Raw genomic sequence first — 142,778 nt, 5'->3', positions numbered from 1 at the left:
GTCACTCATTACTGGGCTGGATGTGGATGTTGGGGGGGCGTGGCTGAGGCTTTTGGTCCCCCCACAACCATGCTTGGGAGCCCAAGGGTCTTCCAGCAGCAGCACAGTCATCTCCAGGCTAGATACGGATGTCTGGGTGGCATGGCTGAGGCTATTGGAACCCCCAACCTGACTCAGGAGCCTGGAGGCTTCCAGTGGCAGCTCGGTCATCGCTGGGCTGGATGCGGACATTGTGGGGGGGCATGGCTGAAGCCCTAAGCACTCCCAACCCCAGCTTGGGAGCCCCATCGGCTTCCAATCCTTCTAGGTTTTGTACACGTTCTTTGGTGGTATTAGAGCTTTACTGGTTAATATCAGAACTTTGTCTCTGATCTGTGTGGTTTTTGTTTTTCTTTCAGTTCTGTGTTGGATTATTCACTGTTCCCACCACTTAAACTCTGCAACAGTTCTAGTAGTTCCAGTACAGAGTTTATTTGTTGTCCTTTGCTTACTTCTAAAATGGAGGAACTTCCTGTTTTGAGCTCTGTGGTTGAGCTAAATTGCTGCTTTGCTGCTGATTCTCTGAGGAAGGCTTTTTGTGCAACTCAAGTTTTAATTGTTGACCTCATAAGCACATCCAGGTCTTGTGAGGTCTGGTACACCTGGGTTGTGTGGAAACTCTGGTCTGGGCCTGAGTCTTTTCAGCAAACTGCACCTCCTGCAGTTCTATATTTCTGATCAGTCTCCACTGAGTGGGACTGTGTTGATTGCAGGGCAGATCAGCTGTACATGCTGTGCCTCAGTGTTCCCCTGTTGGGCCAGTCTCCCCACCCCCCACTCTCCAAATACTTCCCATGGGGTGGGCTGTGCACCGGTCCCTTACAGCAACTCACCAGACTCAGAGTGGCTCTTTTTTTCAGTTGTCTATTGCCCCTCACTCCTATGTGGGTCCATGGGAATGCTGTCTTGCTGGCCTGGGGGCCACCAAGACCCTACTCTCCCCTGCAGTCTACAAGCAACTTCACACAAAGGGCACAGCAGAGGCTTTTTGCCAGCTCTTGCTCTGTGTGCTCACCAGGGCCAGACTTGAAGCAACTGGGGCTTGAAACATTTGGAGCGGTCCCTTCTTTCTCTCATTGTGGCTTCTCCTACCTCCATGAATTCTGTAGGTCTCTCCTCCTCTTCCCATGAGCTCTAGTGGCTCAAGCTTGGCAGTCTTTGCTTTTTAATAGTTGTAAATTGGCTGACTGTGGGAGAGAGTGATGCCAGGTACTGTCTATTCCATCGTCTTGATTTCATTTGAAAGTCTATGAGGTACATCTTGGTTGCTTCCAAGTTTTGGCAATTACGAATAAAGATACTATGAACATTTGTTGCTTTGCCTCGCACAGATTTGTCAGCCCTTTTCCCCTCGGTGACGGAGCTGCCAAAGATTACTCAAAGCCCATCTCTTCTGAGCAGTGAGAAGCCTTGAAGGGGTTAATCTCCCGGAACCCTCAAGAGAGAGGCATTCTTTCCATTTGGGAAATTAACCACGAATTGGTGTTCTCCTACATTTATTCTCCAGACCAGGAAGTTACAGGAAGAGAACATGGGTGGGGTTTTTGCTAAGTATAGTTTAACAAGTTTAACAATAGAAACTGGTAACATTCAGTAAAACAAGCAAGGTGACATCCCATAATGCAATTTGCAAGAAGTTAAGTCAATCCACCAACAAAAGCTTGATCTCAGCAAACACTCTCTCTCCTTACAGCAATTTCCCAATATGTTTACATATCAATCAGTAACCTGTCTGTCTTTGAACCAGCAACCTTGCTGTGTTACAATTCTTTATCTTACAACAGAGACTATAGCCTGGGGAAAATTTTCTGTCTTTTGTAAGGTCAACATTTTATATGTACTTTTAAGAAGTTAGGCTAAACCTGAAATTACAAGAAACTAGGCCCTGTGCAATATATTTGCTTTATAAGTATTGGTATACTCCACAATATTCATGCACAGGTTTTTGTGTGGACATAAGGTTTCAATTCTTTTGGGTAAATGCAAAACTAAGGAGCACAATTTCTGGATCCGATGATAAGCATATGTTAAGTTTTAAAAGAAACTGCCAAACTGCCTTCCAATGTGGCTGTACCATTTTGCATTCCCACCAGCAATGAATGAGACTTCCTGGCCAGCAATGGTGTTGTCAGTGTTCTGGATTGGGGCCATTCTGATAAATATATAGTGGCCAAAACCAGATTTTGAAATGAAGTAATGAGAACCACAGTTGCTCTCCCACCTGGAACAATCAAAAATCCAGTCAAAATATATGAAACCATGGATTTCAACACATTAAACATCAGGCAACGAAGGACAGAGATTCCTGAGAGATGGATAAAAAATGAGACACTATAGTTTTCCCAGATTACCACCTTGAAAGAGTTTTCAGCCTACAATAGAGAAAGTGGAAACCCATACAGAACTGGAAGACTACGATTTGAGAACACAGAGCTAAGATTCTAGAACAAACAAGACAGCTTGAGTTCAGAGGTCAGAGTGCCAGAGAGGAGAGAGCTGCACAAAGAGACAGCTGCAGAGACTTACAGAGGGTCTCCCTTGAGTTTAGCAGAGTATTGATTGGCACATGTGTGTAAGGGAATTATTCAGTTCTGGGAAAAGAACTATCCAAAATGATTAGAAGGAGCAATGCCTAGTGCTCACACAGGGAGTGAAACAGTGCCTTTTCCTGCAAGGCAGCCTGGAAAAACTCATAATTTACAGTAGGACTACTCAGGAGAGTCTTGCCTCAGTATTGCAAAATAATAAATCTGACACTGGGCACTGATCCAGACCCACCAAACAAATCATAAATCAGGTCTTAAAGGATCAAACTGTCTCTGAGTAAATTAAGTGCACCCCAGAACAAAGCTCAAGAAGATTTATAGGAATAAAAAATATTCATCACCCAATAAGGTAAACTCTCAATGTCTGACATACAAGAAAAGTTTACCAAGCATTCAAAAAGGCAGGAAAATATGACCCATACTGAGAATAAGGAAGTTATAAAAAAGACCCAAGTCAAATTCCTGAGATGAAAACTACATTGTATGAGATCAAAATTACACTGGTGGGGTTAATTGCAGATTAGACATTGCAGGAGAAAAGATAGTAAACTAGAAAATATTGTCATAAAAACTATCCAAAATGAAACACACAGAGAAAAGTTAATTTTAAAAATAAAAAGAGCATCAGTAAGTTGTAGGACAACTTCAAGCTGTCTAATGTTTGTGTGATTGCAGTCCCTGAAAGGGAAGGGAGCAGAAAATATTAGAGAAATAATGGCTGAAACTTTTCCAAACCTGATAAAAACTATGAACCCACAGATCTGCAAAGTTCAACAAACCCCAAGCACAAGAAACATGAAGAACACTACACCAAGGCATATTGTAATCAAATTTCTCAAAACCAATGGTAAAGAGAAAATTTTAAATGTAATCTGAGGAAAAGACATGTCATATACAGAGGAACAAGTCAGGATGATTGCAGATTTCTCTTTGGAAATGATGCAAGTGAAAACACAGTGGAACGACATCTTCAAAGCACTGATAGAAAAAATCAATCTAGATTTCTATACTCAACAAAAACATCTTTCCACAACAAAGATGGAATTAAGACTTTCTCAACATATGAAAGGTGAAAAAATTCATCATGAGTGGACCCACAAGAAATATTGCTGGAAGTCCTTCAAGCAGAAGTAAATATAAGAGAGAAATTTATATCTACATAAAGAAATAAAGGACACCAGAAATAGTAAGGATATGGGTAAATGTATAAGACTTTTTTATTATTTAAGTTTCTTTAAAAGACAAATTATTTAATCAAAAATACTGACAAAGTATTGTGTAAAATGTGTGACAGCTGTAGCATAAAGGCTGGGAGAGAGAGTAAGTATACTATTATAAGGTTCTTATACTATATGTCAGAGTTTCTCAACAACATCTCTATTGACACTTGGGGCCAGATAATTTTTTATTGTGAAGAACTATCCTGTGCATTGTAGGATTTTAACAGCATCCCCTGGCCTCTACCCACTAGACTTTCCTAGTCTCTAGACATTGCCAACTGTCCTCTGGAAGACAAAATTTCCCCAGTTGAAAACCTATGCTATATGTGTAAAGGTTTAATATCACTTGAAGACAAACTTTAAGTTAAATATGTATACATGTATATGTGTGTGTGTGTGTGTGTATAATAAACCCTAGAGCAAGTAATAAAATAACAAAACAAAGAGTTAATAGGCAGATAAAATAAAATTGAACATTAGAAAACATTCAATCCAAAGAAGACATGGAAAGAGTAGAAAAGGAACAAATAATGGATAAGATGGGATACAGAGAAAACAAACAATAGGATGATACACTTAAATCTAACAGTATTTTAAAAATCACATTAAGTATAGATGACTTAAACAACCAATTAAAAGGCAGAGATTGTCAGACTGAATAAAAAAAGTGATAGCAAAACTACATGCTACCTAAAAGAAATGCACTTTAAATATAAAGATGGAAATAAATTGAGTCAGGATGGGAAAAAAAAAGATATATCACACTAATACTACTCAAAAGAAAGCTACAATGACTGTACCAATATCAGACAGAAGATTTCACAACAAAGAATAATGTCAGGTATGAAGTAGGTCATATTGTAATGATAAAGGGGTCAATTTATCAAGAGGACATAACAGTCATAAACATTTATGACTCTAATAAGAGAGTTTTAGAAGACGTGAAGTAAAAGCTGATAGAATTGTAATGGGAAACCATCAAATCTACAATTATAGTTATAAATATCAATACTACTCCCACAATAATTGATAGAACAATCAGATAAGAAATCAGCAAAGATACAGTAGACTTGAACATTCTCAACCAACCTGACCTGCTTGACATTTATAGAAATCTCCATGGCAAAGTGTTCATTCTTCTCTAGTGGATATGGGACATTTACCAAGATATCCTGGGCTATAAAATAAGTCTCAATAAGCCAAAAACGATTCCAATAATACAAAGTATGTTCTCTGACCAAAATGGAATTAAATTAGGTATCAATAACAGAAAGATATCTAGAAAATACCTTAATATTTGGAAATTAAGCAAGACAATTGTTCATAGTATTCACTTATAATCCTTTTTATTTCTGTAAAGCAGCAGTAATGTATACATTTTTTATTTCTAATTTTAATTATTTGCATCTTCTCACTTTCTTTCTTCGTCTAGCTAGCTTTGTTGTTCCTTCCAAATAACTAACTTTTTGTTTTATTGATTTTCTCTGTTTGCTAGTCTCTATTTCATTTATCTCTACTCTATATTTACTATATCTTTCCTTCTTGCAACTTTGAGTTTGGTTTGCTCTGATTTTTCTCGTTCTTTAATGCATACAGTTAAGTTGTCGATTTGAGATCTTTCTTCTTTCTTAATGCAGATGTTTGCAGCTGTACCTTCTCTCTGAGCACTGTTTTTGCTGCATCCCATAAGTTTTGGTATGTTGTGTTTGTTTTCATTCAGCTCTAAGTATTTTCTAATTTCCCTGTGATTTGGAGGAATCTATTGGTTGCTTAAGAGTGTGTTGTTTTATTTTCAAATATTTTTGAGCTTTAGAACTTTCCTTATGCTGTTTATTTCTAATTTTATTCCACTGTGGTCAGAGAAGATACTTTGCTATGATTTCAAATTGCCTAACATATATTCTATTCTGGAGAATGCTCCATGTGCACTTAGAAGAATGTGTATTCTGCTGTCATTGGGTGGAGGGTTCTATATATGCCTGTTAGGTATAGATAATTTTCAGTATTGCTCAAGTTCTCTGTTTCCTTATGATAGCCTATCCATTATTTAAAGTAGGTATTTGAAGTCTCCAGCTCTTACTGTAGAGTGACAGTAATTCTGTTAGTGTTTGCTCCATTTATTTGGAGGCTCTTTTGACTGTTGTACATATGTTGATAATTTATCTATCTTCTTGATTAATTGACCCCTTTATCAATATGTAATGAACTTCCTTGTCTTTTGTAACATTTTTTGACTTAAACAATATTTTTTATGATATTAGTGTAGCCACCCCAGCTGTTTTTGTTACTATTTGCATGGAATATCTTTTTCTGTTCTTCCACATTCAAACCATTTGTGTCTTTGGATCTAAAGTGAGTTACCTGTAGAAAGCTTATGGTTTGGTCACATTTTTAAAATCCATTCTGTCAATCTCTGTCTTTCAATTGGACAGTTTAATTAATTTACATTTAAAGTAATTATTGATAAGGAAGGACTTACTTCTGCCATTTTGCTATTTTTTTCTGTATGTCTTACACGTTTTTGGGTCCCATTTCCTCCATTACTGCTTTCTTTTGTTTAATTAATGCTTTTGTTGTATACTTCTCTGATTCCCTCCTCATTTTTGTTTCTGTATTATTTTAGATTTTTTAAAGTAGTTAAAATGAGGATTACTACTACCATTCTAAATTTATAACAATCTAATTTGAATTGACACCACGTTAGCTACAATTGCATAGAAAAACTTTGCTCCTATACAGCTCTATCTGCCTTCTTTTATGTTAATGTCTCAAGTTGTATCTTTATACATTGCATGCCTATTAACACAGATTTATAAGTATTGTTTCATGTATTTGTTCTTTAAATAATATCAAAAACAAAAAAAAGGAGTTACCTACCAAAAATATAATGACACTATCTTTCATATTTACCTATGTAGTTACCTTTGCTAGAGTTCTTTATTTTTCTATATGGCTTTGAGTTACTATCCAGTATCTTTTCATTTCAGCCTGAAGGACAAACACCCTTTAGCATTTCTTGTAGGGCAGGTCTACTAGTGACAAACTCCATCATTTTTTGTTTATTTAAGAATATCTTAATTTCTCCTTTACTTTTGAAGAATTGTTTTGCTGGATATAGAATTCTTGGTTAACAGTTTTTTCCTTCAGCACTTTTTTTTTTTTTTTTAATTTTATTTTGTCGATATACATTGTAGCTGATTATTGCTCCCCATCACCAAAACCTCCCTCCCTTCTCCCTCCCCCCCTCCCCCCCAACAATGTCCTTTCTGTTTGCTTGTTGTATCAACTTCAAATAATTGTGGTTGTTATATCTTCTTCCCCCCCCCCCGGTTTGTGTGTGTGTGTGTGTATGTGTGTGTGTGAATTTATGTATTAATTTTTAGCTCCCTCCAATAAGTGAGAACATGTGGTATTTCTCTTTCTGTGCCTGACTTGTTTCACTTAATATAATTCTCTCAAGGTCCATCCATGTTGTTGCAAATGGCAGTATTTCATTCGTTTTTATAGCTGAGTAGTATTCCATTGTGTAGATGTACCACATTTTCCGTATCCACTCATCTGATGATGGGCATTTGGGCTGGTTCCAACTCTTGGCTATTGTAAAGAGTGCTGCGATGAACATTGGGGAACAGGTATACCTTCGACTTGATGATTTCCATTCCTCTGGGTATATTCCCAGCAGTGGGATGGCTGGGTCGTATGGTAGATCTATTTGCAATTGTTTAAGGAACCTCCATACCATTTTCCATAGAGGCTGCACCATTTTGCAGTCCCGCCAACAATGTATGAGAGTTCCTTTTTCTCCGCAGCCTCGCCAGCATTTATCGTTCATAGTCTTTTGGATTTTAGCCATCCTAACTGGGGTTAGATGGTATCTCAATGTGATTTTGATTTGCATTTCCCGGATGCCTTCAGCACTTTAGATATGTCATCCTACTGCCTCTAGCCTCCATAGTTTCTGAAGAGAATTCAGCTCTTTATCTTACTGAAGATACTTCATATGTGACAGGTTGTTTCTCTCTTGCTGCTTTCAAGATTTTCTTGTCTTTGGCTTTAGACAATTTGATTATAATGTGACTTGTATGACTATCTTTGTGTTTATTCTTCTTGGAGTTTGTTGATCTCTTAGATATGTAAATTAATGTCTTTTGTCAAATTTGGGGAGTTTGGGGCCATTATTTCTCCAAATATGTTTTCCACCCCTTTCTTTTTTTCCTCTCCTTTTCAGACTGCCATTATGCATATGTTGATATGCTTGATAGTTTCCCAGAGTTCCATTAGGCTCTGGGGTTTTTTTTCATTCTTTTTTCTTTCTAGATAATTTCGATTGTCCTATCTTCAAGGTCATTGATTCCTTCTTCTATCTGCTACTGAAACTCTCTAATAATTTTTTCATTTCAATTATTATAGTTTTAAGCTCTATTTGGTTTCTTTTCCTAATTTCTATCTCTTTATTGATGTTGTCTGTTTGATGAGATGTAATTCTCTTTATTTTTTAAAACTCTTTATCCATGATTTCCTTCAGCTCTTTGAGCATATTTTAGACAGTTGATTTAAAGTCTTTGTCTAGTAAGCCCAATGGCTGTGCTTACCCAGGGACAGTTTATGTTTATTTCTTCTGTGAATGAGTCATACTTTTTTGTCCCTTTTCATGCTTTATACTTTTTGTTCTAAAGTAGGCATTTTGAATATTTTAATGTAGTAACTCAGGAAATCATATTCTTCTCCTTTCCGCAGAATTTGCTTTTGTTGCTTGCTGTGTGTTGTAGCTGTTAGTCTGTTTAGTGATTTTTGTAAACTATTTAAGTTTGTATTCTTTCACATGTGATCTCTGAATTCTCTGTTATTTTAGCTTGTTCAGTTAGTGTTTTCACAGAGATTTCCTTAACACCCAGAGAGGAGAGAGAGAGAAAAGAGAGGAAAAAAAGAATAAATGCTTTTTTCGGTCTTTGCAGATTGACTCTCTGTTGGGGCACTCTTTCAACACTTCGGTTGTTTACAATTTTGCCTTAGCCTTCACTTCCTGCTTACACTGATTCTAGAGATCAGCCAGAAGTGAAAGTTTAAGCAAATGGCTTTTTAAATTCTTCAGTATACATGGACACTTTTCAGTGCCCTAATACCCGAAAGAAACTCTCTCCCCAGCTTTTGCTCCCAGGCTTTAGGTGCTCTGTTTGCCTGAACTGTAAGCTTTTGCTCCAGGCAGCAGTGGATTGTTGACTTGCCTTACATTGCTATCAAGAATTGCTCACTACTTTTCCATCATAAGTGACTTTCTAGTTACACTAGACAAAGGCAACTGCCTTGTGACAGTTTTTCAGGGAGTCTCCAGACTGGTGAGAACAGAAAAGAACAATCCTTTTAGAGAAAGGTCTGCTCTGCCTCCTCTGTAACCAGGACCAGAGTCCCACACTGGGAACTTGGGTTTCCATCTTCAAGACTGCTGTCACACTGGTGAATGGGTATGATTGGGGCGAGTAAAACATTAAAACGTAGTGAAGCTTTCCTATGGTGTTTTTTTTTTTTTTTTGCCATAAAACAAGTCAATACAGTTAGAAAGACTAAGATCATAAGAAATATGTTCTCTGACCACAATAACAGAAGGAAATTTAGAAAATTCACAAATGTGTGGAAATTAAATGACACTCTCATAAATAAACAATGGGTAAAAAGAAAAATCACAGGGAAATCAGAGAGTACTTTGAGATAAAAATCAAAGTGCAACATACCAAGATTTATAGGATGCAGGGCTCATGCAGTGCTTAGAGGAAAAGTTATACTTGTAAACACCTATATGAAAAATAAGAAAAATCTTAAATCAGTAATTAAACTTCTACCTTAATAAAATAGAAAAAGAAGAGAAAACTAAACCAAAAGTAAATATAAGTAGGAAATAACAAAGATGACAACAGAAATATATAGAATAGGGAATTTAAAAACAACAGAGAAGATCAACAAAACAAAAAGTTGATTCTTTAAAAAGATCAACAAATTTTGCAAACCTTTATCTAGACTGACCAAGAAAAAAACAGGGAAGACCAAAATTACTAAAATCAGAAATAAAGCAGAGGTATTATTACATTGTCATTATGGTTTTTTGTGATGGTGAGTTTCAGTTGCTTTCTCTTTCCTGTTTGCATTTTTTTTCTATCAGTCGGTTTTGTTTTTTCTTGTGTATTTGTGGTAGTGATTACCATTTTTTTTTTTTTTTTTTTTTTTTGTCTTTTTCGTGACCGGCACTCAGCCAGTGAGTGCACCAGCCATTCCTATATAGGATCCGAACCCGCGGCAGGAGCGTTGCCGTGCTCCCAGCGCCGCACTTTCCCGAGTGCGCCACGGGATCAGCCCGTGATTACCATTTTTTGGATTCCAGATGCAGGACTTTCTTGAGGATTTCTTGTAGGGTTGGTCATGTGGTAGTGAACTCCCACAGTTTTGTTCATCTGGAAAATACACTATTTCTCCCTCATTTCTGAAGGATAGCCTTGGTGGGTTCAGTATTCTTGGCTGGCAGTTTTTTCTTTTAGTATTTGAATATACCATCCCATTTTCTTCTGGCCTATAGAGTTTCTGTTGAGAAGTCTGCTGTTAGTCTGATAGGGGCTCCCTTAGAGGTGATTTGATGCTTTTCTCTTGCTTCTTTTTAGATTTTCTCTTTGTCTTTGAGCTTGGCCAGTTTTACCATAATGTGTCTTGGAGAGGATCTTTTTAGGCTGAATCTGTTTGGGGATGTTTGAGCCTCCTGGATCTGAAGGTCCGTGTCTCTCCCTATGCCTGGGATGTTTTCCATTATTATTTCACTGAATAGGTTTTCCATGCCTTTTCATTTGTCTTCCTCTTCTGGAACACTCATGATTAGAATGTTTGTGTGCTTAAGGTTGTCTGCTAGCTCTCTTAGATTTTCTTCATTTTTTGGAATATTTTCCTTTTTTTTTTTTTTCTTTTTTTGTCCACCTGGGTTATTTCTAAAAGACTATCTTCAAGATCAGAAATGCTTTCTTCTGCTTTTCCAGCCTGCTGCTTAAGCTCTTGGTTGCGTTTTTATTTAATTGAGTGAATCTTTCAGTTGCATGTGTTCTGCTGCATTCTTTTTTAAGGTATTAATTTATTTGTTAACTTCCTCCTTCATATTCTGGATGTTTTTCTCATTTCATTATGTTGTCTAACTTACTCTTCTCATATCTCACTGTGTTTCCTTAAGATAATTGCTCAGAATTCCTTTTCAGTCATTTCAAGCATTTCCTGTTCTATATAGGGTCTGGTATTTGAGAATTACTGCTTCCTTTATTATGCTGGAGTGGGCTTTGAGGAGAAAGACGTCCTCTTCTTTTTCTGGTCTCCACTCATACCTGTCCTTGTGTCAATGCAGCCAAGTGTCTGGCAGGTCACCTGCATGGTGTCTGTGGCTACTGCTGTGGCATTGAGCCACTTTTGCAACAGCCATGGCTGTGGTGGGTCACCCAAACAGAAGTGATGTTTTTGGCATGCTCCTTGCCTGCTTCTGGGAGAGGGATGCTGCCCTTGGCTACTGTCTAGGATCCCAGGCATGCTCTGTTTTCCCACTATTTTTTAATTGTCTTTTTTTTGATTCAGCATTTTCTTGGTTGTTGTAAACCTTTGACTGTTTTCAGAGTTTGGACAAACTTGATTCTGACCATTTTTGCTTGGTTTTCCAATATTTCTGTGGAGAGAAGAGCCCTTGGAACTACCTACTCCACCATTTTCTCTGATGTCACATACTCAGTTATTTTAATGAACTGGATTCATAGAATGTAAGAAGAAACCAACTTTACACCTACCTTTAAAGCTGCTCTAAATAATTTTCTTTAACCCTTAGGTAAAATCTTAGATAGATCCTATAACTTTTCTAGTTATACTTAGACAGTAAGCTAAGCAAATATACCCTTCATTTTGACATTAAATTATCCAACCCAGTTTAATAATTACATAATTCCATTTCATCCCAGTGTAATAATCATTTTCTAAATTCATCCAATTTGAAATTACCTTATGCCTTAGTCCCTACTGTTCCAGAGGAGGAAGACTGGAGGACGGGGCATGTGTGAGGAAGAACATTGTAGTGGATTGAATTATGTCCCCCCAAAACTCACTGAAGCTTGAATTGTGTCCCCCAAGGTTTACGTATTAGAAGCTTAGCCCCCACTGTGACTGTTAAGAGGATGGGAAATCCTATTATGGTAACTGAAAGGTGGAGCCTTGAAGAGATGATCAGATTGTAGGACTGTGCAGGAGTGAATAGATTGAAATGGTGGTCAGGGGTGTCGATCTGAGGGCTTTAAAAGAAGAGGAGAGTCTGTCTCTCTCTGCTCTCTCTGCTCCACCACTTTTGCAATGTGATATCCTGTTGTCACTGAAGTCGCCACCAAAGAGAGCCTTCATCAGATGTGTTCCCAGGACTTGGACTTCCTAGCCTCAGAAACTGTAAGCAATAAAATTATTTTCTTTATAAAATACTCAGTTCCATGTATTTTATTATAAGCAGCAGAAATGGACTAATACAACTGTTGTCTTTTTCACTATTTCACTAGCTCTAAACCCACCACCACCAATGTCTAGACTGGGTTGAATCCAGAGGGAGAGATAATTAACAGAAAGACACTAAGTCCTTGGTCATCTGGTAAAAGTGACCCTTGAATGCCAGATATCTAATTGCCAGTGTTCTCTCTTCTTGGGCAATTGTGTAGGTTCATTGGTGGTCCCCTGCTGAGGAGAACCATCTGCTTAAGAGCCCAACAGAAGTCAGGAGGATAAGGGCCAAAAAACAGACTGAAGTCTTGGAATCTGGGGAGATGCCTCTTTTTCCTTCCCACAGACTACAGCGCAGATGGGACAGGGACCCAGCTTCAATCACAAAACTAGGGCAGTCGTTCTCAAACTGTGATCCCAGACCAGCAACAGCACCATCCCCTGGGAATTTGTTAGAATTTAACCTGGAGGCACATAGCAGACAGAATTAGAGACTGTGAGTAGAGCCCAGCAATCTGCGTTTACTAAGCCCTGCAGGTAATTCCGATCCATGCTCAAGTCTGGGAATCTCTGATCTAAGATGATCCCTTGAACAGTGCTTCTCAAACATGCTTGTACTTTAGCGGGTCACCAGGGGAGCTTCAACAAACACGGGTACCTGGGTACCACCTCTGGAGACTCAGATTTAACTGGTCTGGGATGAGACTTCAGCACCCGGATTGTTAAAACTTCCCCTGGTTACTTTAATGTGCAGTCAAGGTTGAGACCAACTCACCTGTATGAGGATGGAGAAATAGGATGAAAGAAATTTGGAGTCCTGCATGACTGCAAGGAACAGAGCCTCCTGCTGACTTGGAACATTCACTGGGGGCCTTGGTGTAAAAGAGAAATTTCTTTTTTCTTTGAACTACATAACCATGGGTGTACTCTTTAGAGCAATTTTAGTCTAACGTAGTCATGTGTTGCTTAACGACAGAAAAATGTGTCACTAGGTGATTCAGTCATTGGGCAAACACTTTAGAGTGTACTTACACAAACCTAGATAGTACAGCCTACTGCACACCAGGTTATACGGTATAGCCTATCGCTCCTAGGCTATGCCACTGTCGTATTTGCAATCTGCCATTGAAATGTCGTTATAAAGCGACTATATAGGGCTTCCTAAGGATGTTCCACAGCTGGTGGTTCACCCTGCTCTGCCCCACTATTTCCTTAGACAGGTTTCTCCAGCCCAGATTAAGCTCCTGGGAGCCACACCCCAGCTCAGGCCCACCTTATCCACCTCAGCTACCATGGGCAGGGCTTCAAACTAAAGGAGTGACTGATACACTTGGAGAAAAGGGAGGGATGCAGGTCTAAGTGAGCTGAAAAGCAGGGAAAACAGGAAGGAAGTAGCCAAGTCCAAGAAACTGGAGGCCCCAGTCAGAGAGTGGGAGAAGGGGCTTCTAGCTGCAGACGTGGAACAGCACCAGGGAGCACCAGCAAGAGCTGTGGATTTGAGCAGCAGCATGTGGTGTGGGTGGGAGCCTTTGGGGTCTGGAGGCCGAGCTGCTGTAAGGCAATGAGGAGGGTGACATTCTACCTTGGCTCCTCCTTCCTCACCCTCCCCCAAGCCTCTTCTCATAGGGTACTCATGGCCCACAGAAGGAGGGGCAACCACAGCCGATTACAAGAAGGGAAACTTTCCTGGCTTTGAGTTTCAAAATCTAGAAAGGCTCTTAGATGATGTAGAAAATGGATTTGGAAGACAAACATGAATAAGGGTAAGGTAAGGACTCCACCACCTCTCCTTCCTCCACCACCGTCTCCCACCAATTGGAAAGTCCCCTAGGCTATCAGTAGGGAGGGGACTTGTGGGGGAGGGGACAATGAGAATGGAGATTTGAGTGGGTCACAGAGAGAGGCGTCCTGCAGGTTGCCCCCAGGCTGAGACCAAAGGAGCATCAGAATCCAGACAAACAAGGTGAGCTGCACCTGCCTCCTGGTAGAGACCCCAAAGAAGCAGCAGGGCTGTCTCCAGGGAAATAGTGCCACTGGACATCTAAACAGAGGGTATCTTGGGCAAACCCTCAACAGAAGAATTCCTGAGAGCTGAGAGCAGTGCAGAAGGAGACAGGAAAACAGCTGGATCCTCAAGGCCACACAACAGGGAAGGATGCCACCCTCTCGCTCCTGCGACCTGCAAGGACTAATGACACCACGGATCAGGAGCCCTCTTTTCCCCAGATTTCAGCCTTAGCCTTAAGAGAATGGGGAAGATTCTGTGTGGCTGAAATTAGGAGTCCCTTAATTCAGGAGAAAGGAGGCTGGAATTAGAATAAGGAACATTCATATTTCCTGCGTGCGAGTTGTGGGCTACAATTCCTGCCCACCGCAGCAGAGCACAGGATGTGTGGCAGAGGCAGGTGTCAGAGTGCAGATGCAGGATGTGCCCTGGAGGGAAAGCTAGGCAGGGCAGGCAGCACCAGGTCAGCCTGACTCCACAGCCAGCACTCCTCCCTCTCCAGGATCATATACTCCTCAAGCTTCCCAGAGCCTGTCAGGCCTGTTGGGGTGGGAGCAGAGCCAAGGAGGCCTCAGAGCCAAGGAGGCCTCAGAACCAGTCGGGCTGGCAGTGGCCTCAGCTCTGGGCTGCAGAAGGAGAGTGACTGCCGCCAAGATCTCCTTGATGCTTCTTTTCCCACATTACCTCGACTCCCATGAGGAGCTTCCCAAAGGGGGATTCATGGAAAGATGAGCCTTGGAAGGTGAAAACGACTTCAGGGACAAGAGAGGGCAGAGTGAGCGATTCGTCGTGGGGACACGGGAGGAAAGGCTGTTGGGTCTGGAGCCTGGACAGCACGGTCCACAGCCTGTTTTCCTCTGTGTTCCATCACCCAGCAGAGAAACTGATGCAAGGTGGGCATGTGGACAGCAGATGAACAGGTGAATGAGCCAGTGGGTGATGGATGTCCTGAGGCTATTTCAACCACTGTAGAGAAGACACAGGGAACACGAGAAGCCAATGCAAATCTCTAATACAGTCAGCCTTGCCTGCAACTCATCCTCGTCTTGCAGTGGTCCCTCTGCTGGAATGCCCCACGCAAGCCCGGGGTGCACAGGCCTCAACACAGCCCAGCACCCCCCACACCAGCCCTGCTCAACTGATGGGCAGGTCCTGCTCATGTGGGCTGTCTCTCCTCCTGGAAAACCACTGCCCTCCTCTCTGGGTCTGGTTGACCCTGATTTTGTTACTCCTTTGGGATACTCCAAGCACCATGGAAACTATCCCAACCAATGTCTCCCAGGCCAGAGGAGCAGTGTCATCTAAAACTAGAGAATTCAGTGTTACTACAGGATGTGTCCACGATTCAGCTGGAGATTGGGTCCCTCCTCTGTCCTGCAGTTCAGCCATCCCAGCATCTCACTCCCAGAGAACCTCCAGGAAGCAGAATCTGGGGCTGTGGTGTGTTGCTGACATGACATACAGACCTAAACTTCCGGACTCCAGGCCAGTTTCAGCATTTCTGCAGAACTGGGGAACTGGTCCCCTAAATGCCCTCTAGTCCCCTAACTGATCAGCACGATCTTGTAGTACAGGTGCTCCTGCAGGCCCTGCATGTGTGCACAGGAGGAGGGACAATGTCAATTGTCAGCTGGACCACAGTCACCTGCACAGCCTTGCATGAGGCCAGGGGCCCCACAGGCCCAGGGATTGAGTTGGATATAGCAAATACAGCAAGCTCACCCATGTCTTCTGAACACACAGGGCTAGGAACAGGGATGGTTCCCTGTTCACAGAGGCCATCCCAAGAAGGCCTAACAATAGGGCATAGTACAAGGCGGGTGTCATAATGGCTTTTCAGAAGAAAAATCGCAGCCTTATTGTGTGCATATTGTGTGTGCATGTATGTATGTCTATGCGTGTATGTGGTGAGTGTGAGAGAAACCCTTAGGCTGGGAGGGAACACAGCCCTGGTCTTTGCAGGTCCTAAAACAACTACTATGTGCCAGGGCTTTGCAGACATTGTCGCACTTAATCTAAGAAAATGGGATATCAGTAACTCACCCAAGATCACATTAACAAGCAGTGGATCCTGAATTCAAGTTCAGGTCTTCGAACTCTGATGATTTATTTTTTCTTGGTTCTTCTTAGAAAGAGGTAAGTTCACAACCCTGAAGTGATCCACAGACAAAGCAGGGCCTTTGATCCTGCTATTTTTTTTTTTGTTTAAAGATGACCGGTAAGGGGATCTTAACCCTTGACTTGGTGTCGTCAGCACCACGCTCTCCAAGTGAGCGAACCGGCCATCCCTATATGGGATCTGAACCCGTGGCCTCGGTGTTATCAGCACCGCACTCTCCCGAGTGAGCCACGGGCCGGCCCATAACCCCGCTATTTTAACTCCAGCATATGGCCAAATTGCCTGGGTGAGGGAGGAGAAAGATATAAGTAATCAACACAACATACAATAGGTCAAGGGACAAAAATAAAATTTTAATTGACTAAAAATGGATAAATTAATAATAGCAGTACCCTCTAAAGAAAACTCACAGAGATAAAAGTTATATTGGCAAAATTTGACATGGATTTTAAGGCCCAATGGATAAATCAAATCTTCACTGAGAAGTTTAGAAGGAAAGGATTTATCCCGGTGAAGATACTTTCAGTGAAATAAAAAATCAAAACGAAAGGCCAGAGGAAGAACATGCCATTCTCAAGAGTGACCAGACAGTGGCAGCAAAGACCAGTGAGGGAGTCCAATCATCCCAGCCCTGGTTTTCTGTGTGGTCTTCCCACCAGCACCAGAGGGTAGATAGTTCCAAGCGAGGACAAAGCCCTGCTGGGAACTTGGTAAAAGTGCAGGTCCCAAACCCACCGAATCAGAAACTTCTGGGAGTGGGGCCCAGCCACCTGCATTTTAACAAGCTCTCCGGGTGATTCTCATGCACATTCTGGTCTTTGGCAAACCCTATAGCCAAGCAAGGGGTGGAAAGGAAGCAATTTCTCCAAAATTAGCAGGCACTCCTATAGGAGTTGATTACGTGTTTCTTAATTTTGCTAAACAGCTTCTGCCTAGCCACACAAGTGCTTATTTTTGAAAGAAATAAAATGCAGCCAACTCAATGTCAGACAGATGCCTGCTGCTTTAAACCTGTCTCCATTCTGAAACAGGGATTGGCAGGGTCGGAGCCCTGTATCCACAAGAGCAGCCCCCAGGCTGGCCAGTCTCTCCCCTGTTGTTCACTGTGGCCTCCCGTTTCCTCTTTGTCTTGGGTCTCCTCTTGGGAAGTTACCCCATGATCTACTCAGGGAATAAGGTCTGCATCTCTGGCTATTCCCCAGCCCTGGCACTGGAGGTCAGATGGTATGCACCACGGAGTTCTCTCTTTCCATAGTTCTCCAATTGATAACTTAGAGGGACAATCCAAACCTGGCCCTCACTGGTGGAACCAGCTCTGCCCTGGTTCATCTTGCGAAACCTGGGTGGTGCCCACAGTCACATCATGAGGGTATTCCACCAGGGGTGACTAGAGGAGGTGATAAGAGGACAACATTGCCCAGAAGCCTTGGTGCAGAAGTGCGGGGGCAGCAGCTGGCAGAGCATGGGCTCTGGAAAAAGGCAGATCTGGTCCAGTCTCAGCCCCATCACCTTCTGCAGGGTTTGCACAAGTCACCAAGGCAAAACTACATTTCTCACAGGTTCCCTAAAGGTTCAAGCATGTAAATGTCTAGCACGGTGTGTCGAGCCTAGCATGCTTCTGGCACGTGGAGACAGACGTCCCTTCCCTCAGGATGTAGTCAGTTTCCTGTGCATGGCACTTTAGGAGCACGTATTGTCACCCATTTTGTCAGAGACATTGTGGAGCAGAGATTACAAACTGAAATGCCTACAGGACGCAGGAGACTAACAGAAATCAGTGCAGTGGCTAGACAGGGTCTGCAAGAAACAACCCCATGCCCTGTCTAAAGGGGGAAGCCATTGCCAGGTGGAAGTGGGAGCCCAGATTCAGGAGGCTTCCTTGTTTTTCTGTGGAAGCTGGAGTTATGGGCTCTGCCCAGGCTCTGCTGAAACCGCCACCCCTGGCAGTCTTCCTGGGAGGCCAGAGAGGAGTGAAGACCACCCACTAGGCGTAAGGTCCTGCAGCCTCTTCTCTACCTGTCACCACCTGTACCTCACCTGTCCCGTGGGGGGCAAGTGGAATGGCTGGTGTGAAGGGACTTTGAAACTTGCGTTCCTGTAGACCAGCGATAATGAAGCTCATCCGACAGGCCACCAGGGATGCTCCCTGAGAGCCCAGCACAGTTAGGTTTGTGACCTTGCTGCAAACAAGGGGAGACATGAGGCGTCCTACGAGAGGAGCCATAGGGTGACTGTAGGGCTTGGGGGAACAGGTTTAAGTGAAGCAGGACTGTACGTAAAGGGTCTGTGCTGAGAGATGGACGGAGCCTGCATCCTTGCAAACTACGAAGTGAAGATGGGTGTGGAATGTTGTGACTGAAACCCCTCCCCCTGGAGCTCTGCCCCTGGATTGTACATTGGAATTGTTTCTCTGAACCACAGTGACCCCTGGCTTGGATCCTCCAGAGATGACTGGGATGTCCCATTCTCACTCATGATTCTGAACAGCCCAGTGTCTGGCTGCCTCTGATTTTGGAGAGCAAGGCTTCTCAGCACTGCAGCCCCCTGTGGGGAGGGCAGGGTCCAGAGCAGAGGGCCGGGGAGGGTGTGACACCAGCATTGCTCACCATCAAAGGGCAGCGGCTAAACATGATGAATCCAGATAGCTTGCTGGTCTTTAAGGTACAACCTTGAAGAGGCACCCTGCACCAAGGGTGGGGTGGAGCCCAGCACCATGCTCTTAGAGGGCATTCAGCTTTATGCATTGAGAGACGTAAAAACGGTCCTGCCCTTTGCACCTGTCATTCTGCACCTGGAACTGCATCCTTAGGAAAAACTCCAAATGTGGGAACCCTTATGCTGTTCCCTTTAATTAGCCATGGAAGGCCAGTTGGCTCCCCAGGGCTGGTTACACTGCCCCTCCCTTCCCGGGGCCCTGCACACCCGCTCATGTGGCCACCCACTTGGAGCACCTGCCCGGGGTGTGACCTTGGTCTTCTCTCCCTTCCCCCCCAGCACTGGTCAGGGTGCCCCTCTCTCCCCTGCTCTCTGGCCTGTGACAGCCCTGCCAGGCTCCCCCTGCCCAGGACACAGCCCTCATCCTCCCTCTCCCTTTCTTTTGCAAACACCCTTGGTCCTAGGCCAGGTGCCTCTCCACATCCCTCCTACTGGAGTCTAAAGCTGGGCCTGTCTAAGGGTCAGCCTCATTCCCACTATGAGTAGAGGGTCTTGTCTGGTGGTCCTCCATGTGGGGGACAGCCTGGGCCCCTATCGAGCCCCTCCTGAAGGGCGTGCTCTGTGGGTACCTCCCTCACTAGGGATGGCTGAGAAGGGCCACTCAGGGTGAGGCCTGGCCCTGTGCTCTCCCTTCCTCCAGCCACCAGGAGAAGGACAGAGGCATTCTGAGCCCGTCAACCACCATGCAGACTAAACACCCCACAAGGGAGTCTGGAATTTGCTCCATATCTGGGTCAGATGAGAAGAATGTGCCAGGTCGTGCAGCTCACTACCAGATGGCACCTGAGAAGTCCGAGTGAGGAAACGGCACCTGCCCACCTGTTGGTCATTCACAGGCCCACAGACGGTCCACTTTGTGCCAGCCTGGTGGGGACAGAGCCCACTGATGGTCAGACACACCCTGCTGGGGCCTCACAGTGTGGCGGAGACGGGCACACTCCTTCATGTGGAATGCATGCATGCGTCATCAAAAATTAGCCCGAAACTAGCTTTAAATGCAGTTTAATTAATAGCATCCCAATCACTTGGGGAAACAGTTCCCTGGTTATTTTTCCTGACATTCAAAGCAGATCATGTTTTCAACTGAGTCGGAGTGCCCAGCTGACCTTCCCCACAGCCACCGTCCTCCCCACCCCCTCCCCACTGCCCAGTCCCCACACACTTGTGGAGGGATGAAGGCCACACCTGGGTGCTTGTCCTCAAGTCCCTGCCCACGTCACCATCTGGAGTTCCAGGACTACTCAGGGGACTCTCTTCCCCCACCACAAGTCAGCCCTTGCTGTGGAACCTGACCAATGTGGCCAGTATGGAGGAGCTAGGGTCAGTCAGGGTGTCCCACGTCCCAAGGGGCTGGCTCTTCCCGTCGAGATACAGGCATGTCCTCCAGGTCCTCCTGCAACATCGCCAGGCGTGGGGGGTCAGGATCCCTCAGGCTCTCAACTCACCAGCCCAGACTTTTCTCTCATGGAGACCCTCCGCAGAGCCTCACCTTGCCATGTGGCCAGTGTAGGCCACCAGAGCTCTTCAGATGTGCCTTAACATCCAAACAAGAGAGGATCAGAACTCTGTCATTTTCCTCTCTGTGAGAGTCTCCAAAATGAGCCACATTTTATGCATTCCTTCCACATGTGCCAGGCATGGTGCGAGGTGCTGGGAACGTGACCACAACAGGTCTGAGAGGGCCACAGATGGTGTTTGTGAAGCACTGGCTGTCAGTAGCATGCAATCACCAGGCACTGTCCTGTGGGGTGCTGTCCACTTAACAGTACTGCCTGCATGACCACAACCCTCCTGGACACTGCTCTAAAACCTCCCTGCTCTTCCCATTCTGGTCCTAATCCCACCCCATGAGCACAGGCCACAGTGAGGAGAGGGTCCCGACACCCCTCGCTCTAACACAGCTTATGGTCACCTCATTCCTACAGGTGACAGAGCCCCCGGCAGCTGAAGCTGGCACTGGAGGGAGGATAGATGCTCCCACTCTTCCTGCCACCACTTCCCAAGAGCAGACAGGAGCTGGGAGCCACCCCCAAAGCAGGCTCAGCGTGGCCCCCTGTCCTGAGCTGCCCAGCCCCCTGAGCCCTGATCAATCATCAAAGCCATATTTGTGGGGGATGGGAGCATGGGCCTGGGACCACCTGCCTGGCCCTGTTGCTCCCTAGTGGCATGACCTGGGATGGGTCACTTCTCTCTGCATCTCAGTTTCATCACGCATGATACGGAGGGAACAGCAGTGTGGGTATGACAAGGGTGTTGGGAGGAGCAGCAGCTCACCAACCATTCACTAGTTACAAAACCAAATTAGTGAGCTGTGGCCAGCATCTAATATAAATACAATGGAGAAAGAGTGTGGCTCACTTCCGAGGGATCGGTGCATACGTGAGTACGCAGGTGTGGCTCTAACTGTTCCAGGAGTCTTTCTGCCTGAGGCCCCCTTGTGGGCTTGCTGGGTGTGGGAAGGGTCACACACGGGCGAGAATCCCTCCTGCCAATGCGAGGGTGGAGGTGTGTGCACGTGGGCCGTGTGCTCCCTGTGGTGAGTTACTCTGTCTGCCAGGAAATGGGGAATGAGAACACGGTCAACAGTGGGGCTGGGACAGCAGGACCCAGGCATCATGTGTGTGGCAGGGAGTGCTAGGATGACCAGGGTGGGGAAGAGTGTGGCCATGTGTGAGGGCCTGGAGAGCCATGCTGAGTTGGTGAACTTGACCCCAGGCTATGGGAATTTAAAGCAGGAGGGTGACTGATTTAACAGCTATCTAATGAGTTCCTTCTATGGGGAAGACCTAGTTTTTAAAAAGTTGACTCTTGGAGCAGTTTGGGGTATCAGGAGCTGGTGTCAATACCATAGTCAGGGGGATCTGCGAACAGGCTAGTGCAATAGTCCTAGCAAGAGCTAATAAGGACAGAGGTCAGAATGTCTGGAGGAGCAGACAAAGGGTGCTCAGCCATCTGTACCTGGGGCTGGATGGTTCCCAGCACCTAGGGGAGGAGGGAAGCATTGACCGTGCACACAGGTCAGAGGGAGCATGGACAGAGCAGGGCTTCGAAGGCCACAGAGCCAAGTGGACAAACATATGAGCATGAGTCAGACAGCCTGTGACTTTGGCACATTACTCAAATCTCCTTCCCCCTCCCCCCACCAATGCTGCCGATTTTCAATTGACAAAATGGGACCCAGAAGAGGACTCACCTCACAGGGCAGTCATGAAGTTGAAAGCTCCTAACAGCAGAAGCCTTCCACCGTGGCTGGCACAGGGCCATGGCGGGCACGACGACTGCTCCTAACCACAGACTCGCCTGGACATGGTGCTGGCTGGCAGCCTGGGAAAGGACTGACTTCCAGCCACCCATCAAAACTGGGCTGACTTTGCAGTCCCCACTGCCCCTCTCCAGGCCCGTGGTCAGGCTCAGCCAGGTCTGCAGTGACAGGGAGAGCACGGTGCAAGTGCTGGTTACTGGGCTTGGCCTTCCTACTAGATGGGGCCCCCTCCTTGCATCTCCACTGCCCACATCTGCATGAGGAGCCCCTCTGAGTGGAATCTTGTTTTATGAAGCTCCAGGTCAGATGCTCTGGAACCCGTGGCCACACTAACCAAGCACATGGGGTAGGTGCTCTCCACCTACCCACTCAGAACAATTTTGCTCCAAAACAAGCCTCTCCCTTGGATTTTCAGTGAGCCTCCACGTGCCATGGGGGGCTGGGGGCTGGGGATGCAAGCAGATGCTTAGCATCGTCCCCACGAGGCATCCCTACCAGGCAGTCCCTGCCCACCACCCTGCCTTCCCTCTGCACAGGCCTCCTAAGAGCCCCCTGCCCCAAACCTACACTTTTCGAGTCTAAAAATGTAAGTGACGCTGGCTGATCAGAACTTAATTTTCTGATAACAACAAGCCTCAGAATCCAGGAGAGAAGCTGGCAGCCTTCATCTATCTCCTTGGTTTTCACAGCAGAACCAACTCTGACTGTAAAGTGCAATTTCCCTTAAATATCTTTTTGCCTGCCTGACCAGTCAATCAGGGGTGCTGTTTCCTGGTTCTCCCCAGGTGTATCTGGGGTATTTTTCAGGAACACTTCAGCTTCCCTCTAAGTGTCTTTCCATCCATTCCAGGCTCAACAGAATTTCGGCACAGTGAAAAAGCCCTAATTATTTTTAAAACTGACAAATAGTCTTATTATCACATTTCAGGGTGTTCTGTACCAGGCAGTGAGCAAGACCCATCTCCTCAGCCCTTACCTTCAATGTGCATAGCCAATAGAGCAAACAGGTATCGTCATAATAGAGTAATAGGGCATGGTCATGACACCAAGGAGGCAGAGATCAGTTTTATTTGGGGAGAGGGACAAAAGCTTGATTTGACCATGAAAGGTGAATGGGAGCTAGTGAGGCAGACAGGAGGTAGTATAATTAACAACAGCATCACTTAGTTGTAAGTAATTTCATTCCATCCATACCAAACCCCATGAGGTGTTGTCAATGCACCCGTTCTATAAATGTGTAAGTTTTGGAGAGGTTAAGTAACTTGCACAAGGTCAGAGAGTTAGAAACTTGCAAAGGAGGGACAACTTTGTAAGGTTTTTAAAGTGACAGACCCTAGACTCAGAGCATTAAAGGAAATTTGCTCAAGATTAGACAAATAGAAGATGATAGAATCAGGCATCAAATCTGGGCATCTCATTGAGACCATAGAAGTAGATGGATTATAAAGGATGTTTTATGTCAAGCTAAAGAATTTGGACTCTCTCCCATTGAAGAATAGAGGCTGTGAAGAGTTTTAATTGATGCAGCAACCTCACATCCACCCAATAAGTATGAACAATCAAATCTAGTAGTGAGGAGGAAAAATAATTTTTACCCACAATGGACATGTCGAGGAAAAGATATTCTATTTTAACATGTTAAGAATTCTTGCAACTCAGGAAGAAAAAGACAAACAACCTTAAAAGAAAAACTAGGAAAGAAAATAACAGGAAATTCATTAAAAAGGAAATACAAGTGGCCTAAAACATATAAAAAGTACTCAGCCAATTAAACAGTTGAATGACAATGACTGCCATTTTTGTACCATCAGATTGACGAAAGGAAGTGGGCTGATGACAAGTGTCAGCACTGGTGTGGGGAAGGTGAGCTCTACACACTGTGCGGGGTACACATTTATACAACCACTGTGGAGGGCAATTTGGAAATTTCTTTTAAAATTTAAAATGAGTTGCTGTATCCGTTGGCAATCCCAGTTGGCGTATCCGTTGGCGAAACATCTCCACACAAGCACAAGAAGATTCATTGGGACATTGTAACACCTAAAAAATCAAAAATAGTCCAAATATCCATCAACAGGAAAATAGTCATAAACACTGTGGCATGTTCATAACAAAAAAATACTATACAGCAGCTAAGAAAACCGAGCTATTTCTGAATAGACTAAAAAGTGGATACAACATTGAGTGGGAAAGGAGAGAACTGCAGAATAATACATATATAACAACATTTATGTTAAAATAACTTGTTTAAATATGCTATTTATGTTAAAGTTTATGTGAGCTCATTATACATGTATGCAAAACAGTTTGGAAAGGGCTTGGAAAATACACATAAAAACAGTCAGGCGGGTAGCATCTGAGAGGGGGCAGAGAGAACCAAACATTCTCATTTCCAGGAGAAGAAGGCTTTTATGTCTTACTTATGTGATTAATTTTCATTTTAATAAATGTAGAGATGGATTTAAAAGCCACTGACAGATCAGTTCCCATGCAAAGTGCTACCACCAGTGCTGTGCAGAATGCATAACAAGCAAAATACAGCCCTGGCCTTCATGGAGCTCTCAAGCTGGTGTGGGGGAATTCCAGAAGAGGGGTGGGAAATTTGATGGGATATGGGGAAGGGGCTGTTCACAATATTTCCAAAATCAGGGAAGAGTTTACGGCAACCAAGGAGAGGCAAATCTGGGCAAGAGCAGAGAGAACATTGGCTCAACAGTGTGGAGGTAGGAGCTCCTGGGGGCTGTTAGGGAGGAAGGGGAGGAAAGGAAATGCAGGAGGCATTGTGGGAGGCCACCATACTGGGAGAAGAAGCTGGACCCCAGTCTTAAGCAGCAGGGGTTCCTGCCACGTCTGTGAGCAGCTGGGAGCTTGCCTGAAACTTTACAGAGAAAAGAAATCTGGCATCAGTGCAGGGGGTGGGCTGGCCAGGTCAGGAGGGAGGGGACAAGTTGGGTGGGGATGGACTGACCCAGTGTAGGGGAAGACATAGGGTCTGGGCTGGGGGCAGACTGGGTGATCTCAATGGAGGAGGGGCTGAACCTGAGACCCCGTTAGATGGAGATGGAAAGTGAATGGAAGGAGCAGAAATCACAGCGCTTCCAATCAACAATTCACTCACGGGAAGTCACAAAGAAAGCGAGTGGGTGAGGTCCCCTCTCTGGAGCTGCAGAGAGGAGCTCTGAGGCCCACCCACGGAGCAGGAGCTGCAGTCCCTTTCCTTCCCCACTGGAGCTCAGCTATGCGATGCCCTGAGGACAGGCTGGTCAAGGGCAGCCAGGCGGACACGTAATCCTCTGGCTCCCAGCCACCAGACTCACAGGTTTCCGGAAAAGGCTAACACGGGCCACTCTGTTCCTTTGAATCTGAGAATATGTGGCTGGGGAAGCCTAAATTAATTAAGTGATGCTGAGGCCCTGCGGCCCTCCAAGGCAGTGCACAGGGGTGGACGTACCAAGGCCTGAGCAGACTGCACCCTGGTGCTGGAATCCAAAAGCCCCTGAGCTCCATTGGAACTAAGCCTGCACTTAAGTGCTTCCAGGGAGACAAAGAAATCATCAATCAGGAGTAGGCGCCCCACCCCCACACTGCCACCACCAACACCAACCTGCTTCTCCACAGAAACACCGGTTGCTTCCCATCTCTGGAACCAGATGCATTGCTGAAGCAACAAATGGCAAAGCCTTGGAATTGACATGGCCCTGTGACCTTCTCAGAATGAGGCTGGGCTGGGCTGCTGTCTCCTTCCACAGCAGCACCCACTCCCCCACGACCCACCCAAGACCCCTGCCACACACACAAACCTGGCCTCTCCAGGCACTGGTGAGGGATGGCTATCCTCCGACCACCACCACCACCCCTAAACTCCCACACACCAGGACTCCTCAGCCTCCAACAACCTCCCCTATGGCACTGATCCAGCATGGAACAGACTTTGTTCTATCAGACTGAGGCTATGGTTGAATCCAGTGGATAAAATGAGAAGAAACGTTGTCAACCAGAAATCACCAAGCAGTCTCTCCCCACACAAAGCAATAATAATCAAGCATTGAGTTAGATACTTCCAAGTAAGTCATGTCATAGTTTTCAGCCATCACGCAGCAGGACAACATACATGGTGGCTGAGAGCTGGACGCTGGAGCTAGGTCACTGTGTCTGAGTCCTGTCTTCACCACTTGTGAGCTCTCTGTGGATAAACTACTTTACCTCAGTTTCCTTGCCTATAAAAGAGTAATATGAAGATAGGTGAGGGGCTTAAATGAGTTAATATTTGTAAAATGCTTAGAACAGTGCCTGGCACATTATGAGTACTTCTATGTGTCTAATAAATAAATTCCTTCTTTACCCACTCAGCTTACCTTGAGTACCCTGTAGCAACAGTTGCTATACCTAGATGGAAAAGGAGAGGAGAAATTGCTTCATTTTCTCCCACAGGATTGGCTGGGAAATTCTCTTCTGCCCGTAAGTTATGCTTAGATAGAAGAGTCTCTGGAAAAGAATCTACCAGGAGTTCAGGCGAAGAGGAAGGTGCAGGAAGACGGAGGGCCCTCCTAGGAGGCCCGTTGGCCCGAGGCAGGACCGGGGTCAGCACCCTGGACAGCTCCCCGCAGGCCAGGGCAGGAATGGAGGCCTTTTGCTGAAGAGGGGCCTCTCCTCCCGGCAACCCCTGCACACCAATTCTTGGGGCTGATGATGGATGGGGGTTTGCGTTTTGATATGGACATTGGGGAGTAAGGAAGTTTGGTGTCCCTGGGGCCTCCATAGGGAGCCAACCCTGGACCTTTCTCCTCCCCTGGGTGTTCGTCTGCCCCTCTCCCCTACACCACCAGGGTGTGGCCACCTTGCACAATGAGGCACAGGGAACACAGAGGTAATGTGATGACCATGAGTCAGGTCTCACAGCCTGGGTTTAAATCCAGGCTCTGCTGCTGGGATCTCTGGCAAGTGACCCAGCTTCTCCATGCCTGGCTTCCTCATCCATAGGACCAGGGGAATATCACCTACGCTGCACTAGGACTGAGGGAGGATGAAGTAAACCTGCATACACCATACCCCAGGCACAAAGCAAGTGCTTAACAAGTGAGCCTGCTTCCTGCCATACAGGAATGGAGGACTGGACAGTTAGGCATGAGCACAGAGATAACTTGGCTTCATGCTCAGGAACAGCCATGAATTACATGGGCCAGAGGGCTGGGAGAAGGGGTCTGTACCTTGAAGGCCCTGGGAAACTTTCTCTTCTCTAAGACTCTGCTCTTCTTTAGCCATGAGACAGAAAACTTCTACCTCAAATCCTTCCCTCTCCTTTTTTTAATTAGACAGGGTAAACAATAAACATATGCATAAATAATAATTTATGCTCTGCAGGCTAGAAGACTGCCCCTTTGAAAGCCTCATAACGGGAGAGTCAGAACAGCCCTGTGGTCTCAAACTCAAATGACTGGACAGCCAGGCAGGTGATGTAAGTGTATGAAGGCAGCTTGAGGGGATTCTGAGAAGAGCTGGAGAGAGTGTGTGTACTGAGTAAAGGCCATCAAAGGAAGGCTGCCACCCACAAAAGAGCCCTTCTGAGGCACGCATTTCTGCCTGAGGGCTGCAGTGAGTGGGCTCTTGCCTAAACCCATACTAGACAGAGGCCAAGGCTGGGGCCCAGAGGGGCTGTGACTTGACCAAGGTCAAGAGCCAGGCCTGTCCCCATATTGTGGCTATTTCCCTCCCTCAGAGAGAGCAGTTTGGCCACTGCAGAGCAGGTGCTGGCAGCTCCTTAGTTGGTGAGTCTCTCCTCCTTTTCTGGGGTGCCAGGGTGGGGGAGAGATTGAGCAACAGACTGCGAGGCTGCCACTGCTCACCCTGATGCCCTGGTCCCCATCAACTCATCCCACGGCTGCTCAGGGACAGACGCCAACTTTCCAGTGCCTTTCCACCAGCCCGGACAGAGCCTGGGCCACAATGCGCACCTAACCACAGAGACCAGCCAGGTCCAGAGTGGCCCCGTCTTTTATCTTCTCTTAACAAGACCCACACATGTGAAACGAGGATAAAGCAGCACATTTTACAGATGACAATAACAACAGCAAGTATTACATTGTTCTTACTGTGTCAGGCACCCTAAGCAGTAGGTACTTTTCCATTTCACAGATAAAGTAACTGAGGGACAGAGAGGTAAAGTAATCCCCCCCAGGCACCCTAGTTAGTAAGTGGCTGACACTGGGAGCCATCCTAGCTGTCTGCCTCTAAGGCCCACCTTCCTTGCACTCCCTCAGAGTGCCTCCTGCGGGGTGGGGGGCACAGTGGGAGAAGCTGGATCTAACACTAGTTTGCTTTTGAAGCCAGAAGGAGGGGAAGGTTCCTCTCTGACTCTGGAAGAGAGACACAAACTATAATGTCAACCACACAAGTCCCCCCAGCCTCTCTCCTGCCAGCCGGCAGACTGAAACGGGGGCGCAATGTGCCATACGGGGTCCACCCAGCATAGCCTGGGCATCCCAGCCTGTCAGCTGACAACAAGGTGCCTCAGCAGGTACAGCTTTCAGGGAAGGTGAGCCTCCCTTGAGTCTCTGATGACAACAGAGCTGCTGCCCTGCCCGGAGAGTGGGCGAGGCGCCCACGCGGGGTTTGTTACAGCTCCGAGAGAGGACTCCGGCCACATCACTCCTGAGCCCACCTAGGGCTTGGAGGCGGCTCTGGAGACGGGGGGGTGGGGGGTGGGACAGGGGGCAGGGCTTCGGGAGCTGAGGGAGGGCTTGATCTGGTGCTAAGAGCGCCTGGGAGGAGTTAGAGTGGGGAGGGGGTGAGGCGGCGGGAGGGAGAAGAGGCGGAGCTGGGGGACCCGGACAGTTAAAGCGGAAAGGGAGAGTCCAGGTAGGGGAGGGTGGAGGGGCTGGGCTGATGTTCGGGGCCCTGGCTGGGGGCGAGACAACTTCTCCCCTTCATCCCCACATGCCCATAGTGGGGAATTCGCTGCCGCGATATTCTGCCGGAGGGCCGGTTGGTCGCAAGCAGGCCCAGCAGTCTCTGAGCCTTCCCCTCCCTCCCTGGGGGTGGAAGGGGCCAGGGGGAGGGGCCGGAGAAAGGGTTGGGGGTCCGTGCCCGGCGCCCCTCGGTAGCAGCTCCACATTCCAGCTGCAAGAACAGATGGACGCAGCCGCGGCTCACCTCGGGGGCTCTCTGCCCGCTGTGCGCTGAGATCCAGGCTGAGGCGGAGATCTCGAGCCCCTGGCTCCCCCCTCTCCCGCGGGACCGCGGGGAACCTGCTGCCGCGCCCCTCCACCCGGGGGCAGAAGAGCGGCCGCTGACCCCGCGGGGTCCGAGAACTGCGGGGGGCGGGGAGTGAGGGCAGCAGAGGGCCCGCTCCCGGAGCGGCGGCCTCATCCCAGGGGCCTGTCCAGGACTCCTCCGCACCAAGACCCCTTCCCCGGGCTGCCAGCCCTGGCGCATCTGGGGAGCGGACCCCTGCCCGGCCACGCCCCGCCCCGGCCCCCGCCCCGCCGACGTCGCATTAGCATGAGCGACGCAAGTGGCCCGGGCACCACTCGGGGGCCGGGACTCGCCGCGTCACAGCCCCGAGTGGAAGGGGAAAAAAGAGGAGGCGGCGGAGGAGGAGGCAAGAGCCGACGCGAGGGGAGGGGAGCGCGGCGGCGGGGCGAGCGAGCGGGCGGGCAGCAGCAGCATGCCCCTCGGCCCGCGCGGGCGGCCTCTCTGCGCGGCGGAGATTGCTCCGGGTGCGCCCCGGGCGCAGCGCGCCCACTCTCTGGCCCCAGCCCCTTAGTGCGTCCGCCTCCACGGCCGCCCCTGAGCCCAGCGGCGGCTGGTCCCCGGATCGGCTAAGAGCAGCGGCGGCGCCTCGCCGGACGGAGCTCTTGCCTTTTCCCGGGCGCGGGGCCATGAGCCCCGCGGCCACCTGAGGCACAGGGGGCGCTGCGCTGAGGGGACCGCGCCCCCGAAGTCCCGCGCCCTTGTCTCTGCACTGCGGGACGCCCGCGCCGGACCCTGGTGGAGGCGTCCTCAGAAGAGCAGCGGGGTGGGGGCATGGAACCCGCGGCACCAGCGGGCCAGGCCCGGGCGGCGGCCAACAAGCTGTCGGAGGCTGTGGGCGCAGCGCTGCTGGAGCCCCGGAGGCAGCGGCGCCTGGTGCTGGTCATCGTGTGCGTGGCGCTGTTACTGGACAACATGCTGTACATGGTCATCGTGCCCATCGTACCCGACTACATCGCCCACATGCGCGAGGGCAGCGAGAGCACCACCCTGACCCCTGAGGGGTGGGAGCCCACCTTGCAGCCACCCACTCCGGCTAATGCCAGCGCCTACGCAGCCAACACCTCGGCGACCCCGACGGCTGCGCGACCTGCCGGGTCAGCTCTGCGGCCCCGCTACCCCACGGAGAGCGAAGACGTGAAGATCGGGGTGCTGTTTGCCTCCAAGGCCATCCTGCAGCTGCTGGTGAACCCCTTGAGCGGGCCCTTCATCGACCGCATGAGCTACGATGTGCCGCTGCTCATCGGCCTGGGCGTTATGTTCGCCTCCACGGTCATGTTCGCCTTCGCGGAGGACTACGCCACGCTATTCGCCGCGCGCAGCCTGCAGGGCCTGGGCTCAGCCTTCGCGGACACGTCTGGCATTGCCATGATCGCCGACAAGTATCCCGAGGAGCCGGAGCGCAGTCGCGCGCTGGGAGTGGCGCTGGCCTTCATCAGCTTTGGAAGCCTAGTGGCGCCCCCCTTCGGGGGCATCCTCTATGAGTTCGCCGGCAAACGCGTGCCCTTCCTGGTGCTTGCCACCGTGTCGCTACTCGACGCGCTGTTGCTGCTGGCCGTAGCCAAGCCCTTCTCGGCCGCTGCACGGGCGCGGGCCAACCTGCCGGTGGGCACGCCCATCCACCGTCTCATGCTGGACCCCTACATCGCCGTGGTGGCCGGCGCGCTCACCACCTGCAACATTCCCCTCGCCTTCCTCGAGCCCACTATCGCCACGTGGATGAAGCACACGATGGCGGCATCCGAGTGGGAGATGGGCATGGCCTGGCTGCCGGCCTTCGTGCCACACGTGCTAGGCGTCTACCTCACTGTGCGCCTGGCGGCGCGCTATCCACACCTGCAGTGGCTGTACGGCGCTCTCGGGCTGGCAGTGATCGGCGCCAGCTCGTGCATTGTGCCAGCCTGCCGTTCCTTTGCGCCGCTAGTGGTCTCGCTCTGCGGCCTCTGCTTTGGCATAGCTCTGGTAGACACCGCGCTGCTGCCCACGCTCGCCTTCCTTGTGGACGTGCGCCACGTCTCAGTCTACGGCAGCGTCTACGCCATCGCGGACATCTCCTATTCCGTGGCCTACGCGCTCGGGCCCATAGTGGCGGGCCACATCGTGCACTCGCTCGGTTTTGAGCAGCTCAGCCTTGGCATGGGCCTGGCCAACCTGCTCTACGCGCCAGTTCTGCTGCTGTTGCGCAACGTGGGCCTCCTGACGCGCTCCCGCTCCGAGCGCGACGTGCTGCTTGACGAGCCTCCCCAGGGTCTGTACGATGCGGTGCGCCTGCATGAGCGTCCCATGCCCAGCCAGGACGGCGCGCCTCGCAGCCCGCCCGGCCCTCTTGAGGAGTGTGAGGACGACTACAACAACTACTACTACACCCGCAGCTAGCAGACCCGCTCCTCCTCCAGACCACCCATCCCCCTTGGGTCAAAGTGGCTGCTCTGTCAGCGCACTGGCCAGCCCAGGCTCAGGGCCCGCCTCCTCCAGCGAGTACGCCAGCCCCTCCCCAGTCTTGACTTCTCCTGCCCGAATCCCCTTTCCGTGGCCCATTCCGTGACCCTGTCTCCCTTGTCCAGTGGGGCTTGGAGCATCGAGGCACGCGAAGCAATTGCGCTCCTTGCGGAGATGAAGAGGCGCGCGGGCCGCCACCTTGGGGCTCCCCTGTGTAGAGCAGTGCGTCTGTCTGTCCTTCATTCCGTTCCTCCCAGTGCCAAACAGCCCGCTGCACCGCGGTGCCTCCGTCCCGAATCAATAAACCGTGTCTGTCCGAGGAGGCCGTCTCTTTACTGGTGGGGGTGGGCGGCCGGGCACAGGCCCTAAGCGGAGGGGAGGGTGAGCTGGCTTTCCAAGCCCCAATCCAGACTTGAGCTCCGCGGGCAGGCAAGGAGCCCGTGGCTCTATTGCTACCCGAGAGCTGTCATCTATAGACACCCTGGAACACACGCTCCCCTCAGCCCGCTACTGTCCCTCCTTTCCGGGGGGCCCAGCGCAGCGCCCCCGGGGTGCCGTCCAGTGGCGCCTGAGGACCCGCTCCGGCTGGGTATGCCAGGACACGCCCTTTGGGGACACGCCCCGCACCAGCCTGGCTCACAGGAGTCTGGGCTCGGCTTCTCTTCTGACCAGTATCCCACCCCGTCCAGGCTTGGAGAAAGTACGAGCAGAGCTGTTTCCCGCAGAGGAAGGAAAACGGGTCCCACCTTTCAGAGCCCGACCTCTGGAAACGCGCATGTGTGATACGTGTGTTCGTTAGAGAGCTGGGCTTTATCCTACGAGGCGCGGGGAAACAGGTGTCGTGTGTCTGCTGGGTCCCAGCCTTTCGGTGTGAGTCGTGCAGCCTTTCGGGTTGGAGTCGCTTCCGTGCAAGCGTGGAAGCTGGTGCCAACCCTCCCCCCAACCCCATCGCACGTGGAAGCAGCCCCAGGGCTGTCAGAGAAGTTTTCCATCTCAGAGTCCCGGTCCGGGCTCGCATCTGCCGACACTCCCCGTCCTGAAACCCACGGCCTGGTGACCGCCGCAGACTCCTCCGGGTCCAGCATGGAGAGGCGGCTGGGCTGGGGTCGCCTGCGTGTTAGACTGCCCCTGTGCGGGTCTGCACTGCTGGTGTGTGCGTGTCTGTCTTCCGTCTGCATGTCCGGCTGTGTGTCTGGGCGGGGTCTGTTCCTTGTGGGACTACGTGTATTAGTGTGTGTACTATATGCAGTGTGTGTGTGGGGGGGGGTGCTTTTGTCTGGGCGGAGTGTCTGTCTCTGGCGGCATGTCCCTAAGCATCCCCAAGTCTGCCAGCAGAATGTGCCCAAGTCGTATTCCACCACCTCCGCCCCCCACCCTATAGTGCCAGCGAGGATGGGATGGGAACAGAAAGGGAGGGAGGTCCTGCGGGGATCAACAAACGGGTTATTTATTATGATTATTATTGCTATCGCTATTGTTATTTTGAAAGGGGTGTGACAGGGTTTGAGCATGGCCCTGGATGGTGGGGAAAGAAGGGCAGAGGCTTCCTCGGACCCAGCCCTCCCCGGGGTCCTGAGCACGCAGCGGCAGGGATAATAGGATCGGGGAAGCGGGGACTGGAGGATCGGGCTAGGGGCCCCGGGCTTCGGGGGCAACGCTCTGCGCCCCCTTCTCCGGCCTGGATTCCGCCGCTGGTGCACGAGCTCGTCGGCGAAGCTGCCTGGGCGGGGCACGGGAGGTGAGATCGCGGAGGTGGGGGGTGGGGGGACAGACGACCGAGAGGACCAGGGAGGGAGGGGCTGGGGGAGGGCGGAGAAGGCGGAGGGGGGAGGGAAGAGGATCAGGAGGCAGGAGAGGCGCGGCCCCCTCGCTTGCAGCCAGTCGGATGGCCGCGGGGACCCGGCGACGTCGGAGGCTCTACCACGGAGCCAGGAGGCAGCCCCCACCCCGGCGCTGCTGACGCAGGGTGCAGCAGCGACCGAGGCAGCAGAGCCGAGACGAGCAGGTGAGAAGGGCCGGGCCGGCGGAACGGGGTGCGGGGAGCGGACCCCGGGGAGCAGTAGGTCGCGGACGGAGGCTCTGCCCAGGGATGGCGCCGGGGCGGAGACGCCCAAGGACTCGCAAAGCGCTCCGAGTCTGGGCGGCGGAGGCCGTCGGGGGACCGGTAGGAGGCTGCGGGACTCCGCTGCTTGGGTGCCTGGGCGTGGAGTGGCTCCGGGACCCCACGCGCGTGTTCTCACGTCACCTGGACCCGCATCTGCTAAGGGGCTGCCAGGTCGGAGCTTTCTGCGTCCGGTCGGAGGGTCCGCGGGTCGCATCCCGCCCCCGGTGAAGTGCTGGCGGGTACCCACGTCCCTCCAGACCCTCTCGGGAGCCGGGGTGTGGGGCGGGGAGTGGCCGCGGGTGGCAAGTCTGAGTAACGCCGGCCAGGCTGGGGTTGGGCCTCCAGCACAGAGCAGAGACCCCTCCGGCCTGCCTTCGAAAGCCAGGCTGGCGGGAGCACGGGGGGGGGGTGGGGGGGGGAGGGCACAAGACAGACAGATAGAAAGACATACACACACACGCCTTGTAGGCGCAGGCCCAAGAGCCAGGGAGGAAGAGGAGCTGGTGGGAGGGACCACCACGAAACCATCCAGCTCAGGTCCAGAGCTCCTCTTCAAGACGCGGGGGTCCCTGAGGCCTGACTAGTGTCTTCCTGCCATGGTAGCACAGTTACCAGAGCAAGAGGAGGCAATGGCCCCACCATCTGTACAGCTTTTACCGACCTGACCTTGTCCTCCCCACCCCCTCAAAACACCAGCCGCTGCTGGGATGTACCCTCATCTGGATGCCTCCTGCTTCTGCTTCACAGTAGGTGCCAGCGTCCATGGCTGGCTGGCTGGCCTGGGGACTGCCCAGTTGGTACCACCCTTACCTGGTGCTGGAAAGTGCTTTACATTCTTTGCATGGGGGGCCAGGCAGCCCCAGTCTCTCCCATCCTTGAGCCTGGTTCGTTCATCTTTCTGGATGCTCTGTTGCCAGAGCCGATTGTGCAGCGTGCCCACACCTGGGCTGTGCTTGCCTCTGGGGAGGGTGGCGGTGGTGGTGGCAGTGGTGGAGGTGGTGGTGGTTGTGGTGGTGGTAGAATGGGCTAAACATCAGCTTTACACTCTTAGGAGAGAATAGTGGGTGGGTTGATGGAAATCTTGGGTGTGTGCAGGCTTAGGTTTAGGGGAATCTCAGAGGGATGAGGTTGTGCTCCACAGCCTTAAAAACCAAACTTTGTCCCCCTTGGCCTGCCTTACTTCTACTGTGCCTTTGAAATTAATCTGCCTTTCCCCAGGCTAAGTCAGGTGGCTCCTAGGGGCCCTGGCTTCCCAGCTTCCCTGCATCACCTCTTTCTGCCTAAGTCACAGTCTGTCTGGCAGGCCCCAGGGTCTCCCCTGTCCTGGCAGCTGGTCAGGCTTCCAATCAGCCCAGAGTGCCTTCTGGAGTTCAGGGCCAGGGCGGGCCTTGGAGTCACTCACACACACGTGCATTCACGCATGCACACACTCCTTTTCCTCAGCTCACCAACATGCATCCTCCTCCATGCCAGGCCCCAGACAGGCACCAGAGGTGATGCACTGAGCACAGCAGGGATGGTCTTGCCCTCAAGAAGCTCATGGTCTAGTGGGAAAGAGAGATTTGAATCAGCCAAGCACATATCTATTGGGTCCCAGGCAGGAGTAGAGCAAGTATTCTCCCAGTGTCCTTCCCCTCCCCCCATGGATTCAGAGCTGGCAAGTCCAGCCCTGCTCCCTCCAGTGCTGCCCTGGGTGGTCAATAGGTTGGCTTTGGGTGGCAGCAGCCTCCTGAGAGCAGGTCCCAGCTGGAAGCTCACTTCAGGACCCACCCTCTCCCGTCTGGGGGCTCAGAGGATATGATGGTTAGGGGGACAGGTCTAGGGGTCGAGACTGGAGCCAGGCCTGCAATGATGCCCCTATACACTGCTGTTGGGCCTGGCCTCCTCACGGGGCAGGGGTGAGGTCAGGGTGTGGGAAGTGAAGGGTTCATGGCAGCCTATGTGGCTGTTGTGTTAATGCCTCCCCCTTCTCGGTCCCCAGGCCTGCACCTCTACTTCCTGGACTAGGAGTCACCAAGATGCCCATCCTGGAAAAAGTCCCTCATAAGATGGCAGCAAAAACTCCCAGCAGTGATGAGGAGCCTGTGAGTGACTTTTGGAACCCTCTCTCTCATCCCTGTTCTTCCCACTCACATGTCCTTCTTGCTTCCAGAACATCCTGAGTGGAACTGGTCCCTAGCCTTTACCCGGCCCCCAGCCCTGCACTCTCCTGGGCATGAGGCCCAGGCTGCAGCCCTACCTCAGCCTGCAGAGGAGCCTGGGAGGGATTGGAGGGGCTGAGAGTGGCATCAGGAGGTGCCAGGGAAATGCTGACAGCCACACTTCCTGACCCCAAGGCCAGGGAGAGCCCCTGACTTGGGCCAGGTACTGTCTTTCCTCCCAGGGCCTCCCCACACCCCAAGTTCCACTTTGGATGGCTTTGAGCCTAGTGGGGTTGCCTTAGAGTGAGGCTGAATTCTGTACTCTGAGTCCTACTATATCCCAGCCCCAGCACCTATGCTAGTGCAGCCCTGGAGCCTTGGGCGCCATCGCCCACACTGGCCTCCCTAGGCAGGCATCCTCCCTCCTGCCCCAACCAGCCATTGAGTGAGCACAATTCTGGTTCCAGGTTGTTGCACGGAGTGGTCCTCTCCACACATGTCTTTTTGCCACCCTCTTTCCCTCCCCGAGCCTTTCTTCAAAACTGATCAGAACTTCCTGACTTTTCCCCATGAAATTGCTTACTGCATTGCCCCAACCTCTGCAGCTGACAAACACTCCTGTTGTCACCTCTGGTTCACGGCATGTCATCTCTCTCCCCTATGGGACTGTGGCTTCCTTAAGAGCAGGCTCTGTCTCTCTATTGTCTCTGAGTCCAGCCCAGGGCCTGGCTCATACAAACTGCCCAGGAAATGGGTATTGACCTTAGATTCCAGGATCCAAAGACCCTTGTCAGACCAGGAGAGTCTGGGAGGACCCTGTGAGGCTGAAATGTGTGAGCTGAGATTTCTTGCTTCATTCCCTTTTACCCATCTCTGACTCCCTGTGACTCAGGCTGAGTCCCAGAACACTGTCAAAGCCCAGAAGAAAGGTGGCCGTTTCCAACCCAGGCTCCAACCATATCTGCTGGCACTCTTGACCAGGCCACCAACTGGGCTGGGCTTTCTGTAGGTACTTGCCCACCCACCCACCACACAGGCCCCCCAACTGCAAGAGAAAGAGGAACTAGAGTAGCTGGGTGGGGGTCCAGGACATGGCTCACTGGGAGTGGGCTAGGCAGCTGGGGATGCTGCCTAGACTTGTCCTCGCAGTTCCCCAGGGCAGGAGTAGGCTGTAGTTGGCCCAGACACCGCTCCCCCCCACCAGAGCAGCAAACTATCTAGAGACAGGATCAGACAGGCAGAGGAGGACTGTCATTTACCCATCAGCATACACTCACAAGGCCACCTCCCGCTGCCCGGGGCACAGCAGCAGGAGCAGAGCCCAGGTGCTTTCAATCCACAACCCCCAGGGTGGGACTAACTCTTAGCTGCTTCTGGAAATTCACCACCTTTCCTAAAGGAAGGCAGCCCACTATCTGCCAACTTTGTACAATTTAAGCAATAAAGTTAAAAGCCTTCTTTTCCTGTTGTCACCTGCTAAGTGAGGGAGAAAGAAAAGAGAAGAAAGAAGCGAGGGGAGGGAAGAAGAACCCAGGAGAAAGAGGCAGAGGGACATGGGGTGAAGGGTGATTTCGGCTCCCAGCCCTGCCACCAGACTGCTGCATGACCTTGGTCTAGGCTCTCCACTCTCTGGGCCTGTTTCCTCACCTGCAAAAAGGACAAAAATCCCTGCCCTGGCTGTCACAAATTGAAGCCACACGTGAGACCCTCACATGAACAGGGCTGGTGAACTGGGAAGTGCAGCCCCTTGGAGGAGGGTAGCAGTGGGGGCTCTGCGCAAATTCCAGCCACGCTCTGCACTCCCAAAGTTATGGGTTTCCTCTTAGGAATTCCTCTGGAGGGGCAGGGGACGGTCACCTTATCCCATTTGATGATATGCTATGTGGGGCCAGTTGTTTCTCCCTCTTGGGTAGAAATCGTTGCTTGTGTCCTGCAGATGAGGAGCGGAGGCTTGGAGAGATATGGAGAGGAAGAACTTCCACTGCACCCCCCCCCAATCCCCACATGGAACAGACCCCCCTTGCCTTGGTTTCATAACTGGGAGGGACTTGACAAGGAGCTCGGGGCATGAGCCATCTTCCCAGAAAGCATCTTGTAGAATTCTGGTCATTAGGGCAGCACCAAATGACATCTCCCACCCAAACCACCTCCTACCTGTTCATCTCTCCATAAAAGCAGCACCGTTTGGGTCCAGATACCAGTTAGATTCCAGAGCCCCCCCTGGGAACAATTCTGAAATTAAGAGTGATCAGTGTCAACAATATCAATAACAGGACCATTTCATCTTAGACCCACCCTTCACAGTTTATAAACACTTTTATATCCATTATGTCTTTGATCCTATGAGAGGTAGGGGTTATTACCCTGTCTTACAGGGAGAAAAACTGAGAAACAGAGGGAGGGTGATTTGCCCAAGGTCACACAGGTGATCAGCAGCAGGGCCAGGGTACGAACCCAGGTTTGTCTGGTGCCAACATCATGATCTTTTTCCTCTGTACTTTGTGTCCTCCTGGGGGCACAGCACGGTGGGGTTCAGAAAGCAGGAACTTCCTGAATTCATAATTCTGCTGAGCCAAGCCCTAGAAACAGACAGATCTGAGGCTAGAAAATAGGATGGGGCAGAACAAGACAGATCGTATGGATCAGCTTGGGGGTGGGCATGGGTCACATGTTTTCCAGGGGCTGCCTAAGCTGCCAGTGCCCCCACTGCAGCAGACCCTGGCCACCTACCTGCAGTGCATGCGGCACCTGGTTCCCGAGGAACAATTCAAGAAGAGCCAGGCCATCGTGCAGCGGTTTGGGGCCCCTGGTGGTCTTGGTGAGACCCTGCAACAGAAACTCTTGGAGCGGCAGGAGAAGACAGCCAACTGGGTAAGAGTTGCTGGAAGGGAGCAGGAAGCAGACGTAGAGTCAGACAGAGGGATTTAGGTGAGGGGCAGGTAGGTGACAGAGATGGAGCAGATGGGGGGACAGCAGGACAGGGATGGGGGACAGATGGGAACTGACAGGCTGCACAGATTGGGGGACAGCAAGGGTGAGGGACAGACAAGATGAGGGAGATAGGGAAAGAGGGGGACAGATGGGGGACAGGAATTGGGGCAACAAGGGATGGAGATGAGGTCAGGGAAGCAGAGAGGGGTGAAAGGCAGGAAGGAGACACATGAGGCTGGGCAGGGACCGGGATGTGGAAGCAACGGGATGGGAAGCTGGGATGGAAGAAAGGAGACAGTGTATGGCGAAGACCAAGGCCGGGCGAGTGTATTAGGGAGCATGCAAGCTCTAGTGCATAACTGGGGCTCAGTGTCTGCTTGTGGAATTAATGAACAAACAAATGAATGAATGATTCGATGAAGTGTCCTGATTTTCCCTCGGGGCTGCCAGGACAGGACTGGTCTTCCCTGCTGGCAATCTGCCCTTGTCTGGGAGGGGTGTATGTAGCCATCTGGAGTAATAGCAACCCCCTGCCCTCCCTGCAGGTGTCTGAGTACTGGCTGAATGACATGTATCTCAATAACCGCCTGGCCCTGCCCGTCAACTCCAGCCCTGCTGTGATCTTTGCCCGGCAGCACTTTCAAGACACCAATGACCAGCTAAGGTGAGGGCACTGTACTCCTGTGCTCCCAGATTGGGAACCCGCCCAGGGTAGGGGGCCTGGCCCCAGTGCCAGGAAGGAAAGGCCAAAGTTTGTGCCTTGGCTGAGCTTTCTGGGGCCAAATGCTCTGATACAGTGGCCGCCCAGGCTGTGGGGCTTCCTCAGAATGTATTTATTTGGGGTGGTATGAGCACTAATGGAGGTATAGGTCTCAGGTGTCCCCATGGCAGTCTTGACCTGGCCAAGGTCTGGGGAGAGGCTGCAACTGCACAGTCCCTGTCGCTGGGACACACTGCCCCAGGCTGTCCGAGGGGGCCCCTGCTGCCCTCCAGAGCCCTGGCTCTGAACAGAGGCTCCAGAGGAGGGAGAAACCGTTCCTTCCTGCCAGCCACCGCCAGAGCCTCTGCCATCTGCTGCAATTTCAGAGCTCACTGAGCTGCAGCAAGGGCCTCTGGGACCACTGATGACGGTGGAGGGTGGGGCAGAGAGGAGAGGTCTTCCTGCTGGAGTCTCTCAGAGTCTCTGGCCTCAAGACTTGAGTGGGGCAGATGGTAAGGATAGTTCAAAGGCAGGACAGGCCAAAGTGGGCTGAGAAGAGGCAGGGTCCACCTCAGCCTCTGGGCAGGGCTTGGCCACACTAGGAAGACCCCCCACCACCCCTTCCCACCCAAGACCAGCTCAACAGAATGCTGGCCAGGAAGCTGTCTCCTTCCCCTTGCCCCGGGCAGAAGGATGCAAGTGGATGGACAGACAACTTGTGAGAACAGTTCTCCAGATTGCATCAGAGGGTCGTTTTCCTCCCCGGTGCAGTTAAGCCAGGCCTCATTTGTCCACGGACAGTCAAGACGGCACAGTCCCTGCACTGTTCTCTGGTGCCTTTCCCCCCAGTGCTCGCTTCCCTTTTTATAGCAGCAGGAGACTAAATGACTGACTTTCCCCGGGAGTCTGGATGTTCCAGAACTCCAGTGCAGACCTGGGACTGGCCTTTCCCAGGAAGAACTGTCTCCTGCCATTCAGCCCTTTTCTGCCTGCTCAGGGCCCCTTCCGGCTCCCCTCTCCTCAAGGTGACTCCACTTTCCGCTCCTCTCCCTCGGGAGCTGCTCCACCCCCAGTCTTCACCAAAGGACCATTTTTAATCCAAGGCTTGTGATGGGCTGACAGCATTGGGGGTGGGGGCAGCAGGAACCACATCTGGTTAGTGTACCACTGGGGCCTGACATATGGTGGGTGACCGTTGAATTTGGAACAGAGAGGGAGGAATAAAGGGAGAGGAGGGAGGGAAAAAGGCAGAAAAAAGGAAGGGAGGAAGGAGGGGAGGAAGAGAAGGGGCAGGGCGGCGGGCCCTGGGAGGAGAGGCTCAGGCCTGGCTCTCTCTGCAGGTTTGCAGCCGGCCTCATCTCAGGTGTGCTCAGCTACAAGGCCCTGCTGGACAGGTAGGACTGGGTCCACCTGGGGAGGGCAGCACCCTGTGCTGGTACAGTCTGCTTATGTGTCTGTTTCCCTGCTGCTCTAGATAGGGAGCTCCAGAAGGCAGGGCCCTTGTTCATTCCCAGCTCCCTGTTCTCTGTTCCTGTCACAGAGCAGGTGACCCACTGCCTGCCCCCCCAGTGTCAGGAGAACCTATAGCCCAGCTGGCCCTTTTCCTGGAGTAATCACCGTCCTTCCTTGATCTTTTTAAAATGCCCCTTCCATCCATTCCTTGTATGTTCCTTGGTGTGAATTAGTTTGTGGGAATCTGGAGAACCTGCTGGAAGGTGGAGGAGGAAGAGGGGTGGACTAAGGTGATGGCGAGCCCAGCTTCGCTGCATGGAGAAACCGTCTCTGCCCTCTGAGCCTGCTTCCTCAGCCCCACCAAGCTCAGTGCACACAGGGATATTCTGACAGCAGGAGAGAGCGGCACAAGCCCAGTGGGTTGTCTTCAATTTTAGGAGAAAGTCCCTATCCTGGCCAAGCCCCAGGGTGACCAGGTGTAGCATTGGGTCCCCGGAGGTAGAGAATATAGGGCATCAGGTGCTGGAATAAGAGAGGGGCCCAAAGCAGTGTCCCTTGCTCAAATGAGGAAGCAGAAGCTCAGAGAGGTTCAGTAACTTACTCATGGTCACACAGCCAGGAGCCAGCAGGGCATGGTGGGCATGAGGGGCAAACCTCACTCTCTGTTCAACTTGATCCAACTCAGTCTTTACCCAGCCTTAGGGCAGAGGCTCAGACTCACAGCCCCTCCAGGGTAGGGCTGCTCCCTCTGGAGAGGAGGGGGCAGGGCTCCCAGACCCAAAGGGCAGAGCACTCAGGGCTCAGGCCCTGGGGTCAGCAGACCTGAATTCAGACGCCAACAGAACTAGATGTGTGGACGTTGGGGGATGGCTCGTAGCTATGGTCCCCTGTCTCTCAATGGGAGCAGCGATAGCAGCCTCCTCTCGGGGCCATCGTGGCACACAGCAGACTCTCTCCTCTCACTCTTCTAACTGCCAGGCCTTTGGGCTGCTGTCTCTCTCCCTCGTGGGCAGTACCCTGCCTCCTCCCAGGAGTCACTCCTCCAGCTCACAGCCCAGCCTGTTGTCAAAGAACCTCATCCCTTACAATACCCCAGCTGGACGGTGGAAGAGGGAGGGTATGGGTCTGGGGACTTTGTACCCATCCAAGGCTGACAGTCTAGACCCTGGACTCTTGTGTACATGTGCATGTGGACACGTGTGTGTGTGCACACTCACACACACATGCCCAAGCATATCCACATGAAATTCCCACGTCCAATGGCTGTAAATGTCATAAGGCTGGAACATTTCCCAAGCGCCTGTTTTGAACCCTTCATTCATTCGTTCATTTATTCACTTTGCGATGTATTGATGCTGGAAAGATAAAGAGAAATAAGGTGCCATCCTGCCCTCAAAGGGCTTTCAGACTGTTGGGCAAGACAGACACATAAACAGACACAAAATGCAGCTTCGTGCCTCCCCCAGAGCCCCAGACATCCCCACTGGGTACTCCCTGTCGTTGCAAGCGAGCCCAGTGGAGCTCTGGATCCCCTCCCCTTGCCTCGCCTCTCACTAAGTGCACCCCGGCTGGTAAGTCCAGGAACCTAGAAGATACCTGTGCCTGCTCCTCCTCCCTTGCCCCACATCTAATCCTCCAGAACACACCCCCAAACCTCCCCCTGCCTCTCTCCTCCCCCACGGCCCACATGGCCCCCTTCCTTGTTCTTCCTGTGACCCTGTTGTCCATTCTCCACATATAACCAGGGTAACTTAAAAAGCAAAATATGAACCCAATCATGCCTCTGCATGCTAAAGCCTCCCATGGGCTCTCACTGCATCGAGAACAAAATGCCATCTCCTTAGCACTGCGGCCCCATGCGACCTGACCCTGCACATCTCTTGACTCGGCTATAACCTTGACCTTGGTGTTATCAGCACCACTCTCTAACCAACTGAACTAAACAGTCAGCTTCTTTCTGCTTTTGACCAGAGCTTCTCAAGCTAACTCTGGAAAAGGACCAATTTTTCTTTAATTTTGTAAAATTTTTGTAAAACACAACAGAAAAGGAATTACTGAAAAATGGTGCAAAGGTACAAAATATGAGACCACATGTTTTATTGCTGGATTCAACAGACATAACTTTCTCATTACATTGCTGCAAGCGCTTCTGGATTCCAGCACTCACCCTGCCAGTGGTTAACCTGGGCAGTTCAGTATGTTGCCCACACTGCCCACTTCTTACTCCTCAGGCTCAGCTCAATCATCTGGGCCTCAGTGAAACTGTCCCTAGCCACCTCCTTCTGTCCCTGCCAGTCACTGTGTCTTCACTCTGCCTCATTACCTGATAGCCCCCTGTTTACCAGTTTGCTGCTTATTGTCTACTCCCCACCAATACATCCCAGGATCTGCACACCATTAGAGCAGGAAATGGTGCCCAGCACAGAGGAGGTGCTCAGCAAATATTTGGTGGCTGAAAGGGTGGAAAGATGAATGGATGGATGGATGGATGGATGGATGGATGGATGGATGATGGATGGATGGATGGATGATGGATGGATGGATGGATGATGGATGGATGGATGGATGATGGATAGATGGATGACATATGATGGATGGATGGATGGATGATGGATGGATGGATGGATGATGGATGGATGGATGGTGGATGGATGGATGGATGGTGGATGGATGGATGGATGGATGGATGGATGGATGGATGGATAGATGGTGGGTGGGTGGGTGGATAGATGGTGGATAGACAGATGGGTGCGTACATGGAAGGAAGGGAGGGAGGGAGGGAAGATAGACACAAGGGATGCTGAGACCACAGGGGAAAGAGAACTTTCTGCCTTGAACTCAGAGGAGGCGTCTAGAGAAGATGATGAAGGAGCAGGTTCCTAAAGGAAGAGGAAGGAGTTTTCTAGACAGAACAGTTGAGTGCAGGGGTGCGGCAAAGGCGTGCCACGTGAAGATCAGCATAATAAAGGCACAGAAGGCTAAATGGCAAGGTCTGCACATGCAGCGGGTGAAGCATGGGTGAGGGTGGATTTGAGAAAACGCAAGGGTCTCCATGGGCCATGGAAATGGGGCACTCCTCTCCTTTAAATAGTGGAGAATTGAACTCTGCAACTGACTTCATGGTGCATTTCTGGGTTTTGTGCTCCAGTTTGCCTTATCAAGTTACAATAAAACTAATTCCATTTCCCTCTCTCCCCCTCACCCCCCTCACGACTTCCCACCTCCCTTTCCAATCTCCCCTCCTCCCTGTCCCCCTCCAGCCACTCCATTCCCACTGACTGTGCCAAGGGCCAGCTGTCAGGGCAGCCTCTTTGTATGAAGCAGTACTACGGGCTCTTCTCCTCCTACCGGCTCCCTGGCCACACCCAGGACACGCTGGTGGCCCAGAAAAGCAGCGTCATGCCTGAACCCGAGCACGTCATCGTGGCCTGCTGCAACCAGGTAAGCAGCTCCTTGTCACCGCTGCAGTCTCTCGGGCTTGGGGAGGGGTGTGGGGCAGGCAGTAGCCATGCGTGCTCATCCATCATCCATTCCTGCTTCTCCGAGGGTGCTCAGCCCACTTCCCAGAGGCACATGGTGAGCTGCGGCACAGTGGCCCCAAAGCAGAGTAGGAACTTCCGGTCAGGCCCCCTGCTCTCCACCAGTTGGCTTTTAAGAACAAGGAAGATGTCGCTTAGAGAACGCCCTCCAGAGCCCACACTTCAGCCCTGACCAGCCAGGCCAGTGGAAGAACTGCCTGGATGGACGGGGTCATGAACGAGCACTAGCATGGCCTCAGTGCCTGCATCTGTACACACAGTCACCCAGGCCATGGCCTTTCTGGAGACCACACACGGGCAGACGGACAGAGTTGTAGACGGACTGACTGATGGGACCGCCTATGTGCCAGACCATGGGTTCCGCACTCCCAGCATTCGTCCCATTTAACCCTCACTATAACCTTGCAGAGCAGGCCTTCAAGTATCTGTTTGACAGATGAGGAAATGGGAAACAGACAGGTTAATTGGTTTGTCCAAGAGTGGGAAGGACTCCGAGGTCTGGCCGTGCCCTAAGCGCTCTATCCTCTGCTGCTCAGGTCTTCAGATGGGTTCCACAGAGCCACAAGGGCCCCATGGGGGTCTGAGGGACAGGCTGAGCTGCAGGCTCCTGACCCCTTCCCAGTGCCCCCCACACTGTACATTCTATGTCTTGAGCCTTCATATAAATATTTCATGTGACGCAAAGTTTGGTGGGGTTTTTTTGCTAAAACCCAGGTTTGACAACCATCCCAGGGACTCCCCTGACACTTGTCCTGTAGTATTTTCTTTTGGGGCTGATCTCACATTTTTGTAAGTTTGGAGCTCAGTGAAATCTGCCATCTGAGGGTGGCTGTGACCCTGTCCCAGACTTGAAGGCCGACCAGGAGGCCTCCCAGTCCACCTGACACTCTGGCCAGCCAGTCACAAAATGAGGGTGACTCTATCTCCAATCAAAAGTCAAACCCAGCATTTCTCAGTCCCCACACACCATAGTATCCACCCCTTCCAGAAACACTCATGGGGCTCCTGCTCCAGACCAGGCCATGTGGACCCTGCTCAGGGCAGGGGACGAGGTACTCATGACAGTCAGCTGAAAAAAGTGTCTGGACCTGGGTCTAGGAACAGACCCTTCATAAAGCTGAAGTTCTGACCTTCGAAATGACATCACCACAAGGCTTACATACAAAGCACATGTATGGACACACGTGGATGTGCACATGTATACACAGAGTGCTCTGTGTGTTGGTTTTCCATTTTAATCTTCATCTGCATATCATTTGCTGGCTTGCTTTTTTTCTGCACTCACCACTGTGTTTGAGATCTGCCTAGTAGCTCTATCTCAAACTAGTCTATTTTGCTTAATGGCTGGATAGGCCAGCACTGGACGAGTACACTGCATTTTACTGAGCCATCCCCTCCTGGAGAATGCTGAAGGTCTCTACCATTTTGCTATCACAAACAAGGCTGCTATGCACATTTCTTCGCATGTCCTCCAGTGCATGCGGGTGTGCTCCTCTAAGCCGCAGGCAAAAGTGTGCATTCACAAGTGCGATTGCTGAGTCACGGGTGTGCACATCTTTAGTTTTGATGGACAGTGCCCTCCAACAGCTGTTGTCCTAATTTATAATCCATTCCCATAAACATGAACTGGGAACCACAAAAGCAAATTTTTTTTGGCTAAGTTTAATCGGGCCTTCTTTGATTGGGGACATCTTGGAGCCCTGCACAGCCAACAGCACTGGTTTGGTCCCCAAATTGTGACTATTCAGAACCACCAGATACCTTGGGGACCTTGGGCCTGAGCAACCCCTCTCCCGCACTCATCTGCGAAGGCCAGTGCCTTGGGCCAGCTGCCACCAGTGACGTGTTTGACCTGTTTCCCCCACAGTTCTTTGTCTTGGACGTTGTCATTAATTTCCGCCGTCTCAGTGAGGGGGATCTGTTCACTCAGTTGAGAAAGATAGTCAGAACGGCTTCCAACGAGGAAGAGCGTTTGCCTCCAATCGGCCTGCTGACGTCAGACAGGAGGAGCGAGTGGGCCGAGGCCAGGACGGTCCTCGTGAAAGGTCAGCAGCAGTGCCCGGCGCGTCTCCGGCTCGTCCCGTCCTCATGCCCTTCAGCTTTCCCTCCTCCAGGGCGGGCAGCACGGCCTCATCCCCATTAGCCATAGCACGGGGAGCTGGGGCCTCCCTCCAGCCCAGGACTGGAAGCAAGTCCTGCGGTCAAAGCTGAGGGCACCTTCTGTGCCCTCGTGTTCTGTCTGGTGACCTTCTAGCCTGGTGGGTGAGACTAACGGGACTCGTGGGCTGTCTGGGAATATCAGGGGAGGAGAGGTCTGTTGTGCTGCTGGTGGTCTGGGGGCGTTCATTTAGACGTCGCAGGGAGAGCGGTCATATGCGGGGGAGCCCACCTCTGGAACGGTGGCTGGTGCCTCCTTCACCCGACTTCTCCATCCTGGGATTTTTTATCTTCAAGCTGACTCTCTTCCTTCTGGCTGGGTGTTGCTCTTATGAAAGTCTCCAAGCATTCCCACATTATTCTGGAAAATTTTTAATCATCCTTCTGGACACTACTTTTCAAATCCAAAGACAGCCCTCGTTTAAGGAGCTGGATAGAGGGACTTTCTTTGTCGCCCAAGTTAGAGATTCTGGACTGAGAAGCAAGACTTCTATGAGTCTCTATCAGCCCCTTGGGATTTTGGGGGGCCAGGCAATCCTTTCAGAGCCCCTGTGGGTCTAAAACTGTGAACCTTGGGCTAGGCCTGGAAGTTTGAGAGACAGAGAAGGGAGGTCCCTGCCCCTCAGCAGCCAAACGATAGGAACAGGGGAATAGAAGGCACTTGGGGAGGAGGATTCAAATACACAGGAATGTGATGCTTTCCCACGTAAGGAAATAGAGACAGCAGGTGCTGAATAAGTGCTCTGGGACTTCAGAGGGGAGGGAGCCCTTCCAAAGGGATCTGGAAGGGCCGTGGTGGAAGAGGTGAGTGAGCGCAGCTGGAGCAGGGAGGGAGGGATGGTGTCCAGGTGGCTGGCTGCTCAGCAGGGATATATCCGTCCACTCTGCCAGGGGACCATGAGGAGAGCAGCCAGCCAGTGGAGATGGTTGTGCTGGAAATCCTAGGGGCTGGCTCCCTGAAAATAGGCACTTGCATTTTCTGGTCCCTCTCTCTAGAAGGTTCTTCCCCCAGAGCCACTGGCTCCTGGCAGCATGCAGAGTTCAGCTCAGGTGTCTCAGCCTCAGGCCCTCCTTGAGCATTCTCCCTCACATCACACCCTCCAGGCACCATGGCCCACTCTCTGAGGGCAGCTTGCATTTGTTTGATCAGCACTGATGATCTGCTCCCTCCCCCAGCCTATGAGGTCTAGAGGACAGGGCCTTGTCTGTTTGGTCAGCAGCCCATTTACATTAACTAAACAAAAGAGTGATTACTAGTGATACCAGGGGCTCAGACTTATTTCCCACCTCCCAATCAATTATTCTTTTATCCCAATTAATTGTTCTTTTATCCAATTATTGGGTGCCTGCTGACTGCTTGGTCCTAAATAGGGGGCTGCACGGACCACAGGGAGGTGTGAGAGCTGACTCTGTTCTCCAGGACCTCCCACCAGGTTGGGGAATTAATAGCTCATCTTTTGAAAGTGAGTTAACTCCCTCAGGAGACCATGGTGTAATCAGATCCCATTCCTCTCCCCTCCAGGGACAGAAACAGGCATCAAAATAATCGCCTCTGCTTCCAGCGTGGTTTCCACTTTATTAGCAGGCCAGGCCCAAGATGACTCCTCTAGGACTGACCAGGATCGCCTGGAGGTCTAAGCACTTGGGCTGTGCTAATCAGAATTAATTTGTTAATGGCACTTGATCTGGCTTTCTGAATGGAAGTGCTGTTTGTGAAGGAAGCTTGACAGAAAGGAGGGGACATGCACTCTCCCCTTGGGCAGTCCGATTAATCCAGTTAACACCAACCAACCTTGTCATCTGCACAGCAGGAAACCAGTCCCTCACAGAGCCCTGCTCCCCAGAGCAGCCCCTGCCCACAGGAGGGAGACAGGGAGACCATGAAGGAAATGATTTCCATCTCATTGTGAAAGATTACAGCAGCTCGGGCAAGGGTTGAGCATAAAGATGGAAAGACCTGGATGGGGTCTAGACATATTTCAAGGCAGAAGAATCAGGAAGGAAAAGCGAAGCAAGAGAGCCTCTGGGTTTTTTATTTGAGCCACTAAGCTCAAGTCAACAGGTGGGGGAGTAAGTGCAGAGTGGAGAAGTCCTTCCTGATCGCGTTAGGTCTCAGATGCCTGCGTCATCTATGTAGAGATGTCAAGTTTGATCTCAGTGTCTGGAGCTCAGGGAGAGGTCAGTACAGAGATATAAATTTGAGAGCCATCAGCATATCCATGATACTTAAAGTTGTGGCCCTGGATGAGATCATCTAGAAGCAGAAGCGTGGGGCCAGGGGGTCAGGTAGAGAAAGATGCAAAGGCGATTGAGAAAGAGCAGCCAGTGAAGTAAGGGAGAGCCAGGGGACGAGTCCAGATCCAGGAGGAACGAAAGCAGCGTCCAGCCACATGGGATGCTGCTGGGGCTCGAGGAAGAGCAGGACAGGGAAGAGACACCAGGTTTGGCAACCTGGATGTTGCCAGGGAGCTTGACCAGGGCCGGGCAGGAGAAGTGGGAAGGATGAATGGTGTGCGCTGATGCAAACGGTCCAGCAGCAGAAAGACACTGTCGATGAGGTGGTCGATGCATAGAGCCGGTGAGCCTGGTGGACTCTTTTCAGACACTTTGGTATTAAAACGAGCAGAAAAATGAGAGAGTTTCTGGAAGAGGATGGGGATCAAGAGGAGAGGCAAATGCATGGAAGGAACCCAGTAAAAGCAATTGTTGAGAAGGAGAGAGGAGATAAATGGAGTGGGAACCCAGAGGACAAGAGGCCTGTGGCTGGTGCAGGGAAAACTGCAAACCTGGGGCACGAGGAGGCACCTGGTCTCAGATCAGCAGTGTGGCAGCTGTGAGCTGAGAGAGGCGAGGGTAGGATTCGGAAGACAAAAAAAAAAAAGTATGAAACTTTATAAGATTTATAGACTGTGTTGAGCTCATGTATGAGGATATGGGGTCATACATTTTAGGGGAAGCTAATTAGGATTGTTGTGCAGTTTTTCCCCCCACAATGTTCAGCAGCTCAGGTTCAATCAAGGAAAAGGGGGGTCATGGGGTCCAGCCAGATTTGGTGAGTATGACTGAGGGAGAGAGGGGAAGGTATGGCAAGGGAATGGCTGGACTGTGGGAGTGTGAGCTGCGTGAGAAGGTGTACGCGTGTGCTCAGGCTGCCATAACCAAATGCCACAGGCTGAATGGCTTGAACAACAGAAATTTATTGTCGCACAGTTCTGAGGCTGCAAGTCTGAGGTCAAGCTGTCAACACGGCTGCTTTCTTCTGAAGTCTCTTGCTGCCTGGCAGACGCCGTCTTCGCCCTGTGTCCTCACACGGTCTCTCCTTTGGGTGTGGCTGTGTCCTTGTCTCCTCGTCTTGTAAGGCCACCAGTCATATTGATCAGGGGCCACCCATATGACCTCATTTAACATAATCACCTCTTGAAAGCCCTGTCTCCAAATACAGTCACATTCTGAGGTGCTGGGGTTGGGCTGTAGCATGTGAATCTGGGGGCACACACGTCAGCCTGTCACGGGAGAGAAGGGAAACACAGAGTAGAGGACGGATGGGGGATGGGCAATGGGGCCGATGGGCTTTGGGGGCTTGGCGAAGTCCGATGTGCTCAGTGGGGTTACAGTATGTGAACTAGAAAACCAGGGTGTGGGATGCTTGAAACTGAGCCCTCGGAGGTGGGGAGTCTGGTTGTGAGAAGCTCCCAGATCTCGGGAGTAGGTGCAGAGGTTGGACTGTCCAAGGTGGGGAGGTTGAGGATTTGAGAGGCGAGGTTGTGGGCTGGGTCACCCATATGAATCTCTGAGTTACCGAGAATGACAGCTCAAGCAGTGATGGGCAGGAAGAAGGTGAACCGGGAGCCTGCATCTTCGTGATGGGGGTCATCAGGAGGTCGACAGCACACGATGGCCGTGGGGATATGTCTAAGGGCTCTAGCTCCAAAGGGAAAGGAGGAAGGAGGACTCATTTCGAAATGGGGACAGGGAGAAGGCAGCCATCTACCCACCCTGGCCCTGGGGCACGTGAGTGTGAAGGAAAACAACAGGGTCCTACGAGTAGGTGGCAGGGAAGCAGGGCCTCAGGGGGGCGCCACGCACCGGGTGAGGCAGAAGGTGAGCGGTGAGCCATGCAGGGCAACTGGTCCATCTCAAGGCCAGCGCCCCGAAGGGCTCAGGAAGGAGGAGAGGAGAGCGGTGAGGGCTGAGCGCCCTTAGGGGACTCGTGGAGCGGTGGGGTGGGAGCACCAGTGAGCCGCCCGGGGACGGTGGTCATCATTACCTGCAAGGCTCTCTCCCCATGAAGGCTCAGCTGCCTGGCTGTACTTGGGATGAGGGTTCTTCCTGGCTGACAGCAGTCTCCTGATTCATGCCGTGGAATGGGTTGAGCGACTCCAGATCTTCTCAGCTGAAGCCCCGAGGTCCCCACCTCCCTTCCTGGGGCCTGGGTACAGAGACCAGTTCCTGTGGGCATGGGTCCCAGGCACGTGCTGTCCAGCAGGAAGCCTCAGCCAGGCTGAGTCCCTCTCATCCTGGAGGCCTAGACCAAGGAGGCTGAGTTCAGATGGAATGAGTCTCTGAGTTCTCATGAGATCAACTGAGGCCTGGTGGGGCAGGGGCTTGTCTCCCCCCACCCACCCTTCATCTCCTCAACCCTCTCTCCCTGATTCTCCACCCCCCGTCAACCAGGACAGCCCCCTTCTGTGAGCTCCTAGGCTGCCCAGGGGACTCTCTGCCATGACACTGGGGTAAAGGAGCTTGTGGAGGTCCAGCCTCACGCCAAGCCTGGGCACCTCCCCCACAGTCTTGCATGGCTCTCACACAGAGCTCATGCAGACGTGCACAGGAGCGTGCGAACTGGCATCACTGAAAGCAGTCTGATCATCCATAGGCCAACACCAAGTGCCCTCCTGGGGGGCCAAGGTGCCAGAGTGTGCAGGCTAAAGACCGCAGGAGAGGTTCAGGCAGGGTCCTGAGGGAATGTGGAGCCGTGCTCCCTGCCTATCATAGCCCAGGAGGAACCGAGGCTAAATCCAGGTGGGCTGAGGTCAGTGTGACTCAGCCCTGGCTACAGACTAGGGTTGGCTGACGACATCAGGATCATCTAGAGCATTCCTTAAAAAAACAAAACAGATTCCTGGGCCCCAGTGATTTTCCAGTGGGACAGGAGTGAGGCCAAGGAATCTGTGTTGAAAGCGCCCTGGTGTTTTCACGTTGCAGCCCAGCTGGGAGCCTGCTTATTTAGGTAATAGCAGCTGCCAGGCATCTAGTTCCCCTTTGTGCTTGGCCTTGTCCTGAACGCTTTCTGTCCTTTATTGCCATAAATCTTCATTATGCCTGTGAGGTGGGGATGTCATCCCCACAAACCAGGGGTGGAGGCTGCATCTCCCTGGGGCTGAGCAGTTCCCACCCGTAGAGGTGAAGTTCGAAGTGTCTACCTCCTCGGCCTGAGGTCTGCAGGCAGGGGTGGGATTTGGAAGAAGAGCTGGGGCCTGCACATCCTTACAGGGCCTCCCTCCCCACCAAGCCGTGGGCTGTGGCCTTCCTGAACCCAGGAGGAGCCAACACCGTTATCCTGGTCTGGAAATTTAATTAGACATTCGGCTGTGAGTCTGGAAGACTACAGCACTTGTCAATTTATAGGAAAAGGATGGCCAGCCTGGAGAGCCCCCCCCCCCCCCAGCTTGCTGGCTTTCCTGGGTGCTGCTGTGGAGATCCTGCCAACAGACCTCACAGGCAGCTGCTCTCCATTTACACAGCGCCGTAAATATTTATCCCCAGTAGCCAATTAGAGCCGAGCCACTGCTTTCAAGGAGGGAACTGACAGAAGGCTGCGGTCATGGTTTACAAGAACTTCTCAGGATGGGGGCATTTTGCTATTTAAATATTGTCATCCAGAGCGAGGCAAGACTGCTGATGTTAAAACCAATTACACATTAGCAATAACAACCTTTTTGATTTAATTGGCCCCAGAAATACCTCTTGAGCTCTCAAGGCTGAATGAGATTCTCTCTCTCTGGGGAGGGTCTGGGACCAATGCCCCATCCCATAGTAGAAGCATGAAGGCCTTTACGGACAGGAGCATACCAACAGCAAAAGGCAAGTGGTCCAGGGCAACAGGCTTGGCCTTGACCTGCCCTGCTGATGTCTCCTGCAGTCTGGGCCTCCTAGTCTATAGTATAGAGGTAGCAGCCCGCCTCCGGGTAGGACTGAGAGAACGGTATAATGCAGATGGCCTGGTGTCTGGTGCACAGTGTGTTTGCTAAATGGCAGCTCTTATTAGATTTCAAGAAACACTCCGGGGAATGCTTTGCCCAATGCCATGACCTCTCTGGAAAAATCTGGTGAACCTGAAAATGGGCCCCCGCTGAAAGAACACTGTCCATGTGATCAATAACGATAGTCCCCAGGCCCTCAGGCTGGATGGCCTTAGCTCCTTGTGTGGAATCTGAATGCTGATTAACTCTGCTGTACCTTCTGCTTCCCCTGGGCTCTCCACAGCCCACATGCTGTGTATGCGCACACCCGAGACCTCTCTCCTTCAATCTCTCCTTGGTTGCCATTTCTCTGGCCCTCATTTTTCATTTTATGTGCAGTGTAGTCATAGTAATAGTAATAATAATAGTAATAGTAATAGCAATAGCTGGGGTGCAAGGCAGCTGGGATGTGTTTTTGGTATCTCCTGCCCTTCCCCACCTGCCGCCCTTACCGTAGTTTGGAAGCATGAGAGCTCTGTATATCCTCTGCCTTGGGGGAAGAGTGGTTAGAACCCAGAGGAAGGAGCAGTTCTTGGCTCTTGAGTTCTTTTTTCTTTTTTTAATTAAATTAGATTCATTTGGGGATAACTGTAGACTCACATGCAATTGTAAGAAATAATACAGAGAGATCTCCACATGTGCCCATTTGTCTCCAATGGTAACATCTTGCAAAACCGTAGTAACAGTATCACAACCAGGAGATTCACATTGATACAGCCAGGATGCAGAACATTCCATCACACAAGGATCCCTCCCGTTGTTCTTTTAGGACCACACCTTCTTCCCTCCCACTTCACCCCTCCTTAACTCCTGGCAACCACAAATCTGTTCTCCGTTTCTATAATTTTGTTGTCTCAAGAATGTTATACAAATGAAATCACATAGTATGTATGATTTTGGGGACTGACTTTTCTCACTCATCATCCTTCTCTGGAGATGCATGTGTCAAGTCATTGCTTTTTATTACTGAGTAGTATCTCTGAGTCATTAAAGAAATGTTGTGCCACATTTCTTAAACAATCTACCTATCAAAGGACATCCCAGTTGTTTCCAGTTTGGGACTACTATAAATAAAGCTACTATGAAGGTTTGTATATAGGTTTTTGAGTGAACGTACGTTTGCATTTCTGGAAAAATGGCCAGGAATGAGATTCCTAGATCACATGATAGTTGGATGTTTAGTTTTTTAAGAAACTGATGAAACTGTTTTCTGGAGTGATACTACCATTTCACCTTCCCATCAGCAATGCACACGGGATACAATTCCTCCACATCCTGGCCAACATTTGGTGTTGTCACAATTTTTTATTTTGGCCACTCTGATAGCTGTATGGTAATATCTCGTTGTAGCTTTAATCTATATTTCCCTAATGACTAATGATGTTGAATATATTTTCACATGCTCATTTACTATGTCTTTTGCCCATTTTCTAATTGGGTTGTTTAGAGTTTTTGTTTTATTTTTTACTGTGAGTTCTGAGAGTGGTTTATATGCTATAGATATTAGTCCTTTACTGGATGTGTGATTTGCAAATATTTTCTCCCAGTCTGTAGCTGCCTTTCCACCTTCTTAACAGAGAGTTGGTGAAGCCCAATTTATCAATTTTTCCTTTTATGGATGATGCTTTTGGTGCCAAGTCTAAGAATTCTTTGCATAGCCCTAGATGCCAAAGCTTTTCTCCTATATATTTTTTGTTTGTTTGTTTTATAGTATTACATTGTACCTTCAAGTTTGCAATCCATTTTGAATTAATTTTTGTAGAAGGTATGAGATTTATGTCAAGGCTTCTCTTTTCTTTTTGGCTTGGGATGTCTACTTGCTCCAGCACCCTTTGTTGCAGAGCCCACGCTTCCTCCATTGAATTGCCTTTGCACCTTTGTCAGAATCAGTTGGGCGTGTTTGTGCGTGTCTGGTTTTGGTTGCTCTATTCTGTTCCATCGATCTATGTGTTCATCCCTCTGCAAATACCACACATTCTTGATTATGTAGCTATATAATATGGCTTGAAATTAAATATACGGATTCTCCAACTTTATTCTTTTTCAAAATTGCTTTAGCTATTCTAGTTTCTTTGCCTTTTCATATAGATTTTAGAATAATTTTGTCTGTATCTACAAAAAAATCATGCTGGAATTTTGATGGGAACTATGTTCAACCCGTTTATCAGTTTGGGGAGAATTGACATCTTCACTATGTTGAGTCTTCCAAAGTATGAGCATGATATATCCTTCCATTTACTTAGATATCTTAGGCTTTTTTTTTTTTATTTCTGTCATTAGCATTTTGTAGTTCTAGCATACAAGTCTATGTATTTTTGTTAGATTTACACCGAAGTATTTCTTTTGTTTTGAATAATTGTAAACAGTATTGTATTTTTAATTTTGGTGTTACCATGTTTGTTAGTGGTATACAAAAATATAATTGATTTTTGTATGTCGATCTTGTAGCTCACAACCTTGATGAATTCATTTACTAGATCTAGAAGTTTTGTTTTTGTATTTTGCAGATTCCTTAGGATTTTCTGCATGAACAATCATGTCATATAAAAATAGGGATAGTTTTATTTTTCTTTCTGATCTGTATCTTTTATTCCCTTTTCTTTCCACGTTGCACTGGCCAGAACTTTCAGTATTATGTTGAATAACCGTGGTAAGAGTGGATATCTTTGTCTTGTTCCTGATCTTAGGGGGAAAACATTCCATCTTTCACCTTTAAATATGATGTTAGCTATAGGCTTTTTGTAGATGCTCATTATCAAGTTGAGGAAATTGCCCTGTAAAACTAGTTTTCTAAGATATTTTATCATGAATGAATGTGGAATTTTGCCAAATGCTTTTACTGTATCAATTAGTATAAGCATGAGATTTTTCTTCCTTGGTCTGTTAATATGGTGAACTACGTTGATTGATAGTCAAATTGAACCAGACTTGCATTCCTAGAATAAGCAACACTTGGTCATGGTGTATAATTCTTTTTATATATTGCTTAGTTTTAATTGCTAATATATTGTTCAGTATTTTTGCATCTATATTCATGAGGGACATTGGTCTGTAATTTCTCTGGTTTTATGTTTGTTTTTTGTATTATAATTGTCTTGTGTTGGTATCAGGGTACTACCAGGTTCATAAAATAAATTGGGAAGTGTTTTCTCCTCTTAAATTTTCTGGAGGAAATTGTGTAGATGTGTTGTGAATTCTTTCCTAAATGTGTGGTATAATTCTTCTGTGAAATCATTTGGTCCTGGGGATTTCTTTTGGGGGAGTTTTAAATTTACAAATTCAATTTTTAAAATAGTTAAAGGGCTATTCAAATGATCTGTTTCATATTTGGTGCATTGTGATGGTTTATACTTTCTAAGGGATTGGCCCATTTCATCTTTGTTGTCATTTTTATTTGTGTAGAGCTGTTCATAGTATTCTTTTATTATACTTTTGATGTCTCCAGGGTCTATAGTGATATCCTCTGTTTCATTTTTGTTACTGGTGATTGTGTCGTCCTATCTTTTTTCTTTGTCAGTCTTGCTGAGATTTGATTGGTCATTTAAAAGAAACAGCTTTATTTTCATTGATTTTCTTTTTCCTTCCTGTTTTCAATTTCATTCATTCCTGATCCTTATTATTTCCTTCCTCCTGCTTGCTTTGGGCTTGTTCTGCTCTTCTTTTTCTAGGTTTTTGAGGTAAGAACTTACATTATTTATTTGTTTGTTTATTTAATTTTTTGGCAGCTGGCTGTTATGGGGATTCAAACTCATGACCTCGGTGTTATAAGGCTTAGCTCTAACCAACTGAGCTAACCAGCCAGCCCCTTGAACTTACATTATTGATTTGAGATTTTTCCTCTTTTCTAAAGTAAACATTTAGATCTATAAATTTTCCTCTCACCAATACTTTAGCTGTATCTCACAAATTTTGATATAGTGCATTTTAATTTTCATTCATTTTAGTGTATTTTTAAATTTTCCCTTGAGACTCCCTCTTTGACCCATGGATTATTTAGAAGGGTGTTGTTTAGTTTCCAAATATTTGGAACTTTCTCTGTCCTTTTTCTGTTATTGATTTCTACTTTGATTCTACTGTGTTCAGATGTTGTATGATTTCAATTCTTTCCAATTTGTTAAGGGTTGTTTTATAGTCCTGGATGTAGTCCATCTTGGCATCTGTTCCACAGGTGCTTGAAAAGAATGTACATTCTGCTGTTGTTGAGTAAAGTTTTCTATAAATATCAATTAGAACCTGTCAATTGAAGATATTGTTAAATTATTTTATATCTTTTTTGAATTTCTGTCTAGTTGCTCTATCAATTGTTGAAAGAGGGGTGTGAAGTCTCCTCATACAGTTGTGAGTTTTTCTATTTCTCCTTTCAGTTTTGGCAGTTTTTACTTCACAGATTTTGTGGCATTTTTGTATGTTTGGTACATATGCATTTAGGATTGCTATGTCTTTTTGGTGGATTTACCCTTTATTTTTATGTAATGTTCCTCTATGTCCCCGGTAAATTTTTTTTTTTTTTTTTTGCTCTGAAGTTTACTTTATCTGACATTAATATAGCCATTCCTGCTTTCTTTTGACTAAAGTTTGCATGATATTTTTTTCTTTCCATTTACTTACAATGAACATATATTGTTATATTTAATATGAGTTTCTTGAAGACAGCATATAGCTGGGTAATGTGTCTTTTTAAAAATATATTCTTCCAATCTCTGTCTTTTAATTGGTGTATTTAGATCATTTACATTTAATGTAAATATTAATATATAAAGGCTTAACTCTGCCATTTTATTTTTTTGTTTTTTCTTTGTTCTTTCTGTTTTATATATTAATGTTTAGCTCCCTCCAATAAGTGAGAACATGTGGTATTTCTCTTTCTGTGCCTGACTTGTTTCACTTAATATAATTCTCTCAAGGTCCATCCATGTTGTTGCAAATGGCAGTATTTCATTTGTTTTTATAGCTGAGTAGTATTCCATTGTGTAGATGTACCACATTTTCCGTATCCACTCATCTGATGATGGGCATTTGGGCTGGTTCCAACTCTTGGCTATTGTAAAGAGTGCTGCGATGAACATTGGGGAACAGGTATACCTTCGACTTGATGATTTCCATTCCTCTGGGTATATTCCCAACAGTGGGATGGCTGGGTCGTATGGTAGATCTATTTGCAATTGTTTAAGGAACCTCCATACCATTTTCCATAGAGGCTGCACCATTTTGCAGTCCCACCAACAATGTATGAGAGTTCCTTTTTCTCCGCAGCCTCGCCAGCATTTATCGTTCATAGTCTTTTGGATTTTAGCCATCCTAACTGGGGTTAGATGGTATCTCAATGTGGTTTTGATTTGCATTTCCCGGATGCTGAGTGATGTTGAGCATTTTTTCATATGTCTGTTGGCCATTTGGATATCTTCCTTAGAGAAATGCCTACTTAGCTCTTTTGCCCATTTTTTAATTGGGTTGCTTGTTTTCTTCTTGTAAAGTTGTTTGAGTTCCTTATATATTCTGGATATTAATCCTTTGTCAGATGTATATTTTGCAAATATTTTCTCCCACTCTGTTGGTTGTCTTTTAACTCTTTTAATTGTTTCTTTTGCTGTGCAGAAGCTTTTTAGTTTGATATAATCCCATTTGTTTATTTTTCCTTTGGTTGCCCGTGCTTTTGGGGTCGTATTCATGAAGTCTGTGCCCAGTCCTATTTCCTGAAGTGTTTCCCCTATGTTTTCTTTAAGAAGTTTTATTGTCTCAGGGTGTATATTTAAATCCTTAATCCATTTTGAGTTGATTTTAGTATACGGTGAGAGGTATGGATCTAGTTTCATTCTCCTGCATATCGATATCCAGTTATCCCAACACCACTTGCTGAAGAGGCAGTCCCTTCCCCAGTGAATAGGCTTGGTGCCTTTGTCAAAGATCAGATGGCAGTAAGTGTGTGGGTTGATTTCTGGATTCTCTATTCTATTCCATTGGTCAGTGTGTCTGTTTTTATGCCAGTACCATACTGTTTTGGTTATTATAGCTTTGTAGTATAGCTTAAAGTCAGGTAGTGTTATGCCTCCAGCTTTATTTTTTTTGCTGAGCATTGCTTTGGCTATTCGTGGTCTTTTATTGTTCCATATAAATGTCTGAATAGTTTTTTCCATTTCTGAGAAAAATGTCTTTGGAATTTTGATGGGGATTGCATTGAATTTGTATATCGCTTTGGGTAGTATGGACATTTTCACTATGTTGATTCTTCCAATCCAAGAGCATGGAATATCTTTCCATCTTCTTGTATCCTCTCTAATTTCTCTCAGCAGTGGTTTGTAGTTCTCATTATAGAGATTTTTCACCTCCTTGGTTAACTCAATTCCTAAGTATTTTATTTTTTTGGTGGCTATTGTAAATGGGCAGGCTTTCTTGATTTCTCCTTCTGCATGTTCACTATTGGAGAAAAGAAATGCTACTGATTTTTGTGTGTTGATTTTGTATCCTGCTACTGTGCTGAAATCATTTATCAATTCCAACAGTTTTTTTGTAGAGGTTTTAGGGTGTTCGATATATAGGATCATGTCATCTGCAAACAGGGACAGTTTGACTTCATCTTTTCCAATCTGGATGCCCTTTATTTCCTTCTCTTCTCTGATTGCTCTGGCTAGTACTTCCAACACTATGTTGAATAGGAGTGGTGAGAGTGGGCATCCTTGTCTAGTGCCTGTTCTTAAAGGAAAAGCTTTCAGCTTTTCCCCATTCAGGATGATATTGGCAGTGGGTTTGTCATATATGGCTTTAATTATGTTGAGATACTTTCCCTCTATACCTAACTTATAGAGGGTCTTTGTCATGAATGAGTGCTGAACTTTATCAAATGCTTTTTCAGCATCTATAGAGATGATCATATGGTCCTGGTGTTTGAGTTTATTAATATGGTGTATCACATTTATTGATTTGCGTATGTTGAACCAACCTTGCATCCCTGGGATGAATCCCACTTGATCATGATGAATAATTTTTCGTATGTGTTGCTGTATTCTGTTTGCTAGTATTTTAGTGAGGATTTTTGCATCTATATTCATCAAGGATATCGGCCTGTAGTTTTCTTTTTTGGTTATATCTTTACCTGGTTTTGGTATCAGGATGATGTTTGCTTCATAGAATGAGTTTGGGAGATTTGCGTCCGTTTCAATCTTTTGGAATAGTTTGTAAAGAATCGGTGTCAATTCCTCTTTGAATGTTTGGTAAAATTCTGCTGTGAATCCATCTGGTCCTGGGCTTTTCTTTGTTGGGAGCCTTCTGATAACAGCTTCAATCTCCTTTATTGTTATTGGTCTGTTCAAATTTTCTACGTCTTCACGGTTCAGTTTTGGGAGCTTGTGTGTGTCCAGAAATTTATCCATTTCCTCCAGATTTTCAAATTTGTTGGCGTATAGTTGTTTATAGTAGTCTCGAATGATTCCTTGTATTTCAGATGAATCAGTTGTAATATCGCCTTTTTCATTTCTAATTTTTGTTATTTGAGTCTTCTCTCTTCTTTTTTTTGTTAGCCATGCTAATGGTTTGTCAATTTTATTTATCTTTTCAAAAAACCAACTTTTTGATTCGTTGATCTTTTGAATTGTTTTTTGGTTTTCAATTTCATTCAGTTCTGCTCTGATCTTAATGATTTCTTTCCGTCTGCTAACTTTAGGATTGGATTGTTCTTGTTTTTCTAGTTCTTTAAGGTGAAGTGTTAGGTTGTTCACTTGCCATCTTTCCATTCTTCTGAAGTGAGCATTTAATGCAATAAATTTTCCCCTCAATACTGCTTTTGCAGTATCCCACAGGTTTTGGTATGATGTATCATTGTTTTCATTAGTTTCAATAAACTTTTTGATTTCCTGCTTGATTTCTTCTTGGACCCATATGTCATTAAGTAGAATGCTGTTTAATTTCCATGTGTTTGCATAGTTTCCAGAGTTTTGTTTGTTATTAATTTCTAGTTTTAATCCATTGTGGTCTGAGAAGATACATGGGATAATTCCAATTTTTTTGAATTTATTGAGACTTGATTTGTGACCTAATATGTGATCTATCCTGGAGAATGATCCATGTGCTGATGAGAAGAATGAATATTCTGAGGTTGTTGGGTGGAATGTTCTGTAGATATCTGCCAATTCCAATTGGTCTAGAGTCTTGTTTAGATCTTGTGTTTCTCTACTGATTCTTTGCCTAGATGATCTGTCTAATATTGACAGTGGAGTGTTCAGGTCCCCTGCTATTATGGTATTAGTGTCTATTTCCTTCTTTAGGTCTAATAGAGTTTGTTTTATAAATCTGGCTGCTCCAACATTGGGTGCGTACATATTTATGATTGTTATGTCTTCTTGATGGATCAGTCCTTTTATCATTAAGTAGTGTCCCTCATTGTCTCTTTTTATGGTTTTTAGTTTAAAGTCTATTTTGTCAGATATAAGAATAGCCACTCCTGCTCGTTTGTCTTTTCTGTTTGCATGGTAAATCTTTTTCCATCCTTTCACTCTTAGTCTATGTGAATCTTTATGGGTGAGGTGGGTCTCTTGTAGGCAGCATATAGTTGGGTCCTGCTTTTTGATCCAGTCAGCCAGTCTGTGTCTTTTAATTGGGGAATTTAAGCCTTTAACATTAAGAGTTGTTATTGAAAGGTGTTGATTTATTCCTAGCATTTTATTGGTTGTTTGGTTGTCTTAGGTGTCTTTTGTTCCTTGCTTTCTGATTTACTGTTTGGTTTCTTTGTTTGTTGGTTCCTTAGGTTGTAGATAGTGTTTTTGTTAGCTTGTTTTCTCTTCATGAATGCCATTTTTATTGTACTAGCGGGTTTAGATTTTTCTTAGGTTTTTATGGCAGTGGTAGTTATTTTTCGGGAACCAAACCCAGTACTCCCTTGAGGATTTCTTGTAAGGGTGGTCTTGTGGTAGTGAACTCCCGCAGTTTTTGTTTGTCTGAGAAATATACTATTTGCCCCTCATTTCGGAAGGATAGCCTTGCAGGGTAGAGTATTCTTGGCTGGCAATCTTTGTCTTTTAGTATTTTGAAAATATCATCCCATTCCTTTCTAGCTTTTAGGGTTTGTGATGAGAAGTCTGATGTTAACCTGATTGGGGCTCCCTTATAGGTGATTTGGCGCTTCTCTCTTGCAGCTTTTAAGATTCTCTCTTTGTCTCTGAGTTTTGCCAATTTGACTATGACATGTCTTGGAGAAGGCCTTTTTGGGTTGAATACGTTTGGAGATCGTTGAGCTTCCTGGATCTGAAGATTTGTGATTTTTCCTATACCTGGGAAGTTTTCTGCCACTATTTTGTTGAATATGTTTTCAATGGAATCTCCATTTTCCTCCCCTTCTGGAATACCCATGACTCGGATATTTGAGCGCTTGAGGTTGTCTGATATCTCTCTCAGATTTTCTTCCATGTCCTTGATTCTTTTTTCTTTCTTTTTGTCTGCTTGTGTTATTTCAAACAGCCCATCTTCAAGTTCAGAGGTTCTCTCTTCAACTTCGACAAGCCTGCTGGTTAAACTCTCCGTTGTGTTTTTTATTTCGCTGAATAATTTCTTCAGTTCAGCAAGTTCTGCTACATTTTTTTTCAGGACATTGATTTCCTTGTATATTTCCTCTTTCAGATCCTGTATACTTTTCCTCATTTCATCATGATGTCTAGCTGAGTTTTCTTGTATCTCATTCAGTTTCCTTAGAATTATCACTCGAAATTCCTTGTCAGTTATTTCAAGGGCTTCTTGTTCTATAGGATCTAGAGTATGAGATTTATTAACTTTTGGTGGTGTACTTTCTTGATTTTTTGTATTTCTGGTGTCTTTCTTTTGGTGTTTATTCATTGTGGCAGGGGGTTTCACAGTCCACCGGTTTGAGACTAATGACTAACTAGGATGTTGCTGTGGTTGCTAATTTGGTATGGCTCCCGCCGTGACTGCTCAGTTGGCCTCTAGTGTCTTGTGTGTGTGGTTGCCTCGGGTCTTGGGCTTCTCCGGGGATCCACCTTTCTGGTCAGCTTGTACTCTGCTGGGCTGGTGGATCACGTACCACAGGGTGTGTGATCTCTGTTGAGCTTTCACTTTCTGTACAGGACTTCTCCCCGTTCCGTGTGCTCTGGCCCAGGCTGTTAGATCGTGCAGTGGCGACCCCACCGGGTGTGTGGTTTCTGTCGAGTCTCCCCCCTCTGTGCACACTGTGCTGGGCTGGGGCGTGTCTTCTGCACCCCTCGTCTATCAGCTGGGCCTTCAAGACCCTGCTCAGCACCGCCTCGCCCAGGAAGTCTACCAGGTTTCTGCTAGGCACAGACGACCGGTCTCTCTGGGTGCCTTTGTAGCACTGTGTAGATCTTTCTCGGGTCTTGTTCACCTTTGTATCCCCCCGGTATAAACCGAGTCTAGTGCCTGCCTGCAGCCTGCTCTCCGGCAGGTTCAAGCGGACCTGGGAACTCTCCTACCACACTATTCCCAACCAGAAATTCGTTAGGCTTTTTTCCAAACTGGTGGTCGCAGAGATGTTATCTGCCTCCCAGTAACAGGAAGTTTACCGGGGCCGGAGTCCAGGGTGTGGTGGAGTGACAGTCGGCCCGCCCGTACTTTCTAGCCCTCCCAACACTGGTCGGGACGCCCCACACCCCCAGCCCCGCCAGAGAACCGCGGAGGGAGTGGGAGAGGAGGCCGGCCCGCAGGGTCCAGAAAGCCCCGCGCCAGGCCAAGCAAATGGGCTCAGTGATGGCCGAGCAGGGCGGAGCTGCCCGCACCTGGGAAAATGGAGGCAGCACCGGGGCAGTGAGTGGCCTGGTGGTGCAGGCGGGAGCCGGGTGGGCAGGGATCACTCACAGAGCTGTGCCAGGGATCACTCACAGTGCTGTGCCAGGTCGGGCGCTCGCTCTGTCTCTGGTTTGTTGCCTTCCGTGTTCTCGGCGCTGCCGCCTCGGGCTGTTCAGTCGCGGCGCCGCTCGGGCGCTCCCAGGAATCTTCTTTAATGCCGGCCTGAAACCTCGAATCCTGAATAGGGCAGCTGGCCGCCTTCAGTGCGGCCCCAGCCTCCGGGATCCTGGCTGCATCCACAGCAGCCCTGGCGCCGTGTTCCCTGTTTCAAGACTCGCTTTTGCAGCTAAGAATCAGTTCTTTTCCTGCTCCACACTTCAAAGCTGTTGCCTGTAAATGAGGCAGCCTCTCCTGCCGGGGGCAAAGTGGCGTTGAGCCCCCACGACCGGCCAGCAGCAGCAGTCCTCCCTTAAGAGATGGCCAGAGGAAGGTCCACAAGTTTCCCGGCTGCCTGAGGCCCAGTGGCCACCTTTTCCACCTCAGCTACTCCGCGCCAGCCGCCGCAGCCGCCGCCATCTTGAAAACCCCTGTTTCTTAATTCTTGTTTTGTTTTTCTTGCCTTCCTGTGGGTTATATGATCATTTTTTAGAATTATATTTTGGTTTATTTGTAGTAGTTTTAGTGTTATCTGTTTTAATAGCTTTTTCTAGCAGTTTCTGTATGTATGGCCTTATATATAAGTGACTTATCATAGTCTCTTGGTGTTGAAATTTTTACCAGTTCTAGTGAAGTGTAGAAAACTTACCACCCTTCACATCCCTTTACTCTCCCCTGTTTATAATATAATTGTCTTAAATATTTCCTCTTTATACATTTAGAACCACACTAGGCAGTGTTACAATTTTTGCTTCAATGCTAAACAGAATTTAGAAAACTCAAAAGGAGAAAGAAAATGAATTTATTTACTCAGGTATTTACTCTTTCTGTTATTCTTTCTTCTTTCTTGAGGTTCCAGCATTCCTCTTTTTTTTATTATTTCTTTTCTTTTTAGGAAACTTCCTTTAGCCATTCTTTTAGGGAAGGTCTACTTGGGATAAATTCTGTTAGTTTTTCTTCACGTGAGAATGTTTTGACTTCCCCTTTTATTTCTGAATAATGTTTTTTCCTAGATATAGAATTCTGGGTTGATAAGTCTTTTCTTTCAGCCCTTGAAAATTTTGTGCTACTTCTTTCTGGCCTCCATGGTTGCTGATAGGAAATCTGTTGTCATTCTAATTGCTTTTTTCCTATAGACAAAGTGTAATTTCTCTCTCCCTGCTTCCCAGATTTCTTTCTTTAGCTTTAGTTTTCAAAAAGTATGACTATGATATATGTCTTGGTGTCAATTTCTGTGTATTTATTCTGTTTTGGTTAACTCAGCTTCTTAAATCTTTAGGCTTCTGTCTTTTGCCAAATTTGGTTACAGCGAGGTGGCAATGGAAGTCCCAGCTCTCACCTGAGACCATGCCTTCCCAATACACCCGGAGGTTGAGATGCCTCATTGCAGACTAGTGATGGTAGAAGTCTAGGCTCCACACTTGGCCTTTGTTGGCAGCAGTGGTAGGCAGTGGGGGAGATTTGAGGGTGTGGGAGGGTGGGTGACAATTTTTCCTGTGGTATTTGGCTAAAGAAGAACAGTTATTATCTAAAAGTTTTATGTCTTACTAATCTGCCCCTTTCCTGGTCCTTTGGATATAGAGAGCAGGGTTTTGTTGGGACTTCTTTTGAGTTTTTATGTTGCTGGCTTCCTTTGCTCCAAGTCTGGGGTATTTTTGGTAAACAAAACAAAGACAAAAATTCCAGTTTATTAGTTTTCTAGGGCTGCCATAACACAGACTGGATGCCTTAAACGACAGAAATTTATTTCTCACAGTTCTGGAGTCTGAAAGTCCAAGATCAAGGTATTGGTAGGGTTGGTTTCTCTTGAGTCTTCTCTCCTTGGCTTGCAGGTGGCCACCTTCTTTCTGTGTCCTCGCATGGCCTCATCTCTGTGTGCACACCCTTGCACTTCTTATAAAGACATCAGTTCTATTGGATTAGAGCCCCACTCTTATGACCTCATTTAACCTTATTTACCCCTCAGTGGTCCTATCTCCAAACACAGTCACATTGGTGGTTAAGACTTCTGTGCGTGAATTTGCAGGAGACACAATTCAGTCCACAACACCCAGGGAACCTACCACCATGTCGTTCCTTGGGTCCTGAGTTCCCTAACTGGTCTGCCTTCCTCCTTCCATCTTTCAGAGTCTTCTTACATTTGTTTTAAATATAATGTACAGGGTTTTCAGTGGGGGGGAATAAGGAAAAGTCCACTTCCAGAAGACCCTCCTTCTTGAGCTGTTTAAAGGAGTCTTTTGTGACTCAAGGCACAGCAGTTTTAATTTGTAAGAGCCAGATTTCACTGGGCCGGAAGTGTTTTTGTTGGAATTCTCTCTGGGGACTGGGAACATAAAGATAACACCATAAGCTACAGAACAGGGAAGAATATGAGATATGTGATGACAGATTTACCTCCCCAATGGAGATGCAATCCCTTCATCTGGGGAGGAAGGATGCTCAGATGGGACTGGCAAAGGTTTAGAAGCTCTAAGCCTCTGATGAGGAACCCAGTGCTCCATCTCCCTGGAGTATGTGAGGGAGGACCAGTAGGACAATAGAAACCTGACTTGTGCCCAATTCTCAGGGAATAGATAGAGAAGACAAGTGTCCCAGAGAGGGCTGGGTACATCTGCGTGTGCCCATGCACAGGTGTATGCATTGGAGAGCAGCACTTCAGAGTTCTGCAGCCCTCTGAAGACAGAGGGGCTGAGTGTTCCTTTTATCTTTGCTCACCTGAGTCCCAGTCTGTAAGCTTTCAACCTCTAACTGTAGTCTCAGGGCTTCCCAAGGACTCGTGGCCCCTGGAATTTCACACCGCTGAAGCTGTCAACTCGCGGAGTGTGGGTGTCAAAGCAAGCTCCTCCTGTTACTCAGCTCTCACTATTAAGCAGGGGCTCCCTGAGGAAGATGGATTTACCACATTAAACAAGCCTCGGTGTGCTCAATGAGGACACCACAAGACAAACGGCCCCTGCCAGTGCCTCCAGCCCACCACCCTGTGTTTCCATTACATTTGGGCCAGAGTCATAGTGGATGAGTTTGGGTATAGTTCATTTTCTGCCTTACACGATAAACTTGTCAGCATTTGACCGATCAGCTTCTTGCATGCAGGGAGTTCATTTGCAAGGCCACCTGCTTCTCAGCTCTGCAGTCCTGCTCCCATTTCACTCTGTCTAATGAGCCAGGACCTGGTTCCTGTTGTGTGGAGCTGAGCTCCTGGGCCCAGCACAGCCTGCACATGGTGGAGACGCCTCTGCCCCTCCTCAGGGATCCCTCTTTCCTGCCTGGAAGTGGCCGGGGCACTGATGCCCAGGGAGCTGTCCTTACTCACTGCCAGCCTTGCATTGCCCAGCTGGGAAGGGGTGTTGCTGGATGAAGTCCGCACCCCTGGGCTGGCATTCACAGCCTTTGATGATGAGCCTGGGCCTGGGGGCTGGATGCCTCAGATCAAACCTGGCTCCTCCACTTCCTGGATACTGTTATCATCCCCCATGTCCAAGTGAGGCCTTGTAAATGGCCTAAGGGCAAGATGTTTAGTTTCTCTGCTCCCACCTGCGACTGAGGCATGACAATGATGCTCATCTCATACTCATCAATGTGCGTGCTTAGATTGATGTCTGGTACATAGTAGGTGCTCAGCAAAGGTCGACTAATAGCGTCACATCATTGTGTTCTTCTAGCCTCACCTGCACCCTGCGTGCCTTCAGCCATGAGCTCCACCTACAAGCCTGAGTGTCGCCTCCCCAGCCCTCCAAGCCTCTTCCTGCACCATTATCTCCCTCCTCTCATTCCTCTCCCATCTTTCTGCTGATCTGAGTCCAATCCAAGCCTGACTATGGCCTCCCCACATTATGAAGGCATTGGCTAGCCCGGGAGCCCAATGGGACCCCCAGCACAGCATGGCCATCTGCAGGGATGCCTAATGGAGGACAGAGAGACAGGGCTCAGAGCCTCACAGAGGGAGGAACCCTACGCTGTCCCCAGCTTCACCCCACCCTTACTCCCCAGCCATCCCATGAGGCTCAATGCCCCCAAGGTAGTGGCTTCCTGCCCTCAAAAGGGCCATGGGCCTTTCCCGTCAACCAGCTGTGCTCCTCCAGTCCCCCTCTCTGAGCTGGGTGCACAGATCCCAGACCCACCTGGGCCAGGCTGAGGGCAGCACACTCAAGTCCATTACCAACCGCAAATACTTTCCTGTGCCCAGCTCATGCTGGGGACCCAGGACCCGCCATCAGCAAGCTCACAGACATCAGGGGAGGGGACCAGATCAGGGCTCTGGGGACAGCAAGCACTGGAGTAGCAGTGACTGCTAGAAGTGTAGGGGTCTGGGGGCAACAGCAGGATCAAGTGCTGTGCAGTGTTGGTGCTGGGTGTAGAGAGGGGCAGGTCCAACCCTGGGCTCAGGCGCTGTGTGAGGCCAGCCTGGAGGACAGAGTGGAGATCCAGGTCTGGACTGAGCAGGTGTTGCAGGTGTCAGGAGTCCTCCAGAATATGGCTGGCACTGCTGGAGGATTAGGGAGCTCAGGGAGGGTTTTATCAGCAGGCCTTCGATAGGCAAAGTAGGAGAAGGGCTGTGCAGGGACAGCCTGCCGATGATGAGGATATAGAGCACGCACAGGTACTGAGGGATGGCAGGAGGCTGGCTGTGAGGTCTATGCATGGATGCAGGGAAGGGGAGGTGACCCCCGGGGCAGCAGGGGTAAGCCACAAAGTCAGGGTGCCGTGTTTAGAAGTTTGGATTCTCACTCAAGAGCAGTGGGAGTGTCTCAGGTTGAAGAGGGTGACAGAGGGACTGCACCACACTCAAGGAGCTTAAGGGGAGGGGAGTTTCCCTAAGGCCTTGACTGGCTCTCATTTGCCTTTAGACCCTCCGGGCATGGTCCAAAGCCTTGATGCTGAGCAGATTGAGGTAAGAAAGCCCAAGAGGCCATACAGAAGGTGACGACGAATCCTGACCACATAGGGATGAAAAGGGGTCCTGAAAGTACAGGGCTTCCCAATGCCTCAGCCTGGACAGGAAGAAGGAACAGATGTCCAAGGATGGGCTGCCTCCCAGAGTGGAGGGTCTGCTGTGGGACACACCCCCTGACCCCAGGACCTGCAAAGGGTCAAAGGAAGGGGATGGATGGGGACTGGAGACTCATTTCAGGCAAGGACAGCTGTGGACACCTGGAGAAGTCACCTAGGCAGAGCAGAGACCAGCACAGTTGGCCTTAGCATCCATGTACCCTGCAGGCATTGAGGAGTCTCCTGGAAGTGTCTTGGGGATTGACTGGCCATGCTCGGAGGGGAGCTCTCCACCTTCCTGAGGAAGGCAGAATGGGGGCAAGAGCTCAGCTGTCACACTTGTGGCTCAGGCAGCAGGACGCAGGAAGGCAGGAAGGACAAAGAGCAAATGCAAGTTGCCCTGAAGGAGCTTCCCTGGAAGCTGTCACACAGTGTTTCTAGATCACGGTGGCAGTATTCAGATACCTGGTCACCCTAGCTGTCAGGAAGGCTGGGTAATGTAGCTATAGGTGTTCGTCCACATGCCAAGCTAAAAATCTTACACTATGAGCAAGGGGGAAAAGGGTCCTGTGGCAAGCAACCAGCAGTCTCTGCCCCATGGTACCCCTTTCCCTCCAAGTACCGTGCACCCTGTTTTCCCATACACAGACCCCAGGGCTGGAGCCAACCCTGCACCTCACCTTGTCACAGCGTCCAGCCCAGAGGTCGGGATCCCTGGGCTATGTGCATCCCTCACTATTGTGTCTTGATGTGATTCCTTGAAATTTTAAACTGGCGTGTTGACCTTTGGTTTTGGTGAATTTACACCAAAAGACAGGTTTTTACCCCACACCCAGTATCAGGTAGTGGAAAAAAAACACTGTCACCACAGTAGAGACTCCTGTTTGGAGACACACAGCAGCAGCAGCAGCAGTAGCAGCCACTGCCATGGTCAGGTCCTGCTGGGCTGGCTTAGCAAACTTCCCCGTGCTGGGCGGAGGGAGCTCAGGGTGGCCCATCTGGCTGGCCAGGTTCTCCTCTCCAGGAGGAACCTGATGCCCAGTGTTCCCCATGGAAAAGGGCAGGCCCTGTGCCTGGCCCCTTCTCCTGAAGAGACATCCTAGTCTGTCTTCCTCCAGTGCCCCTGGGGGATTCCCTTCTGAAGCCTCCGTGCTGTAGGGAGGAGCCTGGGAATTGTTAGGGGCTTTACATGAGAATGACCTGCAGACTGACTCTTGCACAATTCAGTGACTTTAGTCTGTTTGTCCTGATGGGTTCCACATGCTGGAAACAGCCCCGACAAGCTCATCCAGACGGCGTCGGGGGCAGCCCAGCCCTTCAGCCTGCACAGCAGTGCTGATCCAGCAGCCTGGGGTAGGGGCAAGCAACACCCTTCCTTCAGATTTTCAGGAGAAACTGTCTAATTGTAAACTCTCAACAACTAACAAATGTTTGAGAATCGTAGTTCAGGACAAACACACATGCCTACGCACAGATGTGGGTCAGGGGTGCTGGAGTGAAGGGTGCTGTTGATGGGGGGATTGGAGCCCCTCCCCTGATGTTTACTGGCCTGAGGATCTAAGTGTCCCCCCTCACCCTGGCAGACCAGTGGCCACATAGCTGGGGGCAGAGCTGTTGCAAAGACCCTGAGGGTGAGCAGGGCCACTGGACAGGACAGAGGGTCAGGACAGTCTGGCTGACTTCTCTGCCCACTCATGGTGGGGCAGGGTTGAGGGGTCAGATCTGGGTTGTGTGTGTTCCCAGAAGTCAGGGATGCCCTCAGTGTAGGGGGCTCTGCAGAGGAGAGCCAGGCCTGGGGCAGGACAGGTGCTAAGACCACGCTTGCCCACCCTGCAGACTCCACCAACCGGGACTCACTGGACATGATTGAGCGCTGCATCTGCCTGGTGTGCCTGGACGCCCCAGGCGGCGGGGAGCTCAGTGACACCAACAGGGCGCTCCAGCTTCTCCACGGCGGAGGCTGCAGCAGGAATGGGGCAAACCGCTGGTATGACAAGTCTCTACAGGTAAGCCCCTCACCGCCCCAAGCAGGTGAGTGAGAAAGTGAGTGGGCACAGTCCAGCACCTGGAGCCAGCTCGTGCTCACGTCTGGCAAGCTCTGCCGCCCACGATGCTGGGTCTGATGGGGTCGGGGGAGCTGAAGGGGCCCAAGATGTGCTACTGGTGTCAGCCTCTGGACTGGTCAGAACTCTTCCCAGGAGCAAGTGGCTAAACTCCCTAACCTTCCCGCAGCCTGTGCCAGGCATGCCAGGGGGGCCTCAGGGTCAGACCTGGCCCCATTCCTCACCTCCCACCATGCGTTGCAAGGTGGGGGCAGGCCAGGGACAGGAGAACGCAGCCGCCGCCGCTGAACGAGCCTTAACACATTCAGCAAGCATCACCTCCGATGCCCAGAGACATCTGCTTTTGATTGTCCACCACCCCATCCTAGTCATTTCGACACACCTCCCTCAGTCCCTGAGAAGTAAGACAGCCCAGCAACTCCACAGAAGAAAAGTCCTAAAATGAAATAAAATAATTCATATTTTTTCAATCACATGACATCAGCCTACAAATAAGACGTTTCCTTTGGCCTTGAGAAAAATACCCGTGCAGACAGGAAGAAGTCAAAGTCAGGCCATTTATTCCTGTTTCTCTGTCCCCTTTCCCTCTGTAGGGCAGTCCAGTCCAACCCAATGCCAATGCTGAATCTAATCTTGTTTATTTTGTAAAGCCACCACACTTGCACAATGGGCATGTAAAACAGCAGGCAAACCATCTCTCCCCTCCGAGTTAGCACAGCTCACACCGATGAGCACTTCTAGGCAATATCTCATTTTTCTCTGTCCCTACATTCTGCAGGTAATCCTTTTATTGGTTTGCATATTGATTCTGTTATTTCAGATGAGTTCTCTCGCTGCTGTGCCAGCTGTTTTAGCCTCCGCAGTGATGCTAATGGCTTGTAATCTTTCATGGAGCAGCTGTGGGAATGAAATGACATAATGGATGCACAGGACCTGGAACATAGTAAGCCTTGGTAGCAGTTTTTAAAAGACACCATTTTCCTCCCTTTTAATGACAGCGATAGGAAAGCACTCAGGCCTCCCATGGGTGAGTCTGTGCTGACCTCCAGGCTCCTTTCGTTGGCAGGGCACGTTGTTAGGTGAGCTGGAGAAGCCAGACAGGGTCCACGGACCTGAGTCCCAGAGGACTGAGAGCTGGGCTCCAGACAGAAAGTCAGGGGCCACTGTGGGAGAGAGAAGAGTGTGCAAGGGATGAGTTTAGAGGTCAACTCTGTGGACGTTTGTCCATTTGATTGTTTATGGGTGGAGGACTAGCTTCTCTTGAGTATTCAGGGTTACACTTTAACAGTCAAATCTTGACCCTCTCATCATATTCTCCCAGTACCTTTGTGTACTGCCTATGTTCCCTTCCAAGTCAGCCAAATCTAGTCTTTGTAAAGTCATAAAAAATGAGTCATAAGTAAACTCTACAGCTCCTGTGGATCTCTCCAATGCCTCCTTCCTAGTTCTCACCTCAGGCCTGTGAGCTGGGCCTTACTGGACCCATGTTAAATGAGAGTAAACTGAAGTCCAGGCAGTTGAAGGCTCTTGTCTAAGCTCTCCCAGCTGCCCAGTGCAACAGCAGAGCCAGGACCAGGGTCCCCGACTCGAAGCCCAGGCGGCAATCAACGGAGCTTCCTCCATCCACCTTCCCTTCACTCCCAGCAAGGGATATTTTACTTCTCATTTCTCCCTAGGAATCTGCTTATCATCCAGATCAGATCATTATCTTTCATTCACTCGTTCAACAAAGTTGTTGAACACTTACTATGGATGGACACTGATGTAGATCTTGGGCATAAAATCAACAGTGGCCAAAACAAAGGGTCCAGCAGAGAAATAGTCACACAAAGCATTGCCGATGACGTCTGTGATGGGCTCTGGGAAGAAGAAAGAAGGCTGAGAGAAGCTGGAGGAGCTTGCCCACGCCCCAGGACAGCATCCACAGACGCGCGAGCAGGAGCTCGTCAGGAGTCACTGGGCTGCTTCAGTCAGGGAACTTGGAGCTCCACCTTCACTGCCCAGAGCCTGGGGAAGAGGTTGCACAGTTGACAGCTGTCTTGAGACTCTCCTATCCTCAGGCCTCTGCAATCACGTGCAACATTCTCTTCGGGCAATAATGGGCTTTGGTGTCCTTGGGGGAGGAGTGCCCCTGAAAGGCTGGCGAGGCCTGGCTGGAGCCAAGGGGCCGGTTGGAAATGCTGACGCTCCCCGGGTCCTCTCACCCTCCTCTTCCCCATTGCAGTTTGTGGTGGGCCGAGACGGCACCTGCGGCGTGGTGTGTGAACATTCCCCGTTCGATGGCATCGTCCTAGTGCAGTGCACAGAGCACCTGCTCAGGCACATGTGAGTCTGGGGCAGGGCCCCTCTGGAGTGGCACGGGGCAGAGGTGGAGAGCTGGGTTCAGAAGAATGTGGGTGGCCGCCAGGGTGCTGTGCCAGTCTGGAAAGGGTCTTAGCAAAAGATGAATTTGAAAAGCAGCTTGAATGAGACGTCATGAGCTTTATAGGTCACAGAGAGAAGGAACAGACTGGGCAGCAGACTTAAGGCAGTCGGGGAGAAGCATGGCCAAGAGTTCTCAGGAACATCTGCTTTGATGGAGAAACCCAGATCGATACCTGCTGTTTGCCCTTAGTCAGGGCTGGGCTGACTGAGGACCCAACACAGAGGGACGTCTCTGAGCCACACCCCGTCCATCCACCAGGCTGGGTCCCTCCCTAGCTTCCAAGCTGGCTGGATTGAGGGTCCCTCTGTCCCTCAAACACATCATGTTCCTTCCTACATTCACAATTTTGCATCTCTTGCCTGCATCTAAGTTCCCAATCTCTTCCACCAAACTCTTTAGGATCCCTGAAATCCAAACCAGCTCTTGGTAGACAGACAACCCTTGTAGGCAGAACAACACAGCTTGTGCTTAAGTTTCTCTCCAGGTGTTATAAGTGTTAGTGGTGTAGTGTGGTCTCACAGGAAACAAATGAAAAGAAGCAATGGGCTCTAGAGTCTGGCAAAACTGGATGGAATCCTGGCTCTGCCGCTTACTAATTTTGGTGGCCTCTCTGAGCCTGTACATACCCATATGCACAATGCTTTTGGGGGCAGCTCGCAGCCCCGGAATGCCATGGTATGCTAAGACGATTGCAGAGGGCAAAGGAGCAGGACTGCCCCCCAACCCCCTAGCTCGCAGGGCCTCAGGAGGTCGCCCCTTTGTGCCTGCAGGATGACGGGCAGCAGGAGGCTGGTGCGCGCAGATTCGGTCAGCGAGCTCCCAGCCCCCAGGAGGCTGAGGTGGAAGTGCTCCCCCGAAATTCAAGGATGCTTGGCCTCCTCAGCAGAGAAACTTCAACGGTAAGGAGAAGCCAAAGTCTCCTTGAGGTGATCCTCCAGGGCCACTCTGTCCCCACCCCCACCCGCCACTCTACCTCCCCTTACACGGCCCCACCCCATCACACCCCTCATGGAAATGTAGTCAAATTAAAGGGAGTTATAACTCTCTGGGAAATAACCTTGCTGAAGTATCCATCATTTCCATAAAATGCAAAGGTGGAGCTATTTTTTTTTTCACAGGTTTCACCTGACTGAGCAGAGTCAAGGCTGGGAAATCATCCCCTGCTTTCAGGGGAGTAATGAACAACTGGTTTGAATAGATCATTTGAATCCAAGCTATTTAAATTTGCTTGAATTTACACTTCAACTTGACAAGGGGGCCTTTTTCCCCAAGGGGAGGGGGCGGTTCAGGCCCTAACAGGACCCAGACAGGAGGGCCTGGGACAGGTGTAGGCTCATCTGGGTGGGCTGAGCACTGGGGCAATAGCAAGGTGTGGTGGGAGCCAGCGGCTGGCACCTGGATCTGGACCATGGTTGTTTATTCTCTCATTCAGTAAGTGAGCGTGCGTGCGTTCAGTCGTTCAGTCACTCATCAAACGTGGCTGTAGTAAGGCTCTGAGAACATAGAAGTCATTGTGCCATGGGCCTACCCTCCACACGTTAGTGGAGGAAGCAGACCTAAAAACCAAAACACGTGATACAATAAGTGCCCACACCAGAGAGAGGCCTGCAGACCCAAGCGCACGGAGAGACGGGAGCTGAACCCTGCCAGGATGGTGAGGGAGGGCTTTGGAGAGATGGGCCTTGAAGGATGGACAGGAGTTCGTGGTGCAAGCAGATGGGAGCAGGCAGAAAGGCAGCTCGTCCAAGAGCTTGTCCAAGTTCATAAGGACCCAGGTGTGGAGACCAGCAAGCTAGAGAATGGCCAGAGTTGAAGCACAAAAGGGAAGTTGGGGCCGCACTGAGAAGAGCTCCACTGTCCTTATGTTGGGGGCCCAGAACCTGCCCCCCTGCCCCCGGCGATGCGGCGACCGTGAGAATAGTGCCAGTGAGTGGGATGGTACATGTGCCGTCAGCCTGGGAGGCCGAAGGGGAGAGGACCCTCCCCTGAGAGCCGCTGTGCAGGGTGCCTGGCTTCGTGGGGCCTGGAGAGGCCTCAGGTCCTCTATAAAATGATGTTCCCATCTCACCTTCACAGGGTTGTTCAGGGGTCAGTCAGCTGCCAGGGGGAGTGGGTTGGTGGGCCAGCAAGTCCTGGGGGCAGGAAGGAGCCCACTCGCTCTCAGAGCCCCCAGCAGTCCCCGCGTGCTCTCGAGGCCCCCAGCTCCTCTTTCAAGCAGAGCCAGGAGAGGCCTGTGGGTGGGAAGCAGGACGATCCTTGGGGGTCCTGAGCGGCCCATGGAAGGGGGGTGAGGTCTGAGAGGACAGAGCTCAGGAAGAGGTTTCCAAGTGGCTGTGGTGACAGTGAGCTCAGTCTGCCCAAGGAGTCTGTCAACAGGAAGGACAGAGGGGTAGTTTCTGCAGGAACTGGGCCCTCTCCCAGTCCCCTGGGTCCCCAGCACCTGGCACGGCCCCCCAAAGATCTGAGCTCGTGGGAGGCAAGAGGAATAATTCAAGGAGAGGCGGGCCGGGGGCGCCACGGAAGGTGTGAGTGGGGAGCGGGCTGCCCACACAGGGCTCTGCCACACACGGCAGGTGGGCAGACAGCGTGGATGTGCCGGACGCTGCTCCAGTGGGCAGGAGGAGACGGGTCATACGGGGGGCGGCCAGTGCTCAAGAGTCTCAGTGTAGCCTCGGGGAATTTTCTGGTTACTTACTCTGGCAATGACAAAGGCCCAGTGTGTCATGGGAGGCTCAGCAGCAGCTTCTAGGTAAAATGGGTTTGCAGTCACTGGCAAAGCCCCAGACGAGCAACCCTTGTTGTGGTGACTGTGACAAGCAACCAGGCCCCAGGTCTTTCTCCCCCAAAGAACAGCAGGGACGAATCTTGGGAGGACATGCTGCTGGCCTCTCTCTGAGAAGCGGGCTCTGCCGGGATGGCCAGGATGCCAAAAGAGTCCACAGGGATGCTGGACACACCTTCTTCATGGGCTGATGAGTGGCCCCTCACAGGCTTGCTTCATGGCCATCGGTTACCGGGACTTTGGGGGCAATTTTCTCCTGCCCACACAAATGCTGCAGCTAGCGTGCCCCAGGGCAGGGCCACAGCCCTGCGTGGCTGAGCCCCTCTTCAGCTCAGAGCAGCCCTGGTCTGGTGTGCCTTCTGCCCCTTCCATAGGTCAAGGCATGTCTCTGACACCCCAGTGCATTCCTGGAGGGCAGGGTCTGTGTCTCCAACTTTTGGAGTGCTAGGACATGGACCAGGCTCGAGAAACGTGGGCAGACTCTGTGGTGCATGCATTCTATTTCACATGCAATAAAAGCATCTTTTCTTTTTCTTTGACAGGATAGTGAAGAATCTTGACTTCACAGTCTATAAGTTTGAAAACTATGGGAAAACATTCATTAAGAAGCAGAAATGCAGTCCTGATGCCTTCATCCAGGTGGCCCTCCAGCTGGCCTTCTACAGGTGAGCAAAGGCGAGTGAATCTGTGCCTAGGTGGGTTGATGACAGGGTGCTCTAGAGTTGGCAAGCATCCTGGAGGGAGGGACAGCTTTCTGTGGCCTAGAGAACTGGAGCATGGCCAAGGCAGGTGGCATGGAAGGAGGTGCCACATGAACTGGGATTGAAGTATAAATGCAACCCCAGAAAAGAGGAGGAAGGATGCCACAGTCAGGAAACCACCAGAGCAATGGTCCAGGGGCTCGGAGCTTACAGGGCCTGGAGCCCAGAGCTAAGGACAGCCCAGCAGGCAGTGAGGACCGTGAGGCTGAGGAAGCTGCCTTCATCCCCATTTCACCAGCCCACCTGAGCCCCTGCAGCCGTGTAATCTGTACCCTCCCCCACCTCGAGTCTTCCCAACCTTGGTAACCCCCAGTTGGTCAAGTCAAAGATTTTGTACCCATGCTGATTCACCCCTTTCTCTTGTCCCCCACCCCTCCATGTCCATTCTCCTCCAAATATCTCTCCCCCACCCTCCACTGCCACAGCCCCCAGCCCCTCCCAAGCCACCATCATCTGGAGCTCAGCCAACTGCAGCACTCTTTCCAGGGGTCTCTGTGTTTTCTCTTGACCCTGTCACCTTGTCTTCATGAAGTGTGAGCTGTAAAATATGCATATCAGCTGTATCACTTACCACGTGGAACCTCCCAGTGGCTTCCCACTGTGCTTAGAACCAAGGCCAGGCTCAGAAAGGCCCCCCACGAACTGGCCTCACCTGGGGCCCTCCCACAAGCACTCTCCTGCCTCCAGACCCTTGCCCTGGCTGTGCCCCTGCCCACCTACCCCGGTCACCACCGCTGTTCACATGCCAGCCCCCACCAGCCCAGGCATCTCCCCCAGTGGCCTTTCCTGGTCCCCTTATCTTAAGCAGCCACCTCAGGCTCTTTTGCCACCCCAGGCTCTTTTGCCACCATGTTCCCTATCATACCACCCTGTGCTTTTAATTTGAAGGCAATTGATATTCGTTTGAACCACCTTGTTGGTTGATTTGTTGACTTTGTTTTCTTGACTGTGCCTCCCAACCTTGACACTCTGGGTATCTCACATGCCTCTGAGTCTCCAGTGTCCATGCCACCCCGGGCACAGAGCAGGTGCCAGCGACTGAATTGCAGACATGAGGGTTAGCCAGGGATGGCATAGCCAGGTCTGTGATCTGGAAAAAAATCTCTGTAGTGGGAGCTGTGGTGGCTATGTGTTGGGGTAAGGGGAAGAGTAAGGAGGTCAGAATTGGAGGCCAGTGGGATGGCCTCTATAGGAGGCAAAAACCCCAAATGCACAATAGATCTTCCTGGAGACAGGGCCAGCTCCTGCAGGTCCCAGGGCTTCAGACGCAGTGGCTCATACACTATCTGGTGCAGACAGTAAAGCACTGTCCCTACGGCCTGCTTTCTGTCTGCAACACCCACAGGGGCATAAAGTGTCCCAGCAACAAAGCCGGAGCAAGGGATTCTCGCTAATGAGCAGGCAGCACCCTTGTGGACACAGCATCCCCCAGTCCCCCACAAGGCTGTAACTCCCGGGGAAGTCAGTACAGCCACTCTGAGTGCCTGTCCTGTCAGGAGTCCCTAGGGAAGGCCGACGTCACCCCTCATGAGGACTGGGCTGGCCACTGAGATGCACAGATGCAGAAACCTCACTAGCATCAAGATGAGGCAGGACCTACCTGGAGTTTGGAACTGCAGTCAATGCCATCTGGCACTCAGAGGTCACATGGATGAAATGGAGCATGAGGTCAGTGTCCTGCCAGAGTCTCAACTAGGGACACCACCAAGACCAGCTGCTCCGGACTCCCTGACTGAGAGCTCTTCCAAGCTTTAATTCAGCTACAAGGGGCCATGGAGCCTGCACAGAGCAATCCTCTTCCACCTTGCCATGGTCTGTGCTGTCGCCAGATGTGGCCAGAGGCTCTTGGGCCCATCAAATAGCCCAGATATGATTTGCTTCCCAGGAACAGCATTCTTCAGAGTCTAAGCTATAACAAAAACAGTTGTTTTAACCTGCTTCTAGATTCAGCAAACACCTGGAAGAGGTCTAAATTGGGGTTGGTCAGTGACCAGCCAGCAATGGAAAGCAAGACTGTGCTTGGCATGGCATTTGCCTCCAGGGACCACAGAGATACAGGAGAGGAGCTCCTGCCAGAGTGTTGGGGAGACACCACAGAAGTGTGCAGGAAGGTTACATCCTTGCTCACCAAGCAAGACGGGGCCATGCGCTATGCCAAATCAGACATAGCCTCTCCATCCAGAAGCCCACCCAGTGCTGGAAGGACATGCCCTGAGAGGGCCGAGACGCAGGGGCATGTCTTGCTGTGTGACTCTGAGTTGTCACTGCCCCTCTCTGAGCTTTGTGTCTTTCTCCTCCCCCACCCCCAACACCAAGGACTTGACTGACTGGTGAGAAAGGGAGCGTGTCGGGCAGGTGTGCAAGACTAGAGATGCTCACTGGTTTGCACGTGTAAGGAAAGAGGCTTACTTACCCCTGCAGACGTCAGGGAGAAGAGGGCAGCCGTGGCACCTGTTGGAAGCCTGGCTGCCACTGGAAGGGTGAGCCTGGGCAGCAGTTTATACTCACGACCACGAAGGCCCCTCTCTGCCTCAATCCAGAGATCATGCTTGAGTTGTTTTGAGTAAAACAGGATTCCCTCAAGGGTGTGAGTGATTAATTACACAATTTTTCCATTCTGTGCTATTAATCAAACACTCATTGGGTCTCACAGAAAATTCTAGGTTCCCCACCAGATTGGGAATTTTTTAGAAAGCTACTAGTCACTTCATTTTATGTCAGCACACTGTCCCCAGTGTACAAAAGCGTACGTGGTCGTTCATGTTAGACACTCCCCAGCGTTCATTTTTGGGAATTCTCCTCTAGAATTCTATTAACATTAAAATGAAATACTATGCCCAGTAAAGTCAGGACTGTAGAAATAAAGCCTACCGAGCCTATTTTTCTTACAGCAATTATTGTTTTCTGAGAATAAATTACCATTTGCCGTTCATCCTTTATCTCACACAGACTCCACCAGAGACTGGTGCCCACCTACGAGAGCGCATCTGTTCGCCGATTCCAGGAGGGACGGGTGGACAACATCAGATCAGCCACTCCAGAGGCCCTGACTTTTGTGAGAGCCATGACTGACCACAAGGCGGCCATGCCCGTGAGTCCTGCTCCATGCTAAGGAGCCCCCGGGGGCCATCAAGGCTGTGGGGTTCTGCCGCTCTGCTCCTTTGGTTGTGTTTGTCCCTGGGCAGCCTTCCAGAGTCCCACGCACTGCCTCCCTGGTCTGTTGACAGGCTTCCGAGAAGCTGCTGCTCCTGAAGGATGCCATCCGAGCCCAGACCGAGTACACCGTCAAGGTGAGTTACGTCCCACCACCTCATGACTACAGGCGTCTGAGCTGCATGCAGAGCCTGCAAACATTGGGGCCACAACACCCGACCCTAGGCAAGAGCTCAGCCACTGTCTGTCCATACCTGTCCTGCCACTGTTTCTTGGCAGCAGATAACTTGTTTTGATTTCACAGATGGGACTTGGGACTTTGGGGTTGGTGCTGGAACAAGTTAAGATTTGGGGACTGTGGGGGTGGAATGGATGTATTTGTATGTGAGAAGGACATGAGCTTTAGGGGGCCAGGGGTGGGATGATGCTGTGGTCTGAATATTTGTCCCCTCCAAAGCTCATGTGGAAGTTTGGGCCCCAACGTGGCAGTATTGAGAGGTGGGGCCTTTGGGAGGTGATTGGATTATAAGGGCCCTGCCCTCATGAATGGACTGATCCATTCATGGATTGTTGGGTTAATGGGTTAATGGAGGAGTGGGTTATCCCAGGAGCAGCTCTAGTGGCTTTATAAGGAGAGCAAGTGAGCACATCAGCACGCTGAGCCCCCCCTCACCGTGTGATTCCCCGCGTTGCCTCGGGACTCTGCAAAGAGTCGCCAGCAGAACAAGGCCCTCAGCAGATGCACCCCTTGACCTTGGTCTTCCCAGCCTACAGAACAGTAAGAAATAAATTTCTTTTCTTTGTAAATTACCCAGTTTCAGGTATTCTGTTATAAGTGACAGAAAATGGACTAATACAGCTGCCCATCTCCCAGAGCCTCCGTTTTCATATCTTTAGAACCTAGGTGACACACCATTCCTGCTTTTTACATGGATTTTACAAGAATGCAGTGAGTGGTATTTGAAATGACCATAATGGTAACAACAGCACCTAATATGTATAGCACTTTACAGTTTATACAAGAGGAGTCAAGTGCAGGAGTGGGGCTCGGGCCAGCCACAGCGGTGGCTTGCACGCCTTGCACAATCACAGGTGAGGCCATGCTTATCCCCAACAAGGGTTGGTTTTGCCTCCTGTTCTCTATTCATTTATTTATACCACCTATGAATAAAAGTCCTTGCTGAAAATTAATAGTGAAATTGAAATTGTAAGGGGAATGTTTCCCTAATTTGGGGAAATGATTTATTTTCTGGCACTGCAAAGCCATGATTCGCACACAAACAATACAGAAGAAGCAATGAGGTGGGCTGTTGATCAATGCCTCGACTGCAAATCATTCTAACACAGTTTTTGAAGGATCATATAATCTATAAAAACGAGTTAACCAAATTCCACTCTATATACTTGAAAGCACGTACTAACAATGCATTTCTGAGTTTTAGAACTAGACAAAGTAGACTTTCTGTAATTCAGTTACTAGGTCCCAAATTCAAATTCATCTGTTTGGGAAAAACAAAGCACCCTCTCATGTATTCAGTGGGAATTTTTTGTTTTCCTGCTTTATGCCAGGCAAGGCGCTGGGTCCTAGGAAACACAAACTGGAGTTCATAAGCCCTATTCTTAGGGGTTTACTGTGTGGTTGGAAGGTGAGGCCCTTCAATGTTAAATGCAATCCCATGTGAAAAGAGCCCTCGGGAAGTAAGAGGAAACATGGAGACGCAAACTTTTCCTTCTATCCGGGAAAGCCAGGAAGGCTCCCCAGGGGAAGTGGTGCTTGGCATGAGACTTGAAGGATGAAGAGACGCTTGTCAGGCAGACACAGAAGGGAAGGACGGCCCAAGGAGGGAATAAGAAAAAAAGCAAGTACCCAGCGTGTGCAGCTCACAGAGGACAGAGGAGCAGGAGAGCTCATGATGTTGGATTTCCTGATAGAAAACCCACTCTGGTGACTGGGTAGAAGGACTGGGTGGGTGGGGGGTGGTTGCCAGAGGCAGAGACACTAACTAGGAATCTACGTAAGATTAAGAGAGAGCTGGTGTAAGGACTGACGTGGGGCAGGGCAGGGGTTGGCGAGGAGGATGTGAACTTGTGATCCAGCATGGGGTACTGAACAGTAGGGTTTCCTGTCACTCTGAAACCCTCCAAAACAACAGCCAAGGGATTTCTTTAAGCCATAGATACACTAGGACAAGGAGAATGGGAAAGGAGATGACAACAAAGCTTAGAGCTGGAAAGTAGGACACATGACAGCCGACTTAGCCGACAGCGAGAGAAGCTCAGGACCCAGTGAACTGCACTGCCGAACTTCAGGGGGCCTCAGGCTTTAGGGGCACCCACCAAAAGTGGGGGTGCATATGGGGCTGAAAGGAAGAGAACTGGTTGATGTCTTAGTCCATTTGTGCTGCTCTAACACAATACCTGAGAACAGGTAATTTATAAAGAACACAAATTTATTTCTCACACTTCTGGAGGTCCGAAGACCAGGAACAAGGCATAGGCAGGTTCAGCTGCCTGGCGAGGGCTGCTCTCTGCTTTGAAGATGGCGCCTTGTTGCAGCATGCTCTGTGTCCTTGCATGGCGGGAGGGAAGGGCAGAGGGCCGAATGCCGTGTGAAGCCTTTTTTATAAAGGCCTTCATCCCATTCACAAGGAAGGAGCCCTCATGGCCCCACCTCTTGTATAGTATCACATTGGCCATTAAGTCCAACACACAAATTTTAGAGGGGACAAAACACTCAAGCCGTAGCAGTGGAGGATCTGTACAAGAAGCAGTTAGACCCTCAGATCCTCTCTAGCACCCCGTGCAGCCAGGCTGCTACCCCTCCCCCTCCAGCGCTGGGCTAGAAGTTTATTCTCTGGAGAGGCAGAGCACGAGGACTCTACACTCGACATTATGTACAACTGAGAAAGGGAATACTGTACGAAACATAGGGGGTTAATCAAAGTCGATTTACTCATTACTCAGCCCTCTGGCCACTCAGCTCTGTGTACACTGGGAACCACCTTGAACACCACCCCTCCCTGTGCAGGAGATTAGATTTCTCTGCGGTGAAACTGATCAGGCCAAGAGAAAAGACTCACAGAGACTGACAGTTGGGGTCCCCAGTGAAAGAGCCCAGTCAGCTCACCCCACAGTGAAGCCCACCAGGTAACAAACACATTCTCACACACATATCTTCTAATCATATTTTCAGTGCTTTATTCTTAAATAGAAACAGATAGCTACAGATCACCAGACATTGAGGAGAGCTGTTAACATAAGAGACTGAAATCAATACAAATAAAACCTTTTATTAATTTTTTAAAAAAATACTTTAAAAATGTATTTTAAAAGAAGCAAAGTAAGTAAAAACAAAGCAGGAAATAAAAGAACTTAAAAAAACTATTATTGAGATTCTCTGAAAGATAATAGAAATTATTTCATCTATAAGTAAGAATAGGAAACTCTGAAAAATTTTTCAGGAAATAAAAACAACTCTGGGGAAAAATATGCTAGAAAAAATTTAGTGGAAGGAGTGAGAGATAAGCTGAGACACTATTCCCCAAATATCAATAAAACAGATAAAATATAGGAGAGAAAAGAGGCTCAGTCCAGGAGGACAATATCCCAAATAATAGTTGTTCTGAAAGAAAAAATAGTGGTCATAGTGGGCAGGGAGGTTGGGGAGTCATCAACAAAATAACTCAAGAAATTTCCCCAGAACTGAAGGACATGGATTTCCATATTGACAGAGTTCTCTAAGTACCTTGCTTAATGGACAGAAAATACTCATATCAGAGGAAATTTCAAAACACTAAAGACAAAATGAAGATCCTAAAATCTCCCAGAGGAAAAAAAAAGCAGATACAAAGATCAGGAATAAATATGTGATGGACTTCTCAGCAGCATCATTGGAAGGAGCATGTCTTCAGATTCTGAGGGAAAGTGATCTTCAACACACCTTCCAAACTCAGATAAACTGTGTCAAGTCTGAAGACAGAATGAAGGCAGATAGGCAAGGTCTCCAAATTTTACTTACTAAGCACTCTTTCTCATAAAGCTGCTGGAGGATGTAGTCTTCTAAAGTGAGAAAATAAAACGTAAAAGAAGAAGTTGTAAGCTTTAAAAATCAGAAGATTCAGCCCAAGAAAGAAATAGCAGGACTCCCAAGGATGATAGTTAAAGGAGATCACGAGTCAATAGCTGTCAGGCAGATCTAGGGAGCACTCAATCTACAGAGGAGCAAGAAGGTGAGGAGAAATAAAATCCTGGCTGAGTGTTTAGGAATCAATTAGAAATGATACGTAGAAAACTAAGCAAGTGGAAAAAACACAATTTAATAATTAAAAAATTGTCAATTCTAGGAAAAACAAAACACTCAATAAGAAAGGAAATCTAATCATAGTACACTACATGACCCAGCTGTGAATACTTGTGTAATTATAATCGTGTAAACACCGTTTGTTGATCAAACACAAAAAGTTAAAACATAACTCTACTGGGAGGATGGGAAAGTGGAAGTATGTTTGGGGAGGGGGGCATAAAACTGCTAAAGTTTCATCTGCTATAACAAGATTTCAGGTGAAACTGAGAAGTGCAGTAATAGCAGTCCAAGCGTGTATTTGGAACAATGAAAGTAAACACCCAGGTAAACAGCTAAAAGAGTTGCCAGGGGTTGCCTCTGTGCACTGGGAACCAGTGCTGGCAAGGTGACATAAGCCTCTGGCTTATTTGGATTTTTAAACTAAATAAATACATAACTTTGATAAGAAATTTAAATTTATGAAAAATTTAGAAAATTTTAGAAAAATATCCTCGCAAGCATTGCCACAGGGTTCTGTTGTGTTAGCTATTTTAACTTGATGAGACCTGAATCAAAGAGATGGGGGGTGGGAGAGGAGAGATAAAAGATCTTTACCTGTTTGGCTGTGGGGGATAAGGGAAAGGGGGAAAAAGCAAGGAAACCTCCTGATAACTGGTAAGTGTATTTGGTAGTGGTAGTGGAGAAAGGAAATTCCAATGGAGGGGCTGGCAAAGTGTTCCAGACCCCCTACAACACGTTCTCCCAGAACCTTCTGCTTTTCCTTCGTAACACTTCCCTCAGCTTATGATCACGTTTCTTTGCATGGTTGGTAAAGATCTGCCCCCCACCACACCATAAATCCACGAGGGCTGAGTTCATGCCTGCTTTGCTCTCTACTGCTGCTCCAGGCCCTAGCAGCATCAGGCATACAGTAGTCACTCAATTAAGATCTCCTCAATGAATGATACTACTCATGTCTCTAATCCAAACAATCTGGTAACTTCTTGCTACAGTTAGTTAAGAGATAGTGAAAGCAGAGTTGGGTTGGCTGTTCCACAGAGGACCTATATAAATCAGAGATTAATAGAGCTAACCAGAGAAATGAAAAGAGCAGCCTACTCCACGGATGGGCTGGTAGTTCTTCCATCTGTCCTAACGGGCACATCTAAAGTGAGCTGTGGTTGTGTAACTTCTGACTTTTCAGCCTGCAATTAGTGCATTTGGAGAGACTGGGGCCTCATCTTTATGCATTCATACTCAGCTGAAACAGAACAGCTGTCAAATCCCAAACCGTGCCTTGTAAACCTAAGCAAAGTTCATTGTGATGGAAAGTTTCCTCCTGTTTGGGGCCTTAATAGCCAAGTGGCCATCTCTGAAACCACAAGAGTTACTCACAGCTCTCCTGGTGTTCACCCAAAGTTTATTGCTATAGGCCAAAGGTGGCCCCCCAAGTCTCCATCAGCCCCCCCAATTGCTCCAAATAAACATGTAATAAAAAAAAAAAGTTGTGCACACTACACACCCAGCCCCAAATGGGAGAGATGTAGAATGAGTCCCCTGTCCCCACTTCTACTTCTGGCCACACCACCACCCCTGAGCCCCTCCCACACTGAAATTCTGGAGCACTCACTGCTATTATCTTATCCTTTGATAAGAGTTTAAATATCTTATGGTAAAAAGAAAAAAACCTCTCATCATTCGACTAGCTCTTTCCCATTGAGAACATCAGCTGAGCCTCTGCTGGTTAGTTCCTGTCTCAAAATGATTTCTTAGATCATGAATCCAGCTTAACTGAACTAATCCTGAGCCCATGAAATAGCAACCAAGATTCAGGAATACACCTGATGCCCTCTATCCCTCGTTCCTTGGACTCTCACTGGAGGATAAAGCGTTGGTTGTGGTGAGTCTCCCCAGTGACAGCCTGGGACGCCTTTCCCAATGCTTGGACAGGACCTAGCAGTTCCTGGGCCCAACATATGCCCTTCTCCCCAAACTCCCTCCCCTGCCTGAGCAGGTTGGCACTCAGGATGGCCAGGCCAGCCCCACCCTTTCCACTTGGAGCACGATGTGAGTATGTGTGTGCAGGGGGTGATCAGACCCACTGACCTTTAACTCAGACCTCTCACGGTAGAGCCCAATCTTCCTGGACTCATTCTGTGCATGGAGAAGTGCACAGGGCCCAAGGAGCAGAGGCCTCATGGTAGAGCGGCCAGTCCTGAGTGGCTACCCACACATGTTGTTGGTAGCAAGTGCTGGGTAAGCCAGGCTGTGACTGTTGGAGTCACCATTAGTGTCATGGACTAGAGAGGAGGGGAAGAGGAAGCATGTGGGAGCCCACATCTGGTCTCCTGTTCTTTGTTCTCAACTATCCAGGCCATAACAGGGATGGCCATTGACAACCACCTTCTGGCGCTGAGGGAGCTGGCCCGGGATATGTGCAAGGAGCTGCCCGAGATGTTCACGGACGAAACATACCTGATGAGCAACCGATTTGTGCTCTCCACCAGCCAGGTACAGCTCATGCGCAGCCGTCACCCGAGAAGCCACGTAGTGTAGCCAGTGAGCTTTCTAACGAGCGCTGGAGTGAGGCAAGTCCTGTCTCTGCTTCTTATGAGCTATGTGACCTTCAGCAAAATGATGTAAATGCTCAGAGCACTGGTTTCCCATCTTCTAAATGAGAGCAATCACAGACTCCACCTTCGCCCAAGTGGAGACAGGACGGGAACTCACCCGTTCTGGCACCCTATTAAGCAATCTTAACTTTCAATCTGTTACCTGAGAGGTGGTGTTCCCCCAGGTGGCCACAGGCTCTGATGCCTGACAGGCCTGAAGTGAAATCTTGGCTCAGCCAGATGCAATGATGTAGCCAGTCAGGTCACAGGCATTATGATTAAGGGCCACATGACCAACAGCAGGGACGATTAGCCACCAGCCCCTACGTCTCCTAATCAGGGCTACAGGCTCGTCCTGCTGCAGGACCACCATCACAAACACAGCGAAAACCACTGGGGAGAGGCAGCAGTTTAGGAGAGGAAATACAACCACAATCGTCAATTTACTAAAACTCCTCATCTGCGAACTGCTGGACATGGGCAGTAGGAAAGGCTGATAAAGCTGTGTTTGAGGATAAAAGCCCACTCAGTAATTTGATTTTGTCATTACGGCAGTGAGCGTGCAGACAGGAATAAATGAGGACAGAGCCCAACATAAATTCTTCAGGAAACCATCCATGGGCAAAAAGTGCTTTGGAACAGCTTTATGGCCTTTGGCTTTTGAACGGCAAATTTATCTAACAATGCGATAACTCTATTGGCAAGACTATTGGTTTGTTCTGCCACATTAAAATGGCCAGTGTCACTTCTGAAGACGCAGCTATGCAGCCCCAGAAACCTGTGGGTTTAAAACAAACCCGGCCCTGCACCTGCCCAAGAAACCTTTCTATTTTTCCCCTAGGATCAGCTAATAAAATTAATGTGGGGTGTGGGGGTTTTGTGGTGGTGGTGGTTTTCCAATTGAAAAGTAGCATTCCTGGCTTGAATGCCTTCGGAAACATACTTTCTTGGTTTGTGATCCAGATTACAAAATCTCAGCACTCTGAATTCAAAACTTATTAGGCGCATAACTAAATTCCAATTGATGACAATCTTTGAAATGCCCAATCTTGGGTAATTGTGCATGACCATGACAGACCGTGGGGAGAGAATCAGACCAGCCAGGCAGTACTGACAGTAATTGAGGATCTGGGGAAAATCGACAGAGAAGATAAGCCAGATTTCCTGCAGTTCATAAATTACTCCCTCTGGGAAGCCATCTAACTGTTGGTTACCACCGGGGTGCCATTTAGTAAATTACCCTGATTGCCTCTGTGCCTCAAATGGCCTCCAGGTGAAGAAGAGAGTCAGCCCAAGACCCCACACCAGGTCACTCTGGGAGCTTCCATTTCCACAAGAAGAGCAGATTGCACACTGGGGAGTGGGCTTGGGGCCCCTCTTCCTCCAATATGCAATTAGATGGGTTTGCTTTTACAACTCTGGCCATGTCCATCCATTCTGAAGCAATTGGTTGATTTGGTTAATTCAGTCAAACCCTGTGGGGGGGAACAGTCAGGAAAGCAAATACCCCATCAAGGCTGCAGGTTGTTGGAATGCCCCACATTCCAGCAGACTTGCAGGTCGCATTTCAGAGCAAATAGCTCCTGACCTATTGTCACCTCCAGGTGCCCACAACCATGGAGATGTTTTGCTGCTATGGTCCTGTGGTCCCCAATGGGTATGGTGCCTGCTACAACCCCCAGCCAGAGACCATCCTCTTCTGCATCTCCAGCTTTCACGACTGCAAGGAAACCTCTTCTACCAAGTTTGCAAAAGCCGTGGAAGAAAGCCTCATTGCTATGAGAGACCTCTGCAGTCCGCCACAGCCTGACGAGGGCAAGCCACAGGCAACAAAGTAAAAAGCCACAGGGCCCAGCCAGGAGCACGAACCATGACTCCTGCCACTGGGTTTGACCTCCCAAAACCCGGCCTTCTGCAACTGCCACACCCTGCCAAACCTCTGCTGTCATCCCTCACCCCGGCTTTCTGCAGCTCCCTGTCCTCAGAGCTCCCCCCCACGACCCCCAGATCACCCAGAGGCATCACACAGAGCTGGAGGGTGAGGAGAAAAGTATGGGAATCTATACTAGCCTGTGTAATGGGAAGCGAGGCCAGCCTGGCTCCGAGGCCCTGGGTGAGTGGCATCCACATGGCCCTCGCTCTGTGGTCCTGGGATGGTTAGTGTGCGTGTTTCCTTCCCCAGCAGGACCTAGCATGTCCAGGTGATGTTTCTGCCTAAGAAGGAATGAGTCACCCTATCACAGGCAGTATACCTAAGTGAGTCATGAAGGAAGAGGCTAAATCCAGGTCATTACCTCTTTTCTTTTGCGGGGAGCAGGGGACTTTGCTTTCGGATTCAAAGCATTCTGATGGGGGTGGTCACAGCGCTGCACTGAGCCATGCAGTCCTGCAAGCATCCACTGCCCTACACGCTCACACACCTTGGCCCAAGCTCGTTTAATGTATGGGGATCTGAGCCACACCTTTCATTCCTAGGGCAGCCTTCCTTTGAGTTCAGAAAATTGCATCCAGCTATCCAGAAAGGAAAAAAAAATGTTATCTGTGACTGCCCTGGAATTTTCTCAGGCAGCATCAGGGCTAGCCCAGGAGCAAGCGGGCGCCTTGCCTAGGAGGATGTATGGAGGACCGGTCCACCCCCACCCCCCCGGGGCCTGCCATTGGCGTTTTCCTGCTTCTCTCCCACTGCCCCTCCCACTAAACATGCCCCAAGAGATGATCTGCCCCAATAAGTGGAAAGGAGAGAGGGTTGGTTTGGGTTTTTCTATCGTTGTTTGTCTGTATTGTTTTTAAGAGAGAGGGTTTTAAGAAAACCACTCTGACATTAATTTCAGGAAATGATCTTAGTGTCCCAAGCTGGACACCCTTAGATTGGCTGGGCTCCTTTATTTGGAGGATGCTATCCAGGGTTCTGACCAAAACCCATGTGGAGAATCCCAGAGCAGGGCTTTCTGTGGGCCTGGGGAACCCCAAAGGACAGCTGGCAAAGAGCAGGGCTGGGAGAAGGGCGTGGCCACATCCAGAGCCAGCCCAGCTAGGTGCAGGATAGACGGTGCAGCCAGAGTTGGAGTTGAGGTTGTTCTGAGGGGCTGTGATGGTAGAGAGGTGTGAGAGACACTCTCATGGGGCCCGAATTTTATGGGAAGTCTAAAAGGGCAGGGAAGCCAAATGGGAAAGCAACCAGAAAAATCCAAAGTGTACCCAGCGCAGGGCAGCACAGAGCCCATGCCTCCCCCCACTCCCCGTACACCCCCCGCGAGTGCCACTCTGCTACCCATGGGGGGTTCCTGGAATCCTCCCCATCCTGCTGTGGTCTGTGTGATTCTGAGCAGTCTACTCTGGCTCACGGACCCTGTGTGTTTCCTTTCTTTGGACCACTGTGAAAGCTGTCTGCACTTTGACCTGGATGGCCACAGGCCTGTTGAGGTGGGGTGGGCACTTGAACTTTGCTCAGCTTTGTGAGCCCCTGGATTTAGATGGAGGGTTTCTATTGGATGGTTTAGGGGATCTGGGCACTGGCCTTCAAATGTGCAAATTTGAGTCATTGGTCTGAGGGTCCATCTTCTTCCCTTCCACCTCCACCTTCCTGCTCCCCTTGGGAAGTTGTAGCCTACAGGTCCCAGGGTGTCTGGGGATGAGCAGTCCACCTGCTATAAGCTGACCTAAAGCTATTTGTTCCCATCAAATGACCACAGTGCAGACCCGAGTTCTCTTCTGGTTTCCCCCTGTGGATTTCCTGGCAGGCAAAGCTCTGGTTTTGGGGTCTAGCAGCCCCACCACCTTTGGCCAGATGACTTCAATGCCCAGAGACTCAAGTCCCTCCATTGTCAAAGGAGGATGAGAATGTCCCCACCTTGCAAGGCTATGAGGATTGGAAACCATGTGTGTGTGTAAAGGACCTTGCACAAGCAGTAGGCAGCAGTGCCCACCTTCGGGATGACATTACCCTGGCGGGCATTGTTTGGGTAATTTTCTTTTAAACTACTTACACTGATCTAATAGAACCAAACTCATCTCTGAGCATAGGGAAAGGTAACTCACTCTGTATGTTCAGATACCAAACCACGCACTGTGAAGGCTTCAAGAAGAGCGAACGGCAAATGCTTGGCAGGAGGGAACACCTCCTCTCTCTGAGAGAGGGGCTGGGAGCTGGTCTTCCCCTCCAAGAACAGGTGGGTGCACTGAGTCTTTATGCAAAGGCAACACTGAGCCATGGCCTTGGGCATTTTTGTGGGGACTCTGGTAAAGGAGATTGTTCCATGTGTCCCCAAAGAGGTGGAAATGAGACAGTCATTTGAAACAGTGATGCATAATGAAAATGTATGTGGCCACCTTACAATACTGCTAAGTTGCTAAAATATATAAAGTTAATATTTGAGTTCTATTTTTATAAAATAGTTCTAGATTTATGGCAATGTGTACATCTGTATTTATAGCCTTTCAGTTTTAATTTATAGTTTTGTCTTTGAAGAAATATATGTATGATTAAAGAACTGTACATTGAAAGCATTATATTCAGATTATTTAAAGACTGTAAGTCTGTATTCAATAAAAAGTAATGCTAAGAAATATGATGTTGGCCATTGTTTCTACCCAGAAATGCTAGGATGTAATGGTGTAACTCCCTGAGCTGGGTCAACAATGTATTTACCTTTGTCTGGGGTCTGCCAGCAGTAATGGCAAATGTCTAAAAGATACAAGAGCCAGGAGAGAAAAGGAAAGAGAAAACTAAGTCTCTCCGAGTGTGTGGTATGCTGCCAAAGAGTGGGGGTGAGGGGCAGGGAAGCTTCACGGGATGCTTGTGATCAGGTTGGCAGTAACCTGGGTGTGGAGATGGGCATCTCCACATAAGCCTGCACGAACATGCTAGGCAGCGTGAGGGGGAGGGGAAAGCACCTGGCTCGGAGGCAGGTGCCTGAACAAGTCCAGGTCTATTTCTAACTTGCTGTGGACTTTGGGGAAGTCACTTCCCTTCTCCAGGCCTCAGTTTCCTCATCTGTACAATGGGAGTGTCAATATCACCACTATTCTCTTCCAGGATTGTGGAGAGATGACACGATGTGGTCACTGAAAACTTTAGGAAACGACATAAAAACTTAGCCTTCTTGCTGTGGGCTCATGGACACATGCACAGGCTCCTGTGCCCTGCACAGCCCACACATTTGTTCCAAGCTGCAAGAGCCCCATGACAGGCGCAGAAGTCCACAAAATCAGGACCGAGTTTCTTACAAATGGAAGCCCAGATGCTTTCCAATCAGACCCTGAAAGGAACCTTAAAATGTATGAATTTGCTGGGATCAGGGGGTGTGAAAGGCACTATTTAAGGAGATAATGGCTAAGAATATTCCGGGAGGAATGGGAGGGCAAAGGAAGAACAGAATCAAAGTAACGTGGGTTTGCTCTTATTGAGCACATATATCACAGGTGGCCTCAAAATAACCAGATGTGGAGAGACAGACAAGAGAGGAGCATGAACAGGCAAGCCACCCCAACATACAGAACAATGCCGCCCCTCCCTGTGGTCTCTGGAGCTCCCTGAGGGGTGGAGGTTAGTACAAAATGCAGAGAAGAGTCCTCCCAAGTTCACGAGAACAACTAGAAGTTTCCAAATTCTTCCTAAGCAGTTCTGCTTAGAGAGGAACAGAGAGAGAGACTTGTGTTCCCTTTATAAATTCAGCTGATCTCTCTGCATTTGTGTCTCTCTGAGTTTTCCTCTCAAAGAAATCTCTTGAGTCTGAAGGATGAACAATATGCCATCACTGGGAAAAGCTGGCCTCACATCACATAAAAGGACCTTCCTAAGAGCTTGCTTCTCTTTTGGTCCCCAAGGATTAGTTCCGTCCTTGTTCTTCCCCTACCAACTGCTCCTTGCATCTCCTTCAGGGATTTCTCTTCCTATTTCTGTCCCTTATATGTCAATGGACACCTGCATCAGTCCTTGGTCCCAATTTTGTACATTAAGAAGCAGCAATACCTGGCAGGCCAAGTTGATGCAGAAGAGCCCCCTCCACCTACAAAAACATATAAAGGTGAAATTCTTGTAAATATATAGTCAAGTTCAAAAAAAAGAAAATAAGGCCTCACATTCCAGGAAAAAAAAAGAAGGATGTCCAAAGCACAGCAGTAAGCAGGAGCAAACGGTGCATCAACCAGACAGACCCTAGTGGCTACAGCTGGGTTCACCATCCCTGCAAGCTGAGGGGACATAACAGCCCTGCAAGGTGGCTGAAGCAGCTAACCTCCCTAGACAAAACCAGGACCTCCTGGAAGTGTCCCAACCATGTAAAAATGACTAGAAAAACTCTTCCCATCAGCCCAGGGGAGGAGCAAGGAAGCTTGCCATCCACTCAAGTCTGTAGATGGGAAGAAAAGGTATCCATGAGAAATTAACATCATAAACTCATGCCATATGTGAATGAAGAGTCTGAATATATACAACTTATATGCAAAACAGAAACTCCAAGCCAACAATTCCTAAAAGTCAAATGGCCTAGGTTGGTAAAGCCCAAAGAACCTCAACAAAATCAAATACAAAACCACTTTTTCGCCTATACACACCAAACACCCACAGTGGGGAAAACACTCCATCAAAGATGAGCTCGCAATCAGAAAATACGAACGACTCGAGAAATGACTCACATGGAGGGAAAGCAGCAGGTAAAACAGACAGGAGAATTATCACAATGGCTGGAGATAAGAGATGAATCAGAGCAAAACTATAAAATAGATATTTAATAATATTATTAAAGAAATACAGGGAAGATAGAGTAGGAGTTCCAACATACGTGTAGGAGTTGAGGGAAAAAACATTAGAGAGAATGGGGGAAGCAATACTCAAAGAGAAAGTGGCTGAGAATATTCTGGAATTGAAGAAATACATAATTATAAAACTCATGGGTCAAAGAAGAGATCATGATGAAAATTTAAAAATACTTAGAGCCAAAGGATAAAAGTACCTCATATCAAAATCTCTGGGATATAGCAAAATGATTAGGGGAAATTTATAGCCTTAAATATTTACACCAGAAAAGAAGAAACACTGAACATTGATGATCTCAGTGTAATCAAAGACATAAGAAAAAGAACCAAACAGTAAACTCAAAGAAAATAGAAGAGAGCAAAGATAAAAACAGACATTGATGAAAGAGAAAACAAAAAACAGTAGAGAAGCTAAACAAAGCAAAAATTTGTTGTTTGAAAAGACTAACAAAATAGGCAAATCTGGCAAAAACCAATTGAAAAAGAGAAAATCAAAAATAAGTAATATTATTAATAAAAAGTTGACATAACTTCAATAAAGCAGACATTAAAAAGATAAGTATACAATACATCAACCGCTTTACTCAAATAAATTTGAAAACTGAGATACAAGTCCAGATAGAAAAATTCTTACAGAAACACAATTTAACAAAACTGATGCAAAAGGAAATAAAATTTCTGGGTAGTCATAAAATGTTAAATAAACTGAAGCAGTAGTTTAAAATCTTTCCATTCAGGGAAAAAAAGAGGGGAGGGACATAAAGTTTTATAGACAAGTTCTATCAAAATTTTATTTCAATGAAATGAAAGTGATCATCTCAATTGTATTCAAAATAAATAAGGGGGCATTGCCTCTCTTTCTATACTCGCTTACTTATTCGCTGACGCTAGCATAACTTTAATATCCAAACCAGATTAGGACATACAATCAAGAAAAACTACAGGCCCATCTCATCCATGCATTTATATGCAGAAATCCTAAACAGAATATAAGCAAAAAAAAATTCTAAGAATATATTAAAAAGATAATACACCTATGACTGAGTCAGGTTTATCCAAGAAAGCAAAGTAGTTTAATATTAGAAAATAGCTAAATGTCATTAACAGCTTAAAGAATAATAGGATCATTGTAATCATTTTAAAAATGAATTTAATAAAATTCAACAGTCATTCATAATTTAATTTTTTTAAAAAACTCTTAGTAAAATGGAATTAGAAAACAATTAACTTAGCCTGACAAAGAGCATCTACAAAAAACCTACGTCATACTAAATGGGGAAATTGTAGAAGTCTTCCCTTCCCTTTAAAATCAGGATAAAGAGAGGATATGTACTATCACCAATCCTCGTCATCACTGCCTAGAAGTTTCATCCAGTGCAATAAGAAGGACAAAAAGAAAAGCCTAATAAAATAAAACTGTCTTTGGTTACAGACAATGAGATTGTTTACATGGAAAACCTCAAAAAATCTACAACTAAATTGATAGAAATAATAAGAAAAAGTCAAGTCATTTACAGAAGATCAATATATAAGTCAATTTCATTTATATACCAGGAACAAACAATGAAATCACAATTTAAAAGACATGGTTTACAATAGTGCCCAGGAATAAATTTAACAAAAGATATGAAGAATTATATGCAGATCACTATAAATTGTATTGAAAGCCATTGGAGAAAATCTAAATAAAGCAGAGGTATTCCAGATTCACAAATTGGAAAGCTTGAGAAAGATGTCAGTTTCTCCAAACTGATCTCTAAATTCAATGCAACTCCAGTCAAACCCTCAACAAGGAAACTTCTGCTTCTAAAAATGGTAAACCAGTTAATTCAGATTAAGCTTCCTATAGAAGACATCTTTTAAAATGTGGCATACATATTTTTAAAATCTTAAAAAAGCATAAAAGAGCTTACTGGATCAAGATCAGGGACAGAGTGAGAGTAAGTGAGCGTAGCACTGAGGTGCTTGTTTACCCCAGGGCTATCTAGCGATCTTGAATAGGCAGCCTAGAGGATAAACTGCTTTTTTCAAGTCCTTGAAGAACTAGGATTACAAAAACTAGAATCCAGCACCACCAAGGGGGAACTCTGGTAAACCACCACCCTGATGAGGCTAGGACCACACCACAGGAATGAGATGAAGTATAAATAAGCAAACCTCCACGTGCACTGCAGTCCCGTTTTGAGTCATCCAGACGATTCAGAAAATTTCAAGCCCTGAACTTATATTAAGATGATCCTGGGTTGTGGATACAACTAGGACGTAGCAAGAAATAAACTTGAAAGTCTTTTATAAAGGAAGGTAATATCATCCTCGTCCTCAAATTGTTTCTATAAATAATTTTTCTTTTTTCTTTTTTTTTTAATGACCGGTAAGGGAATCTTAACCCTTGACTTCGTGTTGTCAGCACCACACTCTCCCAAGTGAGCTAACCAGCCATCCCTATCTATACAGGGATCCAAACCCATGGCCTTGGTGTTATCAGCACCGCACTCTCCCAAGTGAGTCATGGGCTGGCCCTCTACAAATAATTTTTCTAATACAATGTCCAATACACAATTGAAGTAAATCAGGCATTCTAGGAGACAAGACAAAATGCACAGAAGCCAGCAGAAATAAATGACAAAAACAGACACACAGGGTCTCTAGATAGTGGAATTCTCAGATTGTAACTATCTACAATGATCAAGGAGATAAAGCCAAACCTGAAAAACTGGGCAAGAAACCAATAACTATAAAAAGTGGCACAGCAGATTCAAAAAGAGAACAAAATGAAATTCTGGTATTGAAAAATAAATAACTGAAATTAACAACCAAATTGATGGCTTTATTATCAGCCAAGAGACAGCTGAAAAGAAATTTAGTAAACTGTATTACAGGTAAAAATAAATGAATGCATACATACTTAAATACATATAGATTATCCTGAAAGAAGCATAAAAGGGGAAAAAAAGGGAAAAACACAGAAGAGAAGAGATGTAAAGAATACAATGAAAGGGTCTAACATATATTTAAGTGGAGTCCCTGAAGAGTGAGAAAATGGAACAGAAGCAATATACAGAGAAATAGTGGCTCAAACTTTTCCAAAAACTGATGAAGGACCTTAATTCACAGTTTCAAGAATCTCAACAAATCCCAAGCAGGATAAATAAAAAGAAATCTATACATGGGCACCTTTCTATGAAACTACAGAAGGCAAGAGATAAAGAAACTTTATGAAGCCTTGAAAATAGAACAGTAACAAAAAATGATTCTTATAAAACTTTTAGCAAAGTGAAAATGGCAAAGTTAAATTTCTAATAAATAAAAATACAACAGTGAATAGAGGGACTTTTGCCTTATAAAAAGTGCACAAAGTTTAGGGAGAACCAGAAAATAAGTCCTTCCGAGACAGAGTATGTGGCCATAATGACATCAGGATTGTCCTGCACTCGTCCATAGTTTGCTGTGTTCAGCTGTGTTGGTGAGTTCAGTTGCTGTGATTTGATGGTTCAAAAAATTAATGTCCTGGGGGTAATTGTTTATAACCCTAAATAATGTCGAAATTCTACTGATATCATTCTATTTACCAATCATGTATAAACAAATTCTCACTGAAGAAATTTGTGTCATAGTAGAACATGCTGTACGCATGGAGAGAATTAAAACACACAATAGCATATGCTTAGGAAGAATTAATGAAAAAGGATTAGAAAATCTTTCACTGTTGAAAAGGAGGGTAAAAATGTCAACTACAACTGGATTTTTATAAATTAAAGACATATGTTGTAACTGCAAGGGTATAATTGTTGGCATGGGCTAATTGCTGTAATAAACAACCCCCAAATCTCAGTAGTTATAGAATAGAAGTTTCCTTCTTGCTCCTGTCACAGACAATACGGATTGGTGGGGCTCCATTCAGCACAGCTATTCAGGGGTGCAGGCTCCTCCCATGTAGGAGGGGGTGCAGGCTCCTCCCATGTAGGAGGACCTGCAGGCTCATCCCGTGGGGCCTGCAGGTCCTTCCTGGAGCCTCCGTTTCTGGGTACCCATGAGGAAGGAGGGACAGCAGGTGTGGAGACTTTTTAGGAGCTAGGCCTAGAAGTGGTGTATGTCCTTGGGTCTGCATTCCAGTGGGCAGAACCGAGCAAGTGAAAGGGAGTAGGCACACTTACAGTTTTGTCTCCACCAGAAACAACTTTCAGAGAAAAAAATCGAAATGATTTAAAAATATGTTGACTCAATCCAAAAACAGGCAGGAAGGTAGAGACGTGCAAGGGTCTCCAATCCATCCTACATGCTTGGCCTCTCCGAGCCTCAGTGTTGTAAATATGAAATCCAAAATGCAACTGACTTCGCAGGGATGGTGTAAGGATTAAATGAAATAACGTATAGCAAGTGCCCAGCACGCCTCGTGACGCAAGCTTGCTGTGCCTGGCCCGTAAATGTTGGCTACTGTTGCTAGTCATCGCTAACACGTGCCACACCAAGTGAAGTGGCGTGTTAGCGTATGAAGGTCGGGAGAGCAACTGGGGTCCCGGGCGCCGGCGCGGGCGGGAAGGGTCCCGAGCCCCGCCCCTCTAAACCCCGCCCCGCCCCCCGGCCCCGCCCGCCCTCCGCAGGCCCCCTTGGCCCCGCCCCGCGTGGCCCCTGGACCCGCCCCTTCCGGCCTGGCCCCGCCCCACCCCCGCAAGCCCCGCTGGTCCTGCCCCTTTCGGCCCCGCCCCGCCCTCCGCAGGCCCGGCAGAGCGGTTGCCGGGCAGCGTGTGTCGCTCTGCGGCTCGGGCGGCGGCGGCGGCGGCGGCCATGCCCGAGAACGCGGTGGTCATCGTGCGCTACGGGCCGTACAGCGCGGTGGGCCTGTCCGTGGAGCACCGCACCTTCCGCCTGCAGGGCCTGCAAGGTGGGCCGCCCCACCGCTGCGCCCCGCGCCCCCTCTCCGAGCGTCCGCGCAGGCTGCGCTTCTTCCTTCCTCAGACCCCGGCCAAGCGCCGCCTCCCCCGGGAAGTCTTCCCAGAGCCCCCGCCCCGGGATGGTGGAACATCTTCCTCCGCCGTCCACTGCTCGGTTGTGAGAGTGGGAACAGACGTGAGCTGTGGGCCACGTGGGCAGTTTACACTAACTACCTTGACAGAAAAATTACATAATTTGTAACCTCGCTTTATGAACTGGGAAACCGGACCAGGTGTAGTAAGTGACTTGCACAAGCCAAATGGCTGGAACAGTGCAGTGCCGAGAGCCTATCCCTTGATCGCTCATTCGTGCAACCAGCCTTTATTAAGCACCTAGTATGTGTTGGAAACTCTTCCAGGTGTCTAGGACACACTGTTGAACAATGACGTGTGTCCTTGACGTGATCGTCTCATTGTGGGCTACTAAGTCACAGTTGTGTCAATGCTCCTACAGGGAGTAGGGGTGCCATGGGATCGTAACCATAGTGACTGGACGTATTTGAAGGAGAAAGGAGAGGTCTGGACAGGCTCATTTGAGTTGAGCTTTAAAGAATAAGTAGAAACTAAAGAGAGGAAAGAGACTGCTACCTGCAAAGGCTGGAGGCATGAACAAATGATGCATTTGTTGAACTGATGGGAGGACGAGACTGCAGAGGTAGAGAGTGGCACATAAAAGTTGTAGGCAGGGGGGATGAAACCGTGGCTGCTCTGAGGGGACAGGTTAGAGGCACCCAGATTGGAAGCAGGAGGTCGAGTCAAGGGTCTGTTGGGTGGTCCAGGGTTGAGGTGAGAGCAGCTTGGACCAGGACAGCCACGGAGGGGATAATGACTCAAAGTAAAAGCAATGGTCCTTCCCAAGAGGATAGATGTGGAAGCAAGGGTCAAGAGGATGCCGTCCAGACCCAGCCAGTGTCTGGCTTGAGACAGTGCTGATGAGTGGAGGTGTTCTCCACTACAACTGAAAACACCAAAGATGGACCACAATTTGGAGGAACATGGTTCCTTCACCTACATAGATGGAGGCTCAGAGAAAAAGTCCGAGATGGAGAGAGGAAGGTATGAGTCATTGACTTGGAGAGAACGTATAGAATAAGAGACTGAGCCTTGATGAACTGTTATATGATCCAAGCTAAGAATCTTCCAGGTAAAAATGCTGTGGGAGTCCAGAGAGACAAAAAACAGGTTTGGCCCAGCCATCAAGGAAGGGCTCCCGGAGGAGGTGATGTTTGAGTTCGAGTTTGAAGGATGGGAAGGATTTCAATCAACAGAGAAAGTTTTTTCTCTGAGAGAACAGTTGATTAAGAAATTTCTGTTGTTAATAACTCAGTGTTTGTATTAGTCTGCTCGGGCTGCCATGACAAAATACAATAAACTGTTGCTTTAAACAACAGAAATCTGTTTTCTCACAGTCCCTGATCAAGGTCCAGCAGAGCTGATGTCTGGTGAGGGCTCTCTTCCTGGCTGGCTGACGGTCACCTTGTCTCTTGTCCTCACATGGTGGATATGGGGCAGGGAGAAGTCTCTTCTTATAAGGACACTAATCCTATCAGATTATCCCCTTCCCTTTAGACCTCACTTAACCTTATATACCTACTAAAGGCCCTATCTCCAAATACAATCAATTGGGGAGTAGGGTTTCAATATATGAATTTGGTGGTGGGGAGGGGAGAGGAGGGAGGACACACAATTCAGTCTATAGCAATGTTGTATGGTGATGCTTGAAATGTTTTAGTCTTGCTAAAACAAAACATTTCTCCCATTCATTGTGTATTTGCTCTGTTTTAAAGCACTCCTTTAACACTTAGCCAGGCTGTTTACAATTCTGCCTGAGCCCTTACTTCTTGCTTTCACTGAGCCTGTAGATCAGCCACTGGTGAAAGGTTAGGGTCTTCATAGTCTTTTCTGAGCATGCACTTGGCTTTCTAAGTGACCCAGTGTACATGAGTGCTTTTGAATGCCTTAATTTCCTAAGGAATCTCTCTCCCTAGCTTTTTCTCTTAGGCTTTATGAGGTCTATTGTATGTCTCAACTGTAATCTTTTGCTTAGGCAGCTGCAGGTTTTTCATTCGCCTTGTTATGTTTTTGAGCACTGCCCACGGCTTTTCCACCTTGTGTGAGATCCAAGTTAGGCAAAGACAAGTGCCTTGTGTCAGTCCTTCAGGAAGCCCCCAGATGGATTAGGAAAGACAAGTATAACAATTTGCAAATAAGGTCTGCTCTGGTCCCTCTGGAATCAAAGACCAGGGTCCCATACTGGGAACACTTGGGCTGCTCTTTTCAAGACTGCCACCAAGTCAGGGAGGAGGTGGGGCAAGGACCAGTAAAAATGCCACAGAGCTTTCCTACTGCCTTCAAAGGCCTTTTTCTTGATTCAGTGTTCACTTAATTGCTGTAGACCTTTGACTGTTTTCTAGAGTTTTCACAAAGTTGGTTCTAACAGTCGCTGATTGTTTTTTCGATGTTTCTGTAGATGGATGGGAGTTTGGAGCTGTCTACCCTTCCATTCTGCTGACATCTGCAGACACTTTAAATTGTGCTCCTTAGCGCTGCCACAGCCAGCATTACTGCATAAGTCCAATTAGATCATTTATCTACCAACAATTATATTAAAGCAGAATGCATAAATGAACGTTTTGTTATAATATGCAACTCACAAGTGGGGGTGGGACTCCCCATCTAGTTTTTCCACAAACGCCATCAGGTTTACCTGTCGCCTCTACCTGGTCACTTGTCTCTTGTGTACATTCTCGGCACTGTTGGCAGGGAGACGGCATGAGCAGAGGGTAAGCACAGAATCCAACCAATCTGCTTTTGAATTGGTCTTCACCATTTAGTAACTTCATGGCCAAAGTCAAAATCAAGTTATTTTTACCTTTATGAGCCTCAGTTTATTTGTTGGTAAAAAGGGAATGTGGACCCCTACCAAGTGGTATGAGATTCCGATGAAAAAATGGCACATAGAGTCACGGCCACCACTCCTGCACCTAGTAAGTGCTCAACAAGTACTAGTTCTTATTACTCCTGGAGACAGGTGGGGGTGTCATTGGGAAGGGGAAGAGGGGACAGGTTGGGACGTTTGAGGACAGCACTCAGTTGGGTCTGGTTGGAAGATGGTTTGCAGTGAGAGATTCGGGCTTGTTTTACCCTTGGCAACAGGGAGCCAGCACAGGTTCTTGATGAGATCAAGGAGGTACTTTAAGAGGCCAATTCTGAAGGAAGAGATTTGGGGACGAGATGGGGGTGGGGGATGAGCTATTAAGAAATATTAAGCCAGTGGTTAGAAATTACATTCTGAAGATAGAGAGAAATTAAGTCAAGGAAACTTGAATCAGGAATAGTTATGATTTTAAATGACATCTATATGTTGTGACTTCCAAATTGATACTTTTAATCAGGAACTCTCATTGCCCCTGGGATGTTAAATAGGCATCTCAAACTTGGTTTGTCCAAAATTTCCAAACCAGACTAGTAATACTCGCCACACACCAGCACCCCTGTTGCTCCCTGTGTCGGCTCACATCAGCTCCATTCTTTCAGACACTCAGCCAGAGCCCTTGCAGCTCTGTCCTCAAAGTAGCTCCAGAATTCAACCCTTCTCGCCCCTTCTTACCACCACCCCCCACTTTTTGTCCAGCTGCTGTCTCCTCTTGCCTGGATTATTTCCCTAGGCTCCTGACTGAGTTCCCTGCACCTGCCCTTGTCCCTCACAGCCTATTCTCAGTACCAAAGCCAGGTGAGGCTATTAAACCTGAGTCAGAGCCTCTACCTGCGAGAACATTCCAGTGGCTCTCAGATAACTCAGGGTAGAAGCCAAAGGCTTACAATGTCTACCAGGCTCCTCGTGGCCTCCCTGACCTCGTTCCCTCCCATTACTACTTACCCTGTCCTCTGGCTCACTCTGCTCCAGCCACACTCGCCTCTTGCTGACCATGGAATGCTCTTTCCCAAGTGGCCTTCACTCTTCACTCTCCGTCTTCCAGTCCTCCTCAAAAGTCACCTCCCTAGGCAGGCCTTCCTTGAGTATCCCCACCTAAAATGTCAGTGCTTCCCTCTGCCTCCCTCCCTCCTCCTTTGTTTTGTAGTGCTTGTAAGTATCTAACATAACGTGTATTTCACTTGTTTACCTTGTTATCCTTCCTGGCCACTTGCATGTATGCTTCAGGGGGAGGAATTCTTGTCAGTTCTAATCTATTGCTGGGTCCTGTTGCCTAGAACTGTGCCTGGCTTATTGTAAGGATTGATAAATATTAGTTAAGTAGAATCCAGCTGTCCCATTTCTCAGTATCTTCTTTATTAAAAAAAAAAAAAAAAAAAAAGGCACACTTGCATAAAGAGGTGTGCCATGAATGTTTCCTGCAACATCCTTAGTGACAGTGTAAAATTGGAAATGACCAGAGAAAGGAATGGCTAAGTGAATGCAGCATGTCTGTCATGTGAAATGCAGTGCAGCAGTGAAAATTAATGCAACACCCATGTATACTGACAGGGCTGGGCCACCACGTGCAATATTGTGAAATGTATTGGGATTGTTTGGTCTTCTTCCCCATTTCCTGGCATACAGTTCCTAAAATCCTTGGAGTCCCCAGAGTGAAAAGGGGGTCTTTCATATGAGTTGACCGATGGCTGGGGGCCCCTAGGTAGCTTCAGGATGGGGACTGGTCACCAGAAAGACCAAGGCAGGATTAGAGGGTTGGAACTTTCAGCCCCAACCCCCAGCCTCAGGGTGTGGAGAGGGGCTGAAGGTTAAGTTGATCACTAATGGCCAATGATTTAATCAATTATATTAGTCCATTTCTGTTGCTTATAATGGAAATACCTGAAACTGGATAAATTATAAAGAAACAATATTTATTGCTTCCAGTTTCAGAGTCTGGGAAGTCCACAGTCCAGGGAACACATCTGGTGAGGGCTTTGTTCTTGGTGGTAACTCTACAGCTATGCCAGATGTCACATGGCGAAATGGCAGGAGCAAGAGAGAAACTAACTTTCTCATTCACTCTCCTTACAAAGCCCTCAGAACCATGCCCATGGCCACCATTAAACCATCAATGGATTAATCCATTCACTAGGGCATGGTCCTCACAATGTAATCACTTCCTAAAGGCTGCAACTTTCAATTACCATAATAGGATTTCCCACCTTCTTAACACTGTCACAGTGGGTATTAAGTTTCCAATGTGAGCTTCGGGGGAACAAACATATCCAAACTAGATCATCAATCATGCCTATGTAATGAAGCCTCCATAGAAACCCAGAAGGACTGGGTTTAGGGAGAGCTTCCAAATAGCTGAATACATGGAAGTTCCTAGAGGGTGGCACACCCAGGGACGCATTGGAAGCTCTGCACCCCTTCCCCCACACCTCGCCCTGTGCATCTCTTCATGTGTTTCCTTTGCAATATCCTTTATAATAAACTGGTAAACACAAGTGTTTCCCTGAGTTCTGTAAGCCACTCAGCAAGTTAATTAAACCTGAGGAGGGTTATTGTGGGAACCCCAATTTATAGCCTGTTGGTCAGAAGCACAGGTAAAACAACCCAGGGCTTGCAATCGGCATTGGAAGTGGGGTGAGTCTTGTGGAACTGAGTCCTCCATTTGGGTGATCTTATGCTATCTACAGGTGGATAGTGGTGTAATTGAACTGAATTAGAGGACACCCAGCTGGTGTCTGCTGCAAAACTGACTGCTTGCTTGGTGTGTGGGGAAACTCCCCCACACACATTTGGTCACAGAAGTCTTCTGTGTTGGTTGTTGTGGGTGAGAGCAAAGGAAATACAGTTTGTTTCTCAACAGACCACAATATAGCACGAAGGGAATAACGCGTGTTCTTGAATTTCATAAACACTATGATCCCACCTCCACTGAAAAAGACAAAGAGAGACGGGGGGAGGAGAGGAAGAATTATGGGTGATTTTTAAATTTTTGTGCTTTTCTATAATTTTTAAGGTTTTTAAAAAGTGTGAGTCCCAGGCTGCCTTGATTAGCTCAGTTGGTTAGATCTCAGTGCTGATAACACAAGGTAAGCTCAAGGGTTCAGATCCCCTGACCAGCCAGCAGCCAAAAATAAATAAAATCATGAGTCTGCATTATATTTATAATCAGATAAAATTCTAGGGTTTAAAATATGTATTTATATAGAGAGAGGTTTTTTTGTTTTTGTTTTTGTTTTACCAGCGAAAGTGTTTTAAAGAACCAAGAAAGGAGATGGGTCAGAGAGGGTGGGGAGAGATGGGCAAGCCATTGAGCATGCAGATGACAGGATGGCTTCTTGACCTACAAGAGGGTGGGTTCTGGAGACACTAGGCTGCAGGCTTCTCTGCAGGAGGTGAAGGAGGGATGGAGACGAGGAAGCAAGCGAAGAGCACAGGCGGCAGGCACAGGCTGCTCTTCCCACAGGAGGGGAGGAGAAGGAATATTTTGAGAAAATCAAGGAGAGCATTTTTGTGGTTGAAGGAGACTTGAGGATTGCATGGTATCAGCAGGTGGTTGATTTGTAAAGTAAGCTCTGAATGTCCATGAATGATAACTCATATAATCTTGGCAGCCAACATTTACTGAGGGCCCGTGACAAGGGCCAGGGTACTAACAACAGCAAAGAAGGGAACATCTGCTTCCCCCCCACCCCACACAGCCCCCCTCCCACTTAGACCCAACCCCAACCTCACAGCAAGCAGGGAGTTGTATGTGTGCAGGCCCTTCTCTGTAAAATCTGCATCTGAATTCAGTGTATTTCTTTAAAAATCACAGCCCTTTATTGTTTCCCCGAAGCCCTGCTGGCTCTGAAAATATGCTTGGTCTTTCTTGAACTTACCATGCCTTAAGCAATCTGAAAATTTTTGTTCTTTCTTTATTATCCACAAGTTATAATAGCTCAGCAAAAATGTTTCCACTATGGCCTTAATTTAGATGAAACTAAACTAATGCTTAGCAAAAAGTTCTAAGTACTTTCCCTAACCATGGTTGCTCTTGCCAAATGACTCACTCAGAGGAATTGGAAAGAATCAAAACCAACCCTTAAAAACAGAATCCATCCCTATTTAACTAAAACACCTTTGTGCCAGTCTCCTGTCCCTAGCTCTGCATTATCTGCACTCGTTAATGGTCCTTGGCATTGCATCTGTGCTAAGTAGAGGAGGGAGAGAGGTCTGTCTGCATACCTTGACTTCTAACCAGCAGCATCTAAATCATTCACAGATGGTGCACAATGCCGCCAGCACTGAGAGGAGGGTGTCTGTTCCCTGTCTCTTCAGTTTATCTAGATCCCCCGTGAAGAATGAGGTGCCACTTCAAAGAGGCGGGCATTCTGCGGGTGGCTGTACAGCTTCTGGTTGATTTATGCTGGAGTTTAGCCACTGCCTTTGTGCCGACTTTGTTTCAGGGAGTATATTTATCTGACCTTTCTTTGAATAGACAGCAGCTCATAGGAAAAATCGGGTCCTCCATGTAGAGAGGTGGCATTTGGATGAGCTGCAGGAATTCCGGGGCTTCTCCTTGTTTGATTCCTTAAGCCTGCACTGGCTACCCTACAGCGGGGCTCAACACATCTGTGACGGATGGGAAGGGGACAGGCGTCCTGAGGCTGAATGCACCGCGTAGACTCTGAAGAGGCTTATCGCTTTAGTAAGAATTCGACCTAGGTCACTCGGGGTCCAGAAGAGTCGTGGGCAGTGCCTGCGCCATTCTGAGTTTGCTTATTCATTGAGCCTGTGTTAACACCAGGCACCTGGGGCAGGGGCAGGAGTGGGGATTGTGGTCAGTGAGGAAGATGCGGACCCTTAAAGGCCGCCAGAGCCTTGCTTTGCAACCCTACGGAAGGTAGAGTGAAGAGTGATGTGGTCTCTTGAGGGGGTTTCTTCCTATCGGGCTTCATTTGCTCATAGATGAGGTGAACCCCATTATTTGGCACCCCCAAACCATGGGGGAGATTATTCGGTGGATCAAATCCTTTTTCTTAGCTACACCATGTCACATAAGCATGACACTGTCCTCATAACACAACCTGCAAACCCAGTGAGGCCTGATCCTACCATTTCCCTTCAGGGAAGGAGTCATGGGCTGGCTGTGGGCTGCTTGCCTCCTGGGACCACCCCTGTGGGTCCTCTCCTCTCCCACCAGAGACAGTCCCTGCACCTCCTTGTTCTCTCCAGAACCCCTTAGGCCTTGGAGAGCTGGTGCTGGGTGTTAATGCAAGAGGGGAGGGGTCAGGGGTGAGGTAAGGACAGAGAAGCTGTTTTGCTCCCAGTTTCCTCCTATCATGTTTAAATTCGTTCTCCAGGAGTCTTCAGGCAATACAAAGCCAAAGGTCGTGGAGGCCAGGTTGTCCCTCCCCACTTGCAGCTTCTCCCACCTGAGGGGGTATTGCCAGGGGAGGGTGGGATCCCAGAAGTCTCTGCCTATAGACTGCCCTTATGTCCCCCTAGGTGACCAACTGCCCTTCCACATCAGCTGGATTACTTCTTTTAAACAAGTCATCGGTCCGAGCTGAGTGCCTTCTTCAAAGACATTCAAGAGCAAGACACTTAAACAGGATACAATAACATCAATATGCCAAAGACAAAGATGCAGGCACCCTTTAGAGAGAGGAATTAGCCTACGCAGGTCAATTAGGGCCACCACTGGGTGCCCAAGGAGCGCTACCGTGTTAATGGAGATCCTTGCTGAGTCTGTTTCTGAAGTTCCTTTCCAGAAGTGAGACTAAAATCACGCAATTAAAGTGTTCACAGTTGGGGCTGGGTGTTTTTGAACTGATTGAAAGATGAAGAAGTGGACACACCAACATTGGGAAACAGCAATTGTCTCTGTAATTAAATGCAATTAACTGACATCACGGTCTGCTTTTCTCCACCGAAGACTGATTGAAACCCTAAGACTTTAAAAAACATGCCCCCCATCTGATCTCTCCTCCTTCCTAACCAAAATTCTCAGCAACATACGAAGACTGCCAAAGGCGGGGATCCAGCATACCAGCTGCAACCCCAGCGTTACAGGGTGGTCAGATCCAGAAACTGGGGAGAAACATGCTGGAGAAAACAGGAGCTCCAGGCTGTCCAATGTGCATCACTTCTCTTAAAACGCATGCCTTGCATTCCCACAGCAGGGATAAAATCTAACAATTTTTCCATGGCCGATCTCTGGGGAAGGAGCCATTGAATATAAGTGATAACCAAAAGTGAAATTCCCAAGGTGAGCATAGAAGATCAGTCCATTAGCTTTTTAAAAAAACATTTTTTTCTGACATAAATCATCTGGAAATGCTGAAAGAATAAAGAGAAAAAAGTTTCACAGTCTCACCACAGAGATAATCACTGGTATTTTCTTCTTCCTTACATACATCTTTTAATTACTATTGAATACATTTTTTTAATATGTATTGTACATATTTGTATCCTGACTTTTTGCTTATATTTCAAGTATTTTTCTTGTCATGAAAAAAGCTCATAAACATTTTTTAAATGTGCAAATAAAATCTCATCATATGGACGTACCACTGTTTCCTTGACCGTCCTCTTATTATTGGACATGTAAGTTATTCACAGTATTTTGCTAATGTAATAATACAGAAATGAACATCTTATCGCAAAACTCTGCCCGTATTTCTGATTTTTTACCTTAGGAAACTTTCTTTTAAGTGCAATGTCCCGGGCCAAAGTTTAGAATCATTTTTTGAGGCTTTTGGTATGTTGCCCTCCAGAAAGGTGACCGATTTATATTTCTATCAGTGGGGTAAGAAGTTGTCTAATCCCCTGAGTTCCCTGCAACGCTGAGTATTGCCTCTTTAAGGGTAGCAATAGCGCTTTCCCAGAGAAAGCTCATCGTTTAACAGATCATCTGAGTCTGGGGCAAGTTGTAACCAAACCCTAAATTGCTCAGGCCTCTGGCTGTGCTTTCCAGCAAAGGTGAGGACCCCTGGGGTCCAGCTCCAGTTAAGTGCCCACTCAACCTGGGCGGTTGAGTTATAGCCATGAGCAGCTAGAGAGCAGACAAGCTGCTGTAACCCGTGAGGACACCTACATATCAGGTTAACCTGGAGTCTGTCCCCATGTCACCCAGTTCCCTCTCTGTCTTTTCCAGCTGTGTTGGCCAGAGACGGGCACAAGGTCGTCCTAGAGAAGATAGAAGACTGGAATGTGGTAGAACTCGTGGTGAACGGAGAGGCCGTCTTCCACTGCAGCATCCAGGACCTGGAGTTTGGTAAGTTCTTTCACGAGCTTTCCCACCAGCATGTCGCCTCCTCTGCAGGGTCGCTCAATTTCTAATTGAAATGATTGGCGTGTCCTGCCTGCATTCAAATTGGGTTTCTTTCTGAGTTTTAAACATAATAAAAGCCCTCCGTGCTGTGGGACATGAAGGAGAGCATCCCAAACCACACACAGTAAAGTGCCTGATACTCGGGGCTATTTCCCAGAACACTGGAGGTAGAAGAGGAAAGAAAATGAAGTGAAGCCCTGGACTTCAAAAGGTATGATGGAATTTAGGAATAAGGGCCTTTTTGCACTTTAATCATAAGTGTTTTATTATTTACTTTCAAATCAATTTTTGTTCCATTTGATTATTCTATCTTGACTTGCTAAGACAATTAAAGTCAATTCACCAGCAGTGCACGGCGTTATCAGCAGCGTCCTTTGCCCTGGAGAGCTTCTGGCCTGGGTGGCTGGCACAAGCTTGCCTCCCTGTGCTTGGATATAAAAGCTTTTGAAATTCACTAATACTCTCTTAAAGGCTAGTTAACATTTACATGCCTGTGGGCCTTTTGAAAGCGCACTCCTGGTGGAAGCCATATGTATGTGTGATATTCCATTAAATTGTATCTAAAGCGGCCAAGAGAAAATTACATCTATTTCTCTAGGAGGCGATGGTAAACTAGACCCACTGTGCGAAGAGGCAAGGATAGCCGTGCTCAAGGCCTACTGATCTCCCCGTGGAACTGGCGTCTCAAGCGTCCAGAACAGCAGCTGCCCCCGGCCATTATGTGATGCAGGTGGAGTGGCCGTGCGGGGCATGGACTCTGGGCTCTCCCAGTCAGAGCAAGGCGACGCCAGCCTGTCCTTCAGCTTCACAGTGCCTGCTTTCTCACCTGGCTGCACAGGGGCCCCCCAAAATAATAAAACCACATCATTTGCAGCCTCTTTCAATCTCAACCCATAGGGAGAGCCCTCCAATATCAGGTACACACTGAGCTGAAGGAAATAATAAAATGCAGTCTGATAACAAAGCGCCATCCCTTACTAATAACACACAGTTGCCAGAGGCATGCGGATTCCGTTCTGCAGTAAGTGAGGAGCTAGGAACAGGTCAAATTACAGGGGGCTGGGGGACATAGAGACCTTGGGAAGCCTGCACCACAAGTTAAGCTAATGTCAGTATTTGGAAACCTGGCTAGTCTTACAGATTTATTTCTGGTTCCCGATGGAAAAAAATATTTTAAATTGCTAATATAAAATGAGCTAAAGTCAAATCTTCAGTTATTCTCATTTAAAACAAGAAAATGATCTGCCTTCTTTTGCATTAGCCAGTCCAGCAGGCTGTCCTGAGGAGAGCGCGACAGAGTCCTGGGCAGAGCAGGAAGTCTCCCCTGGCCCTTTGGTGGAAGATAGAGCCGTAGCGCTCAGAGGGTTTTAGATCAGTGTGAAAATCAGTCATGTCAAAACCATGTTCTTTTTCCTTGTGGGTCCTAAGGAACTGTAGTATAGATTCCTAACTGTAGAGTACAGGGGAGGGAGAATGCAGATTCTGATCTGATGACGTTCAATGTGACGTCATGGTAGGAAGGCCTCACACCTGTCAGAAGATGTCACAGTCCCTAACAGAAGACTGGAGCCCTGGGCACCTGTATGGAAAGAGCAGGGCTTTCAGAACCTCCAGAGGGCCGCAGCTGGCTCTCAGCCCCCACCCCTGGCCTGCCTTGCCTGCCCGGGGAGCGAGCCCCCATCACCCCTGCCAGCCCCAAACCCTCCCGCTCCCCACGACTTCGAAGGCCCCCCCTGGACTCCATAAAACTTGCCCAAGCTCTTTCTCTCACCTGATGAAATAGAGGACATGATTTTAAAACCCCAGCCCAAACTTCACTTAAGAGTTGACTCAAAGATTACAAACCACCTAGAACTCTTTGGAGATATTTAATCATCTCCTTACTGAGAAACTGAGGCTCAAAAAAATTCTTCCTCTTGGTGTCTGGTGCTGGTTTTTACATGACTTTAGTAACCCTAGATTTAGTCCCTTTTTGTCAAATACCAGCTTTTACTATAAATGTAGCATTCTTTGTTTCAGTACAAACATTTTATTACAAGAAAAATAAATTTTTATTAAAGAAAAATGGAAAAATACAAGTAATGATAAAACACAAAATAACATTTTGATATATTCCAATCTGGATTTCTTCTCCTTATCTCTGAATATTTGTAAAGAGATAGACATGTCCAGAAGTCGACTTTACCCGTTTGGATTCACATTATCTGTTTTTTGTTTTGTTTTGTTTTTAACTTAACATTTTATGTTGAGCCTCTTCTTGTATGATTAAAGTATTTACTGACTGCCTGAGCATTCTGTCTTGAATCAGGAAATTTCTCTCTCCTTGAACATGAGTCCTACTTTCGCTGCCAAAGCGTTTTCTGCTAAGAGGTAGCATTGCAAGCTTCCCCGTCTGCACTCAGTGTGATAAGTAACTTCAGCTCCAAGGGCTGTGGAATCCCGTCTCCTCAGGCCCTGCAACCCCAGCATTGGCACTGGCACCAAGTGCTCCCCTCAGCAGCCCCCTGGCCCTGCTCCGGCAACCCTGCCCCCAACTCAGGGCAGCCCACCACCACCCCCCGCGACCTGCTCTCCTGAAGGGCAAGTCAGGCTAGATTGCACACGGATTCGAAGAAAAACCGGAGTGCATAAATCTTCTGGGGGACACCTGTGCCCAGGGCTCCGTGTCCGGGTTACACTGGGAAGGGTCACAGGGGCTAGCTCTGGTGCTGGGATTGGAGAGGCAGGTGGTTTGGGGCAGAGGGGGAGGCTTACCACTGTACATGTTTTTAGTTGTGGGATTGATTTTTACTTCGTGTGTGTGTGTAAGGGGTACTTTTCAAATAAACATTTTAAACTCAATCAAGACTTTAACATCAACGTCATCTGTCCCTGTGAACTAACCCTCCTCTGCCATGGATTAAGAACGTCCTCTTTGAGGCGTCAGAAGAAAGGGGCACCGCCCTTCTCCTGCGTCCTTCTCCTGCACCTGTCTGTCCCCTGTCTTCTCGAACACATACCTCCCCACAGAGAACCAGAAAAGCAGCTTGCTCCCACCGGAGGCACACGAGCTAGATTTCAGGTGCCTTTAACACTTTTAAACACCACTTAATTAAATCACATTTTAGGTTTTATAACATGCCAAATCAATGTCTTGTTACTGGAACAGGTAAAGAAAGTGTCTTTTTAGAAAAAAATTAGAAGCGTAGCTCTGTCTTAATAGTTTTTAAATGAAATATAGAATCTCTAAGCTTTTTTCACTGAGTCTAAAAATTTTTAAAGAATAGATTTTCAGGGGCCTACAGGGCTGCTGCCTGGGGCCTCGCTGGCTTACCTCTCCCTTGGTAGGTTTACCCTAAAAATCTCAACAAATAATCCTGTGACCAGGCCATATACAAGAGAATCATGTTAAAAATCAGTTCCCAAGATAAATTGCAGGGACATTTCAACAGTGGCGGGATGGAGGGAGGACCCTGAAGGGACCCTGGTACTCTCAGTAGCAAAGGCTACTCCGTTGAACATACATCCTGGCCGAAGTAATACTGGGATTGAGTATCAAATCCCCTCCTTCAGACTCTCACCTGCAGCTCGCAGGCTTTGAGGGCATCACAGGGTTACAGAGGGAGATTGTCTCAGGTGACAACATGCAAATGCCCTGTGAGTGCCAAGTTTCCAGGAGAAACACAATTTGGCCAAATGCCAGCCCAGATCTCTGACATAAGGCATGAAGACAGATTCTTCCCGAATATGTTTGAACAATTGAAAGGATCATGGACAAGAGCATGTTTGTGGTTGCTGAGATAGCAGCTAATCAGGTGCTGTAGTCCTGGCTGTTCTGTGCTGTGTGAACCGGAGCTCACACCCCCGAGGCCTGCAGCGTCCAGCAGTGGCAGGCCGAGAGGCGCTCAGCTGGCAGAAGAAAACTACAGGGCAAACAGCACAGCCAGCTGGGGATGGGGGATGCACTTGAAGAGCAGTGCCAGGCTCACAGGGCTGGCTGCCTCTCAGCTCCAGTGATGCTATTGCTCTGCAGGAGGGGGCAGGTCTGCTGGTATCTTCTGGATTTTTCCAGAAAAGCTGGAAATCTGGATTTTATTTGAAACTTTTAGTTTTAAAGTGTTGGCTCAATTTTTTAAAAAATGCAATGCCAACTAACGAACAAAAGCAACCATCTTTGTGGTCCGTTAGTACTATGATCATCTGGGTGTATATCTCCAGTATACACCTTTGGTCTGGGTGTAATTTTCTCCAGAAATTCCGTGGTCACCCTTTCTGTAAGGTACAGCCTTCCTGTCCACTGTGGTGGTATGTGTAGACTACTCTTTGTTCCAGTGAAACCACTTGACCCAATCATTTGGTTATGCAAATGAAAAGCCAAGACTCTATTTGCAGATCTCTGAAAGGAAGACATTCGAGAAGCTGAGACCCAAAAAAGCCTTATTGTTCTGTGATCAGGTACAAGGGGCCCAGCTGGAGGCTGGGCTGCAGCTCTCACGTTTCCTGCTGGGAGATGCCTCTAGGTGAGGTGTTGGACACATTTGCCTGCGTGGTCACAGTCCTTTGTGCATGTGTTCAGAGGAGGTCTAGAGCTGAGACCTGGAAGACTAAAGAATGGTAAGTCCCAACCCCCTCTTTACACGGGAGTGACAAGTCAAGGGAAGCTCAGTCCAGACTGTACTACTGATGTCCCTGATATTTAATATTTAAGACCAGGGAACACACTGGCATAGCAGTCTCCTGCCAGCAGATTCTACATCCTATTCCCACATTCTGGTCTAATGGGTCTGGGATAGGACCCAAGGATCAGCATTTTTATCACGAGCTCCACATGATTCTGATGCACACAGGCCACCTGCAGAGAAGTGGCATTGGGTGACAGGGCAAGACCACATCCCTGTAGGTAGAGGTGCCCTGTCAATCATCCTGGGAAGGCCTGGAAAGGCTACCCCTAGACAGGTGAAAGGAGATGTTTCTTGCCTCATGTTCTCAGGTCTGAATTCCAGAGAGCCGAACAGGACTTGGATATACTCCTGGGAGGTGAGAGAAGTTGGTTTCCAGGGCATGGAGGTAGGCTCGGGGTTAAGCTGGCGAGCATCCTGTGGCTGGTACCCCGTGCACATGACTAGTTATCCCCGAGCCTCCAGCCAGCTCTTGCTAACGTTGCAGCACCATCTGAGCTGTGATGTGAGAGGTCTGCTCTTCTGCTAGGTCTGGGTCTACTTCCGGGGGGAGGGAGGGAAGGGCAGGGGGAGGAAATATCCCTCCAGGTGAGCACAGCAGCAGCAGTAGTGGTGGCCTCAGAAGTGAGTCCAGGCTGCATGGAGGCCTCCCAGAGCAGTGTGGGTGTCCATTGAGCACACAGGCCCCATCACTCCTGTCCAAAGAAGGGGCACCTTGAAGGCTGTGAACTTGTCTTTTGACCATACAGAAGGACACTTCTGAGCAAACTTGGGGTTTTACTGCTAATCTTTCACTTATACCCATGAACTCAGAAGAACCAGGCAGTGTTTGGGTTGTACATATAAAAATTACCTGCCTTTCTTTACAAATCTGTTTATTAAAATCTACGTTTACATTAGAGGGTCTTTTATGTTGGAGAAAAAGCAACACAGGCCTGCGCTGCTCTGGCGAAGGGTGGTAGTGGAGCTGTAGTTCTTGAGGTGAGGGGGGCGTAGGGGAGGGAGGTCTCCCTGAGGCTGTGTCCGATGCCACCGTCCCACCTGCAGACACTTGCAGTGGAGACTGATGTGACTGACCCAGGCAGTGGGCCTGCAGCTGAGCGAACCTGTTCCCCGTGTGAGCTTTGTTCAGTTGGAGGGCTAGGCCGAAAGCCATGGCTCCGTACTTTCTATAAAGTGCTGCTTCTTTTTCCATCAACTTATTTTAAACTTGGGGGTCTATTTCTGAACTGCTGTAACTATCAGGCTACAAGTTGTTCCCCAAATTCATAATGGTTTTTCCTACCTCTTAAGTCCTACCACTGACCTACACCTTACGCCCCACACATACAATGTGTTATGCCACCTTTCTCACAGTTCCGCAAAGTAAACCACGGCCTTTTCTTTTCTCTGCTTCCTCATCTGCTTCCTCCTCCTGGAGTGCCTGTGCCATCAGAATCTCGCTCAGCCTTCAGGTTCCCATTCTTCTACTAGGCCCTCCTTGGAGCATCCCCTGCCCCCAGTCAACCCCCCTTACACCAGACACAATGTCACAGGCACTTCCCACCACAGGGCATGACATGCCGAGGTCCTGGCTTGCTGGTCTCCCCAACACCCCTGCACAATGAGCTCATCCATGACGCTGCTCTCTTCTCTTTGCCTTTGCACTCTGGACAGGTAGGATCAAACAAAGCAGCATGTTGAGGAAAAATCCAAGACAACAGTGGTCGGAACCAGTTAGAAGTGGGAGGCTGTGATGGTTAACTTTGTGTATCAACTTGACTGAAACACAGGGTGCCAAAATACTTGGCCAAACTTTATTCTGGGTGTTTCTGGATGAGGCTGACATTTGAATCAGTGCACTGAGTAAAGTAGATTGCCCTTCCCAATGTAGGTGAGCCTCGTCCAATCCACTGGAGACCCGAATAGAACAAAAGGAGGGGAGGAGAGTTCACTCCCTCTGCCTGTTTTCAAGCTGGGACAATGGTCTTCTCCTGCACTCAAACTGGAATGTGCCCTATCAGCTCCTCTGGTTCTCAGGCCTTCAGAGCTGCTCTGGAACTACACGGTCAGCTCTCCTGGTTCTCCAGCTTGAAGACTTCTCAGCCTCCACAATTGCATGAGCCAATTCCATATAGATATACAGATGATATAGATCTCTTATTAGTTCTGTTTCTCTAGAGAACCCTGACTGATCCAGAAGTCTAGAACTGTAGCTGCTCCTCTGTCCCTAGAGATCCTGACTCCACCTACCTCTCTGCTCACCATCCGAGCATGAAGCCTTCTGTTTCCTGATGGCTGCCGAGTTCCAGCCACCAGGCATGTGTTGCAGGCAGCTGGAAGGAGGAAGGGACAAGAAGGGTTTGCCCTTTCCTTTTTTTTTTTTTTTTTTTTTTTGTCTTTTTGTGACCGGCCGCACCGCACTCAGCCAGTGAGCGCACCGGCCATCCTTATATAGGATCCGAACCCGCGGCGGCAGCGCTGCCAAGCTCCCAGCGCCGCACTCTCCCGAGTGCGCCACCGGGTCGGCCCAGCCCTTTCCTTTTTAGAAGAATTCTCAGAAGCCACGCATAATCTTCCACCTACATGGCCAAACCCAGCTACAAGAGGGGCTGGGAACTGGAGATGTTCAGCCAAGCAGCAACACGCTGCTGATGCATGTTGTTAGTGAGGAAGAGGGGAAGGATGGCTGAGGGGAGGTGACCAACAGCCTCGGCCTCGTGCTGACACAAAGTCAGGGCTCACAGGCTGTCTGCTAGTGCATTAAAGGGCACTCAGTCATCACTGAGGGCTATGATGCCTGGTCATATGGCAAGGTGAGCGTTTTAGGTCTGGGAACATTTCTAGGCAGTTCTAAAGCGTCTCACCATACGTCCTTCCTCTTGCTGGATCCTACAGGCAGACTCATCATAAAACATGAACTCCCCCTAAGTTATAGATCTATAAATTTAATGTTACCCAAATAAAAATGCCAGCAGGACTGCTTAAAAATAAGACAAGCTGATTATAAAGTTTATACTGAAATCTAAACAAGCAATAATAGACAAAATAAAATAGAAATCCAAAAACTGACATAGGAATATACTGTATGACAAAGGGCTTTTCAAATCAGTGGGGAAGAGTGCTCATCCTAAAAACGTTAGGACAATGGGACAGCCTTCGGAGAAAAGATGGATTTTTACCTATTCTTGTCCTAGAATAAACTCATAGATCAAATATTTAAATGTGATAAACAAAATCACAAACTTGAAAGTGTTTTATAAACTTGGAGTAAAGTAGGTCTTTATAAACATGACTCAAACCCAAAGAACAAATAGATAAATTCAACTCCATAAGAGCAAAAATGATTTTGTTTTTTTAAAAAAAAAATAACATCAAAAGTTAAAACACATGTGGGGAAAAGTATTTTCAACATATAACTTTAATCTGTACAGAGTTCCCACAAATCAGTAAGAAGAAGGCTAACAGCCTACAGGAACAAGACAAAGGGCACCAAGAAACAATTCACAGAAAAAGAAATATAAGTGGTCCTTAAACATAGGAAAAGATGTTTAACCTCACTCATGAGATTAATGCCTATTGAAAAAGATACTAAATCAAAAAATGTGACAGCGCTTTATGTTGGCGAGGACATGGGGACAGACACGCATGCACTGAGAGGCAGTGTAAATTGATAAAATGTCTGCAGGGTAATCTGGCAATACTTGTCAAAAAATGTAGTGTATATCCTTTGATTCAGTATATTCCCTTCAAAGGGACTTATCCTAAACTTACACATCTACACATACAAATTTACATAAGTACAAAGAAATTCTTTACAGCATGGCTTGTAATAACAAAAGATTGGAAGCGGCCCCATATCCACTAGCAGGGGACTGGTTAAACAAACCCTGCTTCCCTCATGCAATGGAGTCCTACGTGAGACAGTCCTTTGGAGGGCTGTTACAGAAAGATCTCTAAGATATATGACTTAATTCAAAAAATCAGCGTACAGAAGAGTATATGTACAGTGTTACAATTTATGAAAATATGAGAAAGAACATATTTATGTACACTGAATCTGCATAAAATACCAAGAAGCAAGAAGTAGCCATCTGGAAAGAGAAAGGCCGGGTGGCAGAGGACAGCAGTGAGAGGGAGACCTTCTCACTACATGCCCTTTGTGTCTTTCAAATTTGTGTTTAAATTTAAATCTGTATATATCACATTACCTATTCAAAAGTAATGTTTTAAAAAAATAAGACAGTTGGGTTTAGATTGACAGAGAAACCAGACCCTCGCATAGCAGAGGGTCACGGAAGACGTGAAAAACAGGAATCAGCTGAAAGACTGTTTGGACTAATGAGAGAATTCAGTGTTTGGACAAAAATCCAAAAGTCACTTGCCTCAAGAAATGGTGCTGGGCCAGCTGGATAGCCACATGCAAAAGAATGAAGTTGGAACCCTAGCTCACAAAATATACAGAAATTAACGGAAAATGGATGAAAACCTAGATGTAACAGCCAAAATTATAAAACTCTTAGAAGAAAACATAGAGGTAAATCTTCATGACCTTGTATTTGGCAATGGTTTCTTGGATATCACGCCAAAAGCACAAACAACAAAAGAACATAATAGATAAACTGGATTTCATCAAAATTAAAAACTGATGTCTTTCAAAGGATACCATGAAGAAAGTGAAAAGACAACTAACAAAATGGGAGAAAATGTTTGCAAATCATATATCTGATGAAGTAGTCGTATCTGTAGAATATAGAAAGAACTCTTACAACTCAATCATAAAAAAGGTAAACAGCCTAATTTTAAAATGGGCAAAGGATATGAACAGACAATTTTCTGAACAAGATATACAAATGGCTGGCAAGCACATGAAAAAATGCTCAACATCTTAGTCAACAGGGAAATGGAAATCAAAACCACATGACATGCCACTTCACACCCGTCAGGACGGTTTTAATGAAAAAAGTCAGCAGGTGTTGGTGAAGATGTGAAGAAATCAGAACGCTGGTACAGTGCTGTTGGGAATGTAAGGTGTAGCCACTTTGGAAAAAGTGAAAGAGTTATCACTTGACCCAGCAATTCTATTCCTAGGTATATACCCCAAAGAAATGAAAACATATGTTGACACAAAAAGTGGTACACAAATGTTTATAGCAGCGTTTATTCATCATACCCAAAAGTTGGAAATAACCCAAATGTCCATCAGTGGATGAATGGATAAAATGTGGTGAATCCATACAATGGAATATTGTTCCACCATGAAAAGGAATGAAGTACTGATACATGGATGAACCTTGAAAACCCTATGCTAAGTAAAGGAGCCAGTTATGGAAGAGCACATGTTATATGAGTCCATTCATATGAAATGTCCAAATGGGCAAATAAAGAGAGAAAGTGGGCATAGGGCTGGAGGAAGGAAGGGGCACTGAGGGGGTGATAGCTAAAGATTAAGAGGTTTCTTTTTGACATTGTGAAAATGTACTATAATTGACTGTGGTGATGGCTATACTAGTCCATGACTATACCAAAATCCATTCAGTTGTACACTCCACATGGGTGAACTATAGGTATGTGAATTATGCCTTAATCAAGCTATTATGAAAAAGTCAGTTGCCTCATCCCTTCAAACTATTTGAACAACTTTAAAAACAATGAAGTAGGGGCCGAGCCCATGGCGCACTTGGTAGAGTGCGGCACTGGGAGCGCTGCCACGCTCCCGCCGCGGGTTCGGATCCCGCCGCGGGTTCGGATCCCATATAGGGCTGGCCGGTGCACTCACTAGTTGAGTGCCGGTCACGAAAAAGGACAAAAAAAAAAAAAAAAAAAACAATGAAGTAATGTCCATATTTATCTATACGCACTGGTTTTGCAAAGATGCCAATACACACATACATGAACAATTTTCTGGTGTGTAGTGTGTGTCTGTACATTTGCACAAACAAAAATATGTCAGTAAGACTAGTCAGGAAGACTATTCTTGCCAAGGGTTACCCTAGAGCAAGGCGAGTAGGTAGGAGGGCAGGAGGGAAACTTTCTTTTTTATTTTATATACGTTCTACATTGTTTGAATTTTCTTACAATGAGCACATGCTATTTTGTTAGTATACAATTAAAAATAATAAAAGGCAGGAATTGAGCTCCTGTACTGACGTCTATCAATAATCAAGCCCTGGCTATGGGCCATACGCTGATCTGATCTTCTGATGTAGCTAATGTCATCTTATTCTCACCAGAGCCTTTACACAGCCCTGCCCAGTATCTTCTCCATTTAACAGCTGGGGAAACTGAGTCTCGGTGGAGGTGAGGGACTCACAGAGGTGAGAAGTGTCCAAGGCTGGGGTGCAGAGCCCAGGGCCATGGGACCCCAAGCCTAAGCTTTCCCACTCTATCCCCTCCCATTGCTAGAATGAGACTCAAGTTATTTTTGTAATTTTCCTGAAACTGACCTTCCGGGAGTCTACTTCCACAATGACGAGTGACAAGAACAATCCAGCTACAGTGCCCATAAAAAATCAACAAAGTAAGCGTTCATGCAAAAAATTTCAAATTTCACCAAAATTTAAGCAAGAGCCTAAATAATACAAAAGGAGGTTCAGAGCAGCTGGTGATCAGGCTCCAAGACTTGACTGATTCTTGTCTTTAAAATGTTCCAGTCATTTAAATATTCATTAGGGATTTAGTGGCACTGGGAAAATGGGTTAAATGAGTTAAAAAGCATGACTCTTAAAGGAAAAATATCTGAAACCACTTGTCAATTATTGTACCTTCTGAAGCAAGCAGTGGCGTGGCACTAAAGCCAGGTAGCAAGATGGCATCTGTACAGCGTGTGCTTCTTGGAAGCGTCCTCAGAGAGATATCGATTTTCCCTTGTTTTGAAAATGCTTCCAAAACATCTAATAGTATCTCAGTGGTTTTCTTTAGAAATGAAAAAAGGAAAGAAAAACCACCCCACTGGTCTCATCGTGTTTTTAATTATTTAACTTTAGTTGTTCTCAATATGCTACAAACATCAGTACTTTCTAAGAAGGGTCCCAGCATTAGTGCTTTGGAATTATGAGTGTTTTAAAATGTATTTCTTCTGTACCAGCAGGCAAATGCTGGCCAGCCTGTGGCTCTGTCCACAACCGTCGCCTCCCCTGCACACTCTGGGGGCTCATCACAGCTTCAGCTCTGACTTCCCAGCATTTTTCTCCAGCCCTGGTTTCTTTGCTAAGTGCTAGATTCCAAACCCCAATGGTCAAGTCAGGAAATTTTCATCTTCTAGTGCTTTAAGCCAACTGCAATTGGCTTAAGAAAATAAGAAATGTTTGGTTCGTATAACTGAAAAGTCCAACTTCAAGCACAGCTGGAGACAAGTGCTCAGTCAATGACAGCAGGACTCTGTCTCCAGCTCTTGGCTCTGCCGTCTTCTGTGCTGGCTGTGTTCTCAAGCAAGCTCACCCAGAGTAGTGACTAGATGGCCCCCAGCAGCTCCGGGCTGACATTTCACCAGTTCAGCGACCCTCATGGAAGAAAGCTTTTCCTTCCCAATAGTTCCAGCAAAAGTCCTGGGGCCTGACTCTGATTGGCCCAGATTGGATCATGTTTCCATTTCCAAACCAATATCCATGGCCTGGGTTGGCCAGGCCTGGATCACAGGCTCACTCTGGAGCACAGAGGAGGGAACTTAATTCTATTGGAACCAACAGGACTGATAGTGAGAAAGCAATTAGTTTCCTGAAAGGAAAGGGGTGGATCTGTTTTCAGAATAAGGGAGAATAGATACTGAGTAGCCAAAAACAGTTGTCCCACATCTCCTGAACAACCTCAGCCAGATGTCCCACAGACAACCGGAGTAAATCCAACACGCCTGCTCCCTACCTCTGCTTCTCCAACTGCATGCTCCAAGTTAGTTAAAACTATGATCAATGACCGACTTACTCAATTTGGAAACTTGGGAACAGCCACAATTACTCCTTCACCATCTTCTCCTGTTTCTACTTCTGAAGTAAACTAATCTGCCCTCCCCTCAGCAATGCCATTGCTTCTGCCCTAGTTTGGGATTTTAGTGTCTTTTGCCCAGACTCTTCCACTGAATTCCTATCTTACTCTATCTCCATTACTTCCTCCTGCAAACCACTCTCCACAGTGTATGCACTGTTGTTTCTGTGCATTTTGGCTTTCCATCATCTTGTTACACTTGGGACTTTCCCACGTTATGGGTCTTGGTGGAAGCTCAGTCCTGACATGAGCAAGTAACCTGCACTTCGTCAGTTGGATGCACCAGCCCCAGACCTTGACACCAGAGCTTGTGGCATGAGGATGGTGGGAGAATGAATTTCACCTTCTGTGGCGCCAGTGGTGGCAGCTACGTCTGGGCACCTAGGGCAATCATGCCAGCCACAGCCCCAGCCCCCAGCCCCTAGTGAGGTTAGTGGTGCAAGCTGCCGTGAATGGCCTCCTCCCATGCCCGCTTTTGTGGTGTGATTTGTGCTGAACCTCTGGCTTCAGCTCTCCTTGTCCCTGTCTTTTATCCAGCCTGCTTCTCCAAATTTCTCAGCAATTCTTGAGACCCCTGGTTTCCTTTCAAACAATTTCTTTTTAGTCTGTCTCAGCCAGAGTCAGTTCTATTGCTCAAAGCTGTAAACCTTGGCTGAGACACCCCTAAGTGGCTCCAGGATAAAGTCTAAACTCTTCAGCCGGGCAGAAGAGACCCTTGGTGATCTGGGCCGTACTCTCCCCCCACTGGCCAACTGGCCACTCCACAGTCCTAAGTGCCCCGCAAATCAGGCCCTCCGCATTGACGAGCCTTTGCCCTTCTCACCCCCTACTGGTAAAATGCTGCCCAACTCAGATGGCCCCTTGGCACACCTCCCCTCCTCAGCCCTCTCTCCCAACACAACACTGGGATCCCCGTGGGCTCTGGACAAATGCCCAGCCCCTTGTGTCTCCTGTGCTCTTCAACGCAGTGGCCGGGTCATCCTTTACATCATTGTGCCTTCATCCCAGAGCCTAGCACAGCACCTGTCACATGGTGAGCCCTCCGCAGACACGGGAGTCAGCAACTGGAGGCAGTCACCATCTATCCCCTCCTGCAGGGCCTGGACCAACAGCCTGCCCTTGGTGAAGGGGCGGTGTGGCATTCGGGCTTCACAAAGCATGTCGGAGAGTGTTTGAATGCCTTCGGGAAGAGTGCTGAGTACAATTTGTTGCTGACATTTTCTTGGCATCTCCTTTTGGGGACCAGTTGACCTGCTGGAGAAAACTCTCCTTCTGATTCTGGTAGCTGGAAAAGCCCTGAGACTGTGGAGCGGGCAGGATGTGACCCTCCCCTTTGCCCACTGTGGTGGGCAGTGCTGTTCTCTTGGCTGCCCCCCTTCCACCTTTTTCCAGCAACGGTCCTCTTGTTTTGAGGATCCACCTGTCTCCACTCTTAGCCTCCATGGTGGGCTGCGAATCCATGCTCTGCCTTGTCACAGCAGAAGCTCTGTCCAGCCAATCAGAGCACAACACCCCCAGGCCACAGCGGAGGGCCTTGCTTAAGCCAGGGTGAGTGAGTTCCACCTGCCATCACCTGAAACCAAAATGTCTCTTAGATCAGCCACCGAGCACAACAGCGGGTGCTCGGCAAGAGGAAATCAGCCACTGCCCAGAGCAGCTGCAGGGTCCAGCCACCCTCCACATGGGACGGGGCAGCTCCCTGAAGTTCCCGGCCCATCCCGCTCCAACCTGGGGCCTGAATCAGCCACGCACCCCTGCAGCAGTGACTGTTGTTGCCCCCTTATTTGGAGCACCCCCAAATAAACCCACTCACCCAGAGGCCCCTGCACAAAGTAGAATTTATGGAAGATTCCCTGGGGGGACAAGAGAGGGCTTCTATCACACCCCCCAGGGCCAGTGCTTGCAAGCCCTCCTCAGATGCGTCTGCACTCCCTGCAGCTCTCCTGTGTCACACCCAGCCCTCCCCTCCACCCACCTTCTCCCTCAGGGCCCCGCCTCCTTCCCCTTTGCAGAAGCAAACGCTTTCCTGTTTTCTCTTCAGGCAGCTACCTCCTCCCTTGTCTCCATTCCAGGTTCTGGAGGCTTCACTGCGCTACCTGTTCTGAACAAGAAAACCACACGGCACTCTGCATGTACAGCTCTCAACAGTCTGTGAGCCGGCCACCTTGCTGTGCGGAGTTCCAGAGACTGACGTCACTTGCCCATGGCCCCAAGGCCGGCAGGAGCAGAGTCAGGGCTCCAAACCGGGTCTGGTTAATTCGGCTGAGAAACGTGGGCCAGCCGGCGTTGATGAATAAGGGAGAAAACCTGGATTCGCTTCATTAGGCTTGGAGAAGGTGTCGGAACTCATTAGGGCTTTGGCAAAGTACAGAAGTATATGTTGTGGAGGTTTCCCTGAGAAAGACGATTGTAGCTGTGATGCATTTGGGAAAACAGCCCTATTTCCCAATATGTCATTCAGTTCATCACAGCGATGGTTGCTGTTGTCCAGACAGCCTCGCTTGCACGTTATGTGAGTTAAGTCCCAGCACAGCGTGACGGCCACTGTCAAACAAAGCACACATTTCAGCAGCTTACAGCTTACAGACCCCAGCACACAAGGACCTCAAATCCCTTTACTGAACAAGACGATCTCGGGCACACCTAGGTTTGAGAAAATGCTTTGATGGTTGCTCAAACAGAAGCTCGTGTGTCATTTTTTGGAATGCGGGCATGGAAAAAAGAAAAGATGGCTGTCTTTTTTGTCAGCCACGCAGGATGCACAGTTCAGGGTGGAGGAGCAGAGCCGGGTGGGGCTGCCAGCTCCCCTCTTCAGTCTGTGTTACTGCAAAAGTACTCAGCCTCTCCCTTCTGTTTTCTCACCTGTGAGATGGGAGTGGTAAGAACACCTCCACCCGGGACTCCTGTGAGGCTAGAATGAAAGAATACAAAGAGCAGAACCCACCAGGACACAGTGAAGCCATCAGCAAATGTTAGCAATTAGTATTCTTTTGGGGGGGGGGGATACTTTCTCATTTTTGCTCAAAGGGTGTATATTACTTTTCCCATCAGTAAAAACGCGCAGTTTGGTTTTTAGGACTGTCTGCAATAAAGCAGCAGCACCTATCTTCTTTGGCTTTTCTTTCTGGGTCCAGCAGTCCTGAGAAGGAAATGACGGCAGGGTGTGTTCATTCTGCATGTCAGCTGGAAAGAGGTGACAAACGGCATGCAGGGGAGATCATTTGCAGCACACTTCCACCCCGGCCTCCACATTTTGAGAATTCCCTCCTGTTATGCTGAAAATTTCCTTGGGTATTCAAAGAGAAAATAGTTCCCCCCATATGGAAAAAAACTAATGAGCTCCAATCAGATCCACATTGACCAACTCGGCTGGGCTTGAGCGGCCACCGAGGACTGAGCACTGTGTCAGGGACTCTCTCCGCACTGCCGCCCTCAGTTCTCAGAAGCTCCTGAGTCCAGAGGCAGCGTGGCTCAGCAGCTCAGGAGAAGGACTCCAGCCCCAGCCCACTGGATGTGAATCCCAGCTGTGTGACCTTAGGAAAGTTACTTAACCTCTCTGAACCTCAACATCTTAATCAGTAGCATGAAAGTAACATACGTCTCATAGGGTGAGGATAAGGTGGAAGGACCGAGAACTGTGGCTGACACGTGGTAAAAACTTGAAAGAACTTGATAAACATCAGCAGTTATGATTGTTCTCAACCTCCTCAGTGGCAAAGTGGAATGAGCATCTACAGCACGTTCTGCCCAACATCCGCATCGCTTCTACAGGAAACCATACCCCAGTTTTATTTGGGGGCTTCTCCCCCATTCATTGCACACAGTCTTGAATAAACTGTCAATCAAGTTGCCCCAAGAAAGTGATCCACAGCCCAAGAAAAAAATGCCAATCAGATATATATTTTTTTTTTTTTGGAACTTGACTCTTAAGGGTAGTGACAAAAATGACTGAAAGTGATTAGAAATCTTGTAATTCCTCTTGGGAACAGAGCATGGACCAGGCTCCAGCTCACATCCCTTCACCCCATGAGCTATTCCCCAGTCTTCCCACATGCAAATTCCAGAGCTCATTTCTGTGGCTTGCAACAAAAGAACTCTAAGACATCCTTCAGGAAATCTTCCTACTTCAGCACACCCCTCTGCTCCAAATACATACTAAAGACAGACAAAATTTTAAAAGAAAAACACTCTAAGATATAGTCGGTTCAAAAAAAGATAAATATCTTTGAAGCCAGTAAGAGGACAGAAGGGCAATGTAGCAGAAGCCACAGGCTTCCGAGCACTGGTGCCAGAGCAGGGAAAGAACCTGGGAGTTTGACTTTTCCAGGGTAATAGAACTAAAAATATTCCAGGTGAGATGGAAGAACGGCACCAGCCTCCCTGCTTAAAGGCAGGTGTTGAGATGTGGATCTGCTGGTTGGGAAATACGGCTGAAACAAACTCTGGCCCACCGCCTGGAACATAGGTTTATTTGAGGTTCTAGACCTAGAGAGGAGGCTGGAGAAAGAACCTAAATTAATCAAGGCCTCCTGCTGGTTTCTTGTCTGGTCCTAGATCTCTCTAGCATCACCAGAGGACAGAATTCACAAAACTCCATTATAATGCTTAGTCCTAGATGGGAGCAGATGTGGATTCCTGAAGACCACCACAAAAATGAAAAACTGACAGAAAAGGCAGGAGAGAGAAGGGAACAAACCAGGACGAAACAAAACAAAAGGCCTAAAACATCCTACCCAAAATAAGCCAGGAAATCCACATTCCAAAATGTAAGGAAGAGTGCAAACACTGAAAAAGACAGCCAACGAAATCATCCGCTGGAACATGAATTCACTACAGATAAAATTAAGTTTGCAAAACAGTCTGACAAACACTTCAAAATCGTTATGAGAGGCTCAAAGAGATTTTTTAAATAGCATTCATTAAAAAGAAAAAATTTTAAACAGGCAGAAATGAAGAATGCGTACAAAAATGAAATATGAGGTACGTATGAAACATTTAGAAACCTTAGAAAAGTATAACCATTGAGAATTTTTAAAACTCATGAGATAGAATAAATTCTAGGTAGAAACTAGCTGAGGAGAAGATTGCTGAATTGGAAGATAGTACTGTACTGAAGAATTCACCCATGATACAAGATACACAACCACAGAAATTAAAAGATATATTTGAAAAAGCAGTTATGAGTCCTGACGTCTACTGTGAGATGTTCTGACATTAATAGGGGTTACAGAAGCAGGAAATGGAGAAAATAACAAAAAATACCTATTTGAAGAGAATAGCTGAGAAATTTCCAGAATTGAAGAAAGGGTTCCCAGGGTACATTATGAGCACTGAGAAGGATAAAGAAAGATTAGCCTAGACCTAAGAAATCGTAACAAAACTGCAGAACATCCAGTGTAAAAAGAAAATATTAAAAGTTACCAGAGAGGAAAAACGAACCGTAACAGAGCGGCAGTGAGGTTGACCAGACTTCCCACCAGCGAAAATGAGAGCCAAAGACAACCGAGTACTGTCTTGGAAAGGGCTCAAGGTAAGTACTGTCAATTTAGAATTTCATGCCAGATGAACAAAAAAGGTTTTTATACCTAAAAGGCTAAGATGGTTTACCACCTACAGACCCTCACTAAAGTAATGGCTTGTTTTAAGGGTTCCTGGGATTCGTTTTAATCAATTATGGTAAGACAGCCATGGGAGGGGCAGTCCTTCCAGAGTCAGCAAGGCCCCAAGATGTCAAAGATGTCAAAGAATCAGAAATTCAAGAAAATCAAAAACGTGATTAATACTTCAGTCCAGAATAAAATGAACCAAGAGGGAAGCGGTGGGATTCAAAATCCAGTGCTGAGCACAGGGATGAATAAAACATGTCATTAAATTTAGTTAGCAATAAAAATAGCAGTATAGTCATATTCAAAAAATATAATTCCTGTGTTTAACAATGTTTTTAAATAAGAAGATTAAAATGTGAGTTATTCGATGGGTAGTTAAAATTTGTAAAGTTCCTCTGTTAAGGCGAAAGTTAGAAATACTAAATAACGTAAGTTTTTTCATAAAATCATATCTTAAAGAATGCATACTAAAATGAATATTAGTATTTATTGTTTCCAAATCATCAGAGGATAAATTGGATTCCAAGAGCATTTAAAGCTTTTATTCAATAAAAGATATGATAAAATGAAAAGATAAGCCACAGTTTGGAAAAGGATACTTGTAACATAAATAAGGGGTCTTCAAAAAGTTCACGGAAAGTACATATCATGAAAAAAAACTCTGTATGAATTGCAAAATTTTTTTGCACCACAACAAACGCGTACTAATTTGCTATAACATGTCTGAACAGGATCTAGTTAGAGGCACTAAGAAGAAGACTGCAGTTTGAAAAAAGCCCCTATCAGAGCAGCATGGATTCTGCTAAAACTGAAGCAAGAACAAACATCAAACTGATATTGAAACATGGGTGGAAGAACAGGAAATCACCGCTGCTTTACAAAAAGTTTACGGGGACAATGCCCCAAAGAATCCACCGTTTACAAATGGATAACCCATTGTAAGAAGGGACAAGACAATGTTGAAGATGAGGCCTGCAGTGGCAGACCACCCACGTCAAATTGCGAGGAAAAAATCTATCTTGTTCATGCCCTAATTGAAGAGGACTGATGATTAACAGCAGAAGCAACAGCCAACACCACAGACGTCTCAACTGGTTAGGCTTCTGACTGAAAAATTACAGTTGAGCAAACTTTCCATTCAATGGGTGCCAAGACTGTTGCACCCAGATCAGATACAGGCAAGAGCAGAGCTTTCCATGGAAATTTTAAACAAGTAGGATCAAGATCCTGAAGCATTTTTTCAAAGAATTGTAACAAGAGATGACACACGGCTTTACCAGTATGATCCTGAAGACAGAGCACGTCAAAGCCGTGGCTACCAAGAGCTGGAAGTGGTCCAGTCAAAGCAAAAGCAGACCATTCGAGAACAAAGGTCATGGCAACAGTTTTGGGGGATGGTCAAGGCATTTTGCTTGTTTACTTTCTGGAGTGCCAAAGAATAATAACATCTGAGAGTGCTTTGAGAAAGTTAGACAAAGCCTCAGCAGAAAAATGCCCAGGAAAGCTTCACCAGAGCCTCCTCGTCCACCATGACAGTGCGCCTGCTTGCCCCTCTCATCAAACAAGGGCAATTTTGTGAGAGTTTCAATGGCACATCATTAGGCATCCACTTTACAGTCCTGATTTGGCTCCTTCTGACTTCTTTTTGTTTCCTAATCTTAAAAAAATTTTAAGGCACCCATTTTTCTTCAGTTAATAATGTAAGAAAGACTGCATTGACATAATTAAATTCCCAGGACTCTCAGTTCTTTAGGGATGGATTAAATGGCTGTTATCATCACTTCCAAAAATGTGTCTTGAACTTGATGGAGCTTATATTAAGAAATAAAGTTTGTATTTTATCTTTTAATTTCATTTTTACATGAACTTTTTGAAATCCCCTTGTATAAAATTGTCAAGGATCTGATTCCAGAATTTATAAACAACTCCTAAAACTCAATATAAAAAATAAAAATAAAAAGTTTTAACTACATTTGTTATGTTTTATTGTTTTTAATATATGTAAACCATAAATGCAAGACATCAGGATTTGATCAAGATAAGTGGTTGATGGATATACTGATGTCTGTTCTTATACCCTCTTTACTTTTTTGTGTATTTTAAATATTGCATAATATTTTTAAGAATGAGAAAAAAACCATAAATGTTATAGCAGGTTCAAATAAACACTCATTTGATTCCCAAGTCTTTACCTTAACCACCACACTAGAAAGCAGCCGTTCAGTCCCCTCCCAAGCGTGATCTCACCTGAGACCTAGCACAGCAGGATGGTGCAGAAAGGAGCTTAGCGGACCTGCCTCTGCCAACAGAGATCTTTGCCTCTCCATGGAGGGAGTCCCTTTCTTTGCACTGTTCAGAAGGACTAAAGTTGCACACGGGTGGTAGGTGGGTCCTCCAGCTAGCTTTGCTCTGCAGGATCCAGTCCCCTTCGCTGTGCCTCTCCCGCTGAGCCTTGCATATGTTGTCTAGCAATAGGGATCCACTGGCTGCTGCATGGGGCTCCCAAGGGGTGGAAGGGCAATGTTGTCATTCCGCAACTGGAGCCCCCTTTCCACTGGCTCCCCAGGACTGCTCACTCCCTCCCCAGCATTTCAGGATCTTTGGGCTGGTGATGCCAATACAGGAAAATCCAGTTCAGCAGTTTTCTGGAGGAAGATGGACAAATTGGAATAGCATTTAGGTCATGGAATGTTTCAGATTCCACATCCTACTCTTTTTCAGATAATTTAAGCTTCAAAGACACAAAATTTATAGAAGTCACTCCTTATGAGAAAACACGGGAGTCCCAGGTAAACCAGCAAACCCAATTTAGAGCCAAAAAGCATGTCAATACAATCAGAGAGTTCAACTTACAGCTGCTTAGCTTTCATTGATCGCAAAGAACTCACCATTGGAGAAATCTCAAGGACGTTTTTCTAAATGAAAAAAGCCAATCTCAAAAAGTGACATACTGTGTGATTCAATTTATATAACATTCTTGAAATGACAAAATTATAAAAGTGAAGAAGAGATTAATGGTTGTCAGGGGTTAGGGACAGTGGGGGCTGCAGTGTCACTATAAATGGTGAGCACAAGGGGCATCTTTGTGGTGGTGGATAGTTCTGTATCTTCAATGCAATGGAGGTTACATAAATTACACATGTGATAAAATGGCATAAAACTATACACACACGCACTGTAGAAATATCAGTTTCCTGGCTTTTGTATTCTACTATAGTCATATAAAATGTAACCACTTGGGGAAACTGGACGAAGAATACATGGGACCTCTATACTATCCTTGCAACTTCTTGTGAATCTATAATTATTTTTAAATTAAAATTTAAGAAAAAATAGTTTAACTTGTGCATAGTTAAATCTATGACTAGAGGTAGGCTGATTATGAACCACAGGCCAAATCTGGCCTACCACCTATTTTCATACAACCTGCAATCTAAGAATAGTTTTTATATTTTTAAGTGGTAAATTTTTTTTAAAAGAAGAGAAAACATTTTGTTACATCTGAAAATCATGTGAAATTCAAATTTCAGAGTCCAGAAAGTTTAACAAGACACAGCCATTTACATACATAGACAATTGTTTAACAAGATGGCCATATACATAGATAATTTATGTATTGTCTATGGCTACTTTTGCATTATCTCAGCAGAGTTGAGTTGTTGCTTGCAATAGATTGAATTTTTGTGTCCCTCCAAATTCATATGTTGAAACCTAATTACCAATGTGATGGTATTTGAAGGTAGGGTTTGGGGGAAGTATCTAGGCTGTGAGGGTGGAGCCCTCATGCGTAGGATTAGTGACCCTTTAAAAGAGACCCAGAGATCTCCCTCACCCCATCTGTTATGTGAGGACACAGTGAGAAGACTGGCTGTCTATGAACCAGGAAGGGAGCCCTCACCAAACACCAAATCTGCCAGCACCTTGATCTTGGACTTTCCAGCTTCCAGAGCTGTGAGAAATACATTTCTGTTGTATATAAACTACCTAGTTTATGGTATTTTGTTGTAGCACTCTGAATGAACTAAGACATTGCTACAGAGATCATACAGCCTACAAAAGCCTAAATTACTATTTAGCTATTTACAGAAAAAAATTGTCAACCCTTGCTATAGAACATTTAGGGTTTTTATTATTTCACTATTATAAACAATGTTGAAATGAAAAATCCTTGTACTCATTTCTATGTGCACATGTGTAAGAATATCTCTGGAATAGAAACCAAGAAATGGAGGCATTTAAAATTTTGATAGATTTTGCCAAATCGTCCTTCAAAGATGGTGGTTCTATGAAATGGCCTCTGGTAATGTGAAAGAAGTTTGTAGAAGATTAATCCTCCTGCCGATAACATTTACAAACTTTGGCAAAATGTAAAAGGAATAACTGTTTGAGGCACTGGAGATCAACCAAAAACAGGTATATATGACTTATAAGAAGGGAAGCAAAGTGAATGAGAGTAAGTGCACCCTAAAATAAGCAAAAGAAAATAGTAAAGATGAGAGCAGAAGTCAATGACACAAAAAATGAAAAAAAAAGAGAAAAATCAATAAAACTCAAAGTAGATTCTTTGAAATGATCCAAAAAAAAAAATTGATAAACTCTAGTCAGACTTGTCAGAAAAAAAGAGAAAAGATACAAATTGTCAAAATCAGGAATGAGAAAAAGACATTACCACAGAGCCTACAGACATTGAACAGATAAGAAGACAATACTATGAACAATTTTATGCCAATAAATTCAACAACTTAGTGAAATGAACAAATTCCTTGAAAGACTTTATTTGAGTGCTGCCATAACAAGGTACTACAAACCAGGTGGCTGAAACAACAGAAATTTCTCACAGTTTTGAAGGCTAGAAGTCTGAGATCAAGATGTCAACAGAGTTGCTTTCTTCTGAGGCATCTTCTCTCTGTGTCTTTACATGGTCTTCTCTTTGTGTATGCCTGTGTCCTAATCTAATTTTCTTATAACAATGCCAGTCATTTTGGATTAGGGACCATTCTCATGACCTCGTTTTAACTTGATTACCCTTTTAAAGTCCCTATCTCCAAATACAGTCATATTCTGAGGTACTGGCAGTCAGGACTTCAACCTTTGAATTCCAGGGGACACAATTCAGCCTGTAACAAACACAAACTTAAAAAACCCACTCAAGAGAAAATAGGTAACACAAATGGCCTTAAATATATTAAAGAAATTAAATTTGTTGTTTAAAACCTTTCCACAAAAACTCCAGGCCCAGGTGGCTTCACTAGTTAAATCTACCAAATATTTAAAGAAGATTTAATACCAGTCTACATGATCTTTTCTAGAAACTAAGAGATGATGGAATACTTCCCAACTGTTATCAAAACTCGAAAAAGACATTATAAGAAAAATACTACAGAACACTACCCCTTATAAACATAGATGCAAAAATCCTAACCAAAATTTTAGCAAATTAAATCCATCAATATATAAAACGAGTAACATATCATGACCACATGAGTTTATCACAGGAATGCAAAGTTCACTTACTATTCAAATGTCAGTGTAATCCACCATATTACTAGCCTAAAATAGAAAAATGATATCATCTCAATAGATAGAAAAAAACATGTCAAAATCCTACATCCATTCCTTATTTTAAAAAACCCTCAGCAAACAGGAATAGAAAAATTTTGCTCAACCTGATAAAGAGCATCCAAGAAAAAAATTTGGTTAACATCATACTCAATGATGAAAGACTGAATGCTTTCCCCCATAAAACAGGCAACTTCTTACAACTTCTATTTAACATATTGCAGGAAGTCCTCGCCAGTGTAATAAGGGAAGAAAAATAAATAGGCTGCATAAATATTGCAAAAGAAGATATAAAACTCCATTTGCAGATGATACAATCACCTTCATAGAAAATCCAAGAGACTCTATTTTTAAAAATCCATTTGAACTAGTGAGCATGGTCCTAATATATACAAATCAATTGCTTGTCAGTATATTAACAATGAGCAATTAGAAATTTAAAATTTTTAAATACCATTTATGGTGCCTAAAAAAATTGAAATATTTATAGATAAATTTAGCTATGTGTTATTCTTGTACACTGAAAACATTGCTGAGTGGAATTTTAAAGGATAAAAATAAATGGAGATATAGAATATATTTATGGACTGGACAGTATCATTTCTTCTGAAATGTACATATAGGTTCAATGCAATACTGTAGTTTTATAATACATCTTGAAATAAGGTGGTGTAAGTCTTCTGGTTCTTCCTTTTCAAAGTTGTTTTGGCTATGTAAGTATTTATGTATAAATTTTATCATCAACTTGTCAATTTCTATAAAACAGCTTGATGTAATTTAGATGAGGATTGTGTAGAATCTATAGATCAGTTGGGAGCATTGATTCCTAACATCATTAAGCATTCTAATCCATAAACATGGTATAACTCTCCCTTTATTTGATCTTTAATTATCTCAGTAATATTTTATACTTTCAGTGCATAGGTCTTGGCACATATTTTCTCATTTTTGATGCTATGTAATTGACTATATACATAAAAGTAACAAGTTAATTCAATGAATAAAGATAGTCTTTTCAACAAATAGTACAGGATCAATTGAGTATCCTACAGGAAATAATACATCTTGACCCTCACCTCATACCATATAAAAAATAACTAAAAATGTATGTTTACAGACATAAACTTAAGAGTTAAAGCTACAAACTGTCTAGAAGAAAGTACACGAAAGAATCTTTGTTATATTAGATTAAGAAATAAATTTTTAGTTAGGACACTACTATGGTCTGAATGTTAGTGTTTCCCAAAATTCATATGTTGAAATATTAACCCTCAAGGTAATGGTATTAATAGGCGGGCCTTTAGAAGGTGACTAAGTTGAGGGGAGAGCTCTCCTGAATATGATTAGTGCTCTCATAAAAGAGAGCCAAGGGGGCATTTTTACCCTTTCCTCCACATGGGGAGACATGAGAAGCACCATCCGCAAGGAAGCAACCTTCATCAGGCACCAGACCTGCCAGTGCCTTGATCTTGGACTTCCAGCCTCCAGAACTGTGAGAAATAAATGTTTTTGTATATAAGCCACCCAATCTATGGTATTTTGCTACAGCAGCCCTAACGGACTAAGACACACACACACACAAAAACCACAAAGCATTAAAAAATGATAAATTAGACTTCATGAGAATAAAAATTTTTCACTCTTAGAGAAAATTAAAATACAAGCCACAGACAGACAATATTTGCAAAATATATATGAGATAACTCATTTCCAGATTTTGGGGGACTCTTACAACTCAATAATATGGAGCAAACAGCTCATTTTCTTTTTTTTTTTTTTTTTTTTTTTTTTTTTGTCTTTTTTTTCGTGACCGGCACTCAGCCAGTGAGTGCACCGGTCAGTCCTATATAGGATCCGAACCCGCGGCGGGAGGGTCGCCGCGCTCCCAGCGCAGCACTCTACCAGGTGCGCCACGGGCTCGGCCCTCATTTTCTTAATTAAACCTTTTTATTTGAGAGACTTCCAATCAAGGTGGCAGAATAGATGGTCCCCAGCATCATCCTCTCCCACAATCAACCAATTTACAACTATTAAAAAGCAATGAAAGCCAAGCTGGGGCCACTAGAGCTCAGGAGAAGAGCAGGAGAGACCTACAGAATTCATGGAGGTAGGAGAAGCCATAGTGTGAGAAAGGACTGCTCCTGCTGTTTTCAGCCCTGACCATTTCAAGGCTGCCCTGGTGAGCACACAGAGCAAGAGCTGCTGAAAACCCTGCTGTGTCCTTCATATGAAGTCGCTTGGAGGTGGCAGGGGAGAAGAGGGCCTTGGTGGTCCCCAAGCCAGCAGGACCACTGACAGGGTTCCCATGGACCCACATAGGAGAGAGGAGCCACAGACAACTGAAAAAAAGAGCCACTCAGAGGCCAGTGAGTCATTGCAAGGGACCAACACATGGGAAGTGTTTAGAGTACAGTCAGTGGGGGAGACTGGCCCACTGGGGGAACATTGGGGGCACAGCATGGACAGCTGATCTCCTTCCAATTAGTGCAGGACCACTCAGTGGAGACTGGTCAGGAATATAGAATGGCAGGGGGTCAGCTGACTGAAAGGACTCTGGCCCAGACGAGAGTTTCCACACATCCCAGGTGCACCAGACCTCATAAGACCCAGAAGTGCTAAAGGTCAACAATTAAACCCTGAGCTGCACAAAAAGCCTTCCCCAGAGAATCAGCAGCAAAGCAGCAATTCAGCTCAACCACAGGGCTCAAGTACTCGTCCCCACAGGAAGTTTGCCCATTTTTGAAGTAAGCAAAGGACAAACATTAGTTCCAGTGCAGAGTTTAAGCAGTGGGGATAGCTGATAATACAATACAAAACTGAAAGAAAAAACAAAATCCCCACAGATCACAGACAAAGTTTTGATTCAAACCAGTAAAGGCCTAACACCATCAAAGAACATCTAGAAAACCTAGAAGGACCGTAAGCACCCCCGGCTCCCAAGCTGGGGTGGGGGGGCAAGGGCCTCAGCACGCCACCCCGACGAGCGCATCCAGGCCAGCCATGACTGAGCTGCCACTGGAAGCCCCTTGGGCTCCCCTGCTGGAATGAGGGGGTGCCACATGCCTCAACCATGCGCCCCCTCCTTCCACCTCCTCCCCCATCCCTCTCCACTTACCCCCTCCCTCTCCCCAACTGCTCCACATCATCTTAGAATGTAAAAAATAATTAATTAATTAAAAAATAAGATAAAGTAAATCCAAAAAACCTGTTTATTTGATATGATTGTAGATTTATATGCAGTTGTAAGAAATTCATCATGTGTAGTCTTTACCCATTTTCCCTCAATGATGACATCTTGCAAAACTCTAGTACAATATTAGAAGTAAGATATATTGACATTAACAGTCAAGACACAGAACATTCATTCCATCACCACGCGGATCCCCCACGTCTTCTCCTCCTGTTAGACGCATGCTACAACTGTGTGATCCTTTAAAGAATTTTTAAAGAATTTTAAAGAATTTTTTAAAATATACCTTTGTTCTACTTTCTTAGGAGAATTCCTTGGGCCTAAATCCAAACTTCTTATTTTGCATTTCCGCTGTGTCTATTCTGCTATTCAGCCCATCTACTTGAGGTTTTTATATTGGCAATACTTGGTATTATCTTAATATCTGATATTTTAAAAATCATCTGTTATTGTTTCACAGTAGGAATATTCTCCTATGCCCTCTGAAGTTATTATAGTTCATTCAAAGCCTTCTGTTTGCTCCATAAGCTCATTTTATTTTCCAAAGTTATTTCTTATGTTTGTAGAGTTTGGAGCCCTTTTTTCATGCGGTTGGTTTTCCTCTTTGCACAGGAGGTCCCCCACCAGCCTGTCTGCAGCTTTCCTGCACCAACAGCGAGGAAGGGCAGTCTGTGCCTCAGGCAGGCCACACCAACCATCCAACTCAGATCCTGAGGGCTCCCTGTCCAGTTCAAGTGCCTCACCAGCTGCAGGGAGAGCCCAGACCACTGATCTCCATGGGGTCAGAAATGCATGATATGGAAAGAGCTTATTTCACAAGGGAAGGAATGTGCCCTCATGGACAGAGGCCAAGTCCAAAACCACCAGTTCCTCGGTGAGTGACCTTGGGCAAATTATTTTATATGAACCTCAATTTCCTCATCTATAAAATGGACATGTTCTCAACGTGCAAAGCCATGGTGAAGACTGCGTTTAATCACATCTGCAAAATGTCCAGCAGAAGGCCCGGGACATAGCAGATGCACTACAAATGGCAGCTGTAATTATTTTTCCTTTATGTAACTTGGAATGCTCAGCCGTAGGCGTCAAAGTGTAGCCCAACAAGCTGTATTTGAGGCTGCTGGATTAACACTTTTCTATCCAACCTCAAGCTGACTGTTCCTTAGGCTGCCCCCATGCCAACCCCATGGTCAGTATTTCTGGGTCTGTTCCACGGAGGCTCCTCTCTGTGTTCTCTTGTAGGACTGCTCTTCCTTCACACACCTCTTACTCCAGGGAGCCTTCCCTGACTCCCGCAGCGCTTACCTCCAACCTAACTTGGAACTCAGTGAATTAAAGCATTTATACCTCTCCCCAGCTGGCCTCCTGAACTGAACAGCCAGCATGCCTATGCCCACCTCTTGCACCTGGGGCCCCAGCATCCTGCAGAGGAAGTGATCTGAGAAGGGGATAAATGAACAAATGATCTGTGGAAGCAAAACGTGCCCCCTGTGCTGCAGCTTTCCCCAGCGTCTTCAAAGGGAAACAAAACCAACAAAAGCTGAAGCGTGGAGAAGCCAACAGATTTGCAAACACCACCTGGTGCTCAAAGGAAAACCTGTCCAAAGAAGGCGGATATTTTTTCCTCTATGTGTTTTTTCTTTCTCCCCTTTCCTTACCCTCTCCAAACCATCTGCCCCTCCCCCAGCTTACAACATGAAATAAAAACAGCAAACATCTCTTAAGCATTCTTTTTATTTCTCTGTTATTTGGTTTTCTACTTTGGTACATGAGCTGTGGCTGTATTTTACACAGAAGCTGACATATCTCACAGGACACGCCCCATAAAACAGAGCACGTATAAGTCACCTGGCACAGTTTTGCTTCATCTGGTGGTTATTGCTGAAATCTCTACTTCTAAGAACACAAAAGAGAGCATCACTTTGAATCTACAGATGAACAAGGGCAGGGTGAGCAGCAGCCAGATCTGCTGGGACAGGAACAACAAGAGACACAAGGCTCCCGGGTAGCTGCTTGAGACATGAACAACAAAAAAAGAGAAGCCACACAGAAAATTCCAGAAAGATCAGAGCAGCTGAGGCAACAGTCCAGAACTACATCCCATCTATCAGGCCTGGCTTTCTCAGTCCTAATAGATTCTAAAATAAACACGGAGGCCAGAGTTGGCATAACACTGTAGCCAGCAGTGCCTACTCTTTGGCCTCAATGGCTGCGGGAGTACATCATCCTGGGTCCTCCGTAGCCCCTCTCCTGGGCAGGAGCTCCACCCCTTGCACTGCCGGCCCCCAAATCCCCAGCCAACCACATGGCAAGACACAGGCTGGCCGTGCCCAGCTCTAAAACGTCTTGCCCTCAAAGGCCTGGAGATTGAAGGCAGTATCCAGAAACTTCTTCAGCGACACCAGGTGAGTGTTCCTGTTTCCCGTGGCCGGCGCGGCTGCTGGATCACGGCCAACGTACCTGGAGGAGAGACAAGCTAAGGGGAGGGCTAGGCCTGGCCTGGCCCGCTGCGCACCGCAGGACCACAGCGTCACGCATCTGAGGAAGGCCCTTGAAGGCCTGGCACAACTCCCAATGAGCCGCAGGGCCTGGGAAAACTCAGCTACCCAGCCACAGACCAGGAAAAACTGTCCTCCATGTCCTGAACCTGCCCATGAGGACAGCAAGCGAGGCCACAACCCGAGGGCTTTGGGGGCAAGTATAGTTTTGGCTTCTCAGAGCTTCTCACACCCCTCCCCTCCCTTCCCAAGGACACGTGATGCCAATATTGAGCACCTGCTATGTGCCGAGCACCTCAAAGGGTTATTAGGTGCCTCGGGCCTAATCTTATCAACAGCCTGCTGAGGCTGTAGAGGCTACTAACTGGCCTGAGATCACAGGTAGGAGGTCTGACATGGCCTCTGATTCAGTTCTGGCTGCAGAAGAGAAATAAAGCTTTCCTCCCTGCAAAGACGGTACTGCTGCTGCTCGATGCCTGATGGGGAAGCCGTCCTGTCACTGTCAGAGTGCACAGGACGGGAGGACCACAGGGTCCAACCCCTCAGTTTTCCAGTGTGGCCCAGGGAAGGGCAGTGGCCATGCTGGGGGGGTGGCCTGTGGGGCAGGCAGAGCCAGGACGGGACCAGCAGAGGCAAGGGGCAGTCGCGGCCCCAGTCTCGCACCATATGGGCCGCGCGCGGCTCAGGACGGTCATGAAGCGTGGGCTGATGTAGTCGTAGTAGCCCATGTTCTTGTGCTCCTCCTGACACCACACCAGCTCCGCACCCGGGTACTTCTCGGCCTCCTGCTTGACCCGGTCGAAGGGAAACGGAGAGATCTGGGGAGGCAAGGACAAAGGGGAACGTGGCCAGAGGAGGGCTGGTGTGCCTAGGGCCCCTCCCTGCCCCCGCACTGGCCCCACCAGGCACATTGCCCAGAGCCTGGGGTTGGTGACTGGACCCTGCCCAGCACTGTGTCGCACGAGGGGCGTGGGCACACACCTGCTCCAGGCGTGTGATGGCCACCTGCTCCTCCAGGCCCTGGCTGCTCCGCTCCTTCACCAGGTCGTAGTATACCTTTCCCGTGCAGAAAATGAGTCGCCGCACCTGTGCAGGCGCCCATGCTGCGGGCCCATCTTCGGGAATCACCCGCTGAAAGCTGGTCCCTGGGGGACCAACAGGGTATGGCAGGAACACTGGTACCCAGAAGGTCTGGGGCAGCTCAGGAAACAGGCCCACATCCCCAGCTTCCCCAGGCTCTCCCTGGCCACTGAGACTAACTGCAGGTTTAGACCTGTGGCTGCAGTGGGCACCCTCAAGCCAAAAGATGGAGCTGGGGACAGATGACCGCCCAAGATATCACAAGGAGAGGGGTGCAGATGGGGGCTGTAGCTGAGCAGAGCCCTGAGAGCATCAAAATTTAAGGTGACGGGTGGTGGGGGTACAACAGGGAGGGATCCTGAAGGAGACAGGGAAGGTGACGTGAGGGACCCCTCTGATGGCAGCATTGTTTGCCCTGACCCTGCTCCCTCCTGTCAGCCCACCTCCTGCACAGCACTCCAGCCGCCCCATCAGCAAGCTGAAAGCAAGCAGACATCTCAGGCTGCTGCACATTCCTCCCTGCTGCCCAGCAACAGGGCCCCCATCGCCAAGCCCTGTCCGTTTGCCCTTCCTGAGTGCCTGCCACGTGCCAGGTGCCAGATCCTTCAGGTGCTTTAGCCCGGACTCCCAGGTAAATGAGGCTGAGAGCTCCTGGAGGAGGGTCCAGGGCACCAGGGCCAGTAATATCTATTAGGCCCATGAGTGAAAAAAATGGACAAAGAAATGAGCCATACTCAGTGCCCTGCAAACCAGACAGACCTCCAAGCTGCCCTGGCCTGAGGGGCCTCAGCACACTTCTTTGGCCTGGAGCTCAGCCCAAGCAACCTGAGCTGGCCTAGGCCAGCTGGCCACTGTGCCAACCACCCAACCCCGAGGCTGCAGGGGACTGTGCCAGGAGCCAATGCAGGGCTGACGGAGCAACAGACAGAGGGGAGGGCGGAGGAGCCCCAGCAGCAGAAGCCGCACCATGGGCCACCAGCCCCACGTCAGCCACCTCCCCAGTGTGGGCTGCCCAACACACCAGGCCAGGCACGTACCAGATACCATTTGGTCAAAGCTGGACTTGGCCTCTGGGTGCCTCAGCAGAGATTTGGGTGTGAAGATGATCAGCTGGAAGGGAAGCACATGCCCAGCTGCTGGCTGCCCCGCCTGGCCAAGGCTCCCACAATCGACCCTCGCACTGGAGGGCTGCTCACCGGCTTACGGAAGGGCAGCAGGATCTGCCGGCGCAGCACATGGAAGTAGTTGGCCGGCGTGGAGCAGTTGACCACGATCCAATTGCAGTCATAGAGCTGGCTCACCTCGAAGTCCTCGGTGAACATCTGAAGGACAGGCGGGGGGTACAGCTGGCAGGTGGCCACCTGCTGCACCCACACCCTGGCCCCCAGTGCATGGGCACAGAAGGGTGCATCCCTATCCTGGTGGCAGCAGGTCGCACTCACGGGGTAGGCATCCGAGTCATCATTGCTCATCTGCAGGAACCTCTCGGGCCTTGCTGAGGAGTGCTCCGGACCCTGAAAGCAAACACCAGATGGCCCAGGCTGGCCCCGCACCTGGTCTTGAAGGGACCCCAGGCTCAGGGGAAAGTCTGGATGGCTCCTCGGGGGAAGTGGCCTCACTCTGGAACCTGAACCACCGGAAAAAACCAGGAATGTGGGACGAGAGCAGGGAGCACATCCTTCAGAGGGGGGTCCACCTGAGCCAACACGTGGCAGGTGAATGTGCAGGAAGAAAGGCAAAAAGGCCACACTGAGACACTCTCTCTGGAACGTTTTGGAACAGCAGCTGCCACTGACTGAGGACCTGCTGTCGCTGGGCACAGCTCTAGGGACCCTACACACTACTCACTCAGCTTATAAACAGCCCCATAATGCGGACACCCCTTTCCTCACTCCAGAGAGGGCAGAAGAAACGACTCAGCCCAGAAGTGGGCAGGTTCGGCCAGGTCCAAGCCCCTTCCTGCCATCGCCCAGTGAGACAGGTGCACACCCATCTCCAAGCTGGCTCCCTGGGATGCTCAGGATACTGGTGGCCAAGAGTCCCTGACCGATGGTTGGTCTGAGCTGAGGGACCTCAGGGACACACACCACGGCCCAACCATCCAGGCAGGGAAGGCCTTGCCCCAAGTGGCTGGCCTGCCCTGCTCCATGCTGCCCCTACAGCTGGCTCAGCCGGCTCCTCCTACACCTACCTGTCTCCCACCTGCCTGGTCACCAGGTGGCATCCTTGCATGCTACCAGGTAGCATCCTGTGACACCTGCCTCCCCTCCTACTAGCCTGGGAGCCTCCTGAGAATGCACCCAACCTGCACATCTGCCCTCCACCCCACATGTGGCTACACAGGCTGGTCACACAGGAGGGGACCTGAGGACAGGCAGTGTTGCACAGCATAGGTACATATCCCAGCTACTGGCTGTGTGATCCCGGACAAGCTATTCCACCTGTCTGTGCTTCAGTTTCCTCATCTTCAAAGGGGGAACACATCCTACTTTATTAAGTTGTTGCACTGATTGGATGTTAACACACAGAGGATTCTGATCAGTGCTTGGCACACTGCAAGCACTCATCCGTGTAGCTGTTCTCTTGCTACAGGAGTGTCATCACCACCTTCAGCAACTGCAACACATACAGACGCAGGCCCCACCCAGAGCAGACCCATGTGCTCCAGGCGCCTAGAAGGCATATATCCCCCAACCCAGCAAGGGGCCAAGGGGCCACCCCGCCACTCCTAGGCCTGCCAGAGCCCACCGTACTGGCAGTGACCGCTACAGCCCTCACCATGCCCTCCATGCCGTGTGGCAGCAGCAGCACGACGCCATTGTGCCGCACCCACTTGGCCTGGCCGGTGCTGATGAACTGGTCGATGATGCACTGGGCCGTGTTGTGGAAGTCACCAAACTGGGCCTCCCACAGGACCAGAGCATTGGGACTGGCCATGGCATAGCCCAGCTCAAAGCCTAAACAGAAGACACCAAGACAGAG

General features: G+C 47.8%; 4 protein-coding genes across 6 annotated transcripts in view; 3 read left to right on the top strand and 1 right to left on the bottom strand.

Moving 5' to 3' along the window:
• The first annotated feature begins 30,415 nt into the window (after window positions 1-30,415).
• SLC18A3 (solute carrier family 18 member A3) lies at window positions 30,416-32,017 on the top strand. The gene has a single exon (XM_063083074.1). The coding sequence runs from the start codon at window positions 30,416-30,418 to the stop codon at window positions 32,015-32,017; it is 1,602 nt and encodes a 533-aa protein (XP_062939144.1).
• Window positions 32,018-36,202: 4,185 nt separating this feature from the next.
• Window positions 36,203-89,150, top strand: CHAT (choline O-acetyltransferase). The gene is made up of 14 exons (XM_063087159.1): window positions 36,203-36,268; window positions 39,005-39,196; window positions 39,802-39,920; window positions 41,297-41,350; window positions 44,669-44,849; window positions 46,815-46,992; window positions 71,071-71,240; window positions 73,522-73,622; window positions 74,493-74,621; window positions 77,047-77,169; window positions 80,215-80,356; window positions 80,493-80,555; window positions 87,074-87,211; window positions 88,917-89,150. Exons 1-14 carry the CDS (start codon window positions 36,203-36,205, stop codon window positions 89,148-89,150), a joined length of 1,890 nt encoding a protein of 629 aa, XP_062943229.1.
• Window positions 89,151-98,853: 9,703 nt separating this feature from the next.
• On the top strand, window positions 98,854-109,909 carry C2H10orf53 (chromosome 2 C10orf53 homolog). Its single transcript, XM_063084712.1, has 3 exons — window positions 98,854-98,950; window positions 109,070-109,189; window positions 109,845-109,909. Exons 1-3 carry the CDS (start codon window positions 98,854-98,856, stop codon window positions 109,907-109,909), a joined length of 282 nt encoding a protein of 93 aa, XP_062940782.1.
• Window positions 109,910-138,554: 28,645 nt separating this feature from the next.
• Window positions 138,555-142,778, bottom strand: part of OGDHL (oxoglutarate dehydrogenase L) — a 23,296-nt gene continuing 19,072 nt past the window's right edge. For all 3 annotated transcript variants that reach the window (XM_063086853.1, XM_063086855.1, XM_063086854.1), the window contains 7 exons: window positions 142,575-142,753; window positions 141,239-141,310; window positions 140,993-141,118; window positions 140,834-140,906; window positions 139,698-139,861; window positions 139,380-139,534; window positions 138,555-138,678 (listed from right to left, as the gene is read on the bottom strand). In XM_063086853.1, coding sequence (XP_062942923.1) covers window positions 138,555-138,678; window positions 139,380-139,534; window positions 139,698-139,861; window positions 140,834-140,906; window positions 140,993-141,118; window positions 141,239-141,310; window positions 142,575-142,753 — 893 coding nt within the window. The remainder of the gene's footprint in view (window positions 138,679-139,379; window positions 139,535-139,697; window positions 139,862-140,833; window positions 140,907-140,992; window positions 141,119-141,238; window positions 141,311-142,574; window positions 142,754-142,778) is intronic.

Source organism: Cynocephalus volans, chromosome 2, assembly GCF_027409185.1.
Source record: "Cynocephalus volans isolate mCynVol1 chromosome 2, mCynVol1.pri, whole genome shotgun sequence".
Classification (NCBI taxonomy): domain Eukaryota; kingdom Metazoa; phylum Chordata; class Mammalia; order Dermoptera; family Cynocephalidae; genus Cynocephalus; species Cynocephalus volans.
The sequence above is the reverse complement of the archived record's forward strand: the minus strand, read 5'-3'. Positions and strand labels throughout refer to the sequence as shown.

What these genes read in the sequence shown, in the direction of transcription:
- C2H10orf53 (XM_063084712.1), top strand. Translation starts at nt 98,854, where the DNA reads ATGCCCGAGAACGCGGTGGTCATCGTGCGCTACGGGCCGTACAGCGCG. An exon ending in CCGCCTGCAGGGCCTGCAAG is followed by an intron (nt 98,951 to 109,069) that starts GTGGGCCGCCCC and finishes TGTCTTTTCCAG; the next exon opens with CTGTGTTGGCCAGAGACGGG. An exon ending in CATCCAGGACCTGGAGTTTG is followed by an intron (nt 109,190 to 109,844) that starts GTAAGTTCTTTC and finishes CTATTTCTCTAG; the next exon opens with GAGGCGATGGTAAACTAGAC.
- CHAT (XM_063087159.1), top strand. Translation starts at nt 36,203, where the DNA reads ATGCCCATCCTGGAAAAAGTCCCTCATAAGATGGCAGCAAAAACTCCC. An exon ending in TCGTGGCCTGCTGCAACCAG is followed by an intron (nt 44,850 to 46,814) that starts GTAAGCAGCTCC and finishes TTTCCCCCACAG; the next exon opens with TTCTTTGTCTTGGACGTTGT. An exon ending in ACCACAAGGCGGCCATGCCC is followed by an intron (nt 80,357 to 80,492) that starts GTGAGTCCTGCT and finishes GTCTGTTGACAG; the next exon opens with GCTTCCGAGAAGCTGCTGCT.
- SLC18A3 (XM_063083074.1), top strand. Translation starts at nt 30,416, where the DNA reads ATGGAACCCGCGGCACCAGCGGGCCAGGCCCGGGCGGCGGCCAACAAG.